Source organism: Ochotona princeps, chromosome 27, assembly GCF_030435755.1.
Source record: "Ochotona princeps isolate mOchPri1 chromosome 27, mOchPri1.hap1, whole genome shotgun sequence".
Lineage (NCBI taxonomy): Eukaryota > Metazoa > Chordata > Mammalia > Lagomorpha > Ochotonidae > Ochotona > Ochotona princeps.
This window is the reverse complement of record NC_080858.1, coordinates 17686688-17808583: the sequence shown is the minus strand read 5'-3', so window position 1 is coordinate 17808583 and position 121896 is coordinate 17686688. Positions and strand designations below refer to the sequence as shown.

Sequence of the window (121896 nt, the reverse complement as noted above, 5' to 3'; positions counted from 1 at the left end):
GGCTTTTGTGCACAGACAGTTGGAACTGGTCTGGAAGTGTGCCTAGCTACCCACCTCTTCCCAGCGCCCGAGAACAGGCGGGCAGAGCGGGAGCGGTGCAGGCCCCGCCACGGCTGTGTGAGGTACTGAGTTTGCTCCAAAGTGGATCCTGGTCCCTCCAGTGGAAGGATGCTCCCACCGCTCAGCATCAGGTGAGTGTGGACGCGAGACTCGGGCTTGGCTGTTCATTCTCAGGTTCCCGTCGGGTTCTGACCCGGGGGGGGGGGGTCTGCCCACCCGACCCACAAGCTGGCTCAGTCGGCGCTAAGGTGCACAGTGGGAGGCCTGTGCGGAGCAGCAGGGGGTGCTGGCCTCTGACACCGAGCGCACGTGCTCTGCTCGGAAGGAGGACGTGCAAGTCGGAATCACCTGCTGCACGGAGGGGAGGCTAGCGACTGCCCTTCCGCTGCGCTCACCTCACACGTGCACGTGGTGAGAGGGAAAGGCTGTGCGGACCCACTGTTCGCTTTTACACCATAGCTCCATTTTCCAAAAATAGATATGTCTGTACATATGTGTATTTCAGATTTACAGGGAATTTTTCTGTGAACCCAAGTTGCCAGGAGCAGCCCGCAGGCCTGTCTGCTCAGGAGACCTCGATGATCTCCATGCTGCCGGAGAAGCTCGACTGGCTGCCCAGCTTGCCCAGCTCCTCGCGCGACCTCTTCTCAGCCCTGATACTCTCCCCGAATTCCATCTGGCAGCTCCTGCGCTTACACTGCTTCTCGAAGGAGCTCTCCTCGTGCCAGCTCCGCCGGGAGTCCGCTCGGTCACTGGGCTTCTGGCGCCTGCGCACAGAGCACACCTGGTCACTGCCTGTGGGCAGCTGGCTACAGCTGTAGGCAGAGCAGCTGGTACTGCCTCCATAGAGGGCGGTGGCAGAGTAGAAGTGAGAGGACTCAGTGCTGAAATACCAGCTGTTGGGCAAGGCAGGGCTCGAGGTCTGGGGGGCCAAGATGTCGGAGTGCCAGCCCTTGAGGCCCAGCCCAGCAGCTGACGTGGTAAGGTGCTGCTGGCTGGTGGGGGTTCCCCAGAGGAAGCCGGGGTGGAGATTGTCCTCCACGCTCCCGCTGCGGTGCAGGGGGGCCACACGAGCCCTCGGCGGGGTGCCACTACCACGCACTGCGTGTAGCCGCAGGTTCTGGCTCTCCGGAGGCCAGGGAGGCTGCGGCTTCTGGGGCCCTCCGGCCTCTTCCTTGTCCGGGCTGTTCTCGGGAGTCTGCTCCGATACCTCCTGCACGGGGGAGAACTGGCAGAGTTTGGTGGTCCCATCCAGAGTCGCGGAAGGCTTTAAGTATTCCAGAGCATCTTCGGAGAAGCCGTGCAAGGAGGCCGCCGTGCTGGCCGAACACGTCACCGACTTGATGTCCAGAGAGAAGGACCGCTTGAGCTTACTGCTGTCTTCCAGCCTGTCTGAGGGCAGGTGGAGCCCATTGAGTGCCTGGACCAGCAGGCTGTCCTCCTGCAGGGCAGGCGGCATGCTGGGCCCGCAGGTGGGTGGCACGGGCCCCAGCCCTGCTGCCTCTGAGGTAGCGGAGTTGGCAGAGGGGACAGTGGGGACCCCCGCCCTTGGCCGACCCCCCTCGGAGGCAGCAGGGCCAGGCTCGCTGGGCTTCTCCGCGTGTGGCAGCGTGATGGCACTCCTGGGCACCAGCACCCCAGGCTGATCTTTAATCTTCTTCTCATAGTCCAGGAGCTGGCCCAGAAAGTTGAAGTTGGGAGAGATAGTAGGTCTTTTTTCTTTCACAAATCTGTTAGGGGGAAGAAAACCAATCCTGAATCTTACATAAGTTACTTAGACAGAAAGGGAATAAAGGCTAGGGCGCTGGCGGAGAAACCTCCACCACGAGCCCTGGGAGTCGAGCAGTTCAGAAGCTCGGGCCGGCTCGGGTGGCAGATCCCAGGGCCTCTGGCCCGGCTGGATGCAGGGGTGTCTTTCTAGCACAAAGCTGGCCAGGCTGATTGAGCTCGAGTTGCAGCCTATCTCCCTACCCCACACCCTTGCAACACAGCAGCACTATCACCAGGGGAGTCTCCCATGCCCGTGGCCCACCACGGTCCTCTGCTTGCCCAGAAGCACCTCTGAGGAGAGCCGCCCCATTTCACAGTAAGCACAGCACATGCTGGTACACAGACAAGGACCAGCACACGGCTCTGGGCTCCTCTTTGTGCACAACCCGAGCCAGTGTCCAGCTACCAGGCAGCCCGTTCCACTACAGGTGGGGGTGGACAGTCCCCTTACACTGGTACACAAGGTCCCCAGTCCACAGGTGCTAAATGAGGACCCCGGATGCACAACCAGGTGTACCTAAGGTTACAGCCTTTTTTTTTTTTTTAAGATTTTTCTTGGGAAGACAGTTACAGAGGAAGAGGGAGAGAGCAAAATGTCCTCCAGCCACTGGGTCACTCCCCAAATGGCTGCAACAGCCAGGGCTGGGCTGGTCTAAAGCTGGGTGCAGGAGCTGCTCCAGGTCTCCTCCGCGGGTGCAGGGTCCCAAAGCTTTGTGCCATCCCCAACTGCTTTCTCAGGCCACAGGCAGGAGCTGGATGGGAAGCAGAGCAGCCGGGCCATGCGCCGGTACCCATACGCTGGCAGGCAGAGGATCAGAGTGTTAAGGCTGCTAGGCCAGCCCAAGGTGCCTTTTTGGAACCATTCTGACAGATTCACCAAGGAATCCAAACTAAAGCACATGTGCTGTAGAAGCAGCCGCCTGGAGGGGGCAGCAGCTGCCTCCGAGGCCCTGGTCCTCCCCACGATGCAGTACAGCACACTGGAAATTCGCATCAGTGTCAAGAACAAGAAAAATGCAAAATCATCTCCATGGGAACCAAGCCACCTAGAGCAAATTAACAAAGAACTAGTGGGCTGAAGCCTCAGTGTGACCAGAGGGCCCTCACGGGCTTGGTATCCTGAGTTAGGCCACCCTTGCCCTTCCTGTGGAGGCCCCAGCAGAGCAGGGAGGGCAGTGAGTGCGGGCGCCCCGGCCCTCCTGCCTGCCGCCTCCAGGGAGAAGCTGTTGGGGGGGGCGCGCACTTCCTCCCAATTTTTCCAATTTGATACAAAAGTCCACCTATGAAGAGAGGCCTGCTCCATGTGGCTGTCATCTTGTTTCTTGGTCACATGAACTCTAAACACCTCTCCCCAGTCAGAGCTGACTTTTACACTTTCCAAGCACAGTCCAGCCCCAGGAGCACTGCTGCCTTGCTGCTTGCTGTTTTAAGAAAACAAGGTGAAGGCACCACGTGGTGGCCTAGCAGCTAAAGTCCTCGCCTTGCACACACCGGCATCCCGTATGGATGCTGCTTCTAACCCCGGCTGCCCCACTTCCCTTCCAGCTCCCTGCCTGTGGCCTGAGAAAGCAGTCAAGGACGGCCCAAAGCCTAAGGACCCTGCACCTGCAGGCGGCTACTGCTTCACATCTGCACCAAGTTTGAAGCAGGGAAACGGCTACAGGCACAGCCAGAAAGCTGCTTAGCAGACACAGCTCTGCCTGGACTTCCTGTGCCCTCAGTTATCAGCTGAACCTGATACATGAATGGGCAGAACCTTAATAACAGACCTGCATGTTCCCCCCACCCCAGTCCGACACCAGTAAAAACCATTCCTCAGGCAGCAGTGTGCCCAGTCACCAGGACCTGGCTTCATGTAGTGCCCACCTTCCTGTCTCATCATGTGAGCACATGTAACACACAGTTACATGTGACATGTTCCCGTTCTCACCTGTAAGCTTCGTCCAAAGACATGTCCATCCTCTTCATGATGTAGGCTATGGCAATGGTGGCAGAGCGAGAGATCCCAGCCAGGCAGTGCACCAGGACACACCCGTTGGAGGCTTTTGCTTTCTCTGCGCATGTCAGAAATTCCAGGTAAGTCACTAACAGCGGCTCTGTGCGGCGAACTTACGGTCTCCATCTGGAAGCCTCCACACAAACATCTATTACATAATTAACCCCTGCAGTATTCCAGTGAGGAAACAAACCAGTGGCGTACAGGACGACGAAGGCATGACAGGATCAGTAACTTGTTACTGACTCACGCTGCCCACATCTCTCCTCAGTACTTTTCGTCAAGTGTTATTTCAATAATTTTTCCAGAGTATGAATCCTATATGGGGGCCACATGATTTTATCTGATGTGGAAAATTTCAGAAATAAAAGTATATGAAGAGTCATCCGAAAACACAGCTAATCCACTGACTTAGATATTTATGAAAATTGTATTCACATGACACTTAAATTTTTCCCTCATTACAAAATCTTTCAAAAGCTTTTTTTTTTCTTATTTCAAAAGCGTGTGGTGGGCCCGGTGCCATGGCCTAACAGCTAAAGTCCTCGTCTTGAACGCGCTGGGATCCCATATGGGTGTTGGTTCTAATCCTGGAAGCTCCACTTCCATCCAGCTCCCTGCTTGCGGCCTGGGAAAGCAGTCAAGGATGGCCCAATGCTTTGGGACCCTGCACCTGTGTGGGAGACCTGGAAGAGGTTCCTGGCTCCGGATTGGCACAGCACCGGCCATTGCGTTCACTTGGGGAGTGAATCATCGGATGGAAGATCTTCCTCTCTGTCTCTCCTCCTCTCAGTATATCTGACATTGTAATAAAAATAATTTTTTTTTAAAAGATGTGGCATAGATTGCTATTTTTCATTTTTCAAGGAGGGCATTGTGGGAGGGGAAAGAGTGGATAACAATATCACATAATGGAATATCAAAGGCGCCTGACCAAGTTACTTTTAAAAACAAGCTGAAATTCATACAGCCTCTTTTCCTGTTCGTTCCCTATTTTGATTTACAAAACTTGTATAAGTCATAAACTGTTCTACTTTCTTTGCTGAACTCAAGAAGAGAACAACATGGATCAGGCTGACAAGGTTGCTCTGAGGCGCATCCAGGCAACGTATCCCTTCCTTGATACCAGGAGGTATCATGGCACAACAACTCATCCACACTTTGCAGAAGCAAAGAGCAGTGCTCCCCAACTCTCCTGTGCAGAGGTACCCAGCTTCTGTGTGGGAGGGGAGAAGCTTCCTACTCCCTGGAGGCAGCCAACATTTTAATCAGTGCCGTGTCCGCGGGGGAGACTGCAAGAAGCTCCCGGCTTCGGACTGGCTCAGCTCCAGCTATTGCAGTCACTGGGGAAGTGGACCAGAGGACAGAAGATCTTTCCTCTCTTTAAATCTGACTTTCCAATCCAAAGGCTCCAGATTTTTCTGTGAGCTTTGAAAAAATGTGAGGTGAGGGGGGTTTAACCTCAAAAGCTTAGCCTTTTGTTTTTTCAAAAAAAAAAAATGTACTTATTTTGTTGGAGAGACAGGGAGGAAGATCTTCCGCCCGATGCTTCACTCCCCAAGCAGCTGCAAAGGCTGGAGCTGTGCCAATTTGAAGCCAGGAGCCAGGGTATTTTTCTGGGTCTCCCACACAGGTGCAGGGTCCCAAGGCTTTGGGCCGTCCTCAACTGCTTTTCCAGGCCACAAGCAGGGAGCTGGATGGGAAGCGGGGCCCATATGGGATCCCGGCACATCAAGGTGAGGACTTTAGCCACTAGGCTACCAGGCCAGGCCCTAGCCAGTGTTTAAGCACTTGCAGTGACATAATCATAGATCCTACCAGACTTAACCTTGGAGGTGTTAAATATTACCTAGAGCCTGCCAAGGCCAGTCCCCCAGCAACAGCATGGCACACACAGCACCTGGCAAACCAAATGAGGAAGCCGCAGCATGTGCTGTTCCTAGGCTTCTGAAATACCTGAAATCACCTCCTTTTCTCTGAAGGAAAAAAAAGGGGGTAAGAGGGTGGGATGGGTACGCAGGTATATCTGAGACTATAGTCCAAAAAATGGCGACAATACATCAACTGCTTACCAATGAAATCTACAGATTTGTCCAGCCACGGTAAGATTTTCTCACAGAAGCTGTCATTCACAGGTACCCGCAGAAAATGAGAATCAGGGATGAAGTCTGGCTTCGGACAGGTGCTGCTAGCATTTAACACGTAACAGATGCCATTCTGCTGCATAAGCTCCTACGGAGGAAAGAACAGTCACTAAGGACACAGACTGCTGTTTGTGAAAAGTGAAGTGTAATGACAAACGTGGCCAGTTTCCTTGCGACAGGAAGAGTTCCTTCACATCCGTGAAATCCTACAACCGGGAGAGTAACACGCAGACTCAGGTTAAGAGCAAATACATTTTTAGGGACAAAAGGGTTTAAGATTCAACATGAGTGACAGAGTTCAGTCTCTGTCCATCCCTGAAGAGAGGGGCGGAATAAAGAACACAAGATGCAGTGACAGTTTAGAAAACTGTACCCACCTCAAGCACACTCTGTCCCCGCCCTGAACACAACCATGTTCTCCAAGCTGGTCTGGTCCCTGCAGACCTCTTGGAAGGCGGTGTCTCCTGATGCCCTGAGTCATCCCCCCATGCTGATGACGGGTGTGAGCCTGTGTGTCTGCTCCTCCGTTTTCAACCCGTATTTCCGGCTACTGAGAATAGCTACCACAGCCCCTTCAAATTCAAAATGTCAGAACCCAACACATCCTTTCTTCCTTGTCTGTTTCTTGTTACTACATTTGACCTGAGGTAATAGCATCCACTTAGGCAGTTAAGCAAAAAATAAGATCGCTCGTGGCTGCTTTCACTTCCTCAGCCCCCACCCAGTGGCCACCAGATCCGTCCTTCAGTGTCACTCTTGGATTTATTCTCTGTGCCCATCTACCTCTCAGCAGTCAGTCCTTACCAAAATAACCAAAAAAGTCACCGGGGCACTCTTAGTGTATATATATACTTTATGTATATACTTTATATATATACACTAATATTTGTTTTTATTGCAAAGTCAGATACACAGAGGAGGAGAGACAGAGAGGAAGATCTGCCGTCCGTTGATTCACTCCCCAGGTGGCTGCAACGGCCAGACTTGGCCGATCCAAAGCCGTCTCTCTGTTCTGGACTAGACTAACCTGTTTTTAGACGTAGACATGGGCCAAGTGCTTGGTCCGCTGCTCCTCGTTCCACTGGGCCTCATTTCCTCCTGCTGCTGCACAGCCTCCCCAATGCATCCACTGTGTTCACACCGTTCCTGCGTCTACAAAGTCCTGTCCCTCGTCCCAGTCAGTCTTTCCACTTTTCCTAGTTGGTTTAACCTCACCTAAGGTATGCTTCCCACTGGCACATAAATTAACCATTTCATTTTCTGTCCTTCCAAAGTCTTTGTTCACATCATTTAATTAACCACCTACCATGATGTGTTAACATTTAACAGCTAATTCCTGCCTCCCTTGCTAAGCAGTAAAGCCAAGGATGGTATCTTGCACTCAGTCTGCTTTGTTTTTCTGCCTTGAGCACCAGGTACTCAATGCAACTTTGTTCCACTGCCATCCCCACCAGGCAAGTCTCTACAACCTGCTTCATTTAGTCATCTTATAGTTGCCTCCCTGGAGATGTTGTAAGCCTGAAACAATTCTCTAAGGATTCCTGGCCTTTTCTTCTTTCTCTTGGAATGCTACTTGCTTTACAAATCTTGTCCAGCCACGTGACTAGTGGTAATTTTCTTGTTTACCTTCCTAAAACATGCCAGTCCCCTCATCTCTGCACATAGCATATTTGGCACGGTCAATTTATTTCATGGGAGAGGCGGCCAGAGTAACTGCAGGCTGTGTAACCAACACTCTCTCACCTCTGCGATGATGGTAAGAAACCCCTTCTAGAACTGGGCAGGCTGGTTTTTAGACTGAACACCGCTTGGCCTCTGCCGGGGCCCAAGCCTCCTGCTGTCCTCCTATGTTTCGGTTGGCTGAATAATCAGGCTGTGGAGATCTGATTTAATCTGTCATGCTTGTACCAAAAGTTACATCTGTTTTCTACACTTTGTCTAGTAATACCTGATCAACCAAAGGGCACGGATCTACTTCCGGGGAAGAACAGAAGTGGGCCACAGGAGTTAAAGCCGATTTTGACAGTGGCCTTCTTCCCACTGATCCTTAAAGAAAGGAATTATGTAAGGCGAGGGTTCTGCCAAAAGTTTGTGGAAAAAAAATGGAGTTCTTTCACAGTACACTCCTTCCATGAATTTTGGAAGATTCCTTTTATTTGTCCTGACCACCAACAGTATTACTGATGTAATCAATTAAAAGTACTATCTTTTCCACCCAACACGATGTTGATGACTTCACAGAAGTTTCTGAGAACCAGGTGACCCTGGTATTGTTTACAGCACATAATAAAAACATAAAGATTTCAAGTACTAATCAGGCTGCAAGTCCATACATATCATCAGACTGGACCGTCCCATAACAAACGTGTACTGCAGACATGTGGCCAAACAACACGGAAATGGCAACCTGCAAACAGAAAATGTCGCGCACTTTAGCTGGAGACGATTAGTAACATAACAGCTGGGGCATTCACCGAGTGCCCGCTCTGGACAGGTTACCAGCCTAAGCTCTTAAGCATACCCTCTTTAAAAAAAAAAAAAGGTTATATTTATTTGAAAGGCCAATTTAGAGATAAAGGAGAAACAGAATCTTCTATCCACTAGTTCACTCCCCAAATGGCTGCAATGGCCAGAAGTGGGCTGGACTGAAGCCAGGAACCTGAAGCCTCTTCTGGGTCTCCCACGTGAGTTTAGAGGCCCTAGGACCTGATCCATCCTCCGCTGCTTTCCCTGGATCAGAAGTGGGGCAGACAGGACTTGAACCTGCTCCCATGAGATGCTGGCACCACAGGAGGAGGCTTAACCCACAATACCACGGCCCAAACCGATCCTCTTTTAATCTTCACCATCAGCAAAGTTGCCTAACACTTCCAAATTATCACAGCTAGTGAAAAGTAGACTTCAAACGCAAATACGTATTGCTCTCCAGTATCTACCCTCCTTTACTGAAGTCAATTTGATAAACTAACCTTCCTTTCCAAAAACATTTAACTTAGTTCACAGCCAAACAACTTTCTTCCCTTATTCCTAGTTCATCAGTTATTTGAATGAACGTACATCATAACCCTAATAAGCCAAACGGCCTGGTTCCCATGCTGATGCCAGGAGCCCTCTGCCACCATGCAACGGGCAACCCCAACCCGTGAGGACGCCGGGCTTGACATCTCCCCTGACGTCAGTCAGCAAGGCTGCTCAAGTTTCACAACACTACTACTCTTTCGCTTCCTTACTCTTTTTTCTTGTTTCTGATGAATGTACCTAGAAGTAACTGGAAGGGCAGTGTGATATTCTTATGGGTATAACCGAGGTAAAGCTACAATGATGAAGAATGAGTTTGAGTTTATTTGTTTTGTGGCATGATGGCTTTTTATTCACAGATGGATGCCAATGCCCCCCCCTTTTTTTTTTTACTAAACTATGAAGAGATATTTATACTAGTTTTATTTCAGCTTGCTGGATAAAACACACAAAACTAAATATTTACTCTCCCATCATTAAATGCCATAGTCTTGAAGTGTCTAGAGAGGACTTCTCCGCTGCTAAATACACAGTTCGACCTGGTACGCAGCTGACTAGCACATGCTAGCCCTTCTCATCCTCCTCTGACCGGGCACCTCTCGGCTCCTCCCCTCCGCCGCTCACCCTGAGGGATCCAGCCGGCCCCCCTCATTGCCAGGAACCACAGCCTCCCACACTCTACGACCCCCTCCTTGCCCAGCTCACTCTTATCGAAGCCTTCCAACTTCCTGGGATCTACCATGTGATGAGGGTACCCAGTCCCCTCCGTCCCTCATCTTCCCGTCTGCCTTATTTCCCAAATGAAAACACTTGAGTCAGTCATCACAACGTCTCCCTTCCTTTGCCCCTTATCACCTCACAATCAGCAAGATTACAACCCTAGTTAACCCCGTTCTCCACCCTCCACAGTGCTATCTGACCTTACTCAGTGATCACTCTCTCCACAGTCCATTCACTTGCCTCCTCTTGTTTGTGCCAACCCACACATTTCCCCTTTTCTTCAAATTCTCCAGATTCCCACTGATCCTCACTCTCAGCTAAGGGATGGGCTTATTTCCTAGCACACAGAAAGATGGCAGCAGTCAGAAGCAAAGCTTACTCCACCACCCTTTCTCCTTTATCACCTGCAGCTATAAACGCCACTTTCCCTTTGGCTCTTAGGCTTGAATTGCCCAGGCTAAGGTCAAGGTCTCCGCTTGCTCAGTAAGTCCATGCCTTTTATTCAAGGCTGTGGACCTAGCTAGCGCCCCCCACTCCCAGGTTTCCTGCAGCAGCTTTCTGCTCCACTGGATCATCTTTCCTACCACAAGACAACCGCGCCATCATTCCTCCCAATTCAGAAACACCCCCTCTCACCGACGACTTCTTCCTCACTACTGCCTTATTTGTCCTCTTAGAAGCACAGCTCTTTGAAAGCGCGTCTTAGCGCGTGTCTCCAGTTGCTCCACTTCCATTATCTGCAGAACATGTTTCATTCAGGCTTTCGTGCTCGCTGCTCTGCTCAAGCGGCTCGCACATCAATGGTCCTTACGCTGATACGCCCACCAGCCAGTCTGCAATCTGCGCTCTTCTCGACTGACACACTTGCCACACTTGCTAGCGCCTTTCTCCGGAAAACCGCTTCGTGCACTTGTTTCCTGGACTGACACAGTCATTCAATCTCCTCCCCGCCTCAGTATTTATTCCGAAATATTCCTGGTTGGTTTCTTCCCTAACGCTTTAGATTTTGAAAACTGGAAAGCCCTATAGCTTGGTCCTTTAATTTCTCCACTGTACTTTCTCTCCTAACAGTCCTATCCAGTCTTACAGACTATTTGTAATGTCCTCCACATATAGACTTGCCCTCCTTCAGGAAACTTCAAACATATATCCATCTGGGGCCCGGCGGCATGGCCTAGCAGCTAAAGTCCTCACCTTGAATGCCCCGGGAATATGGGCGCCGGTTCTAATCCCAGCAGCTTCTCTTCCCATTCAGCTCCCTGCTTGTGGCCTGGGAAGGCAGTTGAGGATGGCCCAATGCATTGGGACACTGCACCTGCGTGGGAGACCCGGAAGAGGTTCCAGGTTCCCGGCTTCGGATCGGCGCAGCACTGGCCGTTGCGGTCACTTGGGCAGTGAATCATCAGACGGAAGATCTTCCTCTCTGTCTCTTCTCTCTGTATATCTGACTTTGTAATAAAATAAATCTTAAAAAAAAAAACATATATCCATCTGCCCATTCAACATGTCCACTCAGAAGTGTAACAGCCATTTTAAACTTAGTTCTTCCCACTGGCTTCCTGGTCCCATTAAGGTCAACTCCTTGGTACCTTTTTCACAGTCCCCACCATTTAGTCCATCCAGAATCCCTATTGGCTGCGCCTTTAAACACAGCCAGAATCCAAACCTGTCTCACCTGATGCCCACCCACTACTGTGTCACCTTCTATCTTCCTTCCTGTAGGGAATACAACTATTTTCAACCCGGGATCTAATGTGATCCTAATAATACAGAAAGCAAATGATGTTACTCCCCCAGTCAGAACCTTCCAGTGGTTCCCAGTGTCTGAGTGCACGCTAACATCTTTACAGCACTGTAACACCTCATCTCCCATGACACCTGCTTAAGCCCGATGCTCCCTCTGCTTCGGTCACACTGAACTCTTCCCCTTTCCTGTCATACCAGATACACTCTGGTCTTCGAACAGGCAGCTGCTTCTGCCCGTACTACTCTTCCTCCACAGTCCATGGTCCACTCACTCTTTGACCTCAAAGTGTTTGTTCAAGTGTCTATCTCAGTGAGGTATACTTTCACCACTCGTTAGATTACAACCTTTACCCTTATAAACATTCCTTGCCCCTCATTCTATTTTCTCACTGCACCTGTCATGATAGCAAACAGGTAATAAAAAACAGATTATGCTGGGGGCAGCATGATGGCTCCACTGGCTAATCCTCAGCCTGCAGGCACCAGCATCCCGACTTGGTGCTGAGTCGCACCCCCGCTGCTCCACTTCCCATCCTGCTCCCTACTTATGGCCTGGAAAAGCAGTGAAGGATGGCTCAAATGCTTGGGACCCTGCACCCGAATGGGAGACCTGGAAGCTCCTGGCTTCAGATCGGCTCAGCTCTGGCCTCTGCGGCCATTTGGGGAATGAACCAGCAGATGGAAGATCTTTCTCTTTGTCTCTCCTTCTTTCTTTCTTTTTTTTTTTTTTAAGATTTTATTTATTGTATTACAAATTCATATATAGAGAGGGGAGGAGAGAAAGAGAGGAAGATCTTCCATCCAATGATTCACTACCCAAGTGAGCCACAATGGCTGGTGCTGTGCTGATCCGAAGCAGGGAACCAGGAACCTCTTCCATGTCTCCCACACAGGTGCAGGGTCCCAAGGCTTTGTGCCATCCTCGACTGCTTTCCCAGGCCACAAGCAGGGAGCTGGATGGGAGGTGGAGCTGCCGGGATTAGAACCGGCGCCCATATGGGATCCTGCGGCATTCAAGGCGAGGACTTTTAGCCACTAGGCCACACCGCTGGGCCCGTCTCTCCTTCTTTCTGTAAATATACCTTTCCAATAAAAATAAAATCTTTTTCAAATCGAGTATGCTATATATTATTTCTTTCCTATGAACACTGGCACAGAGAACAGGCTCAGCACAAATGTGTGGAAAGAATGAACTCTTAGCCTTAACATGAACAAAATCAGATCCCTTATTAGCCTCTTGTGGTAAAGAACCTTCCTGTGTCCTCTATACAGGGCTTCACTTTATAAATTATGGTAAAATGACATGAATTTACACTCCTTCATTTCATAATTTGTGAAATAAGTACTCTACCACAGTTTTCTCGAAATTAAGACAGAATTTTCCGGGTAAATGATGGATAAACAAACAGCATGAGGAAAATTCTTAGCAGGCATGTTTACTTAAACAATTTTAGGGCCTTGGTGAATTGTTTACACATGAGTTGCACTGGTTACAGAGTAGGCTGTAACTATTTATTTTGGAAAACCATCACCTAGGGCTGACTGCACACTCAGGTACTAAGCAGCCTGCTCTGGGACGCAAGGCAGCAGCACCGGGGGAGGGAGAAGACGACCGAGCGGCAGAGGCAGCTACTCAAGGCTAGTGACGCCAGAGCGGCCTGAGTGCAGTGCGTCAGGCAGACAAGACGCACCGCACAGCAGGAGAGCCAGGGAGAGATTCCAAGAGGACCAGTCGTCATCTGAGGCTTAGATAAGTCAAGTCACTACTTCATATATCCATGGGGGCTTCATCCAGGACCCCCACCCCACAACAGACCAAAACTTTTTTTTTAATTGGAAAGGCAGATATATAGAGAGGAAAGTCTTCTGTCCAATGATTCACTCCCCAAGTAGCTGCAATGGTCAGAGTTGAGCCGATCCAAAGCCAGGAACCAGGAGCTTCTTCCGGGTCTCCATGCGGGTGCAGGGGCCCAAAGCTTTGGGCCGTCCTCAACTGCTTTCTCAGGCCACAAGCAGGGGCCCGGATAGGAAGAGGGACCACCAGGATTAGAACCAGAACCCATATGACATCCCGGTATATGCAAGGTGAGGACTTTAACCGCTAGGCTACCATGCCGGGCCCAGACCAAAACTTTGACATACTCAAGTCTTTAACACATAATGGCATAAAATACACACACCACCTACACACATCCCCTCTGTCCTTTAAATCATCTCTAGATGCTTCCTCCAGGTCTCCCACGTGGCTGCAGGGCCCCAGCAACTGGGCCATCTTCTACTACTTTCCCAGGTCCATAGGTGGAACAGCTGGGATCAGAACTTGTGGGACAGTTGTTGACACAGCCCTTGTTTGCACAAGAAAGCCCAGGAATCCTCTGGATTTCCACTGCTGACCAGTCTTACAGCCAATGACACAGTTTTCAAAAAGTGACTTGACTAAGGGTCAACCTATAGCATAATCCTTTTGGAGGGTAAAATTCAATATCATAACAAACCTAGCATTTTAAATGGAAATCATCATGATCTAAGAAAATTTCTGTGACAGGTTTCAACAGATTTAACCTATTCTGTTAGCACTTACTTAAAAAAAAAAGATTAATAAAATTGTTGCCTTTTCATTGCTGCTTTTAGAAAAGTCAACTTCTGGGCCTGGTGAGGTGGCCTAGCAGCTAAAGTCCTCGCCTTGAATGCCCCGGGATCCCAATTAGGCACAGGTTCTAATCCCGGCAGCTCTGCTTCCCATCTAGCTCCCTGCTTGTGGCCTGGGAAAGCAGTCCAAAGATGGCCCAAAGCCTTGGGACCCTGTACCTGTGTGGGAGACCTGGAGGAAGTTCCTAGCTCCTGGCTTCGTATCGGCTCAGCACCAGCCATTGGGGTCACTTGGGTAGTGAATCATCGGACGGAAGATCTTTCTCTCTGTCTCTCCTCCTCTATATATGACTTTGCAATAAACATAAAATAAATCTTAAAAAAAAAAAAAAGAAGAAGAAAAGAAACATCAACTCCTGGGGTTGGCACAGTGGCCTAGCAAGCTAATCTTCCACTTGCAGCGCAGGCATCCAATATAGGCACTGGTTTGTGTCCCAGCTCCTCCACCTCCGATTCAACTCCCTGCTTGTGGCTGGAAAAACAGCGAAGGATGGACCAAGTTCTTGGGCCCCTGCATCCACGTGGGAGAAACTCCTGACTCCTGGCTTCAGATCGGCTCAGCTCAGGCAGCTGCAGCCATCTGGGGAATGAACCAGCACATGGAAGATCTCTTATTCTCTGTCTCGCCTTCTCTCTGTAAATCTGCCTTCCAAATAAAAATAGCTAAGTTTTTTTTTTTTTTAAAGATTTATTCATTTTTATTACAGCCAGATATACACAGAGGAGGAGAGACAGAGAGGAAGATCTTCCGTCCAATGATTCACTCCCCAAGTGAGCCGCAACGGGCCGGTGCTATACCGATCCGAAGCCGGGAACCTGGAACCTCTTCCGGGTCTCCCACGCGGGTGCAGGGTCCCAATGCATTGGGCCGTCCTCAACTGCTTTCCCAGGCCACAAGCAGGGAGCTGGACGGGAAGTGGAGCGGCCGGGATTAGAACCGGCGCCCATATGGGATCCCGGGGCTTTCAAGGCGAGGACTTTAGCCACTAGGCCATGCCGCCGGGTCCAGCTAAGTTTTTTTTAAGTCAACATTTGAACTACAATAGAAGGAAGGAACAAACTATTAAGAAGGTTACAAAATCCACATCTTTGGAGGGATTTAAAAAGCAGCATATTATTTCTCTTGCAATATTGAAACCCAGGAGTTCAGCAGTAAGATACTGGTATTTGTGGTAAAAAAAAAAAAAAAACATGCCAATCTGGCTGCAAAACCCACTGAGTAACATGGGGGAATTCATGTGACATTTCTGAAATACTGGTTTGTTTCCTTATTTACAAGATGAAAGTGGTTGACTAAACGCTTTCTAAAACCCCCTTCCACAGCAGGGTTCTGCTCAGTGATAAGTCTAGGGGTCAGAGAACACGCTTCCACTCCTGTGTTCCAGCCTAGAGTGCATTCTTGCTCTTCACGACATTAATCTACACCTTCTCTTTAAGGTGCTTTGTAATGGTTTTCTCCCTGCCCACGCTGCTATCCCGTGGGCTTCCATAATCCCATCTCCTCCTGTAAACTTTTCCTCTCGGGTATCTATTCACAAATATCCTGCTAGGTACATGTTTAGAAATCAGTGGAAAACAGAAAACTCCCATTTCCTCATCCTCGACTGCACATTCTGGTTTATGAGTGTTCACAGACAGCTATAGAACAAAACGTGTCATTTCACTTAATGTCAAAAGTAACAAAAATGATCTGTAATATAATGACTGGTAGACTTACCTGTTAGCTGACTGGTTAAGGTTTATCAGGTTAAACAAGATCCTTACCTAGAAAATTTGTATTTTCATTTATTTATTTTTAAGGATTCATTTAAAAGGCAGAGTCACACACAGACACACAAAGACACAGAGAGAGACTGATTTCATTTCCATGTTCACTCCCCAAATGGTAGCAAAGCCAGGACTGGGGCCAGGCAGAAGCCAGGAACTCCATCCAGGTCTCCCACATGGATGGCAGGAACTCCTTGAGCCATCAGTTGGGACCACCCAGGCCCAGGAGCAGAAGCTGGACAGGAAGTTGAGCAGCCAGGACTTGAACCAGCACTGAGTGGTGTAACTGGGTATGTGAGAAAACCTGCCTTGTGGATCATTTTCTTTTGAGCTGAAGATTACATGAACCATCTCCATCTTTGCTCCAGGAATGCATGTGACCTTTGGAAATTCATTTTGCTTTCTGTAACACAGTTCACTATTTCTAAGGCACTGTGACCCCTTCAGAAAGCCTCAGTAAAGATATCAGCTATCAATCTCCCCGAAATTTTGATGAGACAGGAATTTTGAGAACTAAAATATATGCTTCATTGCTACCCAGTAAAAGAAAGCAAATCTGGAAGTTTAACTCCTGCTATGCAATTCTTCTAGTCATTCAAGAAGCAAATGTTAAGGGATACTGCCTTTCATATAGATAAGTGATACTTAAGAATCACCAATAGTTGATGAAAATCTCAGCTTGCTCAGTCAATGGTGATGCACGTTAAGAGGTTGTAGAGAAAAATCACGTTTCCAGGCAGAGCAGCACTACTGGTGAGGAGGCGTGCACCTGCACACTGGAAGTCAGTCTGAGGCTTCATTACAGTTACATGCAGTGTCAGGGCGCCTCTGCTAGGGCACACCAGGTCCATCACAGCCCACGCTGCTTCAGCAGGAATCCATCCTCCTCCCAGCTCTTTCCCAGCCAAACTACTTCAACAGGCTTTACACACGGCAGTGCACCCACAAGGCCTCTGTTCGCCCAACCTTGTACCAGTCCTCTCCACTCCTCCAGCCAGAAGCCATACCGAAGACTCCTCAATCCAACTGCAGCCTGAGTCCCTTTCCAGCATACTAACTATATTCCAAGTGTGGAATTATTTAGAAAGTACTAACCTTCCTGGTCATTCCCAATTACCACAATAGGACAATTCCTAAAAATAAGGCTAAACTTCTGAAAACTCTTGGAGCCAATGCTGTGGCACAGTGCTTGGAGTTGCTGCTTCCAACAGCGGCATCATTTACCAGAGTGCCAGTTCAAATCTTAGCTGCTGTACTTTCAATTCAAGTCCTGCTATTGTGTCTGGGAAAGCAGCAGGTGATGGCCAAAGTCCTCGGGCCAACACCACTCAGGTGGTAGACTCCGATAGAATTCTTGGCTCCTGGCTTTGGCCTGGCTCTGGCTGCTACAGTCACTTAAGGAGTGAACCAGCAAGGGCAAGATCCATATTCTCCATATTCATATTCATATTCTCTTTCTCCTCTCTCTCTGATTTTGCCTTTCAAACAAATAAATAAATCTTGTCCTATGCCTCTTGGTCCCGTGCAGAGCTAACAAATGCAACACCGAGTTAGATATCCTGTGGCAATAAGCAACATAAAAAAGTGACACCCACAGATAATGCAACTAGTAACTGGCGAGTTACGCCAAGAATGGTGTCTCTTCTTCTCTTTTTGTGACTGTGATGTGTGTAAAACAACAGACCAGGGGAAACTTCTGTGTCTCCAGCTGCCACCAATAAACCCAGCAATGAAGGATATTTTCAAAGCACCCACCTTGTTGAGGACATCCCGCTGGCAGCCAAGATAAAGATTGGGAAGAATTCGTGTTGGCCCAATGTTGGCAACAGGTAAGCAAGGCTGAGAAATGCAGGTAGGAACTAGAGTGGATTTTCCTTCACAGAGGCCAGGGAAACAACGAGAGAACTCAGCAAACCCACCTGAGGACAAACATTTTAAAGTTATGCTGTGCATGAAGTATAAATTAGTCGCCTGTGAACTGCTCAACAGTTTAAAACAGGAAAATTAAAACCACAGATCAAAGTGAACACTGCTGCAAATGAATTCCTGTCTAGAGCCACTGATGTTACATCTGACAAAACTCCAACCCAGGACCAGCTTCGGAGGGAGCCACGGGGAGGGTACGCCCTGTCGGCACCACAGAGACTCCTCTCTCCATCGGTCTCTCTGCCTCCACGGATCTGCAACGTTCACTCTTCCCCAGCACACACACTTTTTTTTTGTTTATTTTTTGTAGGGGGTGGGACACAAAGAAGAATTTCAGGTCAGTCACAAGAAACCAAGACAATTATTCACAGAAGCAAAAAAGGGATATTAAACATGTGACCTGAGGCCAAATGTTATGTCTCTAAAACAAAATTGATCATGTTAAAGCTTTTTAGAAAAAAAATTTAAATCTCCCCATTATGTGGATTTTTTTTCAATTTTCAAAGGTATCAAAAATCACCTTGACCCTTAGCCTTACAAATATTTTCTATACCAAGTTCTTGAGATTCTTCTGGGCAGTGAGTCAAGATTTCCATGATTACCTCTGATTTCTGGAGCTGTCCTGTTTTTTCTGCTAAGCACTATGGAGAGGTGCTGACAGAGCCCGATTACCTGGGGTATGTACACTAAAGCCTTGTGGCCAGGTTCCTGGACTCTGAGGAATTCAGGATTTTTCCAGCACTAGCTTTCTGATGATCTACTCCCTGACCTGCATGAAGTCAGTCTCCTTATCACTTAATGGAGAGAAATGGGGTAACAAGGAGGGACCTTCACATCCTCTAGGAAAAGGACAAAACAAACACGGTCTCTCTGCAGTGTTCAGTCTAAATGTTCTTTGCTCTCCATGTCCAAACCCAGAAACTAAACAGATTCTGATAAATTTTCAGATACATTCTTTGAATCCAAACCCTCACCATTCACTCAGTCTCGCTCAGGAACCAAGAGTTGACTCACAGCAGATATCTGCAGATTTCTTAATGATCCCAACTTTAAAAACAACATGCTACCTTTTGACAAAATCATACAATTCCACCTCTACCACCTCGTTAACTGAGCCTTAAACAGGACCCTAAGTATCACTAACATGTTTTTCTACTTGAGTTAACATCCTAATAGACCTGCCCCCACTTGAAGATGCACAGAGGGGCCTTTGGAAACTTTGGAAAAGCAGGCAAGGGAGAGGAGGAAGACGCTGTCCCTTATTATTACACCCCTGTTATGTTCAATTCAAGCACAGCTCAGGGGATTCCTGCTCCTCCTACCATGCCCACACAGGGTCCAGACGCAGCAAGCTACAGCGGCAGACGCTACTGACGACAAACACTTCACTTTCACAGCATACTCTCGAGTGCAAGCCTGGTCTCCAATTTAAGTGTAGGCACTTTTTTCTCCTCAAACTCAAAGTTCTTAAGCTAACTGAAGTTCTTATAGTAACCCAAAGGACAAAGAAGGTAGATCCATAGCAGAAGCCCAAAATCCTCCTGGGAGAGAGCAAGGGCCCTTGGCATCTATACCTGTGCAGTCAACATTTCCAAATCATTGTTACTTCCCAGTGCCATGTGGCCCCTCATCCTGGAATGCCCACCCTACACTGGAGGTCATGGCACACACACAAGCTCCCGCGACCACAAGGCTGTGGTCGAGTCACTTAACCCCCCAGCTCTTAGTTTTCTTATCCACAGAAAGAAGATCATGACGTCACTCCCCTAGAGTTCTTGAGAACACTGGTTAACAAGGCTGAAGTGCCATAGACCGGGCACACAGAAGGCACGCAGCATTTGTCAGGGACTGAACACTCAGGACCCAGCTTCCCCCAAGACCCTTACCCCACCCCCAAGCCACCAGCGGAAAGCAGCTCTGCCCTATTCCCCCCAGCGCTGGGGGCCGCCACAGATGCCGACAGGCACAGACAGGTCCAAAGAGCCAAGGCAACAGGGCCTGTCATGTCGCCCTGGCAGTCCTGGCCCAAGAGCACCGCGAAGAAATCGCATGGCTGATTTGAGTCAAACACACTCTTCCAAACCTAGTTGACTATGGAATTCCCCCTGAAATCTATTAATAGCTAGTTGAATTCACAGAGAAATGTTAGAGAATCACCATAACTACTGAAACGGAGTCCAGGAGAATTTCCGCAAATATAATCCACAGTTTCAAAAAGGGAACCAGCCAAAGCCGGTACACAAGCGTTCACAGTGTATTTTTTAATCACTGCTTGTTTCTTTTCGGTCTAACTGCACAGTAGTTATTATTTATGGCAACAGTCCCTCCTCGAGGTGATCCTTCTAATAAATACTGGAGAGTATCATCATGTTTTATCTTATATCTAACCAACAGAATGATTGACTATTTTCATTATAATTTAACTGGGTGACTTTAAATTTTAACATTTGCAAAATTATGATTCTGGTATTTCTCTAAAGAACTTTTTTCACATTTTTCTTTTCTGACTCCAATACAACTCATGCTCATCTGTCATTTAAATTCCATAAAACAATACTCTAGTAATGTACAGAGAGAGATAAAAACCAGAGAACCCAAAGAAACTCTACCTGAATTTCCTTTTACTTTTTTTTTAAGATTTATTTATTTTTATTGGAAAGTCAGATATACAGAGAGGAGGAAAGACAGAAAGGAAGATCTTCTGTCCAATGGTTCACTCCCCAAGCAGCTGCAACGGCTGGAGCTGAGTCAGTCCGAAGCCAGGAGCCAGGAACTCTTCCAGGTCTCCCACGCGGGTGCAGGGTCCCAAGGCTTTGGGCCATCCTCAACTGCTTTCCCAGGCTACAAACAGGGAGCTGGATGGGAAGCGGTGCCACCAGGATTAGAACCAGAGCCCATATGGTATCCCAGAGCATTCAAGGCGAGGACTTTAACCACTACGCTATCACGCCAGGCCCTTTTACTTTTAAAAACAATCTCAGTTAGAACTGGGCAATCATACAAGAGATTACAGGATGGATGAACTTTTTCCACGACAGATACTGCTTTATAGGTTTCACAAGTATTCATTCAACTGTACAACGGCCCTGTGAAGTAGTACCACCACTACTCCCACTCACAGGTGACAGCGCCGAGCTCCAGAAGAAGAGTGGGCCAGGGAGAAAACCAAGTGTGCTCTACACCCTACAGAGTGAACTTCCACTGTCCCGTGGATGAGTGACAGCCTTGCTTTTATCTATGGAACCCTGGCCTCACCAGCTGTGACCTGCCCCTTAGCACCAGGACGAAAATGGCCACTGGCCCTCTCCTCATCAGGAAGAAACTTGCTTCCTCAAGGCTGCAGGACTGCAAAGCTTTGACAGGGAAGAGAAAACGAAGGGGATCTGGCGTGAACAAAAACTACACTCCACATGAAACTAGTTACAAAGGTTATAGGTAAACCAGCTGAAATGTCACTGGTTTGTTGGTAATCAAAGTTTGTAAACTAAATGGAGAGCAGGGAATTGGGGAGAAGGGAGGGGAAATCCCTGAGCCTATGAAACTGTACCAACAAGCAAACAAATAATAAATCGAAGGTATATCCTATTCCAGGGTTAGACCTCCAGCACAACTCCATGGGGAAAGCCTTCATACTGTCTCCAACTGGGATCCAGACAGCCTCCTGTGACTCTCAAGGCTTCTAACACCAACCTGCCCAGACCTAACTGCTTAATACTTCTAATGGGACCTGCAGTGACGGCTCAACTGGCTAATCCTCTACCTTGCAAGTGTCCAGGATCCCATATGGTCACTGGCCCCTGTCCCAGCTGATCAACTTCACATCCAGCTCCCTGCTCATGCCCTATTTGAAAGCAGTCGAGGACAACCCAAAGCCTTGGGACCCTGCACCCATGTGGGAGACCCAGAAGAAACGTCCTGGCTTTGGATCGGCTCAGCTCAGGCAGCTGCAGCCATTTGGGGAGTGAACCATTGGATGGAAGATCTTTCTCTCTGTCCCTCCTTTTTTCTAAATCTGCCTTTCCAAAAATAAAAAAAATTTGCAAACTGGTAGCGACACACAGTGCGTCGTGGCTTCCAGGACATCCTCCTTAGCACTCCCCCAGGTGGCAGAGGCTGCGGGGGGAGTACAACTCTCTCACATCCATAAATTGAGTCAGTCGGACAGTCTGAGGTCCAGTTTTATCACTGACTCCTGCCAGGCTTCTAGATCACTTAACTTTATTGGGCCCTAAAAGTTCAGTGTGCCTTCAGAAAATTTCAAGTCAGAGAACAGAATGGGAGAAAGAAACCATTGTTTAGTCTCAAAACAAAAGGAACAAAGCTAAACAAAACAATACACCACAGAACACAACATAAAAAAAGCGAGCTCTTGCTTACAAATCTATTCAACTGCCATCTACCATAACAAGACAGCTGAGTGATGTGAGATATTTAGAAGATTTCACTGAAATCAGAGCATTCATGCAGTGCTCTGTCTGGCTTAATACGTTGCAAACCGTGGCTTGCAGTCACACAGAAACACCACCTCGGAGAGTGCCCTTTCCTGAGCTCTGTCCATGAGTGCTCTAGTCGGCCGACATCCTCCTCCATTGACAACTTTTTCCACTCGCTGACCTTTCACTCACTGTTGTACTCCAGTTTCATTAGTAACAGATGAGGAACTGCTGGATTCCCCTGAACCCTTTACAAACTCCGGCCTCACCAGGAACTTGGTTTTGAAATGTATCTAAAGTGTCCCCCTTCCTTTGAGTTTTCACACTAACAAGACATCCATGAGAAGAAAAGCACTATTCATCTGTGTACACTCCCTCCCAGGCGGCTGGTAGACATGCAGGGAAGGCAGCACCTGCCCTTGCCGTCTGCCCTCCACTCTCCTGTGAACTCCACAAGAGCATCACTTCCTAATCCTCCATTGTTGGTTGCGGGGGGGAAAAAAAAATCACTGACAAGTCCGTAAGCTTCTTGAAAATGTTATTGAATGTTTTTAAAAGGTGTTCAACAATTTGATTCGCTGTCCAATCTTACAAAATTTCTCCTAAGCCTAAATTTTATGATGCTGATCACCTTGGAAACAGAAAGCAGAAAATTATAGTCATGTACATTGTGGGTCCCCAACACAGACAAGCATCTAAGAATGGCTGTGTCCACTCTGTCTGCTCTGGAATTCTCTGTGTGAAAAAGGAAGACACACAGAGACGCCTCCGGCCTGAGCATCAGCGAGAGCGGGAGAGCACCAGACACGGCTCGGTCTCCCCTCCCCGACACGCCCTGGCTGGCTGACGACAGACGATCCTGCTGGGATCCAGCCTACTGTTACTCTTCCACAAACCCAACCGGAAGAATTAAAAACATATGTATTACTTTGGACAGAGAAAAGATTTGCTGTAACTTGAAAGGTGTTCATGACAACTATTAATTTGTTCTAGTTCAGCCAAGAAAAAAAAAATTCTTCTTTTAAAACATCCCCTTCGGGCTCGGCGGTGTGGCCAAGTGGCTAAGGTCCTCGCCTTGATCCCATATGGCTGCTGGTTCTAATCCTGGCAGCTCCACTTCCTCTCTATCTCTCCTCCTCTCAGTATATCTGACTTTGTAATAAAAATAAAATAAATCTTAAAAAAAAAATCCCCTTCACAATTCCAATCATAAATACCACATTCTATAAAAACCAATATGAAACTACCATAGTGGGGGAGCAATATGTAAGACACATATAGCAACTCAACTAAGTAATTCCATCGAGTCTCCCTTTTGATAGTTATAAATCAGTGATTTACTTAAAATGAAAATATTTACATAATAAGCAAAAGTAACAGTGCACAACAACTTGACGACATTGTTGTTGTTTTAAACTCCCAAAGCATTACTTTAAAAACAGTTCCCAGTAAGGAGAGAGGACTTCTCCAAGGTTTTAGTTTACAAAGGCAGAGTCGTCGGAGCTTAATCAGCCCGCAGAGCTCAAGCCCAGGACAACCTCGCTCTCGCCCTGCGAACGGATGGACACCAGGAGTATAAGCAGAAATATTTCTTATACAAATATTTCATACTGTACGAAAGGCATTTTTCTAACAAGTCACATGCCAATTTATTTTTTAAAAATCATTTTCACACAGTTCATATTATTTCTCCACTCACAACAGCCACCTCTTCCTTCTTTCAAGAACACGTATAATTTTTTAATGTATTTTTTTTATTATTATTACAAAGTCAGATATACAGAGAGGAGGAGAGACAGAAGGCAAGATCTTCCATCCACTGATTCACTCCCCAAGTGAGCCGCAACGGCCAGTGCTGTGCCAATCCAAAGCCAGGAGCCAGGAACCTCTTCCAGGTCTCCCACGCGGGTGCAGGTTCCCAAGGCATTGGGCCATCCTCCACTGCTTTCCCAGGCCACGAGCAGGGAGCTGGATGGGAAGCAGAGCCGCCGGGATTAGAACCAACACCCATATGGGATCCCGGGACGTTCAAGGCGAGGACTTTAGCTGCTAGCCACACCGCCAGGCCTGAACACGTATAATTTAATCTCATTTTCTCTTAATTCACATTCCTACTTCTCACCAAAATATCTACTAATTGCCCTCTAAATCTGTGTTCATTCCTGACTTTCTAAATCACGTGGGTTTTTTTTTCTCCCCTCCTCCCTTCTCAGAATACTGAGGGCCCTCCCCACTGAAACTTGACTTATCTTTCAAGGCTAAATTAAAATTTCTTTGCAGACTACACCAACTCATCCTGAAAACAGTATCACACCGTTAGCACATGACCATCTGCTTCTTTATTTCATGCACTCTAGGAGTGTTTTCCCAGTTGGCCAGCAAGTTCTCCAGGTAGAGGCAAGTCATGGTGTTTCCATCCCACTGCCAGACCCAGGGCACAGTCCAGAAGTCTCCATCACCTGAGAGATGACGGTGGAAAGCGGGTGAACAGGATGCCTGGAACGGGCACTTCTCCAGGGCACACAGATGGCATGACTGGGACAAGGGAAGACTAAGGACTCCTTTGCCATCTCTGGTGCTTTTGCCTGGCTTGCACCAGGTATCAGGATGAGGAACCAAGAGGCTGTTCTAATCAGCTCTCTAGTCCATTTTTTCCAAGGACACAATCTCAGGCAGTATGTTCTGGCCACTGGTAGCTGGCTGACCACACTGGCAGGTAGCAAGTGGAGAAATAAGATCCAGTTTGGATAACCTCGGCAAACTGTAACTCCAGCATATTTAACAATAAGGCAACCAGTAGGTGAAACAGCACCACTCCCCTCTTCCCAGATTTACCAAAGTGTGACTGACAAATAAAAACTATGTACTTATGGTGTATAATGTGATGATTTGCTCTCTGTTAAATAGTGAAATTATTGTACTCCACATAGCTCCCAGCATATTTGAAACATACATTACTAACTGTAATCACTATGACATACATTAGCTTTCTTGATTCATACGAATACCCTTTTTAACCAACATTTTTTTAATGAAGCTCAATGTCAGCCCCTCTGCATTTTTTAAAATACAAAAATCAAACTGTTTCACATAGATTCAAGGGCTTATATCTTCCCTCAAGTGGAGCTAAATGTCTAGATCTATTAACTCATCATAGTTAAGTATCTAGAAATCACACAAAATTAGCATTAATTGCCACAGTATTTTTATTCACATTAAATCTACTTAAACAAATAAAAAACATTTTCATATTAGATACTTCTCTCATGTAATATGAATCAATTCCCTTTACAATTCATTTATTTTCCAAAAACAGTTTCATTTACTCTTTCAGGCTTCTCTGCTATTTAATATGAATTCTAAAATTCTAAACTAATAAATTATGAAATGTAAATGATACAAAACTTGCATTACAGTTAATTTGTGTATCGAGTGTTCACTGAAAACATCAGAAGTGCCAGGGGACACAAAGACAAACAAGGCTGTACCACATCAAGGACATGGCTTGCTGGGTCTGCTGCAGTGGCCCACTGCCTGAAGTCCTCGCCTCCCACACGCCGGGATCTGGGCGCTGGTTCTAATCCCAGAGCCCCACTTCCCTTCCAGCTCCCTGCTTGTGGCCTGGGAAAGCAGTCCAGGACGGCCCAAAGCCTTGGGACCCTGCACCCGCGTGGGAGACCCAGAAGAAGCTCCTGGCGTTAGATCAGCTCAGTTCTGGCCGTTGTGGCCATGTGGGGAATGAAAAGGTGAATAGAAGATCTTTCTGTTTCTCCTTCTCTCTGTAAGTCTGCCTTTCCAAGAAAAATGAATAAATCTAAAACAAACAAACAAAAAACAAACTACACTTACTGAACTCTAGAAGAGCCCACCCCCCTCATTTTTTTAGGTCCACTTAACTCCATCATCAGGGTAACTCTGAGTCTCCACATATTTAGAGAGCTCATGAATATGCATGACCATTTCTTGGGAAGTTGCTCCTTGGGAAAGGTAGCTTCGACAGTAGGAGTAGAACGTATTCCACATTCTTCACACTTCTATACATACAAAGATCACCCTGCGCATATGATGAGTGCTTCCTTCATCAAGGTGACTGGAAGTCCTACTTACTCCAGGAAACCACAGTCTATTCTCATTTCCATATGATGCTAACAAGAATCTAACTGTTGAAAGCCCCGAGGGGATCTGGACATGAAAATCATCTCTCCTGACCGTATAATTTACAACCCCCCTTGAGAGAAATCAGTATGCTTTTCTATCATCAGTCATATCTCCCAAGCAAAACATTTGATAAAATCTTATTGATAGCATGGCCTCTTACTTCCCTAGCACATCCTCTGAGCAGCAAGACCTGGCAAAACATTTCCAAGAATCAGTGGTCATACATTTCCCAACAACCCTCTCCACTTAGTGAAGTTTTCTAAATATCCTGAGGAGCACATTGACTAAAAGAATTCCCAACTGGTCAGAGACTTTCAGATGGCTGAGATGGTTTCACCAGAATCTTCTTTTAGGTGTCTGAAGAGCTCAGCCTGCTCAGACACTCCTAACCAGAGAGTCAGTGCCTGAAATCATCTACTAACTGAAAAGAAATGAAGGATTCTGGAAGTATCACTAAGATAACTGCGAGCAACACATCCAATGTGGCTCTCGGTACTACCCCAACAGGCTCCTGGCGGTGCTGTGAAACAGCTCCTGAATGAAATGGATATGGCCAGATGTTCTGGCTCAGTATGCCCTGACACAGGCCATATGCTTCATCTGGCCGACCACAATGTCTTCTTCCTTATTGCCCAGTGCGTGCCCCTCCCAAGCTACAAATGACCGATAAGAACCTCCCCGGGTAACAAAGAATGCTCCCTGGTAAAGGAGGAAAGGCCACACATGTGGCTGAAGCACCTGCACTACCAGCTCATCCCAAGCTCGTGCCTCCAAAGGGCCGTCCCCACTTCGTCATACAGCGTACCTCGGCATACAGGTTCTCTCAGGAAACCCCCTAAGCCCATTTACACAATTCCAAGGCAAAGTACCTCACAGAGGCTAACACAAAAGCAGCTGCCCAAGTCAGAAAAAAATCATTTCCTGGGATTCTATTATTACATCTTAATACACTTACACTATCAGTAAAACAAGTATGTTTATCATCAGATGGCAAAGTTAGTATCATAATACTGTTACGGAATTCTGGAAACATAGTCAGGAACAGTAGCTGGTTTCACTAAGCACAGTGACAAGGCAATCAGACAGAATCACAGCTTAAACAAAAGCTGTAGCTAAAGATCATCTCAGAGAGACTAGAAACTACCCTTGTCCTTACAGAACGGAAGGAAGGCTGTGAAAAAGAACTAGAGAAGTGGAAATGTTACCTGAACCCACACAGTGTAAACTATTTGCTTAAAACAGCAACGTTTATGCACATGGTCTTCAAAAAGGTTCACGGAAAATGTGTGTTATGAAAAAAAACTACAGGCGATTTTCAAAAATTTCTCACACCCAAATAAACTGATCTTTTCACCTTACTTGTCACAATTTTTAAAGTGCATTCAGACTGCTAACAACAAGTCCACTGTGCCCCATCCCCCTTACAACGAAACACTAAAGGCATGGCGATGACAACATCTATGTTTAATTCTATTAGATCAAACATTGAAGTACTCCTCTGCCTAGCACTGTGACAGCCCACCTCACAGCAACTCTGTCACCATTACTGTGCTTCCTGAATCTATTCCTGGCTCTGTGAGCCAGGACAAGTGGAAGAACTTTCAGCAAGGTCTCCAAAACAGAGAACACAAAAATGGACAATCAGCCATAGAATTCCCTGAGACAGAACTCTCCCATGCCCTTCCCAGGGAAGACACAAAGTACTGACCCTGCTGGTTGCTTAGCATTTATCAACTCAGAGTTTTTACTTCATTGTAAAAACAAACTAAAACATGCCAATAAATACACTCTTGCATAGTCCCGAACATTAGACTCGACACCCTACACTTGTTCTCTCCCGATGGGATTGCTCATGACACCCAGAAAAGGCATCTTGAAGTCCACCTCTCCTACCAACATGTCATGAGTCTGACACTGGAAGTGACACTTAGTGCCTTGGGCTCTAAGCAGGAGCTGAGATACAGGTCACCGGGTGCTCTCTGACCACAGAGGAATGGAAAAACCCTTGGACAGAAGCAACTGACTCAGCTCTCACTAGGGCTCAAGGACCTGCATGACACTTCTCAAAAACCCCAAATGAAGAAAGCTTTAAGCTCAGTACAAAACCATGCCGACCAATATGGAACAATCGTAACATTCAAATTAAACGCAACAATTACGTCAACCAGAAGCCATGACTCAGTTAATTCACATGTCAAATTTGTATTGATCTATTGCCCTTTGAGCTCATTGTGAAGTACTGCCTACTCATGCAATTCAATATGCTTCCAAATCCTTCCAACCGTATCCCAAGCCTCACCTGCAAGCAGGTGAACAGAGCTGAAGGTCTTCCTCAGTTTGCCCAGAAGTACAGTGAGGAAACAGTCTGAAGACAGGGAGTCTACATCTTGGGAGCTCTGATCATACACCACAACCTTCTGACTGCAGTCGATGTCAACCTGAAACACACACGTGAAGCTTGTTAGGAAAGATGATGAAAAAGAAACTTCACAAGCCACTGGTTTAGGAGGCTCTTATATTTTACTGGGGTTGAAACAAATAATCACTTATTGTTTTCAACTGATAATTTGACTAAAATGAGATGTGGTCAATTCCCTGTATGAACATACTACACGGCAAACAGGTTAAATGCTTATACAAACCAACTTTTTTTTTAAAGATTTATTTTTATTGCAAAGTCAGACATATACAGAGAGGAGGAAACACAGACAGAAATATCTTCCATCCGATGATTCACTCCCCGAGTGGTCACAATGGCCAGAGTTGAGCTAATCCAAAACCAAGAGGCAGGAGCTTCTTCCGGGTCTCCCACGTGGGTGCAGGGTCTCAAGGCTTTGGGCCGTCCTCAACTGCTTTCCCAGGCCACAAGCAGGGAGCTAGATGGGAAGCGGGGCTGCTGGGATTAGAACCAGTGCCCATATGGGATTCCGGGGCTTTCAAGGCGAGGACTTTAGCTGCTAGGCCACTGCGCCGGGCCCCATACCAACTTTCAAAAGGCAAAATTGGGGGCACAGGACGGTAGCCTAGTGGCTAAAGTCCTCGCCTGGCATGCCAGGATCCCAGGTCCTTGGGACCCTGCACCCATGTGGGAGACTCGGAGGAGGCTCCTGGTTTCGGATTGACTCAGCTCTGGCCATTGCGACCACTTGTGGAGTGAAATAGAAGATTGTTGTTTCTGTACCTCTCTCTATATTTGCCTTTTCCAATAAGAAATAAAGATTTTAAAAAAAGGCAAATTTGAAGCTATTTTGGTGGAGATGTGGTCAAAACTCCTTGGTTTTAAATTCTTGACAACTACAAAGGTGTAAAATTCATAGGAACAGATTATACACACACGCACCAAAAAAACCATAATAATTGACCTAGTGAAATTTTTTAAAAAGTAATTTCCACATGGCAAAAGAGAGATTATTAACATTAAAACATAAGCTCATTTTTATTTCTGAAGGAAAAAACTGTCTTCTTTCCCACCCCCAAGATATTTTAGCATCCAGAGTGACTTGTCTTGAACCTAATATTTCCAGCCATCACCGACAGATATATAAGCTTTTATTACCACATAAGAAAGCAACCCTAACAAGCAATTTATACTTTCTTTCCCAGTATTTGAAAAGAATGGTATTTGTTTCAGGAAATATATAAATAATACAAAATAATGCTTAAATGTTAAAAGCAGTTTCAGTAAGGAAAACATTAAAAGGAAAACCACATTTTCCAAATTAGAGTTAATCCTTCTTTATAGCATAGAAATATTTGAGTGTTAATTTGATTAATAAATTAGCATCTAAAAAATGTTGCTAATTTACTTTCTCTGCTTGAAAACAAGGCCTCTAATTCCCTACTCGGTGTGTCTACTTTTTTCAAAAAGGCGAACCAGGAAGTATTCACCTTATGTTTTGCAGAGTGCTGGATGAGTTCCGTAATCAACACTTTGTCCTGTTGCAATCTTCGCTTCATAAGCTTGGAGCAGTTGATATTAATGGCTTCCAAAATGTGGGAGGTATTGTACTCCACAAATGGCCGGCTATCAATTAGCAGCACTTTTTCCGTTCCACTTTCCAGGAGAGCCACCAACTTATCAGTAAGAATTTGAGTTCTAATCATCTCATGGGCCATGACAACAATGAGTCCTCTTTTTCCACCTCCGTCTTTAATTTGCCACAATGATGTAATGGTGGCGTGCTCAAAGGCTGAGCCACTCCATTGTACTCAAGATGTGTGAGGTCAGGCTACTGGTGAGCGGCAAAAGGAGAGTTAAATCCATGTTCAGCAACAGCCCTCCAAGTAAACGTCTCTTTCTCTTTTGCTTGATGAGCTCCTGCCCAGGACTCCCTTCCACAAAGCAGCCCCTCACGCTGGGTTCATAAAGAGATGACTGCAACAACCGCTCCACAACAAAAGAGGCTTTGGGGTTGCCAGGGCATTACCTCACTCTCTACCTTTGCTCCCTTGCTCCAACGGCTTTACCCTGGACTGAAAGGCCTGCATGAAAAGGGAAAGACAGAAAACAAAACATGGGGTCAAAAACAAGCAGAAAAGAGCTTCCGATTCAACTGTGTACAGTTCACAATGTTTACTCCATCAATCTCATTCCATCCTTGACGCACTGTTCCATTTCAACAACAAATAAAAAGGATAAATGGGGATGGCTTCAGAAAAATGTAGTGGTGACCATGCCATTTTACCTCAACATGTAAAAAGTCAAAGAAAACAAGATGTATTCATGAACTACGATCATCCAGAGCGAAGATTCATTAGTGTGAAATCAAGAGCCATGAAAAACTGCTTAGAAAATTATGACAAATGATTTTCTTTCATCTTGTTTTCTTTTTTATTGAAAACAGACCCTCAAAAAAGCAACAGTCCAGGTGAGCAATCCTCATGGAACTGCAATCAGCAGTGAGTATGTGTACACACCAGTACCACAGTCAGCCGCAGGCCCTGGGAAGGAGGCAGGTGAGCCGACAGTGCTGTCAACTTCAGCACACACTAAGGGAGACAGAGCACATGCAGAGGTCCTAAAGCTGGATCTAGATCTTCCAGATCTTCACCAAAACCCTATCATCAACCGTTTGCTAAATTAGAACCAGTTGGAGTTTTGTGCCCATAGCTTGGAATTCACCCTGACCTTCAACAGCCTGATGCTCATTTCCCCTGCTCTGCCTCTGCTTCCATCCTACATACGCTATGTATCTCCTGTCAGCATTCACACCACCTGCTGTTGAAGCCCTGGAGCTACAGGTCTTCCTGCCACAGTGCTTTGCCCCCAAGATGCTGACCTCAGTACAGTAAGACCTTCTCCATTCCAAAACGGCTTATGAGTCTAAATAAACATTTGGTTCACTGATTTCAAGTCAGAATGATAGACTTTCCAAACATTCTCCAGTCCAATTTCCTAACTGTGTACTTAAAACTTAGAAACGGAAGCATGCAGAAGAGGGATGACGATATGACAGTGGCCATGAGGGAACTCCATGGAACTCACAGAGCAGCGGGCTTCACACAGCAGTTAGGATACTCCTGTCCCACACGGGAGTGCCCGAGTTGGGCTCCTGGCCCCTGCTCCTGACACTAGTTTCTAGCAGCAGGGCTGGCTCAGATAGTTGAGCCTCTGTCTTTCCCATCGGAGACCAGGACTGAGTTCTCAGCACCCTGGCCTGGTTCTGTCCACCGCAGGCTTAGGGAGTGAGCCAACACATGGGAACTCTTTCGGCTCACCTGTTTACCTCAGATCAACAAAAACAATAACAAAATTTAAAAGAATGGTAGAAAATTTAACAGTCTGTGGGAAAATGTAATTAAAAGCTAAGGGTTTTTGGGCCCAGTGCCATGGCCTAGTGCCTAAAGTCCTCGCCTTGAATGCACCGGGATCCCATATGAGTGCCAGTTTTAATCCCGGCAGTTCCACTTCCCATCTTGCTCCCTGCTTGTGGCCTGGGAAAGCAGTCGAGGATGGCCCAAAGCCTTGGGAACCTGCACCCGTGTGGGAGACATGGAAGAGGATTTGGGTTCCTGGCATCAGGCTGGCGCAGCACCAGCCGTTGTGGCCACTTGGAGAGTGAATCATCGGACGGAAGATCTTCCCTTCTGTCTCTCCTCCTCTCTGTATGTCTGACTTTACAATAAAAATAAATAAATCTTAAAAAAAAAATACTAAGTTTATTTTGGTTTTAAAAAAAACCTAAAACCCATGAACAGGAAGAAAATTAAAGGCCATGGCACAATGCATATTATAAAAAAACTATGCATGAATATCAAAAATTTTTGCACATACCAAAATAAAGTTATCATTTAATTACATTTTCCATAAAATTTATAAATTCCCTCATGCAATCTGTCTGAACTACCTAGAAAAATATACTTTCTCCTTATCTACAAAAATATAAATAAGGCTTTTGTCTCCTCATGAAGTTTGTTCTAAGGACAAAATTATCTAAACAAAAAATCGTAAAAGTAACTATCAGACAGAGAAAGGAGCAAAAAATAAACATTTCAGTGAGAAACCCGGCTGGTCTACGTGTGAAATCCGTAGGATATCTCTCAGAAGACAAAAACAGAAGTGATTCCTGTCTCTTAGGTCCAGCTGCCACCTTCTCACACGGCCTGACACAGGGAATTAAAAGGCATCTCATCACCCCACATTTGACACTAGCATATTTAATGTATGATGTGCCCATTTCTTGCCTTCACTGTATCCCTAATGTTGCTGTAGTCGTTACATTTCCTTATAGTGATGATCACATTTATCTTGACTTTATGGCATTGACGTACAAATGTCCTCTGTATTTTCAACTGAAGAAACTTTAGCCGACAGCCTTTCCTAGTTCATCAACCAATAACTTTCTGGTAAACTGGCACCAAGGCATTGAACCAAGTCCTAGCTACGTAGTGACAAAGTTCATTGCAATGTGAGGTCCTGTTCTCGAGTAGACTGACTGCCATGCAGGGCTGCTATGCTGGTCACCTTGTCTTCCCTAATGGAACCAGACTGGCAAAGAATGACATGACTTGTCCACAAGGGTGCCCGAGTGGCGCAGAAACGGGAAACGTGAGAACAAGAACAAGCCAATTTCAACAATGGCACTGAGTCACGGAGTCTGATGGCTCCTGTTGGTGATAAAATCTGAACAGGACAAAGCAGTGATCTGGGTTAGCAGACCAGGGAACAAAACGAAGCAGAAGACAGCAAACATGGGAAAGCTCAATTAGAAAAATCTCATCTTCGTTTTCCTTCTGCCAAATCTTGTAAGCTTAAAGACAACAGTTCCCCACAGTGGGCAGGGGTCTTTCTTGCCCAGGCACAAAAAGATGCCTCCTGTAATCAAGTGAAGAGCTGGCCAAAGTGGCTGTCCCCAGAGGATGTAACTGAAGCAAAGGGGCAAGGATCAGGTTGCATCCTTGCAGTGTTCCACCAAGGCCAGCTAGAGCCCTCCTGAACCCCTTTAGGTCCATGGTCCGATTTTCCACAGTCCTGGCTGGGTTATGTGAGAGGAAGAGCCCAGGAATAGTGGAGGGTAAGGTAAAAACGGGCTTAACCACCTTTATGTACAGCTAGGAATGTGAAATAAATCCACCTCTTGAAACTGTAAAAGAATTCTCCCCATTTCCTGTTCACGCCAAAGGAAGAATGTCAATACCCTGAGATGAGCCACAGATCTGTGACATTTTTGTTTTCAAAATCTTTTGCAGCAAGAAGGATTTAAAAGATAACCAGAGAATGCTTTATTGTTCACAAAACCACCAGGCTAACTTTACCCAAAACTTCTGTAAGAAGTCAAAACGAACAGATACTGTTTGATTGGCTCCGATGGTCAAATGCATATAACAAAATTCAGCACAGACCAGCTTTGCATATCTACTTACTTTATAAAATATTGCAATTTTTAATAAATATATTTACAGTTTAGGGAGCTGGACAGAAGTAGAGCAATTGAGACATGAATTGGTAACCATATAGGATCCCAACACATGTAAGATGAGGATTTAGCCATTAGCCCATTGTGCCAGGCCCTAAGATATTTTTAAGTTCATACAGAATAAAATCCTAAAGTTCTACATTCTTTTCCTTCTCTTCTTTGTTCAAATGGTTACAGTCAGTGTATGTATACTGTTTTATCTACAGTTTTTTTTTCACTTACAGTGCTCCCATTAAATTTTAAATTTAACAGTAGAGTGACTCAATCTCTCTTTCAGAGATCTTTCATATACGCACTTAAGGACATCTAAACAAATTATGTAGAAATACTTTTCCTTAGGAGACTACTCCCTTTCTCCCCTTTAAATAAAGAAAATTATTTTATGACATCCTAATAAGACAGTACCTTAACAACTCTCACTTAAAGTTACGATGTGACAATGTACCTCCATAAAATTATCTTTTAAGGGCCCAGTGAGGTGGCTCAGTGCCTTGTACATGCCTGGATCCCATACGGGCACTGGTTCGTGTCCCTGCTGGTCCACTTCCCATCCAGCTCCCTCCTTGTGGCCTCGGAAAGCAGTCCAGGACAGCCCAAAGCCTTGGGACCCTGCACCTGCATGTGGGAGATGCGGAAGAAGCTCCTGGCTCCTGGCTTTGGTTCAGCTCAGCTCTGGCCATTGAGGTCACTTGAGGAGTGAACCAGTAGATGGAAGGTCTATCTCCTTCTCTCTGTTAACCTGACTTTGTAATAAAAATAATTTTTTTAAAAAGGATCTTTTTTTCAAAAAAAAAAAAAAAGATTTATTTGAGAGAGGTACATAGAGAGATTGCCCAAGCCCTAGTTCATTCCCCAAATGGCCATACCAGCTAGAGCCAAGCCGGTGCTATGTGAGGAGCCATGAAACAAGATGAGAGTTTCTAACTCACTGGTTTACTCCCACAAAAGCAAAACTAGGACAGGGGTTGAAGCCAGGAGCCTGTAATACAGTCTGGTTCTCCCAAATGCACCAACCCAAGTAATTATGTCATCAAGCTTTGCCTGCCAGAAAACCCATGATTAGGAAGTGAATCAAAAGAGGAGGAACTGGGACTCGAACCACTTACTTAGATATGTGATGCCAAGGGCAGCTTAACAACTACGCTCAACATCATTCCAGATGAAGCACTTTGCTCTCAACTTGCCACCACCCTGGCTTCCAAGTTAGTTACACCGACACTGGTTATACACAAAGCTTTCCCTCCTACCCATGAGTTATCTTCTGCTGAAAACAACAGTTCATCTGCCAGTGGGCACTAATGACCTAAAACCCCCACCTGCAAGGCCCTTTTCAAGGCTTGCAGCAGCCAGGGCAAGAAGTAAGACTCCACAAACACACCTGCCAGCTGCAAGTGTGCCACTCTGAGAGGTGGCAGCCAGCGGGGATGAGGGCTCCTGCGCTGGGCACCATGCTTTCACTTCAAGCATTTCTCTTTACAAATTCAGGGAAATGAAAAACAATCTCTGGCCAAGAGGCATTTAAAAGGTTTGTTCAGTGAGAAAAGGGATTTAACTTTATTTGGTCGGGCCTGAGCTGAGGTTCAAATTCGCAGCGTTTATGGAAAGGATAGAATCAGGTTGAAGTTCACTTTATATAACTACAAGTCAGAACTGAAATTTTTAACATTTTTTTTATGGTACAATTCCATAGTGTCTGGAATTTCCCCACCCACCCCCAAATTCCCACCTCTGGCCTATTTTTCCCATATTATTACAATAGTATAGTCCGTCATAAGTAGTCCTAAGTCCATCAGTCTGCCACGTAAGTGTGTTCTGACACTGCTGGTACAGACAATATCAGACAATCCAGTGTCCCACTGTCTAGATATGTGCAACAGTTTCATTGGGAGTCCATCTCTTATTTGGAAGTAGGGATGCACACTGCATTGTATCTTCACATCTGAAGGTAACAGTCTCTATGACGCCATCACTATACATTCCCTTAAATGAGAAGCCACGAAACAAGGTCAACACAGGTATGAAGTTAAAACAAAAAATTTACAGCACCATGGAGTCGAAAAGCACACCACTGAATAACCAATGCATGGGTGAGGAAAACACAAAAGCCTCTTGGACAAAATGATTCCACCATGCGATCGATCCATGAGCCAGAGACAGACCTGCATTTTCTATCATCCAACTAAACTGAGCAGGCAGCAATATACCCTAACACAGCTTTTCAGAAGAGCCCTAAAAACCAGCATTCATAACAACCAAACTGATCAAAAGCAAAAATAGTAGGCTATGCAGTGTGGAAACAAGGAAGAATACCCTAGGCTTCTGACATCTGAATTTTAGTGATTTACAGCAACTTGACCTCACATACTGTGAGGCAACATAATCTGATAAAAATTCTGAGCTTTGGTATATGATAAATGCATTCAATGAAAAAAAACATGAAAATCAAGATGGTAATAAATGTTACACACTCAGTTGCCTATTAAAGTCTCGACCATATTTCCTTATTCAAAAATTGAAGATCATGTTGTAAGAAGCTATAGCAAACATGAAACAGCATGAAGCTATACTGACTAGAATAGCGGATCACTTGCTGGCCTTTTGATCAAGTGTAGAACAGCATTAGGTGGGGAGACAGCACGGTTACACCCAGTCACCTGTCATGACACACAGCATTGATCAAAGTGGCCGCCCAACCAGATGTGCAGGCTGTTCACTTAATATCTCAAGACCTGCAGGCAGTGGCTGGAAGAGCAGCCATCCTCTAAAGACTAATTACAGCCTGGGTTCCTGGTGAGAAGCTTTCGCTCTTGGTATTAGCTCAAGGAACATCCGCACCTTCCTTGAGTGTCGCTTCCCGCTCCTGCTCATCTGTTCCAGCAGCGCCCCCCTCCCCAGCTCACCTGAGCCCTCCTCCTCAAAACCTCCCTTCCCCACTTCTCTCTGCCACCAGTGTACCTGCCCTCCCCCAAACTCATCTGCCCTTCTTCATATCATGTGTTTTCCTGGCACCCTGCCTGAGAACACAGGGTTGGGGTCTAGGTTTAAAAACTGTCTAGAGGGAGCAGGAATGGAAGGATTCCTGGAAGGAGCTGCCAGGCAACAGGAAATGTGGCCAGGGGGTGACTTAATCTGAAAGTTGAGCAAAAAATATTTTAGGATATTTATAATAAAGGGAAGCTGGAGATAGGGGAAGAGATCTAGGATGAGCCAGACAGAGGTCAGATGGGGACGAAGTTGCACATCCTGGTTTTCTTGGCCATCCGCCAGACCCTGGTTAACTCCTTCAGGCAACTACTGGGCACCCAGTATGTGCCAGGCACTAAGAAAATGCAAGTCAATGAAAATCATTAAAATTCATAATTATAAATGGATTCTTGCCAGTTTACAAGTTAACCAGACAATAATACTTCTTGCTATTCAGCAGTTTGTAACTTAGAAATGAGACACACATAATGAACAAAAACAGAAAAAAAAAAGCAAAGCATTTTGTATAATGGACAATGACAGGTTCTAAGGGTAAAAAGCAGGCAAATAAGGGGGCATATAAGAATGGTACCTGTGATGCCATCCCGTACGAACACTGTTTTAAGTTCTGACTGCTTCGCTTCCAACCCAGTTCCCTGCTGATGTGCTTGGGAAAGCAGTGGGGTATGGTCCAAGTGCTTGGGCCCCTGTCACTACGTGGGAGACCCAGACACATATTCAGGCTCCTGGCTTCTGCCTGGCCCAGCAATGGCCACTGCAGTCATGTGGGGAGTGAACCAATAGACAGAAGACTTCTCCCTGTAGTTCTACATTACTCTAACTTTGCTTTTCAAATAAAGGGGGGGAAATATTTTCAAGATGTTCTTGCCAGAAGGTAGATCAAATACTTAAGACAAAGATTTTATGTGTTAGATAGCTTTATTCAAGTAGTTGGTAATAACAATGAAAGTTTATAACTTTTATCTATACACATGCACAATGCTTTGTCTACCTAATCCCACAAAAAAATGAGAAGCACACTCCCCTGCATGGACGATACCTGCGGACATAAAGCTAAGTAACTAAGGGTATTAAGAACTGGGCAAGCGTTTGGATGATTTGGAACAGTCTAAAGCGACAGGGGCTCTGACAGTTTTTCCCCAGTGGACCAGAGAGCTGGAGGAGCAAGCAAAGGAATACAATTAGAAATTACTGACAACAAGCATCCTGCCTACAAACTCTCAGGCTCAAGCTTATAGCAGAATTTTATACATTTCTGAATTGCTTCATACTAAACTAGAATGCCCAACTATATTCTCCGGAGGATAATTTCCAAATGCCTTACAAGAAATTGTTTTACCTTTCAGTTAAGACACATATGAAAAACACTGGGGCCCGGCACCGTGGCCTAGCAGTTAAAGTCCTCGCCTTGAATGCACCAGGATGCCATATGGGTGCCAGTTCTAATCCCAGCAGCTCCACTTCCCATCCAGCTCCCTGCTTGTGGCCTGGGAAAGCAGGAGAGGACGGTCCAATGCCTTGGGATCCTGCACCCACATGGGAGACCTAGACGAAGTTCCTGGTTCCTGGCTCTGGATCGGCACAGCACCGGTCGTTGTGGCACCTTGGGGAGTGAATCATCGGACGGAAGATCTTCCTCTCTGTATCTCCTCCTCTCTATATATCTGACTTTGTAATAAAAATAAATAAATCTTAAAAAAAAGACATATGAAAAACACTGGGAAAAGTCTACATGTGGAAGTAGGGCATTAGCTAAGTAACACAATGAACCTTCAAACAGTACTGGATGAAACATATAAAACCAGTGGCACTAACACACACTTCTCCACAACCAAGGACAGTCAGATGTATGAAGAGATTAAAACCATGTCACAGCAGCTAGGTAAAATAGAACCTCAAATAAGCACACACATGCAAACACACAGATGGCTATCGACGAAATGTAATACTGTGTAACTTACACGATTATTGTATTCCTTTCCATAACCTTGGAGTATGAGAGCTATTGGAAAAGGGCATGACATACACATAGGCTAGGTCCGAGTACCAGGCCCTGCTGGGCTCCTTATCAGGACTGTTAAGAGGAGTTTGGGTGTGGACAGGGAAAGATGAACAAACACAATATATGGACACAGACGTTTGCCCTGAAGGTAGAAGCTGAGCTGGCCTTCATAAAAGGGCTTCAAAACAACTTATTTAAATAACAATGTTTGGGGGGATGGATAATGTGAGAAAATTTAAATCATACGGGGTCTTTAAACAGGTTAGCTGGGATATGACTCAATACAAAAGATTTCTTCCACGTACGAAGAATTCACAGATCTTTTAAAAATTTACCTTAATTTCCTAATATTCTTAAAATGTGTTCCAATTTAAGTTTCCAAAATAAATTTACATAAAGCATCACAAATGCAACATTTTATTCCTTTCTGAAAAAGTGTAAATTTCTCTAACAAAGTACACAGGAGGCTTCCTCACTATTCTGGGCGAACACATTCCAGGCGTGGCCTTCAAGCTCAGACCACACCTGCTTCCAAGGCTCTCGGGGCTAAAAATAACTCCAGAGGCCTCAAAAATGGGCCACAGCCAGGCCCAGGGGTAGCTGCAGGCCCCTTGCTCGGCTAACACTAAATGCAGGAGCTGCAAATTCTGCAGTTGCGAAAGCCTCACCACAGGCTTCTTGCACTCAATCTCTCTGCACTAACCAGTTGAAACCCAGGCTCACACAGTTTCTTTGCTACTGGAGGCCAAAAAGTGAATTCAAAGAACTCAGAAACAAGTCAGGTTTTATTGGTATAATGTTTAAAACAAAATAAAACCTAGAAGATCTCGTTTCTAATTCAGCTACTCCACTGAAATGCTAAAACTGCACATACTTGGTAAGCTGAAATTCTCTATCCTGTGTTCTCACTACTTGTCAAATGAGGAATTCAGTGATCACTCACATCTAAGGATTATTTCACTATAAGAATATAAACACACTACTGTCTGTGTGTGGTAGGTTTTCATTAAGAATCAGGGCCGCTCTGATCAGTAAGCAGTCATGTTACAGGGCCATTATACTCTACAAGACACACATCAAAGCAAGTGACTCCAAGGCCAGGGCTCCGCCAACTGCAAGGCAACTGCTCCCAATTACTTCTTCTTGTGATAGGGGACTTGGAGGACTTTCCTGAAACATCGCCTCCCGTTTCCCTGTACGTGAAAGTCCCTGCCCAGTAAGGAGACCAGAGAGCAAGCCAGAGGAGGATGCGGTAGCCACAGCATCCCTGCCCACTCACTCCAGGTCCTAGACAGTGCTGATTTAAGCCACTCCACCTATCCTCACACCTCTCCTTCTGCAGTGTGAGTTAGTAAAGGCAGGATACGGCACCACCAGGTGAGAGCCAGAGTGATTCGGCCAGGATCTGGGTCAACCACAGCATCACAAGGGGTTGGAAGAGAGCCAGGGACAGGGGTCCGATGTCCTCTGTGGTCATCCCCTAGTTACCAGTCCCACTTGCTACTTTCCCTCTTTTCCCGGTGACTCAGGGCCGTCACATCATCCACCTGTAGTTTCTGTGCCCTTCTCGTGTTCTTACAGGCCACCTCCCCACAGACTCCCTCTCCCCCGCCTCTTGAGGGCCACCTTTCTCCATTATTATGACCAAAACTAGTACTCCTTTCTAAAAATAAAAGGTTATTTTGAAGGACATAAGTAGTATTTTTCCCACTTGGTACTTTGCATTTGGTTGGTTATATCAAGTGAAGAATATTAATTCAGTATCCTGCATTTACATTAGCCTTTAATGATTTAGGAACTGGCACTGAGACCTCTAAGGAGACCACAGAGACCCAAATTCTCATGAATTTTATGTATGATTATATAGAAAGTGTACAAAGGCCCAGTGCCATGGCCTAGCAGCTAAATCCTTGCCTTGAATGCGCTGGGATCCTACATGGACACCAGTTCTAATCCCGGCAGCTCCACCTCTCATCCAGCTCCCTGCTTGTGGCCTAGGAAAGCAGTCGAGCATGGCCCGACGCTTTGGGACCCTGCACCTGCATGGGAGACCTGGAAGAGGTTCCTGGTTCCCGGCTTCGGATCGGCACAGCACCGGCCGTTGCGGCTCACTTAGGGAGTGAATCATCGGACGGAAGATCTTCCTCTCTGTCTCTCCTCCTCTATATATATCTGACTTTGTAATAAAAATAAATCAATCTTAAAAAAAAAAGTGCACAAGATCTGAACGACTCTGCAGGCAACCATAACTTGTTTACAGGTGGGTAAGGCTGGCTTCCTCCAAGGTCTGGCCTGGGAATTAGCACTGACCCCTGAGACAGAGGGAACCTGCCCTGCCCACTCGCTTGCCCCACTAGCCTCAGCCAAGAGGGGGTCATGCTCTCAGTTAAACACAAACCTGATCCAGAGGAACTTCAAAGAGAAATACGAAAAGCCAAAGAGGAAAATGTGAAATAATTGTAAGTCCCTTAGCTCTTGATAACTTAATTTTTGGAAAGTGTTTCCCACACAAACTGAATTGCAAAATAAACAGGAATGGATGATATCCCACAGCACAAAATAAATACCAATGAGTCCCTCCACCAAAAAGTAAACAAGTATTTCCCACAAAACATCTGTTCCACAATGAAAGTTTGAGAGGGTGTACTTCAATTTGCTATTCCTGTGTTTTGCTTTTTTTTTTTCCTGTTTTCACACAGGTCCTTCCATCATCTTTGCATAGCAGTATACTTTGCCCTCTATAAATCCTAGGTGTGATGCCATTCAGGATAAGGTATGCCACATGCTGCAGCAAACAACTTACTGCCCAAGTCTCAACTTCACACTTAGAAAACTGCCAACGTCCTTTACGGTTTAAGTCATTAGGTTTCTAAACTAATATAACAGAAAATAGAATGGATGGCAAGCTTCTGATATTAGTTCGGTCAATAGCTGAAAATGACATTATGAATAAATACAAACAGATAACATACTAGTGGGGCATACACGAAGTCAGAGGAGAGTTCCTTGAAAGGTATGGAGTCCAAGGGGATTTTTAAGGATTTAGAAGGGACATGAACTGCCAGAGAAGAGAGGAGAACTCCAGAGGAAAACATGGACAAAGACAGAAGGCAAAAAGTTGCACAATGATTTTGCAGAATACAACACGGATTATAACAGCCAGTAACAAAAGAGGCTGGTGAAGAGAAGAGGCTTGCTAGTCTCCTGTAAGTCTGAGGGAATCTAAATCACTGTAAATTTCATGGAAATAGCAAAACATTACTGTATCAGAGTTTCATTTAGAACAGATTCAAATCTGGGAAAAAAATGATAGGAAGGAGATTTTACTAGTGATAGCCCACAGGGTTTAACTTCCTAATGACAGACTCAGCCCAGAGTGGGAACCCGAAAATCTGATGCCAAAAGGAAGAACTAAGAGACTTGTGCTGGGTTAACCCCACAGCACTACGCTTGGACCAAACAGACCCTTCCCAAGCAACTGACTTTCTACAGAAGCTGTCTATGAAGATGGCTGTCTATCACAATAACAGAAAATACCTCAACACTGTATTGTCTCTAACTCAAACTGACAAAGGAAAATATACAAGTTCTGTACAAGTTCAAAGTTTACTCATCAGCTCACTGTTTATAAACTTCAAGATTTGGCAACTAAGCTTGAGATTACAAAGTAAATTTAGAGTTAGTAATTGTAAAAATTAAAAAGAAAAATAAGACAGAAAACAGGGAGAGAGGGTGCCAGTAAGGGAGGAAGGGTAAGATGGGAAATATCATCATGCTCATAAAACAGAATGCATGGGGCCCAGCGCCGTGGCCTAGCGCTGAAGTCCTCCCCTTGAACGCACCGAGATCCTATATGGATGCTGATTCTTTTTTTTTTTTTTTTTGAAAGATTTACTTACTTTCATTACAAAGTCAGATACACAGAGGGGAGGAGAGACAGAGAGGAAGATCTTCCGTCCAATGATTCACTCCCCAGGTGAGCGCCATGGCCGGTGCTGCGCCCATTCGAAGCTGGGAACCAGGAACCTCTTCTGAGTCTCCCACGCGGGTGTAGGGTCCCAAGGCTTTGGGCCATGCTCGATTGCTTTCCCAGGCCACAAGCAGGGAGCTGGATGGGAAGTGGAGCTGGGAGATTAAATCCAACTACTTGCACACATGTGCAGGGATCCCATATGGGCGCCAGTTCTAATCCTGGCAGCCCTGCTTCCCATCCAGCTCCCTGCTTGCAGCCTAGGACAGCAGTTGAGGACGGCCCAATGCTATGGAACCCTGCACGCGTGTGGGAGACCCGGAAGAAGTTCCTAGCTCTTGACTTTGGATTGGTGCAGTTCCGCCCACTGCGGTCACATGCAGAGTGAATCACCAGACAGAAGATCTTCCTCTCTGTATATGTCTGACTTTGCAGTAACAATAAATAAATCTTAAAAAAAAACTGAATATATGAAACACAGGAAATTTGTTGTCTATATAAATAAAAATAAATAGGCACAATTAAAAGCTTAATTAAAGCAGAATATAAGGAGAGAGATTCTGAATTGGGCACTATTTTACGTAATTTACAAGTTTCTCATTATAATATATGGAAAACTTTGACACATAAAACTCAAGCATATGTATTTTCAGCCAAAATTCATATCATGCATATACTGTTTAGAGGAAGAAAGATGTAGACCACAAAGTCCTGAGGGGTGGGTCTTGGAGTCAGCTAAGAAGATAAACTGGGAGGGGGCCTGGCATGGTATCCTAGTGGCTAAAGTCCTCGCCTTGCACACATGTGCAGGGATCCCATATGGGCGCCAGTTCTAATCCTGGCAGCCCTGCTTCCCATCCAGCTCCCTGCTTGCAGCCTAGGACAGCAGTTGAGGACAGCCCAATGCTATGGAAGCCTGCACGCGTGTGGGAGACCTGGAAGAAGCTCATTCATGGCTTCAATCAGCGCTGCTCCGGCGATTGCAGCCACTTGTGGAGTGAAGCATCGGACAGAAGATCTTCCTCTCTGTCTCTCCTCCTCTGTATACCTGACTTTCCAATAAAAAATAAAGGAAATCTTAAAAGAAACATTGGGGAGATGTTTCAGCCTAGTGATTAATGTGCTCACATCCCACATCAGAGTGGTTGGATTTAATCCCCAGCTCCGGCTCCTGACTCCAGCTTCCTGTCAATGCAGATCCTCAGAGGCAGCTCAGGTGGGTGGGTCGCTGCCACCCACATGAAGAGACCCTGATGGCATTTCCAGCCCCCAGCATCAGCTGGGGGCGGGTTACAAATAGCCAGTGTGAACCGGAGTGAAGTGCAGATGCAGATGGAAAGCGTCTGCCTCGCTCCACCACCATGCACGTGTGTACACGCGCTGCCACACATAAGTTTTAAATACATTTTTAAAAAGTTACTTTGCATGAATCATAAACCAAAGTGAGGTCTCCTAATTATTTGAAAGGCAGAGTGACAACTCCCATCTGCTAGTTCACTCCCTAAATATTCACAATGGCTGAGGATGGGCTGGGTCAAGCTGAAGAGCCAGGAACTCAACCCAAGTCTCCTATATATGAGTGGCATGACCTCAACCATCTGAGCCCTCACAACTGCTTCCCAGAGTGTACGTTAACAGGAAGCTGTGGTCAGGAGCCACCCAGGCACAGGACACTGGCCTCAAACTGAAGGGCATAATAGAGCGCCCAGCGATGCAGGTAAAGCAGCCATCTGAATGGCTTCTGAATCCCTTCTGAGCTCCAGTTCATACCTTGGCTGCTCTACTTCCACTATTCAGCTCCCTGATAACGGCCTGGGAAAAGAAACAGAAGATGGCCCAAGTGCCTGAGCCCCTGCTACCAATGTGGGAGACCTGGCAGACACTCCTGGCTCCTGGCTTTAGCCTGGCCCAGCCCTGGACATTGGGACCATCTGCTGATTCAATAGCAGCTGAAAGTGATATTTCACTCTCTCTCTTTCACTTTCTAGTTCTCCTCCTTTCTCTAGTAACACTTCCAAAATAGTAATTCAGCTGATCGGAGTGATGGACGGTGGCGGGCACTGTGCTTACTAGTAGTACATGTAGGAGCCTGGACTGGGAATGCCTCAGTTTTTTTTAGGGGGATTCCCCTGAACAAAATGGAGGAATCAAAGCATTAATCAAAAAAAGATGGAAAATGGAGTAGATGAATCAACCACCTCAGCTTTATGCTTGCAGCGGAAAACTGGACAAGGGGAAACCCTAAGACGGACTATGTCAATCAGTGGACTCTGCACCAGCCTCATCATACCTGGACTGTTGCTGATGATATGTTGGAGCTTCTAATTGATCGAGGTGACGCTCTGCTGGCTCTGCCTACAAACCTGAGAGGGCCTCCCTAAGAGGCCGTTGAACTTGAACTGGACAAGTGGGATGCTGGACTCTGTATGGTGTAAACTTTTAATTAGGGAATCTCAACGGAACTTGAGCTGTGGTTATGCATCAAGGTGAAGGAATTCATGATGGGGGAAGGGTTTGGGGTGAAGGGGGGGGGAATCCCAGTACCTATGAAATTGTGTCATGTAATGCAATGTAATTAATGAATAAATGAATATTCAAGAAAAAAAAAAGAAGAAATGGCACAGTAGGTTCATCCAACAACTTCTTGGTGAAAAAAAAAAAAACCACAAAATTTTCAAATGTAATGATACTTTCTTATGTCAGTGAGGCTACTAGGTCAATGTTCCTTCTTCAATGGTAACTGTTCATTAAAAAAAAGACCCCATATTCAAAATTAAAATTGTAAGCACAAAGGCACAGCAGGTAAAGGCACTGCCCGTGAAACCAGTATCCCATATGGGCACCAGTTTGTGTCCCTGCTGTTCCACTTCACGTACAACTCCCTGCTAATGACCTGGAACAGCAGCACAGGACAGTCCACTTACTTGGGACCCTGCCACCCAAGTGGGAGATCAAGTTGGAGTTCCTGGTTCCTAGTTTGGGCCTGGTCACTGCAGACATCTAAAGGGGTGAACCACAGATGGAAGAATTCTTTCTCTTTGTGTGTGTGAGTGATTTATACATTCCCTCTGTAACTTTCAAATAAATCTTAATTTTTAAAAAATAAAATTGTAAGCATCATTACACATAGAATGTTTGTCACAAGTGAAATTTAATATAAAGCAGACCAAACACTTGTCTGTTAAGAAAACTCAATGCCTTAAATACCAAAAAATCTATTTTCATCATTTCACCTAACTCATAATCCATGGCATAGATCCTAGGAACACTCACAAAGCTACACTGTTTAATGCCAAACTGCACAGATTCTCAAACATGTTCAACAGAAACAGATGACCATTTGCTACCAGCACATTTAAGTATCATGTTGCACTAAGAGTCAGATACTGAGAGAGCTCCTTTAAGTATGGTATGATACACATCCAGGTTTTTCTTTTTTCTCCTCTTATAAACAGTGTTCGTCCCTGTAATTATGGAGTTGTGTACCTTGGCTAAATTTCTTTCTGGAGTAAAACTCCAGAAAGAAGAAATAAGTGGATTAATGGACGAAACATGTTATTTACCAAGCACCAACTATGTTCAACTTTGTGCAGCATAATTCCTAGTGTGGTGTGATTATTTGAATTATTTAGGGATTGGACAGACACCACCTCTAGAGATAGATTCTTGGGTCTAAGATAGAAATAAAGTTGCATATTGAAAAATGTTCCAGGAAACTCACAGACTCAGACAAGATTAAAAAGTATCATCCTAAAGACACTGATTCTATTTTCAAGGGTCACATTTAATCAATTGTCAAGACCTGCTCACTTGCAATGTCTCTCACCTGTAAACTGTAAGCAAAAGCTGCAGTTGAACTGAAACTAATGGCAAGAGAAGGAATGGGTAGCCAGCCAGAGACAATCAGTATCTCCTGGAGGATGACTTCCATTTGGTCTAGTGCGTGCCTTCTGGTAGGTTAATAATGGCCCTTTTACAAAACGTTCAATATTTGATAAAGTTACACAATTCATTAGCGGAGCTTCTAGAGAACAGTATACCTTCCACAACTGGAGAGGGTTCAGCAGACAGCTTGCAAATTTCAATACATAAAATACTTAGAAAACAGATTCAAAAGATTTCACAAGATGAGAAATAATGCAGTTTTTTTAAACACTTGATGTACGTGGCTCTGAAAAGAAATGACCTCACCACAATACCAATCTGCCAAGATGTTACAGGTGAAATGCCAGGTAAAAAATAGAGTGCCAGGAGGTGGTGAGGCATGGCCCCAGCACAACAATGATGAAGAATGAAGAACCCTGGAAGTAAAAACTTATTTACAGTAAGATAATCAAAGTACAGAAAAGAACTATATTCTGTAAAGTGCAGTATTCACTAAAAACGGAATAGCACAGTACAAGATTAAAGGCAGACAACTTTGGCTAAGACTCAGACAGCATTTCTGAACCCTGACTGCAGATGAAAATTACCTGGAGAGCTGCTAAGCATCTCAGGAGAACTCGGAGCAGGAAACCAGAGTCGGAGAGGAGAAACCGGCAGCACTGTTTTCCCCCCGACAGGTGGAGGTGGATCGTTTGCCCTCCTCCAAGCAAGGCTCACATGCGACAGGCCACTCGCAAGACGAAGTCTAAGAGAAAGCAATGACACATATTCTGATTCATTTGACATACTTAAGTGTATATTCTACAATACATGCTTCAAATCTGGAGATGTGCATACCTGGGTTTTTTGTGTGTGTTTTATTTTTGTTTGTTTTTGAGAACCTCAAAGAGTATATCCACTGGTTCTCAACAGTGCTAACAGGACTCACCCAAGTTAAAGCTAGGAACTAGAAGTGCCATCAAGATCTCCCACACGGGTGGCACAATGCAATAACTACCTCACAGGGTCTGCACTAACAGGAAATGAGTCAGGCAACAGCCAGGTATCAAATCCCGGTACTCCAATATGAGACACAGGTGCCTCCTGTGGTGTCTCAATTGTGCCAGATTCAATGTCTGCCCTCAAGTATATGTTTAGGTAACAGATCAAGTTCACCAGTATCACAGTCTATACAGCATCAATGATAACAAACAAGGAACCAGCATTGTGGCACAGCACGTTAAGCCATTGCCTACGGCAACAGCACAGCTCAGTCCTGACTGTTCCATTTTCAATCCAGTTCACTAACGTGCCTACGAAAGCACTGGAAGATGGTCCAATGACTGAGTTTCTGACACCCACGTGGGAGACAGGGATGGAGTTCAGAGCCCATGAATTCACTGTGGCCATGTGGAGAATGACCCAGATCTCTGCCACTGTTTCTACTGCTGTGTCACTCTGCCTGTCACATAAAGCAAATCCTAAAAAACAAATGAGCACAATTCTCATACGATACCCACAAGATACCACAATGCGCAGGGGAAGAAAAAAAAAAAAGATACCACAATGACATCAAATCCCACTAGGAGCTAATAAAACAGTTTATGGTTTAAACAGCATGGTTTCAAATCTTTCTTTACCATTTTTTTAGACATAAATGTATAAAGAGTGGAATGAGACACCAAAGAGCTCAGGGTTCATCTGTGTATAAATAACTACTTCCACCTAGGAATCTCCCAACACAAGAGCATATAATCCTTAGAATTCCTCCCTTTGATCGAATCCTGTAAAACTATGTTTAGGTAAAATGATGATGGAACCAAGATTTGGGGCTCCAGCCAAAGTCTATATTACATTAAATAAAGCACACACACACCTGTCTTAGCATTTGGAGAACAGTTCTCTAAAAAAATAAAATACTTAACCAGAGTCAGGAATTTTTATCCATAGTGTAGCTATGGATAAAACAGAGGAAGCACTAGATTGAAAAATGCTCATTCAGCTATCACCTATACAGCAGATCTAACCTGTGATTCTTTCACTGAAACAACAGTTTTGGGGAAGCTATACAGCGCAAGGCCTTTTGCTCAGGTACCTCTGGAGAACACAACCTGAGACAAAATAAGGTAAGTAAAATCTGCACCCAGGAATCTGCAAGCTTCCAGAATGGTGCACCAAGGCCAGGAGGGGGAGAACACAGCCAAGATAGACATGTAAAACAGTTTATTAAATAAAACACATACAACCAAGCAAAAACAGCTACCAAAGTAGTTGCACCAGTTTATAATCCATCAGCGCTGCATGAGAATTCTGTTTGTTCTACTTCCTGGCTGATACTTGGTACTTACACTTGTTTTCTGTTTTGGCTTAACTGGTCATTTTTTAATGGTAATTCACTAGATTTTAGGCAACATTTTTAAGACTAATGTGGTCAACATATTTAAAAGATCTATTTTTTTTGAATCCTTCACAAATAGATTTACAACTGACCTATAATTTACTTTTGTATACAATGTAAGATAAAGGTCAAAATTTTTTGTTTTGTTTTTATGGATACGCAATTGACCCAGAAGCACGGACAATCCTGTCTGAGCTGCCATGACATTATAATCATAAACCAGGTATTTTCACACTCATATCAGTGTCTCAAGAGTCTATTCCATTCACATATTTATTTTATAGTGGAAACCAAATGCAGTGAATTGTTTTTCTTGTGATTTGCATTGCCATATAAATTTTAGAATCAAATTCTAGAACGTAAAGGACTTGGTATCTTTCATTAGATGCACTCCAAGGCAGGTGGGCATTTGGGCGCAGCAGCGGAATCCGACATCAAGGGCTGCACTTCAGTTCTGAATCCAGCTTCCCACCAGCACACAGAGTGAGCTGGCGCCAACGGCGTGTGGGGTTGGGCCCCTCCACCACATGCCATGGACTGAGCTCAGGCTCCTGACTTGGACCACTCCCAGATGCTGGAGGCATTTGGGGAGAGACGAAAAATGTCATTCAAGCTCTCTTCTTATTTTCTGCCTCTCAAATAAGATAAAAATGAATAAAAGTTTTAAAGAACTTATCCTGGGCCCGGCAGCGTGGCCTAGCGGCTAAAGTCCTCGCCTTGAAAGCCCCGGGATCCCATATGGGCGCTGGTTCTAATCCTGGCAGCTCCACTTCCCATCCAACTCTCTGCTTGTGGCCTGGGAAAGCAGTCGAGGATGGCCCAAAGCTTTGGGACCCTGCACCCTCGTGGGAGACCCGGAAGAGGTTCCTGGTTCCCGGCTTTGGATCGGCGCGTACCGGCCCGTTGCGGCTCACTTGGGGAGTAAAACATCGGATGGAGGATCTTCCTCTCTGTCTCTCCTCCTCTCTGTATATCCGGCTTTCCAATAATAATAAAATCTTTAAAAAAAAAAAAAAAAAAAAGAACTTATCCTTAGGTTTTGATATTTTTGATGCTGTTATGAAGACCATTTTTCTAAAAATTTCTTTTTCTGATTATTAATATTATACAAAAATACACATTTTTTATACTGACCTGGTATCCAATACCAGTTGCTGAATTTACTTTTATTATTTTTAATTCATACAAAGTAAAATTCTTACCTTTGCTGTAAAGTTCTGTAGGTTTTGGTCAAATGGATAGCATACTGTAACCAACACGACAATCAAAATACAAATATTTCAATCAGCCCAATAAAATACCCTCATTAGCCCGGCTCGGTGGCCTAGTAGCTAAAGTTCTCATTTTGAACGCTCCGGAATCCCATATGGGTGCCGGTTCTAAACCCGGCAAACTCCACTTCCCATCCAGCTCCCTGCTTGTGGCCTGGGAAAGCAGTCGAGGACGACCCAAAGCTTTGGGACCCTGCATCCGCGTGGGAGACCCGGAAGAAGCTCCTGGCTTCGGATTGGCTTAGCTCCAGCCCTTGCGGTCGCTTGGGGAGTGAATCATTGGATGGAAGATCTTCCTCTCTGTCTCTCCTCCTCTCTGTATGTCTGATTTTCCAATGAAAGTAAATTAAAAAAAAAAAGTCCCCTCATGCTACTCCTTGTAATCAACAGCTTCTCCCTAGGTACAAACCCCAGCAGTCACAGATCTGTCCCCCAGTCCTACAGTTTTGCCTTTCTAGAGGATGACTTCAATGGAATCATACAGTATATGACCTATTGAGTGGTTTCTTTCATTCAACATAATGACTTTATGATTCATCCAGATTGCTGCAGCAACCAACAATTTGTTCCTTTTTATTGTCATATTACACCATAGGGATACACCAGTCTTATATTCATTCACCAGTTGAAGAACATTTATAAGGGTAGATTTAGCTTTATAAGAAATTGGCATACTGTTACCCAAATAGGCCCTATCATTTTCCACTCCCACCAGCAACATACGGGTGTTCTATTCTAATTCTAATATGAATTATCAAGGTTTTTTTCTTTTGCCATTTTAAAGATGTTACTGTTATCTAACTGTGATCTCAACTTGCATTTCCCTCATAACTAAGGAGCAGTTTCCTGTATTCTCTGACCTCAGTATATCAATTGTAATGAAGTTTCTTTTTTTTTTTTTAAAGTTTTATTTTATTGGAAAGGCAGATGTACAGAGAGGAGGAGAGAGAGGAAGATCTTCAGTCCGATGATTCACTCCCCAAGTGATGCAATGGCTGGTGCTGTGCCAATCAGAAGCCAGGAGCCAGGAACTTCTTCCCGGGTCTCCCACCCAGATACAGGGTCCCAAAGCTTTGGGCCATCCTCGACTGCTTTCCCAGGCCACAAGCAGGGAGCTGGATGGGAAGTGGAGTTTGCCGGGATTAGAACCAGTGCCCATATGGGATTCCGGAGCGTTCAAGGTGAGGACCTTAACCCACTACACTATCACGCTGGGCCCTGTAATGAAGCTTCTTAATATCTTTGGCTCTTAATTCTTCCTATACACATATTGTTGAGTTTTATGAGTACTTTATATATTTTGGATTCAAGTGCTTTGCTACATATGTAACTTAGAAATATTTTCTCCCAGCCTGCAACTTATCTTTCCTCTCTCATAACTTGATCTTAGAGCAAAAATTCTTAATTTTTATAAGCCCAATGTAGTGAGTTTCTCTTTGTTTTTTTCTTTTAGATACTTTTTTTTTTTTTGGAAAGTCAGATGCACAGAAAGAAGAGACAAAGATCTCCATCTGCTGGTTCACTCCCCAAGTGGCCGCAATGGTCAGAACTGAGCCAATCTGAAGCCTGGAACCTTCTCCAGGTCTCCACGTGGGTGCAGGGACCCAAGGCTTTGGGCTGTCCTCAACTGTTTACCCAGGCCACAAGCAGGGAGCCAGAAGGGAAGTGGAGCTGCCAGGACAGGAACAGCCCATATGGGACTGCGGTGCGTGCAAGGAAAGGACTACAGCCACCAGACCACCATGCTGAGCTCAAGTTTTTCTCTTCTGAACCATGCTCTTGGTGGACATATTTTAAAATTCTATGCCTAATGCAAGTCACAAAGAGTTTCAACTCTTTTTTTTTTCTAAAAAGTTACGATTTTATGTATTATATTTAGGTCAGTGATCCTTTCTTAAAATGTAAGAGGTAAATAGAGACAGAGAGCTCTCATCAGCTCACTTCCTAAATACTGGCAATGGTTAAGGTTTGGCCCCGCTAGGGCAAGGGGCCAGGAACTCAACCTAGGTCTCCCACGTGGGTGGTAGGAACCCAATTAGTCTAGCTATCTCAAGATCGGTAATAGCAAGAAGCTGGAGTCAGGAGCTGGAAACAACCAAAGGTTTTTTGATATAGGGTGGGTTTTAACTGGTGTATTTACTAGACAAAATGCCTGTCCCACAATAATCCATTCTCAGTTAATTTTTGTGTAATATATAAAAGTTGAGACTCTTTTTTACATATGGATATCTAACAGTCTCAAAAGACCATTCTCCAAATGTCCAAAAGACTATTCTCCAATGAACTGTTTTTGCACCTTTGATAAAAATCAATCAAGATCTCATATCCATTAGGATGGATTAGGATGGCCACTAGTATAACCAAAAACAAAGTAACAAGCATTGGGGAAGATATGGAATAATCAGAATTCATGTGCACTGCTGGTTAAACTATAAAATGATGAAACTGCTGTAGTAAACAGTACGGAAGCCTCAAAAAGTTAAAACACACACAGAAACCTTTTGGGTATATATCCAAAAGAAATTTCAGCAGGATCTCACAGACATATTTGTACACCTATCTTCATGATGGTAGTATCCACAACTCAGAAAATGAAACATTAGAAAGAAAATTCTGACACAGGCTATAACATGAATGAACCATGGAATCATTACACTAAGTGAAATAAGCCATAACAAAAGGACATATATCACAGGATTCCTCTTGGATGAGGTAACTGGAGCAGTCAAACATGCAGGGACAAAGATAGGATGGCGTTGCTCAGCAAACCTAGAGTGAGTGAGGGAGCTGCTTGGTGAGAAAGATAAAGTTCTGAACTGGATACACAAAAATATGAATGTGTTTAACACTACTGAACTACACCACGCATGCAAACATGTGCATTTCACAATTATTTAAAAATCCAGTTGAGCATATTTTTGTGGACCTAAACGTGGGCTCTATCCTGTTCTACGACTCTAATACCACAAATTCTAAAATGTGTGACTCCTTACCAACCTTGCTGTTCATTTTTATCCTAGAATTATTGCTATTACTTTTTGCCTTTTCATATAAATTACAGTACAGCTTGTTGATATCTACAAAAATCCTAATGGGATTTTGATTGGTGTTGTATTAAATATATAGACCAATTTTGAAATAACACACACTGAGGCAATATTAAGTCTCCCATTTCATGAATATTATATGGACACATATTAATTATATTTATTTGGTAGGTCTTATCGGTGTGTTGTAATTCTCTTCTTATTCTGATCTATTTTGTTATTCAGATTTACTCCCAAGCATTTTTTAATATAGCAATTTTTTTATATTTTGAAACTATAATTGCTCATTGCTAATATACAAGAATACAACTGATTTTTTGCAATATTAACCTTATATCCTGTAATTTTTTAACTCTCTAGTTTTTGTAATTTGCTCAAAACATTCCTCAGAAAGTTCTATGTAGACAATCATGTCACTTGTGAAGAGGAACTGTTGTATTTCTTCACAGTCCAAGTGTTCACTGGCTCTTCCTTGCCTTACGACACTGGCCAGAACCAGCAAGCAGGACTGGTGACTGGGCATCCCTGCCTTGTTCTCAAACCTGGGAGCAAACGACCTGGTCTTTCACCACCGATCTTACTTTTAATTCCAATACTTTTCTGAGATTTTGTTTGCTTGCCTGTTTGTTCTGGTCACACAATCCTATCAGACCTTTTTCCTCTCCTACCCACGCCTTTCACCTGTTGTCCATCCGCTCCCTGCACTGGCCAGACTCTAACACAAGGTCAGGCAGCAGTGGGAGGCATTCTTCTCCTGCTCCCAGTTTCAGAAAAACAGTTTTCAGTATCTCATTTTGTGGTTTTTTTTTTTTTTTCTGATACACTATTGTTACAGATATCTTTGTTACATGTAGGAAATCCCTTTCTATTTTGGTTGCTATGAGGTTTTATCATTAACAGGAATTAGATTTCAACAAATGCTTATGTCTGCATCTACTGAAATAGTGTTGGGATTGCTCTCTATTTTACAGTTGATGTGAATTATACTAGTTTAACACTAACAAAACATTTTCATGCATCTTTTCCACTTACTTAAAAGTCTTTGCTTATTATCGGGCCCGGCAGCGTGGCTTAGCAGCTCAAGTCCTCGCCCTGAACGCACTGGGATCCCATATGGGTGCCGGTTCTAATTCCGGCAGCTCCACTTCCATCCAGCTCCCTGCTTGTGGCCTGGGAAAGCAGTCGAGGATGGCCCAATGCTTTGGGACCCTGCACCCACACGGGAGACCTAGAGGAGGTTCCTGGCTCCTGGCTCTGGAATGGCACAGCACCAGCCATTGCGGCTCACTTGGGGAGTGAATCACCGGATGGAAGATCTTCCTCTCTCTCTCTTCTCCTCTCTGTATATCTGACTTTGTAATAAAAATAAATAAGTCTTTTTAAAAAAAGTCTTTGCTTATTATCACCCAAATCATGATCAAATCTTAAGTTTCTCTAACAGTGGGTTAAGAGGATACATGGAAAATGAAATCTAATGATTTTTTAAAATTATTTTCCCCAAACCATATGACAGCTTGAGTTCTATCTCCAAGCAAACGTCTCCCCACTAAACACAATTAGAGAAATGATAATCAAATCATACAATAAACTCTAATGTTTAACATGTGGATTCTGAAGCAATCAAAAGAAGATATAAAGCTTGTATTATAAAGTAACATCACATATTTTAGAAAACAGAAGTGAAATTATCACGTAATTCATGCATGTCCATGTCCCATGTACTGTAAATGCATAATGAAAACCTGAGAGTTCTTTGTTATATATATATATATATATGACTGCTGTCGTTTGAAGAAGAAAAATTACACTGTTTTAGTATGAATCCTGTTCTACTACCACCTGCATGACAGTTCCAACTTATCCCTTTACCTGTGTTCCTCTGGTTGGATTTTTTTTTTTCTTCATAACTACATGACCAACTTACGATCAGTGAGTTGGATGTTGATGGAGGGCACCCACGTTTTCCAATGACATTGTCACTTGGACCCACCCTGGCTGGTGTGAGTGCTCCAGGATGAGAGAACACTAATGACTGCCACAGTGCCTCCAACTACATTTCAATCCTTGGCCTGACTACAACATATGCCAAGAATGAGCTAGAAGACTCCGTGCATTTTGGCTCCTTCCCACAGTATAGTTCTCATAGGTAGCCTCAGGCCCCGGCAGTGCCTTCCCTATGCACACCCACCTGTATTTAGTATTTTGCACAGAAGAGAATGATGGTGTTACGTCAGGATTGGGTAACAAGCCAGAAAGCAACATAAATGACAGATGGTCAAGCACAAAGACAACGCTGGACTAGAGATGTTCATTTTTATGGCAAGCACTAACATGTGTTAGTCTGATATGATTGTGTGGCAGCGCTGGGCCCTAACATGAGAGTATTTGAAGTTACAGAGCAGCATAAGGCAATAATATATAATTCCACGAAATTAAAGTCCTTAAAGACTGATTATCTGAGGCCTGGTTCAGTAGCCTAGCAGCTAAATTCCTCACCTAGCATGTGCCAGGATCCCATATGGGCGCTGGTTCTCATCCCGGCAGCCGTGCTTCCCTTTCAGCTCCTTGCTTATGGCCTGGGAAAATAGTCAGGGATGGCCCAAAGCCTTGGGAGGGACCCTGCACCCACGTGGAAGAGGCTCCTGGCTTTGGATCGGTTCAGCTCTGGCCATTGCGGCCACTTGGGGAGTGAATCAGCAGACAGAAGATCTTCCTTTCTGTCTCTCCTTTTAATTTCAACCACAAAACTAATTCTTGCTTTAATTTGTACAGATTTTTATTCATTTATTAAAAAGGCATAGAGTGAACTGGTTTACTCCTCAACTGATTATAACTTCCCAGGGCAGGCCAAGCCACAGCAGCCAGGAACTTGACCCAGGTCTCTCATATAGAAAGCAGTGCCCCAACTACCTGCACCGTTCCCTGTGGCCTCAATAGTAGGAAGATGAAGTTAGGAGCAGAGCTGGGTCTCAAACCCAGGTACTCCAACAAGGTATGTGGGAGTTCTTATGACAGTTGAACTTTGTCATAAGCCCACTTCCATTTCCACCTCTTACTTATCACTATCTTCTATGGGAGAGCCATGGACAAGCAGATGGACAATACGTCTTTAAACTTGCCATTTGATACTTAAAAAAAAAAAAATCGGGCTCGGCAGCGTGGCCTAGTGGCTAAGGTCCTCGCCTTGATCCCATATGGCCGCTGGTTCTAATCCTGGCAGCTCCACTTCCTCTCTATCTCTCCTCCTCTCAGTATATCTGACTTTGTAATAAAAATAAAATAAATCTTTAAAAAAAAAAAATCAAGCTTGGGGAAGGCATTTCGCCTACTAGTTGAAATGATCACACTCCTCATCACAGAACCCAGCCTCTGGTCCCAGCTCTCACTTCTAATGCCAACTTCCCAAAAATGCAAACCCTGGAAGCAGCAGCAATGACCACGGCAGCTGGGTTCCTGTCACCACCCGAGGTACCTGGAATGAGCTCCTGGCCCTGGCTTCTGGCTCCCACCTAGACCAAGGCCAGACACGGCAAGCACCCGGAGACTGAGCCAGCGGATGTGAGCCCTGTCTATCTCAAATAAATCATTTAAAACACAAACCCCACACAAATGAATTTGGATTGGTTGCTGTATGTATTTAAAACAACAATCACATCACCATGTGAACCTCTTAACTTCTATTTCCTATATATATCATGCAATGAGATATATCTCATGATATGATATATATACACTTCATGTTTTCATTTTTTTCTTTGTAGTTTTTAATTTATTTTTTATATACACTTCATGTTATAGGCATGATATCTAAGAAACAGAGGCTAATACATCCCATATATACATGAGATACATAAAGCACAAGCTCTGCCACTCCACGCACCTGCTGTAAGACATATAGCACCAGTTAGAAAACTCAACACTAAACACTAGGTGATTTGACATGAGACTCCAACACCATAACGGAACAGTGACTTCACATCTAGATTCTCTAGAGTCAACAAAGACTTGGGGAAGAGCAACTGACCAGCCATTAGCTGGCCACAGGGATGCTTTGGTGGCAGAGTAAGTGAGTACTGAGGTGCCAAGAAAAGTTTAGGTGCTCGAGGTCGGGTGGCAAAAGGCCACACTTTCAAAACTCAGAAGTTTTATACCTAGAAGAAATCGCCAAAATCTAGTTCATCCTCCCAGTTGACAGATGAGCAGGAAGAGGGGGTGATGAGGAGGAAAACAAACCTGAGCCCTTTCTCCAAATCTCCCAAGGACAAAGCGCTCCACTAACGCAGGCTATGGTGACAACAGCTAATGATGGCAGAGGCTACTCTGAACCTTCCACAGCTATTCATCCCATTTGTTTTATATATCCCTGAAGTACCCCATATCAGACCTTTGAATAGTTTTAGGTTGCTGTTTCATAATTTTAAAATAAGGCATCCCTGGGGCTGGCAGGTAAGGTACAGGCAGTAAAGCCATTGCCTCAGTGTTGACATCCCACACAGGCATGGGTTTAAGCTCCATACACTCTACTTTCAATACAGCTTCCTGCTACTATGTCTGGGAAGGCAGTGGAATATGCCCAAATGCTTGGGCCCGAACACCCACGTGATAGACTCAGACGTTCCAGACTCCGGCTCTGAACTAGCCCACCTATGGCCACTGCAGCCACTTGGGGTGGGGGAGTGAACCAGCAGATGAAACATCTCTATCCCACTGCCTCTCTTTGACTCTTCTTTTCAAATAAACAAATCTTTTTTGAAAGATTCATTTTTTTCTTGGAAAGTCAGATTTACAGAGAGGAGAGACAGAAAGGAAGATCCTCTATACGTTAACTTACTCCCCAAGTGCCTGTAACGGCCAGAGCTAAGCTGATCCAAAGTCAGAGCCAGGAGCTTCTTCCAGGTCTCCCATGCAGGTGCAGGGCCCCAAGGTCCTGGGCCATCCTCAACTGCTTTCCCAGGCCACAGGCAGGGAGCTGGAAGGGAAGTGGAGCAGCTGGGATACCAACTAGAACTCATATGGGATCACAGCACATGCAAGGCAAGGACCTTAGCCACTAGGCTACCGCAGCAGGCCAAGAAATAAATATTTAAAAAATCAAATAAGGCATCCTACAATCCCAACAATAAAAACCCGGTAAGCCAATCTAAAAACAGGCAAGGACTTGAATGTTTCTCCAACACGATATACAAACAGCCATAACTCTATGGAGACATGATTATCACCAAGCACTGGAGAAGCGCACATCAAAGCCACAAAGACTTCCTCACATCCACCAGGACGGCCACCGTAGAAAAACAAACAGAAAATACACACATTATCAAGGAAGCAGGGAACCCGGAACTTTGAGCAATTTGGTGAGAATGCAAAGTGGTACAACTGCTACAAAAAAACAGTACTGAGGTTCCTAAGAAAACTAAAAGTAGAACTACTGTAAGATCCAACAATCCAACTTCTGAGATGGGTCCAAAAAAAAAAAAAAAAACTGAAAGCAGAGTCTCAAAGAAACATTGTAGATACATTTCTATATCAGCAGTATTCACAACAGCCAAGAGGTGGAAACAACCCAAATGCCGATCCACGCATGAATGAATTTTTAAAATGCGGTATTTACATACAACAGAATAGTAGTCAACTTCAGAAAGAAAGGAAATCCTGTCACATGTTACAACACAGATGAATCCTGAAGACATGATGCTAAGTAAAATAAGGCAATCAAAGCTGACAGCTGCAAGGCCAGCAGAGTAGCCTAGCGGCTAAAGTCCTCGCCTCACATGCACTGCAATCCCATTTGGGCACCAGTTCTAACCCCGGCAACCCCGCTTCCTTTCCAGCTCCCTGCTTGTGGCCTGGGAAAGCAGTCGAGGACGGCCCAAAGTCTTGGGACCCTGCATCTGTGTGGGAGACTCAAAAAGAGGCTCCTGGCTCCTAGCTTTGGATCAGCTCAGCTCCAACTGTTGCGGCCACTTGGGGAGTGAATCAAAGGACAGCAGATCCTCCTTTCTGTCTCTCCTTCTCTCTGTATATCTGACTTTCCAATAAAATTTTTTTTAAAAAAACTGACAGATAGGGGCCCAGCAACGTGGCCTAGCAGCTAAAATCCTCGCCTTGAATGCGCTGGGATCCCATATGGTCACCGGTTCTGATCCTGGTGGCCCTGCTTCCCATCCAGCTCCCTGCCTGTGGCCTGGGAAGGCAGTCGAGAACGGCCCAATACCTGGGGTCCCCGCACCCACATGGGAGACCCAGAAGAAGCTCCTGGCCCCTGGCTTCAGATTGGCTCAGCTCTGGCCATCGTAGCCATTTGGGCAGTGAATCATCGGACAGATCTTCCTCTCTGTCTCTTCTTCTCTATATATCTGACTTTACAACAGAAGTAAATACATCTTAAAAGAAAAGACAGATAGTGCTTAACTTTACCATGTGCATGAAATAACTGGAATATCCAAATTCACAGGAATAGCACGTAGAATGATGGTCACATGAAGACAGAGGCGAAAACAGAACTGTTTAATGGTTATAAGGTTTCAGTTCTGCAAAATTAAAGAGTTCTAGATATCTATTCCACAACAATATAAATACAGTTAACAATCCTGAACTGGACATTCAGAAATGGTTAGTGGGCAGCTACAGAATATTGGGTAAAGCTTCTGCCTGCAATGCTGGTATGCTCATGGCCACTGGAATCCAGCCCCTGCTGATTAACTAGGAAAAGCAGTGCAAGAGGGCCCAACTGTTTGGGCTCCTGCCATCCACACAGAGACCTGGAAAAACTGCAGGCTCCTGGTTTCAGCCCGGCTCTGCCCTGGATGTTGCAGCTTTCTGGGGAAATAAACAAGGTGATGAAAGAGCTCTACATCTCTCTCTTTTTCTCCCTCCCTCCCTTGCTCCAACTCTTTCAAATAAGCAAATAAATTTAATTAAACATTAGCTACGATGGTGAAAGTTACCTATGTGAGTTTTTTAAAAAATACAATTTTCAAAATGAAAGGAACGACATCAGATCTCTCTTGCTGTGTCCCTTCCAACCTTTCACTCTATAAAGATACAAAGAACTGCTACAAGACAACATCTTCCTTCTCCCAACTACCCTGTTAAAGCAGCCAAACAGCATAGCGTGGGTGCAGCAAGTAAGGCAGGTCAGCAACTGTGGGGAAAATGGTCACGAAGGGCCGTCCACTGGACTCTGCCCCTCTTCTAATTATGCTTTTGTCCTTTAGCCTAGGAAAATGACATGCTAAGGCCCGGTGCAGTAGCCTAGTGCCTAAAGTCCTCACCTTGAACGCTCTGAGATCCCATATGGGTGCCAGTTCTTGTCCCAGCTGCTCCACTTCCCTTCCAATTCTTGCCTGTAGCCTGGGAAAGCAGTCAACGACCGCCCAAAGCCCTGGGACCCTGAATGCACGTTCAAGATCTGGAAGATGTTCCTGGTTTTGGATCTACTCAGCTCTAACCACTGCAGTCACCTGCGGAGTGAACCAGCGAATGGAGAATCTTTCTCTGTCTCTCCTTCTCTCTGTGTATCTGCCTTCCCAATAAAATAAATAAATCTTTAAAAAAAAGAAAGAAAATGACATACTAGTGTGGTAGACCTCCAGTTGAAGAACTTCACAGTTTTCAAAAAACAAGGCAGTTTTGTTTTGTTTTATCTTTTGCTTAAAACGAGTAGCTAATCAAGAGATGCTGACAAGTGTGACTTCCTTAGTGACCGAGGCCAGACCAGTCTTCCTCATGTCTCTTCCAGCACCTCACTGACGGAACTCTCTAGGTAAATCCCTGCTTCTGCTAGACAGGGCAGCATTAGCAAAAGAATATTTTCTTTCAGAAAATGTTTATCAGAAGCCAAAGTACTTATTTTAATGAATAAATTAAAGCCATATCTAAAATTAAAGGCTTCACTGTTTTCATAGAGGCTTTTGTTAAAAATTCTATTAATTTAATTTTCCTGGCAAATGGATGCCATACTGCCAATACTTGGTAAACAGAATCCCCCCAAATTACACTTTTAACTCTTCAAATTAACATCATACATTCTGTAATGATATAGCCACTGGCCTCATCTAAGATGACATTCATCTGCCACAGTCATCACTTAGGTCTTTCAGTTGGGACCGTTGGTAGACAAAAGAAGGGGTTTTCCACTGTACATGGCTTTTATCATTTGTTATAAAACTGAGAGGCTATAAAAATCAAGCTTCCTAGCTCGGCGGTGGCCGCTGCCGTGGGGCGGAGGGGGTTGGGAAATAAAAAAAATAAAAAAAATAAAAAAAAAAAAAAAAATCAAGCTTCCTGGGTATTTATTCCCATTAACAAGGCTCTTAATCATTCACAAGATGAAAAATAAAAAGAATTGTTCTAATTACATACTTAAAAAGAGTTTCAGTAGATGGAGAAATTTTCTGATATTCACATATTCTGGAGTAATAAATCAGACACTGCCAAAAAAGTAATTTCAAATAGTTCTTAAATACATACATACATACACACACACACGAATGCATTTTGTTTTTTAAAAAAAGCCCAAATTACAGATACCTTTGACCACCTTAAATATTACAGTTAATAACATTTATCTTCAACACCCTCAACATAGATAAGCCACAAAAAATTGCAATGGAACACTTTTGGTATAAGAGTAACACCTTTAAAAAAAAAGATTTATTTTTATTGAAAGGCAGATATAAAGAGAGGAGGAGAAACAGAGAGGAAGATCTTCTGTTCGATGGTTCACTCCCCAAGTGACCACAATGGCTGGAGCTGAGCCAATCTGAAGCCAGGAGCCAGGAGCTCTTCCGTGTCTCCCACACAGGTGCAGCGTCCCAAGGCTTTGGGTTGTCCTCAACTGCTTTCCCAGGCCACAAGCAGGGAGCTGGATGGGAAGCACGGCTACCGGGATCAGAACCGGTGACCATATGGGATCCTGGCGCATGCAAGGCGAGGACTTTAACCACTACGCTATCATGCCGGGCCCCAAGAGTAACATCTTTTAGGCTTATTTTATAGACTCACTTATAAGCAGTATAATGGTTACATCATTTGTTAGAGATGGCAATAGGATTTGCAAGTCAACACACATTCAAATTCATACAACCTTGACAGGATTCCATATGAGGAAGTAGATCATAATAACCCTCTTTGAAACAGAAGTAAAAGGTATGCAAAATATGAAAAGTTCTGCCTCAATGCAAGATATCACATCCCTTTAGTTGTTCTTTAATTTCATCTGAGGCAGCATTAATGCTACTAACAAATAAAAAGAAATGCCTAAAAGCAAAGTGGGATTTATACAATTATCCTTAAAATAGTCCTCTGCTGGGACAGCAGGGCATTTCTTCACAGCACTGTACTGAGGGTATTTTCATTAGACTAAATACATGTGTGTCTATTAAAATAAAATTATATTCTATTAAATAAAAACAAAAATCATATTAAAACAAAAAAATGCAGGACCAACACTACATGGCAGGCAAAGCTGCAGCCTGCAATGCTGGCACACCTTTTGTACACAGGTTGGCATCCCTGTTGCTCCACTTCCAATCCAGCTTGCTGCTAATGGGCTGGGAAAGCAGCAGAACAGGATCCAAGTCCTTGGTCCCCTGGCGCCAACTAGGGTGACCTGGATGGATGCCCAGCTCCCAATCTCCATCTGCCTCAACCCTGGGTGCTACAGTCACCTGGGCAGCGATGAGCAGATGAAGATCTTTCCTGATCTTCCTCTCTCTTTAGCTCTTTTAAAATGATCAATGTTTTTAAAAGACAAAACATGCAATTATTTTTCCCATTTTAATTTGAAATTTGGAAAGTAATATGTGTAACTCCCAAAAAACCAAAACCCAATGGAGTCTTAGTCTTATTTAGCATCAAGATCCCCATTAGAGACACCACTCAACAGTCCAAGACGACCAAAACACACCACTCAAGGCCATCCTCTGATCCTTCTCACTTTAAAAAAGACAAACTATGAAATGGCCAAAAGACAGGGTAAAAAGATGAATTCTAGAACTGAAAGCTACATCAAAGATAATCAAATGCAGGGCCCGGCGGCGTGGCCTAGCGGCTAAAGTCCTCGCCTTGAAAGCCCCGGGATCCCATATGGGCGCTGGTTCTAATCCCGGCAGCTCCACTTCCCATCCAGCTCCCTGCTTGCGGCCTGGGAAAGCAGTTGAGGACGGCCCAATGCATTGGGACCCTGCACCCGTGTGGGAGACCTGGAAGAGGTTGCTGGTTCCCGGCTTCAGATCGGCGCCCATCAGCCTGTTGCAGCTCACTTGGGGAGTGAATCATCGGACGGAAGATCTTCCTCTCTGTCTCTCCTCCTCTCTGTATATCTGGCTGTAATAAAATGAATAAATCTTTAAAAAAAAAAAGATAATCAAATACAATGTCTGTATTTTACCGTTGAGAAGCTTCAGGACCACATTCTCAGCTTCACAACTCACAGGAATACTGGTCTGCACAGTTCTCCTGTTAAAGAAAAAAGAAAACGGATCTGGCCCTGCTTGCAGGGAACACTCAAAGTCTCCAAACTCAAAGTCGTTTTAGCCAAGTTACTGCTCTTCATGCCTTCCTTTTTGCATGAGCCACCTTGCACACACTTCCTCTCTAACGCACTCTCAGAATGACACTTCCACGGATGACTGCAACCCCAGCCGCTCTGGCTACACACTCATTTCCCAGTCTCTCCTAGGAGTGGGGGCGGGCTGCAGACCCATACAACCAATGAGGCTCGAGATAAAACAGGAATGAGAACTTCCAGGAAAGTTTGTTTTCTGTTGGACAGGCGCAAGAGGAATTGCTTTCTGCTCTCTTCCCTTCCTGCCCTGGAAAGGGGGAGATGCTGAAAGCTGAGGCAACCATTTTATGACATGATGGCAAGAAGTGTGGGGACAGTACGCGCGCAGTGTCAGAGTGGAGAGAGCTGGTACCACATTACTGCTGCTGAGCAGCAGGTTCAATAACCCTGACACCACCCACCCCAAGCATGTCTGTAGCTGAAAACAGTACAATTAAAAACATTTTTCCTGTGACATGTTCTTTTCCTACCCAACTTCACTTCCATAATGTAAGCAGAAGTGCTTACATTGTAGACAAGTTAAAAGCTTTATTTCATCTGTACAGCTGAGGTCAAGCTTAAATTTTAAAGTGTGGTTGATGTAATCAGTTTAGAGCTGCATAACTGAGTAATCATTACTTTTCAAATGATCCTGTTACATAGGTCACAGATATATTCAAAATACAAGACAGGCCAATAGACTGAGAGTTCCAAAATATTCACTAGTGGGCCCCACACAACAGCTCAATGGCTAAATACTCATCTTGCATGTGCTGGGATCCCATATGGGTGCTGGTTCCTGTCCTGGCTGTCTCCACTTCCCATCCAGCTCCCTGCTTATTCCCTGGGAAAGCAGTCGAGGACGGCCCAAAGCCTTGCGACCCTGCACCACCTGGGAGACCCGGCAGAAGTTCCTGGCTTCAAGTTGGCTCACCTCTGGCCACTGCGGCCACCAGCAAATGGAAGGTCTTTCTGTCTCTCCTTCTCTCTGTAAAATCTGACTTTCCAATAAAAAAAAAATCTTTAAAGATAGATTCCAGATAAAAAAAATTCAGGGGGGAGGGAGGAAGAGTCCCTGAATAATTTTTCTTAGTACAAAAGTGTCTTGAGACCTTCAGACCAAAATGTTTGAAAACTATTGTTTCGGGCCCGGTGGCATGGCCTAGTGGCTAAAGTCCTCACCTTGAACGCCCCGGGATCCCATATGGACGCCGGTTCTAATCCCAGCAGCCCTGCTTCCCATCCAGCTCCCTGCTTGTGGCCTGGGAAAGCAGCTGAGGACGGCCCAAAGCTTTGGGACCCTGCACCCGTGTGGGAGACCTGGAAGAGGTTCCTGGTTCCCGGCATCGGATTGGCGCACATCGGCCCACTGCGGCTCACTTGGGGAGTGAAACATCGGACAGAAGATCTTCCTCTCTGTCTCTCCTCCTCTCTGTATATCCGGCTTTCTAATAATAAATCTTTAAAAAAAAAAAAAAGAAAACTATTGTTTCATACCTCCACAAAAAGGGAGACTTACAGACCCGAGAGAATCAGTACCTGAATACAAACAAAACCTCTTGGCACCACCTCTAGCACTATTTACTACTTGCTGTGGAACTTGAATAAACTGCTCAGTCTAGGGCCTTAGTTTCCTTATCTGTGAAATGGATAATTTATGCCTTGTGAAGATGAGACAAAATATCCAAAAGCAATTTGTGAATGAAAGGTGAATTGTTATAAGGTCTCAATCTTTCTAGAAAACACCAACGTTTCTACAAAATTCTCCCTGTTTTCAATTTTTTATTACAAAGGCAGAACTTAGAGAAAATGCAAAGTGGAGATTTTTGATCAACCAAGTAGCTCAGATGCCCACCCACATACCGTTAGTAGATTAAATTTCTTTGCCCATAGCTGTAACTGGTACCACACATTCTAACTCATTATTAGGATACTTCCACGAAAGTGCAACTCCACTCTGATGCCAGAATCCTGCTCACACACACCCTAGGAGGCATCAGACGATGGCTAAAATAAATTGGGTCTTTTCCACCCACATGGAAAACCGATCCTGAGTTCCAAGGGCCTAGCTTCTGCCTGACCCAGCCTCTTACTATCACTGGCATTTGGGGAAATTAAAGCAAATTAAAGATGTCTGTCTCTCTATCTCTGCCTTTCAAATTAAAACAAATATAAATTCTAAGTAAAGTTGATTTTTTTTTTTTGCATGATGGTTTCCTAATATTAGAGAGAACATACGATATTTGTCCTTTTGTGACTGACTTATTTCACTTAGCATAATGATCTCTAGTTGGGACCATCTAGTTGCAAATAGTAAAATTTCATTATTTTTTAATGATTGAGTAATATTCCACAGAGTAGATACACCACATTTTTTTAACCACTCCTCTTTGCACAGGCATCTGGATTGTTTGTATGTCTTTGCTATTGTAGATTGTGCTGCTGTAAATATAGGATTACAGATCCCCTTCTCATATGCAGCCTTCACTTTTTTTTTTGAAAGATTTATTTTTACTGCAAAGTCAGATATACCAAGAGGAGGAGAGACAGGGAGGAAGATCTTCCATTCATTAACTCATTCCCCAAGTGCCCGCAACGGCCGGTGCTAAGCCGATCCAAAGCCAGGAGCCAGGAACCTCCTCCAGGTCTCCCACACGGATGCAGGGTCCCAAGGCTTTGGGCCATTCTTGACTGCTTTCCCAGGCCACAAGCAAGGAGCTGAATGGAAAGTGGAGCTGCCGGGATTAGAACCAGCGCCCATATGGCATCCCAGTGCACTCCATGCAAGGACTTTAGCCGCTAGGCCCTTTCATTTCTTTGGGTATATTTCTAGCAGCAGGATAGCTGGGTCATGCGGCAGGTTTATTTGCAATTCTCTAGGCACTTTCCATACTGATTTCCATAGTGGTTGTACTAGCCTACACTGCCACCAGCAGTGAAGGAGGGTACACTTCTCCCTACATCCATGCCAGCAGGTGTGATTAGTAGAGTTCTGAATGTAGGCCAATGAAAAACATATTCAGGGAAGTTGATTTTAAAAATACGTAATGGGGGGCTCGGCAGCGTGGCCTAGTGGCTAAGGTCCTCGCCTTGATCCCATATGGCCGCTGGTTCTAATCCCGGCAGCTCCATTTCCTCTCTATCTTTCCTCCTCTCAGTATATCTGACTTTGTAATAAAAATAAAACACATCTTTAAAAAAAAATACATAATGGGGACAACATGTAGCTTAGGAGTCAAGAAGTAGACAGGAGTGATTGGGTTTAAGGCCAGGCTTAATTTCCTAGCCAGCATCCTGCCTGGGAGGCAGCAGGTGATGGCTCAAGTACACATGGAAGACCAGGATGGAGTTCTAAGCTGCTGGCTTCCCCCCGGCCCAGTCTCTGCTGCTGAGGGCACTTGGGAAGCGAGGCAATGGATGGGAGATCTCAGTCTTTTTCTTTCTGTCTTTCAAACAGATAACTTTTTTTCTAATGGGGGGGAGGAAGAGTAGCTATGAGAATAATTCAATTTATTCAGCAACTATTTATTAAATGCAGAGTCTATGGGCACAATTTAAGGAGTTGTAGATCTTAACTGATAGACAATGCAAACAGTAACATATTTATGCATCTTTCCCCATCATTTTTAAAGAATGGAAATATTTATATGCTAATTACATCGTGTCATACCATTACCACTTACATCTTTTTTCTATAACCTGTTATTTGTCCCAATACTACCACTCTTCCAACACATTCAAACAAATCTGAATTTTACTGTCCTTCCCTTATGTTTATATACAAATCAAATTGGCTTTGATCCTATGCACCACAGACCTCCAGCATTTATATCACTACAATGTTCTTGCTTTTCTTTTTTTAAAGATTTATTTTTATTTGAAAGGCAGATTTAGAGAGAATGAGAGACAGAAAGATCTTCCATCCACTGGTTTACTGCCCAATCGGTTGCAATGGCCAGAACTGAACCAATCTGAAGCCAGGAGCCAGAAACTTCTTCCAAGTCTCCCTCCCAGAAATAGGGTCCCAAGGCTTTGGCCCATCCTCCACTGCTTTGCCAGGCCACAAGCAAGGAGGGTGGGAATTGGAACAGTCAGGACACAAACCAGCCCATATGGAATCTGGGTGCTGCAGGTAGCAGATTAGCCAGTTAAACTATTGCGCTAGCCCCCTACAGTGTTTGCTGAAATATTTAGAAAGAAATAAAAGCAATACAAGGTACCCTACATCATCTTAAAACTGTTTTGCTTCCTAAAGGCAATGTGAAGTGTGTCAGAACACATGAGTACTGTATATTTAACAACAACAACAAAGAAGTTAGGACCCCGCACGATAGCCTAGCAGCTAAAGTCCTCACCTTAAACGCACTGGGATCCCACATGGGCACCAGTTCTAATCCTGGAAGCCCCGCTTCCCATCCAGCTCTCTGCTTGTGGTCTGGGAAAGCAATCAAGGATGGCACAAAGCCTTCGGACCCTGAACCCATGTGGGAGACCTGGAAGAGGCTCCTGGCTCCTGGCTTCGGATTTGCTAATCTCCAGCCATTGAGGCTTCTTGGGGAGAGAATCGTCAGACGGAAGATCTTCCTCTGTTTCTCCTCCTCTGTATATCTGCCTTTGCAATAAAAATAATTATTTAAAAAAGCAGACAATTTTCATAGAATTTGTTTCCACTGCATATACAATATAATATAAAACTTGTTCGAAATTTTTTATCTCAATTTCATTTCCAAATGTTATTTTTAAGTTTAAAGCTGTAAAAAGAGTTGGAGAAGAGGAGGAAAGATCACGCTCAAAGCTACAATACATGGGCCTGGTGCATCAGCCTAGCAGTTAAAGTCCTCGCCTTGCATGTGCCAGGATCCCATATGGGCACCAGTTCACATACTGGCTGCTCCACTGGCAAAGCAGTGGAAGACAGCCCAAAGTCTTGGGACCCTGCACCCACGTGGGAGACCCAGATAAAGCTCCTGGCTCCTGGATTCGGGGATCAGCTCAGTTTCAGCCATTGTGGCCACTTGGGGAGTGAACCAGCGGCTTGAAGACCTTTCTTTTTGACTCTCCTCTCTGTAAATCTTACTTTCCAATAAAAATAAAGGAATCCACCTTTAAGTTACAAATATATGCCAAAACATGAAATTGTCAGAACATTTTTCCTTCTAATAACAATAAAACCAATCTGTCAGCCAGAACAAGAATGCAGACTGAGGCCCAGCACTGCAGCAGGCGAGGCTCAGCTGCCAGCCACCTATGGTGCTCCTGTCCCGGCTGCTCCACTTCTGATCCAGCTCCCAGCTGAAACGCTTGGAGAAGCAGTGGAGGATGGCCCAAATCCTTCCTCCCTGAACCAGAAGCAGCTCCTGGCTCCTGGCTCCTGGCCTGCCTGGCTCCTGCTGCTGCTGCCATTTGGGAGCGAACCAGTGGAGGGAAGACTTCTCAGTCTGTCCTCTTCTCGCTAACACCACATTCCAAGTAAAATAAATGAATCTAAAAACAAAAAAGAAACCAGATTTCTCTGCTTCAGAACATTTTTTGCCATAGATTTCTATTTGTAGAAAACCAAACAAAAAAAACCCAGTATTTTCAGGGACCTCACTAATTCCTTCACAAGTCTCTGAGGATTAAACACAGAACACAAATTTATCATTCGATTTCTGCATTTCAGGCACAAGACCTAGGTTGCTCAGCCCTTTATAACCTACCTGATAACCAAGTGCAATAACTAACATACTATTTGCGCATCTTACACTTTCTGGGCCTTCACACCAAACAATGTCTCTGTAGCACTACTATGATTATTGTTCCTAATGGAGAACCTAACCAACACAACAAAACCTTAACTAAGTAGTAAACAAGGTTATTTAACCTTACTATATAAAAAAATGAGATTCTTAGCAAAGCATTGTGGAGTTATTAAAAAATGTATCTATTTCACTTATTAGATTATTGACTTTATTGGGAAGTCAAATTTACAGAGTGAGAGAGAGAAAGAAAAAGATCCTCTGTCAGCTGGTTCACTCCCAAAGTTGCCCCAAAGGTGGGAGCTGAGCCAATACAAAGCCAGGAGCCTGGAGCTGCTTCCGGGTCGTCCACACAGTTGCAGGGTCCTAAGGCTTTGGGCCATCCTCGACCATTTTCCCAGGCCACAAGCAGGGAGCTGGATGGGAAATGGAGCAACCAGGATACAAACTGGTGCCCATATGGGACCCTGGCGCGTGCAAGGCAAGGACTTCAGCCACTAGGTTATTGTGCCGAGAAATCTGTTTTATATATAAAAAGTAGGAGGAGAGAACATGAATTTCCCATGCACTGTTTCACTCCTAAGACTGTGCCAGGGCAAAGTCGACAGCTGAAATCAAGGTTTCCTCGCGGGTGGAGCCATCCCCTGCTGCCTGCAAGCAGACACCTTAGCAGGAAGCTAAAATCCTGGAACCCAGCACTCCAACGTGGAATGAGAAAACCTAAACTAGTAGCTTAAGTACCGGACCAAATGTTTGCCCTCACCCCAACCACTTGTACAATTTTTTTTGTTCTGAAAACCTGTTTATGAAGCTTCTTTATGAAACAAAGCCTGAGTGCTGTAGCCTTCAAAAAGTCAGGCTTCTTTAAAAAAAATTTTTTTTGGTCAAAGATATAACTAATTAATGCAGATAATACTCAAATTAGATTGGACAGTACGTGAATATTTAAAACTTATTTGTGTCATACATCCAAGTCTCATAGGCAGAACAGGCTATTTACAAAATCAGTGGAACTGTAAGGAGTCCTTCCTTTCATTCTGACCGCTATCTTCACTACTTACCACTATCCCAGGTCAGATTTTCCACATACTGTTTACTAGCTTTGTCCTTCTGTCTTTTCCTACTAGAATACAAGAACAAAAATCTTCTCTTTCTCTCATTGCTCCCTGCACACCTGTGTCTAGCACTCAGAACAGGTCCAACATCAATCATCTCCATTCACCATTAAATGAACAGCTTCCTGTTTTGGCCTCCCCCAGTTCCCTTCCTCCTAGCCTTGAAGGCCAGGGTCAAATTCTATTATTTCTACAAAGATTACCTCTCTCCACCTTCTAGTATCTTTCTCCTTTATACCACCAGTTTGGCACTTACCAGCTGTCTCATAATTATTTGTCTTGACAAAAGGACACACCTCCCTTAAAATTCTTGCAATCCTGCTCTCTTTAAGGAAATAAAACTGTGTCCCTAGTTTCTGGGCACATGCAAATAGATTATCACTAATAAATCTTTTACCTGATTAGTTAGTTCAGAAATCCATTTGATTCAGTTACTAATTTCATCTTTTTATAATTGATCTGTTTCTTCCAAATAACTCAAGATAGGCCGTAAAACTTCAGTGGGTCTCCTTCTCTTACATTTATCTCTGAAAATGTCAACTTTCACATGCTCACATAACTTAACCTCATAGTTTAGACACATTTCCCCCCTACTTCCAAGATTAAATGTTTTATGTTATAAAAGGATTCTTGTCATCTTTGGCTATAAGTCTAATGAAGTCTCAAATCCCAGAAAGTATTTTTCTGCTTATGTTTTTCTTTCTTTCATGTCAGGATGTATCCCAATTCTTTCTTTACTGATCATACCTGGGCAAGCTTTTCTTACTCCGCTGTACCTGTGCTGGGTAAGCCGCCTTCTATTCCTCTTTTGAGACACTGTGGTTTCTCTTCATTTACCTGATTGCACTTCCTAAACACCCCTCTCCAAGTCAGTCTGTGAAGCTGAAGCGTGTCTCTTTAAATTCAGCCAACCTTCCTAAACCTCCCTTCACACAGCCAATCCTGGATGATCTGGGCTCATGAACTATCTACAAACAAGCTAACCCATAACACAAGAACATGCAAAGGGTTTGACATCAAGCTTTGCAATATATCATATGCAGCTTTGGGCAAAACCATCCTCAGTGTGTTTTCTGCTTAAGTCAGTATCAGTAAGATTTATAATGGCAAATTCACCCTCAGTTTCAAAATCTGATGCAATTAACGAAAAAAAAAAAAAAACACCACACAGCAATTACAGTTTTTCCTATGAGATCTGTTGAAAATCTCATAAAATCAATCTGTTGAAAATCTGTTTTTTTGTTTTCCCTGGTTTATCCTCTCCTCTTCTTGGAAGTCTGATCCATACTAATTTATTCTTGGAGAGTCACTTTTGCTTCAGAATGCAAAGCATTTTAAAAACACTGTCTATGTGACAAAGCCTACCAAACCGTCAGATATTGCAGGAAAACTTGGGGTTCCAGGATTTTACAAGGATAATTCTAGGAAATTACATTTAGTAGAATTTTATCATTAGTTGAAAACAGCATGTTTTCATGCATTGTACGTATACATCAATATATGAATCCATTACACTAAAAATTTAGCGGGATTCCCCAATACAAGCATCAAAACAAATTCACAAGCCATTCCTGCTGTTTCTAATGATCCCAGCAGAAACTCTGCACTCCCAGACAACGCTGAAACCCTCGTCCTACTTCTACTCCAACCAAGCCACACTTCCCAAGTTTTTTTTTTTTAAAAAGAATCGACTTCATAGGCTCTCATTTTTGGCCTCTTCTCCGTTACAGCCATTAAGTAAGCTTCTGGTCAGAAGGATCCCTAGCTCCCAATATTACATATTTTGATTTTACAGGTACTCAAACACGTTCACCAAGCAGAAGCAAAGGACAAGTTCTCCCTAAACTGAAAAGGGAGCACACAGGATAATGTCTTGCTTGTTATTGGCTTCCCTCATACTCCTGCTTTATCTGAAACACCTATGTAAAATTCAGGCGGATTGGTTAGCTTGCCGGGAGGTTCTGACCTACAGCAGAGGTGGAAACTGAAAACAAGCTCACAGAAAATGCTACTCTGGAAAATTTGCACACAGATTTCATGAACTTTTCTTATCCAAACACTTGTCATTTAATCCCATTTTTTCCACAAATCTGTTGAAGTACCCTTGCATTTCCATGTCCTATTTACCAAGAATCCAATATACTCATTTTTTAAACACGTTGATTTCCAATTCCCTCCCCACCCCCATCTCTGCAGAACTTTGCCAAGTGCATACCATTTTACCTAAACACCAACTCTTGTGTTATTATTTAACCCAAGTTTTCTATGTAAGTTGCCAAATGTTAACCAAAATAATAACAGTAATTTTTAAATAGCAACTTTCCAAATTGTCTTCACACAGCTTTCTTCAAAAAGCAATAAAACTTCCACAGTGCCTTAGTCACATTTTGACCACAACACCCACCTAAAGCTGATAAAGTCTTAGCTTTTCAATTTATCTTCTCCAAGCAGCTGGCTGCCTTCATTAATTACAGCTCACCACGCAGGGCCCATCCATCTATGCGATTGGTCAAGGAAAAGCAAATAATCAACAAGTAATGAATTCAACTGATACAAGGTCTTTACTTCTTTCAGGAAAAAAAAAAAATCTCCCCCTCACTGGAAAGCTCTCTTTTGTTAATGGCGAGGAAATAGCGTAAATCCTTTAAGGAAACGCTTGTCACCTGCTTGTACCTTCCATCACTCTCATAAAACAGCGTTTTTTCCGACCGTTTCAGTTCCCAAACAGTAATCTCAAGGTCTTTCATGGATGATAAATTTCTCAAGCAACATACACACATAGGAGCAGAAACATACCTGGTCAATTTCTAAACAGGTTGGAAAGACTGGGCGCAACTTGCAGGAGCAGTTATTTTGGCCCTAATCTTCGCAAGCCAAGTGGCAGCCAAGGCCCTGGGTAAGATAGAACTTCACTGCGGGTTTTTAAAACCTTGCATCTTAGCTCACTTCCCTTTGGTTCAAGGGGCAGGCGCAGCAAGCCCCAGAGCAAATGAGGTTATGCAACAGGTTTTTCCTCTACCTGACTCCTCACGGGCTAATCAAAGGTGTGCTTTCTCCAAACAATTGGGGACAGCCGGGACTTGAACCCACCAAGGAGCCTCGCAATGGGGCTCTTTAGGGTTCTGCAGTGTCCATTCATTTTATGACCGGCTTGCATTTGGGGACACCCCCAGCCCCCAGCCCCCTAAGGCTTATTACCGCTTTTCTTGGGGAAATCAGCCCAGCACCTGAAAACGTAGCTTTTCTCTACCCGTCCCCCGTAGTTCTACTGCCTGGAACTACACCTGATACACAGATCTTCGTTGACCTCACTACCTCACTAGGCTGTTTTACTTTCTCACGTTTTACAACAGTGATCAAGAAGTCACGGGCGCGCCGTCCCCTCCCCCGTCCCCACAACACCATGACCCGAACCCTAGGATGGAAACTTAGGGGTGGGAGGTGGTGGGGGAACCGCTCCGGCTTCATTTAAGCAAGTAGTGCCGTCACCACCCAGGTGGCCTCGCTCTCTGCACCACCGGCTCGTTTGGGATAATGGGAACAGTCAGGCCGGGGCCCCACTTGGCAGGCGTGTTGTGTAACAGTCGCGCCTGGAAGTGAGCAGCTTCGCCCGCGAAGGTGCCGCGGGTCCCGCCGCCGTCGCTGCTCTCCGCCGGGGCTCGGCCCGACCTGAGCCCGCCGCGCCGGGGACGCACGCCCCCTCTTTCCACTCGCGCCGGCAGCCCCCCGGCAAGGCCTACACCCCCGCTTCGGACGCTCGTGCGGCTTCGGGCCGCGGTCGCCCCCACCCCGCCTCCCGAAAAGAGGGGCCGGGACGCCCGGGCAGGCAGAGCCGGGGCGCGCCGCGGAGCGTCCTTGCTGCCCCGCCGGCTGGCCCGAGCCCCGCACCCCTCCCGCCCGCACGCCCCACCGAGACCACTTACTTTTGGGGCAGCTAACCTCCCGACTCTCTCAGAGGGAAACGAAAGTTGTCAGCGCGTCTCCCTCTCGGGCCCCCTCGCCTCCCGGGCTCGCGAGGCGCCGCCGCCGAGCGGGGAGGGCGGCTGCGCGGCCGCTCGCGTCCCGTCCCGTCCGTCGCTCCGTCCGGCTCCTCAGCGCCTCACCACAGAAGCTTCTCCTCAGAGGGGCGGGTGGGGGCGGGAGGCTTAGAAGAGAGGAGACGTTTGCAACTTTTCTTCACTCTTTCTCTTCCACTCCCCCCTCCCCAGTCAGGCTTCAGGAAAAAAAAATGTCGAAAGGGGGTGAAAAACTACTTGGGGAGGGAAAGCTGGGGGGCCGCGTGAGAGAGCGGCGGGCGGGGTGGGGGGCGAAGGAGAGTTATAATAATCGTTTGAAAAATTGGCCAAAGGCCCCCACACGCACAAAAAAACGGGGATACACCGAAAGAGGGGGCTAAAGCGGGGGGGTTGGGGTGGGGGGTTGGGGGAAAGAGAAAGAGTCGCTGGTCAGGAAACTTCAAGCGCGGATGAGGTCATTGGTTTAAAAATAAAGAGATGGCGTCACTTGAAACCAATCCCAGTGAATGAACTCAGCGGAGCCCCGGGGAAAGGAGGAGACAGGCGAGGGCAGGGCGGTGGGCGCCGGGCGGGGCTGTGCGCTCGCCCGCCCTCGGGTGCCGCGGCCGCCCGAGCAGGCAGCGGGGCTCCGCGCCTCGTTTCGGCAGCTCCGGGAGGGGTCGGGTCACGTTCCCGGCCAGACTTTGGGCCGCTCGGAGGCCGGGTCCGCGGGCGCTGCTGGGAGGAGGAGCCGGCGCTGGCCGAGGAGGCGGCCCCGCAGTCTCGTCGTCGTCCTCCTCCTCCTCTTCCTCCCCTGCCACCCCCGGCTGGCGGTCCCCGACCCCCTTGCCGAGGGTCCCTGGACCGGGGTGCGCGCGCTCCCCCCAGCCTGTCTTTGAGGGTGCCCCTCACCCCAGTCCCCGAGCGTCCGCCTCTCCCTTGGGCTGCTTCCAGCCGCCCTAGTGATTAAAAATCCGCCCCAACAAGGATTTAAGGGAATCGCAATCTGTCTTTAAAAGCCCCCAGGAATCCAAAAAGCAGGAGAAATTGCAGGTACTTGAAGGAAAACCACCACAACCACACGTGAGGGTTATCAGGCTCACCATTGGCCCCACCAGCACCACCAGAAATGTGCCTGCTTTTATTTGGCTTATATTTACAAATATGAGTACAGGTTGCCAAGTTTTCTTAAAAAAAAAAAAAAACTTTGGACATTCGTCGTGGCAGAATTATTTAAATCACCGTCACTTGTGAGACACAGGACCCTCGGGCGATTGGATTCCACACATCTCAACCAATATATTTTTTTGAAAGTTTGAATTCATTGTAGTAGCTTTGAGACTTCACACACTGGGGAAAACTAGAGACCTGAGATGGTGACAAAGTAGGACTTGGAATCACTGAATAGGACAATCGGAGCTTTATTCCAGTGTTCTTTGAGCATCTGAGCGTGAAGCTGCCTCCACTGAGAAGTACTCCCGTGGATATCACATAACAAAGATATGATTAATGACGGAAGAGCACTGGGGGGACAGAGAGGACGGACTGCCAGGGAGCCAGGATTGGATGAGTAGGAGGCATCTAGCTCTTCATGTGGCTCATTAGGGACGCCGGCCCTCAGAATCCCTGTCCTGGGCTATCCAGGTGGACACTACCTCGGGGACGTTTTTACTAACGGGAGAAAGGGCTGAGCAGGTTGTGGGTGGGTTGGAAAGAGAACACATCCCTGTGAACTACTTTGCTGCCTTAAATCTTGCAACTAGCGTGCATTCCCTAGAACTGGTCAACATGTAAAGTTAGGATCATGGGGTGAGCCTCTGGGAACTCCCATGCCGTCTTATAAAGGATAAGGGATTTCGGGGGAACAGCGTTTTGGAGATGGGAGAGGCGAAAAGGGAGGCCTTACTATAAGAATCCACCTCCAGCCAGCGCCTGTGACCCCTTGGAAGACGTTCGTGGAGGGAAAGCAATTCCTCCTGCGACTCCGGGTCCTCTGGCGGCCAGGAGGTGATACTGCAACATGTTTGGGGTATATCTGTGCTGGGTACACAGCTAAAAGCCTGCTCAACGCAGACTAGCTGTTTTTAAAATAGTTTGAATGGAAAGGATCTGTATGTCAAAACCACTTTGTTGCAGAGACAGGCAGACAGAATTGTCGAATTCACTAGTTCACACAATTGCTCGCCACTCCTGGGACACGGTCAAGTCAATGCTGAGAGCCTGGAACTCAATCCAAGTCTCCCATTTGGGCGGCAGGAACCCAACCACTTGAGCTGTCACTTGCTGAAGATGGAATTGAGCACAGAGCTCAAACCGGGCACTCCAGTGTGCAGTGTGGTGTTCCAGGTAGCCTTGGCCACCATCACAATTCACCCCGAGATGCTGTGATCTCCAGGGAGGCAGAGATCATGGATCTTACCTGAATGGGAGACTCAGCAGAATCTATGGTAGAATATGCCTTTTACAAGCTCCAGTTCACTGGCCTTCCTTTAAGCAACAAGTCTTCTGTCCAGATCTGCCATTCCTTTGCAGATACAATTCAGATGGAGCATCTGCCATGAATGTGCTGCTATCATAGTGATTCTGGAAGCCTCTCCAGCTTATGTCATCTAATTAGAGGGGTAAGACATGGTTTAATGCTCATTAAAAACTCATGATGCTGGGCCCAGCACTGTAGCCTAGTGGCTAAAGTCCTCACCATGCATGCACTGGGATCCCATATGGGTGCTGGTTCTAATCCCAGCAGCCCAGCTTCCTTTCCAGCTCCTGCTTGTGGCTTGGGAAAGCAGTCGAGGACAGCCCAACACCTTAGGACTCTGTAACCAGTGGAAGACCCAGAAGAGGCTCCTGGCTTTGGATCGGCACAGCACCGGCTGTTGCAGTTGCTTGGGGAGTGAGTCATCGGACGGAAGATCTTCCTCTCTGTCTCTCCTCCTCTCTGTATATCTAACTTTCCAATAAAAATAAAACAAATCTTTAAAAAAAATTAACAATTCCATGGCATACAATATTTGCTCAGAGAGTCCAGAGGAACAGTGGGATGTCAGGGAAGACATAAGAGAGCTTTGACGCCCTGTTGGAAAGATGGTTAGGGTTTAGTGTGTGAGGCAGGTACCCTGCACAGCAGGTAAGTTACCAGCTGAGACCCCACACCCCATGTCAGAGGGCTTGGGTTTGAGTGTTCCTCCTTCACCTGATTGCTTCCTGCTAATGGACAGTCTGGAAGGGCTCAAGCACGGGGGTCCCTGCCACACAGGTGGAAGACCCAGCTTGTGTTCTGGGCTCCCTGCTTTGGTCCATCACATGGATGAACTTTGTTTCCTCTGTCTCTCTGCTTTTCAAATATATGAAAGTAGTGTAGACAATATTTAGTTTGTGGTGGAGGGGTTATTCTAGAAATGGAAAAAGATAAAGAAAGACAAAGACATGTAATAAATTCAGGTGAGAGGCCCATAGACACTTTTTGTAGAGATCGGGCTTAGCAACTAGTTGGGAGGCCAGATTTAAGAGATTCAGAGGTTCTTTATGAATACTTGACTGCTGAATATGAATATTCATATAGTTATGAGTACTTGAATGTTAAGATAAAGCTATTAGTAATCAAGTTGGTTAAGGGGAAAACAATGAATGAGTTTACTGAAAAATGTATTTCTCCTTGTTCTAAAAATAAAAGAACTATACATGCTAACATCACAGGGAAACAGAAATGAAAACTCGATATCATTCAGATGTCTTGATGAAAGGTCATAGATGAGCTTAAACTAAGTTTCCACCACCTTTAGAGAGATGACTAAGAGCTGGAATCCCCAAGGCAGATGGAACAGATGCTATTCTTAGGGAACCAGCAAAGCAAAGGGTCCAAGACTCAAAGCTCAGATCAACTAGAAAGAGGTTACAAGGGCCTTCACAAAGCTTGTGAGAAAATAAGGTGAAAACCTAGTAAGAATTTTTCAAAATATTTTCAAAAAGTTTTTCAAAAATATTTCAAAAGTATTTTCAAAATATACTCCTCTCATGGAAGTAGCATTCAAGTACGAAAGGAAGACCATAAGCAAAGAGCAAAATTTTGTTATTTATTTGAAAGAAAGATACAGAGAGATATAGGCAGAGAAAACGCCTATGTGCTGGTTCAGTGCCCCCAGATGTCTCCAGGGGTCAGAGCTGGGACTGGGGCCAAGTCAGGAGCTAGAAAATTCTAGGTCTGCCAGATGGGTGACAGGAACTCAATTATTTGAGCTATGAACTCTGACTGCCAAGGTCTGCGTGGGGAAGAAGTAGGCTCAGGAGCCAGAACTGTGAATTGAACCCAGGCAGTCTGATGGAGATACAGGCATCTTAACCACTAGGCTAAATGTTTCCCCCTCCATGACTTTTTAAAGTGTTTAATTTGTTTATCTGAAAGGCAGAGAGCCAGATCTTCAACTGTTGATTAATTTTCCAAATACCTGCAATGGCCAGGCCAAAGCCCTGAGCTGACACCTCAATTCAGCTCTATGTAAATGGCAGGAACCAAAGTGTTTGTACCAATATCTGCTACCTCCCAGGGGGTACATAAGTAGGAAGTTGAAGTTGAACCTGAAGTGGAAGAACCAGGACTCAAACCAGGCACTCCAATATGGAATGGGACAATGCTAAGAGGATCTTAATCACTGGATCAAATCTACCCCCCTGTTTGTGTATGTAAGTGTATGGTTTAGTATTGTCTTTAAATATGGGAAAAGGATACCAAATTTTAAAGCTAGAATTAAATATGGATTAGGAATACGCTAATCTTTGTGGTTTAGGCTATCATGTGGTACACTCAACCAACAGCGACAGAGTGCCAGTAACAGTATCAGTATGTGCCGGGCACTATGCCTAGCTCTGGAAATGTGGAGGAAGTAGTGCAAGCAAAAGCCCTTCTCTCATGGAAGTAACATCCAAGTAGGAAAGGAAGAAGTAAGCAAAAAGGCAAAGACAAAGGCAAGGCTGTGACAAGATTATAAGGAAAGGATTAGGTGATGTAATTGCAGGTGACTGAGATGGGGAAGAAGCTGGTTGGCAATTTCAAAACAGGGAAGAGTGGTAAGGATTTGGTTCACTCCCAGCTCTGGCTCCTGACTGCAGCTTCCTGCTAATGCAGGGGTTTAGGAGGCAGCAGTGGGGCTTTAAATAGCTCAATCCACATGGAGGACGGGGATTGAGTTCCCAACTCCCAGCTTTGGACCCTCTGCCTGTCGTGGCAATTGGGTAGTGAAACAGTGGGTGGCAGCTGGCTTTCCTCTCTCTCTTCCCCTTCCTCCCTCTCTTTCTCCCTCTCAAATAAACACATCTCTCAATCTCTCTCTTTCTTTCTCTCTCTCTATCCTCTTAATGAAAAGGGGACATGCAAACTGAGGCCTTTTTTATCACTGTAAAATAATACCTAAAACAGGCTCCTTGTGAGGAAAGAGGTTTACTTAGCTTACTTAGCTTACACTGACAGTCCTGCTGTCAGTTATTCTGATCGGAGCCCTCTCATCTGCATTACATCATAGCAGAGATCACATCTCAGACAGGAAGCAAGAGGGGTGGCCAGACGCGGGCTTTTAGAACAATCACACATCTCTCCGGGGAAGCCTCCCAAAGACCCAAATGCCTCTTACTAGGCCCTCTTGTAGGGCACCACCCTGAGGCCCAAGGTTTTAACATGTAGACCCTTGGGGGACAAAACACATTCAAACCATCACTGTTTTTCCACCAAGACAAATGGTGTAGGCAAAGGAAATAGGTGTTTCTAAGCCCCATCAGCAAGAACACAGGGACCTATAAAGAGCTGATGCTTCCAAAACAAAACAAAACAAAAGCAGTAGATAGTCGAATACATAGGACCTTGTAAATCCACAGTAAGGAGTTCGGCTTCTGTTCTAACAGATTGAAGCAGGTTACATGTTTAACTTAAGAGAACTTTTTTTAAATTTTCTTCTTTTTTTTTAAGATTTATTTATTTTTATTTCAAAGTCAGATATACAGAGAGGAGGAGAGACAGGGAGGAAGATCTTCCATCCAATGATTCACTCCCCAAGTGACCACAAAGGTTGGTGCTGAGCCAATCCGAAGCCAGGAGTCAGGAACTTCCTCCAGGTCTCCCACACAGGTGCAGGGTCCCAAGGCTTTGGGCCATCCTCAGCTGCCTTCCCAGGCCACAAGCAGGAGCTGGAGGGGAAGTGGAGCTGCCAAGAACTAGCACCCATATGGGATCCCAGTGTGTTCAAGGCAAGAACTTTAGCCGCTAGGTCATTGCACTGGGCCTGAGAACATTTTTTAAAAAGCAATATTTGTTTATTTTTATTGGAAGGCAGATGTACAGAGAGAAGGAGAGACAGAGAGAAAGATCTTCCGTCCACTGGTTCATTCCCCAAATGACCTCAACTTCCAGAGTTGAGCTGATCCGAAGCCAAGAGCCTAGAGCTTCTTCTAGATATTCCATATGGGTACAGGGTCCTAAGTCTTTGGCCTCTCCTCCCAGGCTTTCTCAGGCCATAAGCAGGATGGGAAGTGGAGCAGCCAAGACATGAACTGGTGCTCATAGGAAATCCCAGCCCTTGAAGAGGTAGGATTAGCTAATTGAGCCATTGTGGCAAGCTCGAGAAAGAGAACATTTGCAAGCAAGTACAACAGGTGAGTTGTTTAAGAACATTATATTATTCCCCACTGGGACTGGCACAGTGGCTTAACAGACTCATCATGTGCCTACAAGTACCACATCACATATGGACACAGGTTCATATACCAGCTGCTCCACTTCCAAACAAGCTCCCTGCTCATGGCCTGGAAAAGCAGCCTAGGATGATCCAAGGCCCTGGACCCCTGTACGCACATGAGAGATCCAAAAGAAGCTTCTGGTTCCTGGCTTTGAATTAGCTTAGTTTCGACCACTGCAGCCCTCTGGGGAGAGAACCAACAAATGCAAGATCTCACCCCTCTCTCTGTCTCTCCTTCTGTCTGTAAATTTTTCAAATAAAAATAAATCTTTAAAAAAATAATATCCTCCGTTTCTTATCTAATTTAACAGTTCACTTTCCCAACTTGAAGGGAAGATCCAAGAATGCCTTCAATGATTGCAAATACAGAGCTCTTACACCAGAATTCACAGATTCTTAAACAATGTATGTGAGGGACCCAGCATGGTGGCCTAAGTAGCTAAAGCCCTCACCATGAACACGCCGGGGTCCCATATGGGTCCCGGCAGACCCGCTTCCCATCCAGCTCCCTGCTTGTGGCCTGGGAAAGCAGTTGAGGATGGCCCAAAGTCGTGGGACCCTGTATCCATGTGGGAAACCTGGAAGAGGCACCTAGCTTCAAATCATGTCAGCTCTGGCCGTTGTGGCCACTTGGGGAGTGAATCATTGGATGGAAGATCTTCCTCTCTGTCTCTCCTCCTCTCTGCATATCTGACTTTGCAAAAAATAAATAAATAAATCTTAAAAAAAAAAAAAATCTATGAGAGCCAGCACTGTTGCACAGTGGGTAAAGCTGTAACCCTGCCATTCAAATAAACAAATAAATAAATCATTAAAAAGAAAAAAAAATGTGTAGATGGGCTTGGGAATGTCTAGGAACCTGTTGGCATTGTGTGCAAGTGTGCTTCATGAATACAAATTCAGTGTTGTATTCCTTTCAGTGCAGTGACACAAACACACACTTATTCCCAAGGAATTGAAACGGAAAGAGGGAAGTAAAAAGGTTCAAAACTGTACAAGAGTCCAGCAGTTTTGAAAGAGATGGAAAAAATCCATGTTAAGACATGTGGGCCAAAAAAAAAAAAAAAAGCACCATCGCAACAGCATGGTGTCGTCAGTGCCCAGATCTCTCGGTCGCAGAACTGTCAACAGACACAAGAAGTTGGCTGGGTGATTTTTTGCTGACCAATTTGGCAATGATCTATAACATGGGTAATCCCGTGATTGAGTCAAGAGTGTGAGGAAATGGACCTTCCCAACATATCTGGTAAAAGAACACACTGTCGTAACTACTATGGAGGGCAATGTGTTAATACGATTTCAAAAATTATTAAACATGTGTGCACCGCAATTCCACTTCCAGAAATTGTCTTAAGGAAAAGAGTCCCAGTTCCAAGATGTAGAAATAAGGATTTAATCTTCACAATTTACTATTGCTGCCATTTGCAGTGAGTGGTAGCTTGTCACCCAGTAAGGGGACAAGCTAGGACATGACTCAAAGGTCGCATGAGGGGCACACAGGTCCAATATGCCGAAGCAAAGGGCTTAGACTTCATGGAAGCTTAAAAACAGAGAAGGCACTGAGAGTTTAGGTTGCATTTTATTTGGATATGTTTTAACTATTTTTTTTAAGATTTATTTATTTTTATTGGAAAAGCAGATCAGATTTATGGAGAGAAGGAGAAACAAAGAGAAAGATCTTCCAACACGGTTCACTCCCCCAAGCAGCCACAACAGTTGGAACTGAGCCAATCTGAAGCCAGGAATCGGGAGCCTCTTAACCTCCTAGGCAGGTGCAGGGTCCCAAGGCTTTGGGCCATCCTCCGCTGCTTTTCCAGGCCACAAGCAGGGAGCTGGATGGGAAGCGGAGCAACCGGGACATGAACAGAGCCCTTATGGGATCCCAGCTCTTGCAAGGTGAGATGGCTTTTAACTATTGGGCCATTACACCATCCATTTTTTAATTTTTATTTCAAAGGCAAAGTTACAGTAAGAATGAAAGACAGAAAGGGCAGTGGTCCATCTGTTGGTTCCCTCCCCAAATGCCCACAATGGCTGGAGATGAACTGGTCCAAAGCCGGAAGCCAGGTACTTCTTCTGGGTCTTCCATGTGGGTGCAGACACCCACCTTGAGCCATCCTCCGCTGCTTTCCCAGGCAGAATAGCAGGGAGCTGCATCAAAAGTGGAACAGTGGGCCTAGTGCAGTAGCCTAGTGGGTAATTTTCACCTTGCAACTTCTTAGATCCCATATGGTACCAGTTTATGTTCTGGCTGCTCCACTTCCCCATCTAGGTGCCTGCTTGTGTCCTGGGAGGGAAGTAGAAGATAGCCCAAGGCCTTGGGACCCCACACGCACATTGGAGACCCAGAAGAGCTCCTAGCTCCTAGCTTCAGATCAGCTCAACCCTAGCCATTGTGGCCAGAGAGAACCAGCGGATGGAAGCCCTTTCACTTTTTCTCTCTGTAAATCTGCCACTCAAGTAAAAAATACATAAATCTATAAAAGAAGAAGAAGAGCAGCAGTTGGGATATGAACCTGTGCCCATGTGGGATGCTGGCACCATAACTGAGGCTTAGCCTACTCTGCCATGGTGCCAGCCCCTGACGATCTTTCTTGATCACATGCTTGCTCTGAAAGGCTTTGTCTTAGGCCTAAACCACTATACAACTGCAACCAATCACGTCATGGGGCTTTCCCTCTTGGTCAGAGGCCTCATTTAATCCCATGGATGTTAAGGGGCCTGTGGACCCCCACAAGGAGTCAAGTCTTGGCTCTGACAACCCAGAGAAGAGGATTCAGAATTTGTTCATCACGCTAAATTGCATTCGCAGCCAGTGGGTGAGATGGCCAGGAGAGTGAGAAACAGATTGTTGAGAACCAAGGTCAGATTAAAGAGGCACACGGGGAGGCGGGGAAGTAGATAGGGCAAGACTGACGGCAGCCGTTAGGGCAAGCTGAATCAAGTTTCAAGCAAAGGAGAGGCATGCTTCCAATGGAAGCCTCAGGAGAACAGGGCTGAAAGCTTAGCAAACGAATCAGAGGAGACTTATGGAGAGAGTGGTTTCACCAAGACAACCCTGCAGAAGCAGCGACTTGAAACGGGAATGAGGAGGAAGAAACGCAAACAGTGAAACGCAAACAACTCACAAAAGCTTGACTGCTAAGAGGAGAAAATACGATACTACCTAGAGACAGATACAGAACATCCAGGTTCTGAAAAGATGCTAGTAACGGGATAACCGGATGACCAAGGTCTGCTTCGTTTAATCAAGCGATTCGTATCAAACAAGGATTAAAGAAGTGGAAATATCTCAGGGAGATATTGCAATCTGAGGGAGGTTACACAGGGACTGTGCTATTTACGGCCTCAAATTTATATTCAAAAATAAAGAACATGAAGTTCCTCTCAAGGCTATTTTGACAAGTCTTTCAATAATGAGAATAAAATATTGAAAAGAAAAGAATGATCACATCTAACCTCAAAGGTAGTTATCTTTCTCTTTAAAATCTGACTTGTTTATTTGAAAGTCAGAGAGACAAAGAAAGTGTCCAGTTTGCTGGTTTGCTCAGCTGCTCACAATGGCCAGGCCTGGGCCAGGACAATGCGAGGAGCTACACACCAAGATGGGCTGTTATGCCCAAATACCGAAAACCATTTCAGTTAAAGATAGCTTTTAATCTGTATAGGCCAAATCATTTACTGTTTTGATTTTTTAAAAATGTATTCCTGGGCCCGGCACCGTGGCCTAGCGGCTAAAGTCCTTGCCTTGAATGCACCGGGATCCCATATGGACGCCGGTTGTAATCCTGGCAGCTCCACTTCCCATCCAGCTCCCTGCTTGTGGCCTAGAAGGGCAATCGAGGACAGCCCAGAACATTGGAGCCCTGAACCCGTGTGGGAGATCCGGAGGAAGTTCCTGACTCCTAGCTCTGGATCGGCTACCAGCCATTGTGGTCACTTGGGGAGTGAATCATCGGACAGAAGATCTTCCTCTCTATCTCTCCTCCTCTCTGTATATCTGACTTTGTAATAAAAATAAATAAATCTTTAAAAAAAAAATGTATTCCTCTAGGTTAGGTCACAATTTGAAAAAAAAAAAAAAAAACCAGAGTACATCAAATGTCCAAGTAATTCCTCTCCACAAGGTATGTCCTGGGACGTCAGCTCTCATGAAACTCTAAGGAGTGAATATGATTATCATTTTCCTACCTATATGACATTGGAGAAAGAAATTGAGGCTGAGAAAAGCAGTGGAGTTCTCGCAAAGACACACAGCTGGTAAACAGTAAGCTAGGAATTGAAATCAAGTTTTTTGGTGACAAGATGAAAATATTGAAAAGAAAAAAGAAAGGACTTAAAAATAACATTATAGGCAATGTCATTATCTTAAAATCTTCATTTGTGAGGAAGAGCGACAGAGAGGGAGAGAGTGAGGGTGGGAACTTCCATCCTGGCTTGCTTTCCCAGGGCATACATCAATTCCCAAACCAGCAGGTGGGATGAAAGGCCAGGTCTCCCACATGGGTACCAGACACCAGCCACTTGGGCAGCATCTGCTGCCTCCCAAGGTGTGTATTCTCAGGAGGCTGGAGTCAAGAGCCGGATATTGAACCCAGATTCTTTGCCGTGAAATGTGGGCATCTTAACTGCTCATCTAACCACTCAGGTCAGTGATATCACTATCTTACAAAACAGTTCTGTGATTACTTGTTAAACTTACTCAGATATGAGCTACTGTTAACGTTCGATAAACCTAGAGTTTGCCAAGCTGAGGCAGAATCAGCTAATTGCACATTTCAGGGCTGCCACACACTACCCAAATGACTTGAGGGCAACTGTAGTTTCCTCACCAGTAAAATGAAGATAGTGAGTGCCAACCTTCCAGTGTTGTTATGCGAATGGAACATCAAGGAAAGCACTCACTACAGAGACACAGCATATCTAGCGAATGCTAAATACTGATTGCTTCCTTCTTAGGAAAGACTGGGTCTAGGCCTGACCTTAATCCTGAACAACCTGCTGGTTGAACTGAGAGATGAAAAGAGAACAGAAATGCTCATTCCAGGAAGAGAAAATAAGCACAGAAGGAGACACGGTAGGGGAAATGTGCAGAACATTTGATTTTAACAGCATTTAATTGACCTAACAGAGTAGTTGGCAGCCATATTACACCTGGCCTCAGCCAAAGAATTTAGATTTGATATGTATCAGGGAATGATGGAAAGGTTGATTCTTTAAAAAATAAAAAAATATATATATTTTATTTGCCTTATTTTCATTTCTAAAGCAATGCAGTTTCATTGTAAAAAGTCCGTATACAGGGCCCAGCAATGTGGCCTAGCGGCTAAAGTTCTCACCTTGAACGCATAGGGATCACATATGAGTGCTGGTTCTAATCCCGGCAGCCCCGCTTCCCATCCAGCTCCCTGCTTGTGGCCTGGGAAGGCAGTCGAGGACGGCCCAAAGCCTTGGGACCCTGCACCCGCATGGGAGACCTGGAGGAAGTTCCTGACTCCTGGCTTCAGATCGGAACAGCACCAGCCATTGTGGTCACTTGGGGAGTGAATCATTGGACGGAAGATCTTCCTCTCTGTCTCTCCTCCTCTATATATCTGACTTTGCAATAAAAATACATAAATCTTTAAAAAGAAAAGTCCGTATGCAATAGAGAAATGTAAATGAAAGTGAAGAGAATATATATCACCTTATTCAACGATTACCTAGGACAGAGAGAAGTTATTTTTGTTGCTGTATTCCCAGCTTTATTGCGGCATAATTAACCAATAGAAATTGCACACAATCCAAGTGTACAATATGATGATTTGACATACACATACATTGTGAAACTACCACCATCAAATTAATTAACATATCTATTACCACATCCAGCAACTATTACCTAGTTGCCTTTGGTGGTATTTTGACTGAGCTTTTCTTTTTTTAAATTCTGTGCACTTATTATTTCAACACTAATGATCAGGTTTATAAACATGTGGAAAACATTATACACATTTCCATTACTGTTTGTTCTAGACAAAGATTTGCCTTTTTAAAGATGGAAGTGAACCTGTGGGATATCAGATGACCAGAGAGATCTCAGGGCTGGAACAAATGAAGAAGTCTGAGCAAAACTTATTTTTATTATGTATCTTGTCCCCTAATTTCAACAAATAGTTGTGACTTTTTTCTTTTTCCTTTCTAAGCAAATGATTTATTGATTACTTGATTGATTTATGAAAGACAGAATAACAAAGAGGAAGGGGAGGGGAGAAAGACAGAGAGATCTCCCATCTACTGGTTCACTCCTCAAATAGTCATATAGCTTGGTCTAAGCCAGGCCAGAGCCAAGAGCCAAGAATCCCACCCTGGTCTCCTATGTGAGTGGCAGGGACCAAACCACTTGGGCCATCCTTGTTGTCTTCCGAGGCAGAGGGAGCTGGATCATAAACAGAGCAACCCAGATTCAAAGCACTTGGGTAAGGAATGCCAGCTCCACCAGCAGTGGCTTAACCCATTGTACCACAATCCCAGCACCTCATCTTACTTTTAACATAATATGTTCTTTACTCAATCTCTCTTTAAAATGTTGCTACCATCACACCACCCAAAGGTGACCTCTGAGGGACATTCTAGTGTATCTTCAGGTTAATGACTCAAATTTTGTGTGAGTATTTGGCACAGAGGCTAAGAAGCCAAAGTGTCTAGGTGGGAGTCTTGACTTGACTTCTGACTCCAGCTTCCTGCTAACGTGCACTCTAACAGGCAGTCGTGATGGTTCAAGTAGCTGTGTCTTCAATACCTTCTGAGGCGAAGTGGACGGAGTTCCTGGCTCCTGACTGCCACCTGATGCAGCCCCAGCACTGGTCCCAGCTTTTTAGAGTGTTTGGAGAACGAAATAGCAAGTGGGAGCTCTCTCTTCGCCTCTCTCTCTTTTCCTCTCACTGTCTCTGCCTGTCAAACAAATAAATAAAGAGATTAAAATAAATGAGACTGATTCAGATATAGATAGAATAAAACTGAGAAACAAGGCAGCCAAGTCCAACTACAGCATATCAGAAAGACCTACGGGAATAAAATGATGAAACAAGAGATCATATTTGACCAGGGCAGCAGCTCAGTCACAAGAAAACAGGGCAAAACCAGTACAGTGGCAATGATGTAGTAAGAAGGCAACCAACACGAGAAACAGCACAGAGGGAGAATTTACTGGACTTCATGATTCATGAGTTATGGAAGATGAGGAAGATGAGTAATGAGATATGCTACTGAGCTGTCACCTTTGGCAGTTTACAGAAACCTCAATTTCCTCATCTATAAAATGGGGTTAACAATTGGCCCTTCCTCATGCAGTTGCTGGGAGGATTAAACTAATGACGTTTCTAGTGCTTAGTACAACAACTGGAATGTATTCGTGGTCAATATTAGCTGTTACTGTTTTTAACAATGTTGAATCTAGATGGTTCTTTTAAGAACAATGAAGTTGGGGCTGCCTTGGGGACATAGTAGGCTAATCCTCCACCTGCCCACCAGCATCCCATATGGGCACTGGTTCCACTTGAGACCTGTTTAAGATCTGGGAAAGATCCTGAAGGTGGAAGATTTGCAAACTAGCCAATGTGCTGGCCCTTACATAATTTATTCTTCTTAGAAACACTCTCTGTACTAATTTTCTGTCACTTATGTAAACAAAGGACCGCAAACTCAGCGGCTGAAAACAGTTACAACTATCTTTGTAATTCGGAAGTTGAAAGCTGGCCTCATTGAGCTAAAAATCAAAGTGTCAACAATGCTGTATTTCTTTCCACAAGCTCTGGAAAACCCACTTCCTCGCCCTGGCCAGTTTCTAGGGCCTCCTAGCCCTCCTCCGTCTTCAAAACTAGCAATAGAAAGTTTGGTTTTTCCTCACATCACCAACCATCTCATTCCCTTCTGCCTTGTTCATGTGGTCCCATTAGGCCCATTCAGCTATCCAGACAACTCTCCTCATGCTAATTAACAACAATTACTTCTTTGCAATCCTTATCCCCTTTTGCTATGTAATTGAAGACTGGTATAGGCTCTAATGATTAGGACATGGCATTCGGGAGGAGCAGAGGGGGCATTATTCTACTTCCTACATCCTCCACCAACAACTCCAGAAAGCCTGTTCCTGGTTCGCTAAGTGATGGACTATCCATCATGAATTGATCATTGTCATGTAAGTACTGCACGCTAACCGATTGCACAACTGGAGCCCCATGAATTGATCATTGTAATAGTCACAGTGAAGAGGTCTTTGGCAATAAGGTTTTTTCTGCTGGTCTAATCCCAATTGTTTTCCATGTTTAAAGATATGCTGACCAAATATTTTTAAAAGAAATCATGATTGGGCCTGGCACAGTAGCCTGGCGGCTAAAGTCTTGCACCTTGAACGCACCAGGATCCCGTACGAGCACTGGTTTGTGTCCTCGCTGCTCCACTTCCCCTCCAGCTCCCCTGCTTGTGGCCTGGAAAAGCAGTCGAGGACGGCCCAAAGCCTTGGGACCCTGCATTCGTGTGGGAGACCCAGGAGAAGTTCCTGGCTCCTGGCTTCGGATTGATTCAGCTCTGGCCATTGCAGCCACTTGCAGACAGAAGACCTTTCTCTCTGTCTCCTCTCTCTGTAAATCTGACTTTCCAATAAAAACTTAGAAAAAAAGAAATACTGATCTTTGGTGGGTGCTTTGATGCAGCCGGTGAAACCACTGCTTGTGCTGCCCACGTCCCACACAGGCGGGCCACGCTGAGGTCCAGCACCCCCAATTCTGTCCCAGCTTTCTGCTAGCGTGCATCGTGTGATGCAGAAGATGTACTTGGCTCAAGTACCTGGGTCCCTGCCACCCACATGGAAGACCCAGGGTCCTGGTTTTGGCCTGGCTCAGCCAAGACAGCTGTGGGCACAAGCGGGATAAACAGCAGAGGGAATATCTGTCTTTCACTCTACCTTTCAAACGAATGAAAACAAATACAAAAATATATAAACACATAAACAAACAAACATAAGAAAGAAATAATGAGCCCAGTAAACCTTCTATCTAGGAAGGAAGGTGTAACATCAACCATTCACTTTATATAAATGACATGCATATCCATTTCAGTTCTGAGATGAAACCATCCCCAAGTCCACCCTGATTGTTAAACAATGAGCTGCTTATTTCTTTAACAGAACCTCAATAGCAGTATTTTTATTTAGTCCTAATCGATGATGAATGGGTAGCAGAGGATGACCAAAGAAAGACAGGTGAAAAATATCAAGTTCCAAGACAAAGCCAGTAAATATATCAGAAAGGAGAGTTTCTCTCTAAGGGGTCAAAGGCCATGGGTACTATTTTAGGAGTACCGAGAGTTCAAATACTGTAGTTGACTATAATGAAAAACACCAGTGACTTTGGATTCCACTCTGAGATTCAGTGCTTCCTTCTTTTAATTCTAGATACACAAGTGCACTCCAAACAAATTACTCCAAATCTCCAATGAGGTGATCTCCATTTTAAAATTTCTTTGGTTAATCCTTGATCTTAATTTTCTAGTTGGTAGGAGGTTAGCCTTATGATAGAACTGAGAGGAAGTTTAGCCTGAAAAACTGGAGAGGCTCACACACCCTTGTTTTATGGCCTTTGGACAGGACAATGAAGAGAAAGAAAGAAAACTGGAGACCTGTCCGTGCCAAGCATGGTGTTGGCATTGACTAGCTCATCTCACCCTCACTAGGATGCTTGTGGTAGGTATTGTCATTTGGCTAAATGGAGGCTCTGAGATGAGGAGAGGCTTTCTTAGTCACAAAACTAAGTAGCAGCAAAGGCATCGGAGTCCAGAAAGCCCAAATATACTCTATCACCCTGTGCTGCTCTTTTCCGTGTGTCCTCATTTGTAAAACAAAAAGATATCATCTCTATTGCCCCTCAAGCTGTGCCTCGATGGTCTTTGAAAGGGGAAGGAAAACTGGGGAGAGGGTTGTAGGCACAGGGGCAGAATAGGTGGGAAAGTGCTTGAACCATGTACCTACTGGCACCGCCTTGCCTCCACTATCCAATGGAAGAGACTACTGTAGCTGAGAATACCATACATGCTAGTGGGACTCCCAAAAGCCAACCCCTAAAAAACAAGAATTGAGGAGTGAGTATGGGGCCTGGTGCTTAAGATATGCCATATTTCATATCAGAGTGCCTAGATTTGAATTCTTCCTCTGCTCTTGATCCCAGATTCTTGCTAATACAGACTCTGGAAGGTAGCAGATGGGTAAGGCAGTTTCCAACCATCCATGTAAGAGACCTGGACTGAGTTACCAGCTCCTGGCCCAGCCTAAACCAGGCCCAGCCTGAGCTGTTGTGGATAAGGAATCTCTGTTATCTCCCCCTCTCCCTATCTGTCTCTCAAATAAATAAATAAAAAACAAATAAATAAGTACTTTAAAAGACCTAATTCTCCTTTGGGGGCCACATTTTATGAATCTACTTCTCCAAATCAAATCTGTAACACTTAGTATCAGGAGTCTTATTGTGCCTAGAACTGTGTGAAATTGTTTCATGAGGCGCTACAGGGCACAGCAAAAGAATGTTAAGAGGTAGTATGCATTCTCAAGGCACCCAGAACCAGCTGAGGGGAGACACCTAACATATAAAGCAATTTTCATGTACAATGCAGGACTCAATTGTACATTCCAGACTATGCAGCACACGAGCGCAAGAGATATTAGATCAGCAGAAGCTATGGACCCCATGAGAACTAGGGCAAAGATAGCACTTTTCACCTGCATTCTGGACCAGTCTTTCTTGACCTTCTCTGTCATTGTGAAACCCTGGAATGAACCTTTCTCATAGTTCAAACATTCTCACCTTTCAGGCCGCAGTGACGGCCTACATATCACGTCATCTGGATGTCATTTCATCTTTATTGGCACTTATGGGAGGGAAAAACCCCAATGGTATGCAAACACCGTCATGGTTACTTGCTTCAAGCCATGGGAAGTTTCATGTCAAACCAGTTTCTCAACAGGACGAATGTTGTGTAAAGGTGTAGGAAGCTTGAGAAACCAGTTCAAGGCAGAGCCTGTCCCAGCAGGAACCAGATTCAAAGGTGGACACTTCCCTGCTTGTGTCAGCCATGGTCAAGCCTCCAGCCCCTCACTTGCACAGCCTCTAGGCTTAAGCATTTTTCTAGTATGTTCTCCCAGAGGCCATAGGAACTAGCTCGTGTGCCAGAAACTCCTTATCCCAGGCCTCCTCGCACTACCTGTCACTCTACTGTTAAGAGAATGTAGTTCTGAAAAATTATTTCAGAATTCTGGATCCTTCCTCAACCTCAGATAACTAAGTATATGTTTAAGTCTCAACATTTCAAATTTCAAACCTAAACATAATCTAGGAACACGATCTTGAGAGAGTATGTGAGAAAACACAGGCCTAAGTGTCCTGTATGTGTCTACTGTGTGTTCTGAAACGATGCTGGCAGAAGATTAACTGCCAAACTGGTTGAAGATATTCAACAAATATTTAGGAAATAGCACCAACTGTGCCTGTCAGAATACTAGTACCCGGAGCCCGGCACAATGGCTCGATTGGCTGATCCTCGCCTTGCATGCCGGGATCCCATACAGATACCAGTTCGTACCCCGGCTGCTCCGCTTCCCATCCAGCTCCCTGCTTGTGGTTTGGGAAAGCAGTAGAGGATGGTCAAAGCCTTGGGACCCTGCACCCGCATGGAAGCCTAGAAGAAGCTCCTGGCTCTTGGCTTTCAATTGGCTCCCCTCCAGTTATTGCAGCCACTTGGGGAGTGACCCAGTGGATGGAAGATCTTTCTGTCTCTCCTTCTGTCTGTAACTGCCTTTCCAATAAAATAGCTAAATCTAAAAAAATAATAATACTGTGATTTAGAAAAGTGAGACCTTCGCAAGTACCAACGTGATGAGCAAAAGGTTTACAAAGCAAAGTTTACAGTAGACCTTAAAAATAGAAAGAGCAGTTGGCCAGTTGGGAAAAATGCTCGAACCTCACCTTGGAGTACCTGGGTTGGATTCTTGAATCCAGCTGCCTGTTAATATAGGCTCTGAGAACTGGTGGGAATTGATTAGCATCAGTGAGACTTCATTAGAATCAATTGCTTGAGCAATTGGGTCCTTGCCCCCCACGTGAGAGACCTGGCTCATGTTCTCCACTCCCAGCTTCAGCCCTGCCCAGGTCTCCCTCTTTGGCGACCTTTGGGGGAACAAACCAATGGATGATCTGTCTCTTTCCTTCTCTTTCCATTTTCTAAATAAATAATTTTTTTAATGAGTAGAAAGGATTTGGATAGACAATAGAGAGGAATTACGAGACTGTAGAAATAAAGATTATTATCACCAAAGGGACAAGGAGTGAAAGATAATATTGATAAAAGAGCAAGCTATTCAGCTTGTCTAGAGGATGGGCGGAATGAGAAAGCAAACAGCAAGACTTAGTGGGAGATAAGATCACGGGGATCACATGAATTCATCAACAGACTTAGTCATCATGTCAGTGCTGATGAGGTGTCATATACTATCTCTCTTGCCATAAAGTAACAGCTCGTGCCTACTACAGCTTACAACGCACCAGGCCCTATGTTCAGCACTTTATATAGATTGTGTCACTTATCCTAACTACAGACCTATGAGGCAGGCACTGTTAGTTTCTCCATGTTACAGATGAAAAAGATAAAGCCCAGAGGGGTTAAGGAACTCAATTCGGATCACACAGTTACTGCATGGAGAAGCCTGGGTTTAAACCAGTCAAACGCTCTCAAATGTGGGTTCTGAGCCGATGCAGAACAACCTCCACACATATCGTCTCACTACATCTTCATAAATTTCACTATGGTGTAGGCATTATTCTCCCCATTAGCAAGAGAAGGCAAGGTCCCAGGGCTCCATTCATGGCCGAAGGTCAATCTGTGGAGGACAGAATTGAGATTTAGATGGCAGCTCCAGGAGGAAGTTCTAGTCCCTGACACTTTTCCTACAGTATAGCCGGCTGACAGAAGGATTATCTAATATGGGATGAAATTAGAGGGAACTTGAAGATCTGAAGAGAAGAAACCTAAATAATACAGGCAGGAAAGAATTCCAGTGGCCGGAGCTGTGGCATAGCAAATAAAGCTTCCGCTGGATTGTCAGCATCTGGTATGAGCAATGTTGTTGCCCGTTGTCCTGATTGCTTCACTTCCTTTCCAGGTCCCTGCTGATGGGCTAGAAAAAACAGCAGAAGACAGCCCCAGTATTGGGGCCCCTACACCCATGTGGGAGATCTGGAAGAAGCTCCTGGCTCCTGGCCCTCACCTAGCACAGAGGTGGCCATCATGGATGTCTATGAGGTCAACCAGCAGATGGAAAAGTTCTCTGCTTTTGTCTCTCCCTCTACCTCTCTATAACTCTGCCTTTCAAAATAAAGAAATGAATCTTTTTTAAAAAGATTTAATTATTTTTATTGGAAAGGCAGACATACAGAGAAGAGGAAAGACAGAAATATCTTCCGTCCAGTGACCACAATGGCTGGTGCTGCGCCGATCTGAAGCCAGGAGCCAGGAACTTCCCCCACGTCTCCCACGCGGGTGCAGGGTCCCAAGGCTTTGGGCTGTTCTCGACTGCTTTCCCAGGCCACAAGCAGGGAGCTGGATGGGAAGTGGAGCTGCCGGGATTAGAACCAGCACCCATATGTGATCCCTGTGTGTTCAAGGTGAGGACTTTAGCCGTTAGGCCACCGCGCCAGGACCCTAAATAAGTAAGTCTTGAAAAGAAAGAAAGAAATACAGTATTTTGAGCAAACATGGTTAAATTAATGAGGATAGGTCTAAGGCTGGCCTCAACCTTCACAGAGAAGTAACATGAGCATCAGATGTCATTTAAGGAAGTAGGGCCCCAGAGATGTAGACCACTAGAGGAAAGAAGGGCAGAAACAAGATCAATACTTGGAAGAAAAATTGATCATTCATGGGGCTAAACATCCAAATGACAAGAGGAGATCAAATCCAAGAGGATTTGACTTCTGTGTTCGAATGACTTAATGGGCCTCTGACAGGGACCCAGAGGTTGTATTAGCATCTGGTCTGTGGCAAGAAATAAGTGCTGTGTTGGGATATGTTGCAATCTGGGCAGCAGAACAATGGCAGCCACATTCCAGGGGAAATGACCAGTGGGTACTGCAATGGAAGCACAGCTAGAAAGCAGGCTGTCAATCCTATCTGACCAAAAAAAAAAAAAAAAAAAACCTTCGCAAAGACCGGTGACAGGGAAGACAAGGCAGACTTAAAGAGAAATGGGAATTTTCAATCATGAGGAAAAGGCTGGAGAGAACAAAAATTCAGCAATAACCAAAGAGACAAGGCCCCAAGGGTAAACCACAAGACAAGTGACGAGGGCACAGGGAGAGATAAAAATTAAAAGAATATCCTGGGCCCGATGGCGTGGCCTAGCGGCTAAAGTCCTCACCTTGAAGGCCCCGGGACCCCATTTGGGCGCCGGTTCTAATCCCAGCAGCTCCACTTCCCATCCAGCTCCCTGCTTGTGGCCTGGGAAAGCAGGAGAGGACGGCCCAAGGCTTTGGGACCCTGCGCCCGCGTGGGAGACCCGGAAGAGGTTCCTGGTCCCGGCATCGGATTGGCGCGTACCGGCCCGTTGCGGCTCACTTGGGGAGTGAAACATCGGATGGAGGATCTTCCTCTCTGTCTCTCCTCCTCTCTGTACATCCGGCTTTCCAATAATAATAAAATCTTAAAAAAAAAAAAAAAGGATACAGCAGTAAATGAAATCTCACCAATATCAGGAAGAAATGACTACAGGATCGTTTCTGGTCCAGTTCTGGGGGAAGTCTGTATTGCAGAAGCCAAACCATTAACTGGACGGGTTTCTGTTGTCTGACCCTGCAAAACAATCAGAAACTTCCCTAGCAGTGAGTATGCAATCTGTGTCATCCCAAGGAGGGAGCCAGTCACCAAAAAGGCCCTTCTTCACTCAGCTGTGCGCTTACTTAGAAAGGGCTAAGGCGTCAACGCTGTGGCACAGCAGGTGCTTCTGACACCTATGTCCCACATCTGAGCACCAGTGTGAGTCCTGGTTGCTCTTCTTCTGAATCCTGGGGAAGCAACAGAAGATTGTCCAAGTGCTTGGGCCACTACCCATATTGGAAACCCAGAAGGAGTTCTAGTCTCCTGGCTTCGTTTTTGGCAGCCATTTGGGAAGTGAGCTAGTGGAAGAAAGATCTCTCTCTACCTCTGCCTTTCAAATACATTAAAAAAAAAAAAAATTAGAGTGCTGTTTGCTCCACTTTTGATCCAGTTCCCTTTTAATGCGCCTGGGAAAGGCAACAGAGAATGGCCCAAGTTCTTGGGCCCCCACCACCCACATGGGAAACCTGGAAGAAACTCTCTTAGCTCCTAGCTTTGGTCTAGCTCAGCCCCAGTTGTTGTAGCCATCAGATGGAAAATCTCTCTCTGCCTTTCTCTCTCCCTCACTCTTTATACTTCTCTCCATCGCTTTGTCTTTCAAAAAACTAATAATAAAAGGCTACCATCTTCAATGTATATTTTACCACAATGGAACAAGGAAGACCTTCCTACTGAAAATATAAACATCTGTGGATCCACCAAATCTCCAAAAATCATCTATGTTAGCATCTGTTGCACTCACCCCTCTTGATTAAATGTTTATTGTCGAGTCCAAACGTGTGGTTGTGTAGTTAAGGGAATAAAGTCCTGGTTCCTACAGCAGCCTGGCTCCCACAGCCATTTCAGCTGGGAGGAGAACATGATGGGCGATGGGCGGGCGCAGGGGTCAATTTGCACACAACTCCTCTTCTGGATTTCGCTCTGTCTGTCCTATCTCTCAGAGCATTGTGGTGATGACACATTGGCCGGAGCCCCACCCTCTGTGATCTCTTCTTTCTGGCAGAGTTAAGGATGTGAGACCAAGCCACTTCGCCAACACGTGGAAGGGACTTACCTGAAACAGGATCCCATGGACCCTGTGACTTCAGCTCCTGCAGAGGGAAGAGAGCCAGAAATCTCACCATCTACACCTGTAAATGTTCTTTCTAACTGAAAGCACAGAGCTAACCTCCAAGCCCGTATCTAATCCCTTTTCTGCTGCCTATAAAACCTGTCATGAGGTCAGGGGTCTTCCACAAACCGGGACAGACCAAACGGGCTCCTACAGGCTTGGAAGCTGCACGGCGGGGTTCCACCTCGTTTTACATGTGAGGAAACAGGAGCTCAAGTTGCTGAGTGGCTTGCCTCGAGGCATGCACCTGGTGCATTGCAGAAGAAGAAGATACTGACCTTCTGATCTCCTCTTCAAATCTCTTAGCTAGGCAGAGATCCCAGCTGAAAGAGCTGGCATGCCATCCTAAATACATTTTGAAAAGTTATTTATTTATTATTTATTTGAGAGAGAAAGATCCATCCTATACACTAGCCCACCTCCTACCCAAATGCCTGCAACATCCCCAAGAGCCGAAGCCAGCAGCCAGAAACACTACGCAGGTCCCCCCACGTGGGTGGCAGGAACCCAATCGCTTAGTCATCACTGCTCCCTTTCAAGGTCTGCATTAGCAGGAAGTCGAAGACAAAAGCTGGAGCTGGGTATGCAGGCCAGGTACTCCAATGTGAAAGGCAGATACCTTGCATCTCAGCCAATTGGCTCAACCCTTGCTCTTGGAATTCTACTTTTATTGAAGCTTTGCTTTCCCCCCTAACATTTACTCTATTTTACTGCCTTTTGTGTGAAAGAGACTTAAAATGTCTAGAAAGTCTGATTCGGGGTCTAGATGGTAGTGGGTGGCGGGGGTGGGGTGGGAGGGAAGCTCACTGGCTTACGTCAAAGCCAACACAGACCACCTGCGGTCCTGTGGCTAAACTTGGATCCACGCCCTCTCTCAGCCAGTATACAGCAGCACTTCACAGAGGGGCCCTGCTGCCATGACTCTAGTTCTTTCTGTCACTGCCCTGTGTTGACCTCAGTGTGAAATCCTTGATTACCAACGTCAACAGGTAAGCTGGTTGGCTTGGGCTGGGCCCTCCAAGGCTACAGCAAGAGAGAAGAATGACAGCACAGCTCATTGCCTATGAGTTTATCAGGCAAAGTTCAAGAAAAACAGGTTGTTCAAGCTTGTTACCTCAAGAAAAATAGTTTCATGTGAAGTTTATATGGTGTGAAATAGATGTAAGCAAGGTTCTGTTGCCACACTCATTTGGGGATATGTCTGTAGGCCAATTCAGCTTACAAGATAGTTCATTTTTCTATTTTCTCTTTTGGAGAATGTTCAGACTGCAAAATTAGCCAAAGAAATGGGTAGTCTGGGTCCAGTGCGGTAGCCTAGTGGCTAAATTCTCACTTTGCAAACACCAGCATCCCATATGGGCTCCAGTTTGTGTCCTGGCTGCTCCACTTCCCATCCAGCTTCCTGTCTGTGGCCTGGGAAAGCAGTAGAGAATGACCCAAAGCCTTGGGACCCTGCATGCATGTGGGAAAACCAGAAGAAGCTCCTGGCTCCTGGCTTTGGATCAGCTCAGTTCCGACCATTGCGGCCATTTGGGAAGTAAACCAATGGCTGGAAAAACGTTCTCTCTGTCTCTTTCTCTCTCTCTCTGTAAAATCTGTCTTTCCAATAAAATAAAACCAATCTTAAAAAAAAAGAAAGAAATGGTCAGTTTTAATACAATCTGTGTTTGTTCTAGAATCATTTTTTGCAAAAGCAGAATTCAAGTTTGGAACTTTTAAGTCATGATGTCATATTTAATAGTATAGTCGTATGGGAATGGATATAATCTACTCTAACTCCCAATACTGCCAACAAGGAAGCTGAAACTCCCCGTTAATAGAATACACAGCCAAAGAAAGTACTTCTTTCTGTACAAAGGAAAAGTGTATTACCGATTCGCATGGAGCTGATGTGAATTAAGTGCCACAATATTCGTACAAGCCTCCCCTCGCCTAGCCGTTTCCTACCCTGGTTGAGACACAGGCATTCCATATCCACTTGTTTATGTGAAGTCCCGACTCCGCTCTTGATTCTGGCTTCTTGTTAATACACGCCCTGGAAGGCAGCAGGCTCAGGTGGCTGGGTCTTTGTCACTGATATGGGGAGTCTGGACTGGGTCTTTGGCTCTGGCCCAAGCCCAGGCCCAGTGGCGGGGGCACTTGGGGAGCTCCACTTGTCTGTCTGTCTCTTGCCTCCTAATCCTTTGCCTCTCAAATAAGAAAAGTAAATGTAAGTAATACAGTTCTTAACATTTTACACAGAAGTTTATATTTCTTCTTTCCCATTCCACTTCCCTAGTTTTACTGCCATATTCTAGCCTATGATTTGAATTTTGGTCCATCTTAAGTCTATTAATGTGTTGGGGAAAAGGAAAGCTCATTTTCTACCATGCCCTTCAGTGTGTCCTTAGCTCATCCTTAATAGCTAAGCTGTTCTAAATAAAACTTAACTTGGTGTAAATGTTGTGGCACAGCAGTGTGCGACACTGGCACTCCCCACTGGAGTGTACTGTTCAAGTCCCGTGGACTTTGCACGCTCCACCTGTCTTCCTGCTACTGTGCACCCTGGGAGGCAATAGGCCCAAGAACTTTGGTCCTTGACACCCCCACATAGGAGACCTGGATGGAGTTCCTGGCTTCCAGCTTTGCTTGATCCAGCCCCAACTGCTGTGGTCATTTGGGGAAGGAACCAGCATTTGGAAGATCTTTTTCACATGCTTGCTCTCTCTCGGTCTTCCTCATTCTGTCACTTTATTTTTCAAACAAATAAACAGACGTTTAAAAAAATTTTAAGCTAGATATCCAAACCTATCTTAAAACAAAAAAACTCTGCTTAGGGCCTGTTGCAATAGCCTAGTGGCTAAAGTCCTCGCCTTGCAAGTGCCAGGATGCCATATGGGCACCAGTTCATATCCTGGCTCCTCCACTACCCTTCTAGCTCCCTGCTTGTGGCCTGGGAGAGGTGTCAAGGATAGCCCAAGGCCTTGAGACCCTGTACCTGAGTGGGAGACGTGGAGGAGGTTCCTGGCTCCTGGCTTCAGATCAGCTCAGCCTTGGATGTTGCAGCTACTTGGGGAGCGACCCAGCAGATGGATCTTTGTTTCTCCTTCTCTTTTGTAAAATCTTACTTTCCAACAAAAAAATAAATAAATCTTAAAAAAAAAAAAAAAACTCTGCTTGTACAAACCATGCAATTTACAAGGCCTCCCCTCCCACCCCCGTTTTCCAGGTCCTCAAAATGACCAGCTGGCTTTCCTCCCTTCTTAAGTGAAGCTGCTCAGTCCGAAGGCCCTTCCTCCATAGGATGATGGTGCGGCCTGGGTTCTCCCTGGAGCAGCTGCTACTGAGACAATATGGAAATGGGCCATCCAGGAAACTCCAGTCTAGAGAGCGCTTGTCTAGATTTATCTATGTATTCACAGATTAGCTTCCATTACCCATAAAAATTGGAGCAGCCAGGACATCTAGAAGTAAAGGGAGAATTTCCTAATCTTACTTGCATCCATAATGATATCTTATGTTTGCAAAAAGGAGGATTAAGTTGAAATATTTATCATTACTGTAATATTGCAAGTAGCCAGACACCTAAGAATTATTCCTTTTTCTTCTCCTTCAGTCCTCCTTACCTGTGACTTACGGATGTTCCCGGAGGTCTTTACAACGCCTGTGGACTTGAGTAAGCGGGAGACATGGGGAGAGGGAAGCTGAAACACATGAGAACCCACATCAGGCTAAAGTTGGCCACATGACTACAGTGACAAAGACTCTAAATGCACCGTAACTGTGTTTTGGTAAATTTTTCTTTTTCCAAGATTAGAAAGTTGGCTCTAGAACAGTACACGTAGATGAGCGATACTTAGCGTGGAGGACAACACAGTAGTGAGCAAAGGCTAACTTGGAATCCCTAAACATTTTGGGACTGTGAAATGAGAAGCATGGCGAATGTGAACTCTCTTCATCTGCGTCTATCACGGGCAATGTTTTTCAAACATTCAACAGGTCCTGCCTACTTCCATGCATTTTACAGGATTCAGTCTGGTGGCTGAGTAAACATTAAGACACTGTCAAAGATCAATTAAGCCAAAAGTTAATTAAGAAAACATAAGAAGGACTTGTAGCACACATGAACAAATCAGGGAAAAAAAGATGAAAAAATGTCACCACAGTGCAGCACAGTGGTGAGCAGACTAAATCTCTGGCTATGGCCCTGACATCTCTATGGATTCTGGTTATGGTTCCAGCTGCTCCAGTTTCTATCCTGCCTCCTGCTAAGGGTCTGAGAAGTCAGCCGAGAATGGCCCAAGGTTTGGGGTCCTGTACCCATGTAGGAGACTCGGAAGAAGTTCCTGGACCAATGTAGCCATGGCCATCATGGCCACTTGGAGGATGAGCCAGCAGATGGAAGAGCTCTCTCTTCCTCGGTAGCTCTAACTTTCAAGTAGAAATAAATAAATCTTTAAAACAAAATTTTACCATAAGCAATGGTGTTTATATTGCAATGTTGGAAATGAAAACTATAATAAAAATTGTACTGATCATGAAGAATCTTTAAGTTATCAGCACTGTTACTTTGTAAAATCCAAGTACCCAAGTACACTAAAAATATTTAATTTATTTGGAAGACTAAGTTTCAGAGAGAGGAGGAGAAATAGAGAGAGGGATCTTCCATCCACTGGTTCACTCCCCAATGGCTACAATGGACCTAACCAAAGAGCTTTATGCAGATCTCCCACATGGGTGGCAGGGGCCCAAGGACTTGGACAATTTTCTGCTGCTTTCCCAGGTGTATTAGCAGGGAAATGGATTGAAAGTGGAGCAGCTGTGACACAAACCAGTGCTTACTCACATGGGATGCTAGCAACATCACAGGCAATGGTTTAACCTGTTACACCACAGTGCCAGTTATATTTTATGTTAGAATTTGAGTAAGTTCCATTACATTTCAAAATGTACTCTAAAGTTACACCAATTAAAACAGTCAATATTGGGCCTGGCGGCATGGCCTAGCAGCTAAAGTCCTCACCTTGAATGCTCCAGGATCCTGTATGAGCGCCGGTTCTAGTCCCAGCAGCTCCACTTCCCATCCAGCTCCCTGCTTGTGACCTGGGAAAGCAGTCAAGGACAGCCCAAAGCCTTGGACAAGCAGGGAGCTGGATGGGAAGCGGGGCTGCCAGGATGAGAACAGGCGCCCATATGGGATCCCAGTACCTGCAAGGTGAGGACTTTAACCACTACGCTACCGCGCCAGGCCCCCCAACAGTTTTTAAAAGGTTTGTTGTTTATATGCTTATTTATTTGAAAAGCAGAGTTACAAAGAGAGAGGGATTCCCCCCCACACACACACACAGATCGTTGTGCTGGTTTGCTCCCCACATGTGTGCAATGACCAGCCAGGAATAAGGGACATCATCCAGGTCTCCTACGTGGATGCAGGATCCAAGGACTTGCACCATTGCTCTATATTTTTCCCAGCCCTTTAGCAGAGCTCTGGACTGGAAGTAGAGCAGCCAAGACTCAAATCAGTGCCCACAGTGGACACTGGTGTCACAGGTGGGTGCTTTCCCCATTATATCACAGCACTGGCTCCAATAATAACTTTCAAAAGTTCAATTCACCAAGAAGATACAAAATTCTAGGAGCACATATTTGGCACAGCAGTTAAGACACCACCTGGTATAGCCATACTACATGTCAGAAATTAAGTGCTAGTGTCACTTGCACGTTCACCTTCCTGTAATGCAGACACTGAAAGCAGGGGGTGATGGCCAAGAAGTCGGGTTACTGCCACTCATGGGGGAGACCCACATGGACCTCTGCGCTTCCAGCTTTGGCCTGGCCCAACCCTGGATAGTGAAAGCATCTGGAGATGAATGGAAGATTTCTCTGTTGGTCTTTCAAAAAAAAAAAAAAAATGAAGTTAAAAAATTAGAATGTGAATATACAAAGACTTACACTAGTAGCTCACCAAACAAACAAACAAACCACCCACAAATGCATCCACTACACACATAAAAGACCCAACTTCGTTGTCAATTCAATTGAAATATCAGAGGGGGTGAATATTGCGGCAGGAGGGGCTGGTTAATCATTATTTAGGACAGCGCAATACAGAGTACTTGGGATGGAATTCCACTTCTGCTTCTGATTCAACTTCCTAATGCATCTGGATGCAGCAGGTGTTGGGCCAAGCACACGAGTTCATGGCACCCACGTGGATTCATGGCTGCACTTCCTGGCTGCTGAGCCTATGTATACCCGGACCAGCCTGAGCTGCTGCTGGCTTCGAGGAGTAAACCAGGAGATGGAAGGTATCTCCCTCTCTCTGTTTCTCTCTCTCTTACTCTCTGTCATTCCTCCTTTCAAATAAAGAAGCTATTTTTTTTTTTACTTATTAAAAGAGATACATTTTTAACATATCAAATTAGCAAAGCTTTAAAAAATAAAAATATATATCTGCCAGTACACAGGAAAGTGCACATTACTAGCAGAAACACACACTTATAACACTTTTGGAGGGACTCTTGACAACATTTGTAAAGAATTCAAGAGTATACACAGTTAATTGAGTCTTCTGGGAAACTATCCTATAAAACAATTAACACAGAATCAGAAAGATGTATAAGACTCTATATATGCAATGTTTAAAAATACAGCAAGAAAACCAGTAAATCCTCAAAGAAAGACAACAATAAAATGAGATAATGTTCCGTATAGCAATAAAATAACGTCCAAAATACATTACCGTTTTTAAAAAGTATAGAGCACTATACATAATACCATTTGTGTAAAAATTAAAGGGAGAAGCATATTCCTTCTAGTGCACAGAATATTTTGAGAATATATATGGTGGATAACTCTGTAGAATAAGACTAAGAGAGGGGGAAGAGATTTTTAAGTTTTTAATTTGTTTAATCTGGAAGGAAGAGAGAACTAGAAAAGGGGCTACCACACCTGGACACCACATTGTCAAAGGATATAAATTATGACGGCATCTGGTATAAAAAAATTATAAAAGAAAAGGATATTGAAAAACTACAAACTGAAATGAGACTGCAGCCTTGAGCAGAAGCCGCCTCCCCGGTTTGGCTGGCTTGCTCCCGCGTGAGGCGCACTGGCTCTCCAGGCTGGCCTCCACGGAGCTTCGTCCTGACCCCTTTCTCCTTAGCTCCTGACAACGCCCTCATTTCCTGAGACCCCTATGTGACACCCAAGCAGAATCATGAAAGTACTTCCAAAAGTGCATAGAAAAAAGGAATTGAAAGATAATCTTACACTTGTGCAAAACATTTTTTTTATATTCCTGCTTAGATTTCTTGTAACTCACATTTTCCAGGAAACTTTTGAAGATCCCCTCCATTTGAGGTTCTTCCCTGTAATTTTATCCATCTGTGACTCTGCAAATGTTTCTTCTCTTGCTTCCTTGAAAACCTGGAACTTCTCCTTTGAGACCTGGCTTAGAAATCAGACTTTCAGCAAAGATTTGCTATATTTCTTTCTATTACGATCACATCTAATACACCATTGTTCAGCTAAACATAAGGATAAATCATTACCTGTATACATATTGTGTGTTTCAGAAAGTGAGTGAATAGAAATAGAAAGGAATGAAGTAGAAATAATAATCCCCAATAGTGTGTAAGCTCCTTAATGGACGAGTCCCTATTTGGTTAAATTTTGTATTTCCAGCCTACACACAGCACAGTGCCTACTGAGGAGTTGCCGGTACATTTTGTAAATGAATGGACAGATGAAATCAATTATACTTCAGTCTAAAGATTTCTTAGTAATTTTACATCACTTAATATAGTCTTAATATAGTGACAAATCTAGTAAAAAAAAAAAAAAAGAAAGAAAGAAACCTGCCTCTCCTGTGGATTCCCTGTCGTCTCTTGCCCGCTGCTGGTGCTACAGCCTTTATCTGTAGCATCAGAGTGAGGTTCCTCTAACCATTTTTTGAGGGTCAGCTGTAAGTGGGTGTAGACTTCTATAGGATAAGGTTAACTTTAAAATACACCAAATTACCAAGTATATGAGATTTAAATCTTGATGGCATCTTCTTGTAAGCAAACACTTTTTCTTCCCTCATATAGTTACCAGTTCTGCAAACAGGAGCAGAGAGCAACCTGTTTTCTTTGGTGAATAGATTAATGAGGCCATTACTCATAGGCCTGATTGTATGACAGTTCCAACAACATTGTCATTTTGTTTACGGAGGCTGGGTAAAAATATCCAGGAATTTACTAGCAGCGGAGGAACCACCTGTCTGCTAGAAATACTTGCAACTGGGAAGCAGCTCCCTTACAGGACACTGAAAAGGATGTCAGTCCATTACATATCTGCCCCGTCAGCAAGTGGCCTCCCCTCATCCTACCAACTGCACCTGTGGAAACCAGAGTATTGGTGCGTTTGTTTGGCTGGGGACCAAGCTGCTCTGAAGGCACCTTCCCCTGCCTGAAGGACAGTGGTGTAGCTGAAGGGGCTGGTGAGCTTGGCATCCATGGGGAAGAGAGAAATGGATTTTGTTTCAGGAGTAGAGACAAGGGAAGAGAAGGGTCGGGAAAGCCGGGTGGTGGAACACAACTGTGAGACAAGGAACTGGGTGAAGGAACACAGCCCACTACATCCCCCTTCCCTCAGGGACCTCACAGTGCTAGTAGAGGAGGGGGCCGCTGGCCTGAGGTGATAAGGGAAAGGAGGTACAATCTAGTCCTCTATAAGCTTCTAAACGGGCAGGAAGAGAACAAGCCCCCACGAGAGGTCTTCAGAAAATTCTTGGAAAATACACATGATCAGATTACATGGTAGGAAAAAAAACATGTGAGGATTTCAATATATTTATCTTTCAATTCCATTTTTTCCTTTTTTTTCCCCCTTTTTTGCAGTATTCATATTCAGGCCTTAACTGAAGCCACAGGAACAGAGAAGGTCAACAGATGTAAATTCCATGCTGAGAAGCAGATGTTTGGCCAGGTGGCCAAGTCACCAGGTGACATGTGGGTCCCGCACAGAGTGCCTGGGTCCCTTACCTGGCTCTGTCCTGCTTCCTGTTAATGCCAAGGCCTGGGATACCTGGATGGAATCCTTGGCACCGAACTTTGGCCCACAGCCAACTAGCGATACAGTGGGCATTTGGAGAGTGAACCAGCAGGTGGGAACTCTATCTACCTACCTACATTATCATTCTACGTATCTACATGAGTCTCTCTCTACCCTTCTGTCTCTCTCAGATAAGCACATACATACATACATACATAATTCCATGCTGAATAGATAAACATGCTTTCTAAGGAAAACATGGCAAAAAGTCTGAAATTAACAAACTGGGGACAAGCTTTAAGGATTAAAGACAGATAGCCACCCTCTCTCACCTGCTATCTTGAAACAACAACAAAAAATAACAGAACACAGCACAGGACAGCAGGAGAACAGAAAATAATGACACTGTGGGGAAGGTAAGAGGGGGCAGGCTGGCCACCCCCAAGCCAAGCATTGCAAGAAAAAGATCAATATTTCTTGCACAATCCCTAACTGCAAATGTGTCAGCCTGTGCAAGTCCATCCACACCACATTTCCATTCAGCAAAGAACTCTGGATCTTCCAAACCTCACATTTGAAACCACAACCTCAAAAATGAATTTTGGGTGCCTGGAGCAATGGCTCAAAGCTTAAATCCTCCCCATGCATGTTCCAGGATCCCATATGGGTGTGGGTTCCACTTCCCATCCAACTCTCTGCTTATGGCCTGAAGAGAAGTACAGGATGGCCCGAGGTCTTAGGACCCTGCACCCATGTGGGAGAACCAGAAGAAGCTCCTGGATCCTGGCTTTGAAGCAGCTGAACTCCAGCCGTTGCATCCATCTGAGGAGTGAACCAGCGTATGGAAGCTTACCATCTCTGTCCTTCTTTCCATATATCTGATCTGCCATTCCAATAAAAATAAATAAATTGTCTAAAGAAGTTAATTTTGGGGGCTGGTGTGGTGGTGCATCTAGCTAATCTTTTTTTTTTTTTAAAGATTTATTCAGTTTTTATTACAAAGTCAGATATACAGAGAGGAGAAGAGACAGGGAGGAAGATCTTCCGTCCGATGATTCACTCCCCAAGTGAGCCGCAACGGTCGGTGCGCACCGATCAACCGGCGCCCATATGGGATCCCGGGGCGTTCAAGGTGAGGACTTTTAGCCGCTGAGCCATGCCACCGGGCCCGCATCTAGCTAATCTTGACCCATCCCCTATGGTGCTGGTTCTAGTCCCAGCTACTCCACTTACGATCCAGCTTCCTGCATGGCCTGGGAAAACAGCACAGAATGGCCCAAGGGTTTGGTCCCCTAAACCCAGGAGTTTTTAAACTTGTTCTTGAACACGATGCAATAGGTTTAGGAACGTTTAGATCTGAGTCAGAATCAGTAGAATAAAATGTGCCTGGCACAGTGTATCTGTTGGGCAAACCCTTGGGGAACTGTAAAAGTTACCTGACATTTGTTCTTTCTTCAGTTCTCTCCTAGCTTTCCCACCTAATCCCTATAAGTATTCAGCATCTTGCTCTTTAAAATCTCAAATCCTTATCACGGCCATCAGATCCATCCCCTCTTATAGCACCTACCCCGGAAAAACCGCATGGTCTGCCATTCTACCCCCAGCTGAACCTCATAGTAAACTAATCTTCAGGAAGTACATAAGAGACAAAAAAATGTGGCACAATGTTACCAAATGTCTTACTAAAATGTCAGTGACTAACAACGATGCTTGGCATCTCTTACAAAGTTTACATCAGTTTTAAATAGTTGCTTATTAGCCAAATAAATAAATTTCCTGTCATTCCCTAAAAATAAGGGCACTCTTAATTCTTTCCCATGGGAGTAGGTATGGCTGCATAATTTGAGCGACAGAGCAGCATTTCAGGCTAAAAGAGGCAATTAGGATAGGACCCAGCTGTGGCGGAGAAGCTTGGAGTGGATTGGTGAAGGGGAAGAGGTGAGGGAAAGTTTGCACATGGAAGGTTTTACTTCCTTCAGCTTTATTTTCTCTTCCTTATTTTTCTGCTGATTGGCTCTCTTTTTTATTTCCCTTCTCTGTCAAAAAAAAAAAAAAAAAAAAAAAAAAAAAAAAAAAAAACCTGTTTCAGTACCTCTGGGCTTTATTTATTTTGACAAGCTGGAGGCTGGGTTATATGCTCCGAAAATGTGGCATTCAGCTCTTGCCTCTGAACTCTCCGGCCAAAGTGCAGTGTAAATAGGTACTGTGTTACTCGCCAATGCAGGCATATTTGCCCGTGTAGGCCCAAGGAAGGGAGAGGCATGTTGCAAATGCCTTGAGAACAAAAACAAACTTTTGAGATGGAATATTTTATAGCGTCATGAAAAGAAGCTGAACTTCTAGAAAACAAAAAGTACAGAGGAATACTTATCTCTAAAACAAATTGGAAAAAAAAACCACACACCCAACAAAACATGACTAATACTTCAACAGTGAGCTCACCTCAAGCATTTCATGAATTTCACATGACCCACCCACTTTCCCTCTGTACCTCTGAAGATTACCATATCAGCAGCAATAGGAGCTTGTTGTTCCAGAATCAGATTAACATATCCACGTAGCCATGGCATTCCTCAATGCAGAATACTGGGCTGCTTGTCTGCTTTGTGATTTCTACTATAAGGTTAATTCTTATGCCCGTATCCTCCTCCCTTAATCTCATGCCACCCCCTACCTCTCCTCAATCACTGGTTTGTTTTTTCGTTTGTTCTTTGAGTAGTTCTCCTTTCATTTCTCAGTCTCTGTGACATGATTCAAACTGTCTGCAAATTCACTGCACATCCTTGCTGTATTTTAAAATCTTGACCACACAGCCACGTCTGGGATACTTCTCCCCACGTTTATGGTGTGTGGTGAGGTGGGTCAGAAGTGACCATGGTGAAGTTCACGGTCACCTTTGTGTCTTTCTCGGTAGGCCTTTTTTAAAAACATGATAGTAATTTCTACATTGTATAGGAGGTGGGTTTCGCAAAAAACTCCACACCACAATGATATCAAACAATTTTCATTTCCAATAGAAGTGTGGTAAGGGCTGGGCAGTGGTTAATTTTCAGTTCTGTGTGTCAAACTCCATGGAAAAGTCAGCTGGGGCCTAACAAGTTATTTTAATGAACTTCCTTGCTCTCTGTCGCGCCTCAGGGGATGTGTGCCCAAGCTGACCCATGTGGCCAGGGAGGAACAGGATCATCTTGGCTCTGTTTAGATACCTGTGCCTTTTTGGCCCAGGGGTAAGGGGACAGAAGAGAGAGATTGAATAACAGAGAGAGAGATGAGAGCTTGGAGAGTGCGTAGATGTGGGAGTGGGTGGCACTTGCACCAAGGCACTCCAGGAAACCCTGGCAGCAGCAGAGGCCTGGCTGATGACTTCATGGGCCAACACTGCCTCTGTGTGGGGTGCCTGGAGAGCACTTGAAATGTACTTGAGTATGCTGGGGAGAGAAGGGAAGAAAAAGAGGTGTTCTGTTGTTTTTAGCAAAGGAACTGCACGCTTCCGGGGATCTCTTGAGTGAGTGCTAAGCTTCTTGTCATTTTAGCTTATCTTAGACCTTTGAAATCTTGACAAAGGTTGTGCATTCTTTGAGGTTCCTCCTGAAGAGTCCTTGGACTCACTTTTTCAAAGACTCCTCAGGTGTTTTACTAACCTAAAATTCAGCTGAGGTAGAGGGCCTGGCATTAGCAGTAAATATTCAGGCCACTCATCTACATTTGAATTCCAGACAGTAAGTATTCTTTCAATGTGAATCTCAACTCAATATTTAAGACACATTTTTTTACTTAAAAAAAATTCTTCATTACTTATCTGAAAATCAAATGTAACTGGGCATCTTCTAATACATCTGGCAATAAAGTGGGCTTAGAAATTATTTATTAAATCAACAAGTCAGACATTCAGCTCCTTAAAAAAAACTAATATCATTCATTTAAAGTGTGCAATTCAGTGACTTTTAGTGTATTAACAGATGTGTATAATCATCTCTCAAATCAATTTTTGTCGCCTCTAAAAGAAACTCAGTATCTAGTGACAGTCCATTTCTCTCCTTCCCTAACCATTGCTCAATGCTAGCTAGCCCTTGGCAACAACTAATGGACTTTTTCTTTTTTTTAATGATTTATTCTTTTTTTTACTTGAAAGTTGGAGCTACAGAGAAAGGAGAGAGAGAGAGAGAGAGAAATTTTCCATCTGCTGGTTCACTCCCCAAATGACCATACTGCCAGAGCCGGGCTAGTCCAAAGCTGGGAAGCAGGAGCTTATTCCGGGTCTCCCACATGGGTGCAGAATCCCAAGCTTTTGTGCCATCCTCTGCTGCTTTCCCTGGCGATAAACAGGGAGCTGGATCGAGAAGTGGAGCAGCTGGGACTAGAACTAGCAGCCATAAGGGATGCCAGCCTCATAGGCAGAAGATTAGCCTGATATACCACTGTGCCAGCCCTTGGATTTTGCCTTCACTTAAAAAAAAAAAAGTTTTATTTTAAATTAACTTACTTGACACACAAAGGAAGGAAACATACCATCTGGTTCATGGCTCAAATGTAAGCCAGAGTTGGAGTGGGCAATTTTCCAGGTGCCAGGCTGGGAAGAACCAAAGCACTTAAACCATCACCTGCCGCTTCTCATGGTCAGCACTGACAAGCAGCAGAAATCAGAAGCCAGCCAGGAATCAAACCCTGACACTCCAATGTAAGACCCTGGTTTCCTAACAACTCCACTGCTGAGCCAAACGCTCCACCCACTACTTATTTAAAAAATGCATTTACTCAGCAGGCAGAGCCAGAGAACTCCATCTATTGGTTCACTCTTCAAATGGCTGCCACTGAAGCGGGGATCCTGGAACTCCATCGGGGCCTGCCCCCTGGAACGCAGGGAGGCAACCGCTCGGGCCCCTTCCCTTTTCTTAGCAGCGGCCGACTGGACAAGGAGGAGCGGAACAGCGTGGACAGCGGGCAGTGTGGACTTGAGCCAGTATCCCTACAGGAGGCTGCTGGCACAGCGGCCCCCACTGGCTTTCCGCAAGTGTCTGTCTTGGGCATTTCCCTGTAAACTGAGTCATACACTATGTGGCTTTGTGCAGCGGCTTATTTCACTTAGTATAATATTTCCAGGACTTAAACACATTATAGTGTCTGTCCGTACTTCATTTTTATGATCAAATAATATTTCTTTATACTCGCAGAGTCTACAATCAATTTATTCATTTATCTATTGATGAACATTTGTATGCTTTCCATTTTCCGACTACTAGGAATTATACTAATAGGGGAAAATTTTTTTTTTAAGTTTTTAGTGATAAATCTTCACTTTTCTTGACTGTATAGATAGAAGTGGCCATATGGTAACTATGTTTAATATGAGAAACTGCCAATTGTTTCCCAATGCACTCGTACTGCTTTACTTTTTTTAAAGACCCTTTAGGTATAGCCAGCGTTCCCGGGAGCCGGCCTCCTCCGAAGACTTCGCCTTCATGCTTGAAAATCCCTCCTTTCCCCTCCGGACAAGGGGAGACAGGGCCAAAATATCAGACCCGGCGCCCTGTGGGAAAACGTCGTTAGGCCTCTTGCCTGGTCCCGCCTTCTCAGCGCGTGCAGGCCCAAGGAAAACAGACGCCCCTTGCTGAGGACCTGTGGACATTGTAGTTTTCTTTCCAGTCAACCAAGCGGAGATTATGTCCCAGAAAACTACCATCCCCAGAATTCCGCGGTGCTACGGCAGCCGCAGGGCCAGTCCGCGTGCAGCCCCCCCCGCCCACCCTCCGGTCTGGGCCGCACTCCAGGGCGTCTGTAAACACACCCAGAGACTGTCATGGAGGGGGAGGAGGAGGCGGCGGCGGCGAGGGGAGGCGTTCTGGGCCGCCTCCAGGGTCCGCTCTGCCATTCCTGATCTGGTCCCTCGTCCCCGTGACTGTGGCATCAGGGAAGCGAACTGTTTAGGCGAGAGGAGGAGGCAGTCAGAACCATATCCCCTTCTTCCCCGGGGCGGGGGCCGGGCCGAGCCGGCTGAGCCGGGGGAGGGCCGGGGGAGGGCGCGCCTGGCCGGGCCGGCCTGTCTGCCGAGATGGATGACAGCAAGGTAAGTCTGTGGTTTGCACGCGCAGCTGCCGCCGCCGCCGCCTGCTTGTCGCTAAGTGCTAGTCTCGCCGCCGAGCCTCAGCTCAGCAGTCCGTGCCAAGAGCCGAGAAACACCTGTCTTAGACATCCTGCGCCTCTCCAGTTGCTGCCCGATGGTCCCCACCTGGAAATTCAGGAACACGGGGGCTGCGTTTTTACTGGACGGGCCAGATGCGTCACTCCCAAATGTGTCACTCCCGGGGCAGACCTGTTTGCCAGCTTTTTCCAGGGAGTGAAGCCGTTAGTCTCTGACTATCCCCTCTTCCCCCCGAGATAAGTCAAGAAACTACTGTGCTTGCCAGCTGCCCCTCTTCTCCTTTCCTTGCCTGTCTCCAGTTGGGAGCCCTTCACCAGCCCAGCTCCCCTGTTCTTCTCTCAGGCTCCCATACTCAATGGCCCATTCATATCATCGGTTCACTCCCCCATCTGAGCTCTTTTCCCGTGGTTGGTTGAAACACTGCTAAGCTCCTGTTGCTCTCTGGCCAGTTTGAAATCTAGACTCCTTAAGGCTTCTCTAAGTAGTGAATTCCTTCTTATTAATCTAGATTAATGTAGCCTGTCACCGTCCAGCTTTTCCTTATCCAAATCACTTTATGTTACATGGTGTTCATGGTTGGTGAATTCTTACCCTTTACCTAGAACTAGCCTGTCCTTTTATGTCCCTGTATTAGTGAAGCCTTATTTCATAGAAAGGACCATCGGGGTTTCCCTTAGGGATGTTTTAGGGTGCTTAGGAAATGGACTCTTTTATTGTAAGGAGTACCGCTTGTAAAATTGCCAGTTTTGCACGTAAAAGCAACCCTTCCCTATATTCGCCCGAGTCTGACTTCCCACAATCTCTGGCATGCCCATCAGGAGAGATTCTGCCCTTCCTTTCTCCCCTGAGCCAGCAACATTGAGCTACTGCCAGGATTTTGTTTCACACATGTTCAGGGAGACCCGCAAGGTATCTGACGTCTCTGGGCTGCTTGTTGGCTTCTGCGCTATCTCCCCTTCCTTCATCTGTGGGAGGGACAGGCCAGTGCAGTCCTTGGGTACTGGGACCCAGTGGATATTCCATGCAGGAATACATGGCTTGCCCCCAGTGGGAAGTGGCATTTCCAAGACATCGGGGAGTTCTGGAAGCTTTCCACCAAAATTAGAAAATAATTTCCCATGGAAGCCTTTGCCAGCTTGATTTTCTTAGTGTTAATTTTGAAATGAAATCCTGAATACTCTATCCATTGTTTCCCGGAAAATGATGTTATTGCTGTTTACTGATGCTGAAAGAACACACTGTTCTTGAATTATTCTCAGTTGGAGACTCATAGTATGGTCTGTGTTATTTTCCAAACCTTTGAAACAGTTCACAGCTTGCTCAAGGTCTTCAGAATTCTCAAATAAGCCTAGGAAATCCATAGGATTGGGGTTACCTATAAGATCGTATAGAGCTTATTTCTAAAACTATGAAATTGTGGTGGGTAGGTGCCTGGTGGTAGAGGGGGGAGGGATGTAAAACTCACTGTTCTGCCTAAAAGAGTGAAGGTAAAATTTGAGTGTAGATCACCCATAACTTAGCTCCTATATAGTGTACACAGGTAAGCAAGATAAATGCAATTCTCATTCTTGATTAACGCGTTGTTTTTATGAGAGTATTTTAAAAAATAGAAGACTTTTTAGGTTTTAGTGATTACCAAATAGAAAGTTCATTTCAAATGCCGCTGGATGGAAAGTGCCTTTCACTTTGAATGCGTGTTGTAGGTGTGAGTGAGTCATATTTAAATAGCTTGAACAGCAAGACTGGGCTGTTCCTTCAGCAGTTGGGCAGTGTGAGACAGCCATTAAGTAAGGCGTTGCCAGGCCTCAGCCCTGCCCCTCCCTGTGTTTCTCCTTGTGTATTCAGACATATTCACACACCAGACACCGTGTCCTCACGTGTGTGGATGCCTGGAGTCTGCTTCCATGGCGCGGGGGAGGGGTGGGGCTTGGAAGTGTGGTGGCCAGTAAGAGCATAAAGGATAACAGCCAGCATGAGGCCCGGGCAACAGGAAGGAAACAAAAGTGGACAGGAGCTGCGCTTACGAAGAGGAAGTGTTTGCACAGGTCAGGAAACGCGACGGTGATGGGAGCGCACCTTTTGTACAGAGGTTGGATTCTTAGTCGTTTTACCAGTGGCCATGAGTGAGTTTGCCAGGAGCTCTCCACACCGTTGTGCAGTCTACTACAGGTCGGAAAGCTTCGACCCCAGGCCCACCCCCAAGCAGCTGGTGACGTGCCTAATAGGGCATAAAGTACTAGTCGGTGGTGATTGAATCAAATCCAAGCTGAATGATGTGAAGGAGATTGTCCTGGTACACCTGGGTTTTATTAATCTGTGTGATTATGAGAGAAAGTAAGAGAGGGAGAGAGCATGAGTAAAAGACAACTCCCGTCCTCAGGCGTACCCCCGACGCCTGCAGCAGCTGGGCCTGGCCTAAGCTCAATGCAGGTCTTCTGCCTGGGTGGCCAGGGACCAGCCACACGGAGCCAGTGCCACTCCCCCTGGGCACACATTAGCAGGAAGCCAGGATTGCAACAGTCAGTACTTGAACTTGAACCCGATTCTTGGTATAGGTATGGATGTCTTAACCCCCTGGTCAAATTCTTTCCCCCAGCCTCTAGTGTCTATAGGTCTATTCAGATTTTTCTATTTCTTATGAAGTCTCTTTTTGCTACTTTGTGTGTTTCTGGAAATCTAGCCCTTTCATTAGGTTCCAGCTTGTTGGGTGTGCAGTTTTTCATAGAATTATCTTAAGACCCTTTTTGTTTCTGTAAGGTTGGTAGCGCTGTCTTCTTTTAGCCCTGATTATAGCATTTCTAAATCTTTTCTTTCTCTTGGTCAAACTAGCTAAATGTTGGGTCAATTTTATTGATTTTTTTTTTTTTTTTTTTGGAGAACCAGTTTTTGGTCTCATTTATTTTCCATTCTTTGTTTTATTTATTTCTGTTGCAGTATTTAGTAATGCCTTCTGTCTGCTTGTTTTGGGTTTAGTTTGTGCTTTTTTTCTGTTTTTTTTTTCTGCTTTCTTAGGCAGTATTTTAGGTTACTGATTTCAAATCTCTCTTCTTTTAAAAATATTACTGTGTAGAGCTTCCTATAAGCAAGGCTTTTGAGACATTATTGAAGTTTTATTTTCCTTCTCACTCATCTCAATTTTTTACTTTTCCTTGAATCATATTCTTTTAGCCATTAGTTATTTACAAATGTCTTTTTAAGAAAATATTTATTTATTTATTTTATTTGAAAGGCAGATTTACAGAGAGACAGAGAGATCTTCTATTTGTTGGTCCACTCCCCAAATGGCTGCAATGGCTGGAGCTGGGCCAGTTTGAAGCAGGTCATGAGAAGCATCTTTTGGGTCTCCCATGGGTTCAGGGTCCCAAGGCTACGGGCCATCCTCTGCTACTTTCCCAGGCACATTTGCAGAGAGCACCCAGGACTCAAACTGACACCCATCTGATGCCAACACCACAGGCAGAGGCTTAACGTACTACACCGCGGCTCCAGCCGTAAGAATGGCTTTTGTTTTTTATCTGCCATACTTTTAAAATAATTATTACCATTTATTCAGAGAATTAGACAGTATAGGTGCTTACTGTCTAAAAGTCATGGCATTCAGTTTTAGCTTGTCTCAAAAGAGAAACTTCAAAACCTGCAGTTAGCAGAGAAGTAGCACCTTTATTTTTACTTGATTATGATCAGTAGACTAACATTTTTAATATATAATGATAACAGAGTTAGTAGTGCAGAGGCCATGTTAGAATCTAACATCTTTAATATCCTGTCTTTGTGACAGAAGTTCTTTGTGGAGAGTAAGAAAAAAGTCAGTGGCCGAGCGATCTCTTGTCTTGTGGGCAGGGTGGAGAGAGATCTTTGAGCCTGGCTCGGGGTCCCAGTATCCCCAACTCACAAATGTGAGAAAAAAAAGCGGTGGGAAAAAGAGGTGAAACGGCTAGTGGCTGAACAGGTGCCTGGTATTTGAATTTTCATTTGGCTCTGTGTCAATAGAAATAAAATTAGAGGAAAAAAAGTAAATGCTGGGTTATTTTCAGGTTTTTTTTTTTTCAGTCAATTGGTACCTGAAAATCAGTACTTTCATTTAGTCATATTAAAAATGCTTCATGGAAGAAATATGAATGCGCACAATGTGGTTATCATTAAGTTTGTGAAAATTTTATTAATTGGTAGGAATGCTTTTATGGCTCAGAAATACTTAAGGAATTTTGTAGAATTGATTTCAATTTCAGCTTCTGGTTCTTGGGTTCCTAATTAACTTCTCTCTATTCCTTAATCTTTATTGGCTTATGAAATATATACATTTCATTGTTGAACAGCTGGTATACTAGGTAGTAAGCTTTTCCTTATGAAGTGTTTGCATACATAGTATTATACTTGAGATTTGCAATCATTCGTCATGTACTTGAGTCTCTTGAAAACTTATCAGACTCTTGCTGATGCCAAAGGCAGAAAGTTCAGCCTGTCCCTGGGCAGTATGCTGAAGTGGCAGTTACACAGATTTCAATGTCATGTTACAGGGGAGGACATTAAACACAAGAACCCTAGAGTCATTTACTGTACCTTTGGGTTTAAAAAAAAAAAAAGAATAAAATATTTCCAAGTTAAATATTTTACTGCCATGTAAATTAAACAAAGGGTTATAACTTCTGTTTGATTTTTATGACTGTGTGCTAGGTTTGTTTTCAAAAATCAAAGAAATCCCTTAAGTACAGTGTGTCCTCTTGCTGGCTTCCTCTACCACTAATTAAAAACAGCATGTATATAAGGGACGGGATTATAGTGTTGTATGATTGATGACTCATTTTATTGCATAGAGAATATGTGTCATTATCCATTTATTACACTATTGACAGGAGTTTTTCTGTAACATATTGTTTTAAAAAAATATTGCTTTTTTAATTTTTAATTTTATGGTACAGTTCCAAAGGGTCTGGGATTCACCCCCCTAAAATCTCAACCCCCAACTGATTTTCCTCATATTATTATGATAGTATAGTCCTTCATAAGCAGTCATAAGTCCAACAGTCTTTTATTTAAGTGTTTCCTGACATTGCTGGTACAATGTCAGACAGTCCAGCATCCCATTGTGTAGATAATGTCCAACAGTTTCACTGGGAGTCCATCTGTGATTTGGAAGTAGGGATGCATGTTGCATTGTAGCTTCACATCTGGATATGGTAGTCTCTATTACTCCATCACTGTACATTCCAATGAGAAGCCACAAAACAAGGTCAACAACAGGTATGAAGTTAAAACAAAAACAAAAAGGAGAAAAAAAATACAGCACCATGGAGTCGAAAAAGTGTACCACTGAATAACCAACACATGGGTGAGGAAAAGATAACACAAAAGCCTCTTGAGTAAAATGATGCCACCATGTGATCCATGAGCCAGTGATGAATTCAGCAAGAGAAAGTATTTGGGAAAAAAATGGAAATGGAATCAAAAACATCAAAACACATGGGATGTAGCAAAAAACAGTAAGCAAAGGTTTATTTAGAGTTTGCATGATGGTTTCTTTATATTAGAGAGAATATACGATATAGTATTTCTTAAAAAAAACATTGTTTTTTTAAGAAAAACTAAAGCAATAGCAAATATTAGAGCACTTCAGGAAGTTGATTGAAAAATTAAAAGATGAACGTATTGTGGTACAAAAAGTTGTTTGAAATCTCTGTAGATGTTTTTCATAATACATTCTCCATGAACTTTTTGAAGACTCCCTGTCTACCTTATTTTAATGCTGGGTGATCTTAAAATATTTTATTAAAATTGTGGAGTTGATAAGATATAAGCATAATTTAACATTAAAACATTAGTAATGTTTGGAACTGTGCAATTTCTGGTTAAATATTTGATTTTGAAGTTTCCTGGGCTTTATATTGTTATTGGAATAAGCTCATGATGATCAGAGTGAAAATTGAAACTTACTTGGAGTAATACTAAAATAATTGGCATTTGGCGGTAGTGAAAAGGACTTACCACCTCCCCCCGCAGCCCTGAGCCTTGGAGTAATGTGTTTTATTCCCAAGCTACCCTGTGAAGTGCTAGCCATACTGTTTAGCTCCCGTGTGGCATGGGTTTGGTAAATGCAGCTGATTGACTTTGAAGTTTTGTTTCTTTGCCCTATTACACTTAGCAATAGCCTGATCTGTCTAAACCTTATTAGGGAACTTGGCCTTGCTGCTGTAGAATTTCCATAGTGAGTTGATACAACTAAATGAATCGGGCCCTTAGTCTCATCACCTAGGAAGGTTTCTGCATCTGTTCCAATGATTTGCCAGTGTCTGGGTTTTGTATCTTCTCTTTTAGAATTGCCTTTAAAGTCCTGGCCTTATTTCTGTCAAAACAGTGGAGATATTACATTTTTATTGTCTGATGGTAGGAAAGAGCAAGACATCATTTAGAACCTCCTCAGATAGTTACAGTGATAATAGCATTGTCTGGAAATTTGCAGAATAATGTATATCTCTAAAGGAATGAGATAGGTTGTGTTGTATGGCCTGTAAAAACTGGATCTGTGCCAGCATCCCGTAGAGCAGCACCTTTTTGAGTCTCTGTTGCTCCATTTCCATTCTAGCTTCCTGCTAATATGCCCGGGAGGCAGCAGATGATGGCCCCTGCCGCCCACATAGGACACTCCAGCGGAGTTCCAGGCTCCAGGCTTCAGCCTGGCTCAGCCCTGGCTGTTGTTGCATTTAAGAAGTAAACCAACAAACAAAAAGCATTTGCTCTCATTCTTTTTCTCTCTCTCCCTTTCTGCCTTTCAAATAAATAAATAGATAAATCTTAAAACAAGAAAAAACACAAAAATCAGGTTCCATAATAGCTTTGAATAGTAAGATTCTTGGAATATATGTACCCCCTTTCAGAATGACTGCTTAAAAGAACGTTTATTTGATAAGTTCAAGCCTGGGTGTTTAAAAATGCATTTTTACCTATTACTTACCTCTTGTATAAGAATTTGGGAAAGTTTCAAAGCTAAACAATGAAGAAGATTAGATTATTTTGCCAGTAACCTAGTAATTGTGCCTGGGCAGGTGAGTGAGTAATAGGGATGTTGAGAGGATGTTTTATGTCACCAGTGGGAGCAGGTAATCTGCCAAGACAGTAAAGGGTATAATTATAGGCTTCTCAAGTTAGAAGAGAATTATCCTAAAGATTGCAGGAACTTCCTGTGTCTTTTTTTTTTTTTTTGGCTCAACGAAGTTGAAGAGGGGATTTACAGTAAGATCCCTTAGGATACACACATACTCACAAATATATGTATGAGTAGAGATATACACATATTTTATAGTTTTCTAATTGTATGCATTGAAAAATCATGAAAACACAAATAAGAGAAAAGCTCTGTATAAACACACCTATCATTACAAGTCCTCATTGACCTTATTAACTTCCTTTTCTCTAGATATTGTTTTATAATATTGATGTCGTAATGAATTTATGATTTGGGGTATTTTCAACTGTAATTATTTTCTCAAGGAAGCAAAAATTCTTTCTCAAAAACATAGTTATTACTGATCCTCTAGTTTTGATTGCCCATCTCCATATGGTTTACAAAGCTTACTGCTAAACTATTTAAACTTCATTATTGAAGAAATAAAAACTGACCTTGTTTCTTCTCCATTCCAGGTGTGAAAAGAATTAAGAAGAAAATGAGATAGAGATTCTTAAAAGACATTTGATAGGGTTATGCTTTCTTAGTTCCATGATCGTCACTTATAATTTATAAATGTTTTCTTGGATAATATGAAACTGTGGTTCTCTGTATAGGAATGCAACTAAGAGAAAAATGATGTTCTCTCTCTTGCTGAAGGTGGTTGGAGGCCAAGTAAAGAAGCCCGGTAAGCGTGGTCGGAAGCCTGCCAAGATCGACTTGAAAGCAAAACTTGAGAGGAGCCGGCAGAGTGCGAGAGAGTGCCGGGCCAGAAAGAAGCTGAGATACCAGTATTTGGAAGAGTTGGTATCCAGTCGAGAAAGAGCCATATGTGCCCTCAGAGAGGAACTGGAAATGGTAAAGTCACTCTTAATTCAGCAGTTGAAGAAACACAGGTAGACACGCAGATGCCAGTTCTTGTCTATCCAGTCAGCAAACAGTAGAAAGAACATGAACCTGTTGGCTAGGCGGGACACACAGGCAGCTTCGCACAGTCCTGACGAGAGCAGGCTGTGCAGGACGTTTGCATTAAAGGATTATGAAAGGGGAAAATGGAAGATATCCCAGATGTGTAACAGCACGGGGTTGCTTGAATGTTACTTTTGTATATTGGACTACTTTATAACCAGGAAAAATCACAGTGCGCATGTTTCCTAATGTTGAAACATGTTCTGCTAAGTAGAAAAAAAGCAATATAACAGTATCTCACTATGCATAAGATAGTATTTGTGTTGAATTTACTTATTTTACATGCTTTCTCCATTCATTTATTTATTCAGACTTTGGCTAGTGGCTCTAGAAATAAAAAGACAATGAACAGAATTGAAATCCTCCGTTCCTATGGGCTGAGAGAGGAAGTTAACAAGAGACAAGTTACTACCATGGACACTACAAAACTAGCCTTATAATAAGAAGGGTTTTTAGAAAGCAAGAAATGAGGTTAGGACACAAAGCGAAGAATATGAATGATGTGTATATGGTCCAGATAGGCACTGTTAGGTAATTTGTGTTTTTCTTTTTTTTAAGATTTAATTCATTTTTATTGGAAAGACAGATATACAGAGCGAAGGAGAGACAGAGAGGAAGATCTTCCATCCACTGATTCACTCCCCAAGTGGCC

The 121896-nt window shown here is 44.6% G+C and overlaps 2 protein-coding genes across 3 annotated transcripts in view; one reads left to right on the top strand and one right to left on the bottom strand.

The window, feature by feature from the left end:
- Positions 1 to 469: 469 nt before the first annotated feature.
- On the bottom strand, positions 470 to 75533 carry DUSP16 (dual specificity phosphatase 16). 2 transcript variants are annotated; one of them, XM_058655892.1, is made up of 7 exons: positions 75163 to 75533; positions 30276 to 30869; positions 28687 to 28825; positions 17626 to 17789; positions 5899 to 6058; positions 3761 to 3884; positions 470 to 1790 (listed from the first exon to the last, which is right to left on the bottom strand). In XM_058655892.1, exons 2-7 carry the CDS (start codon positions 30501 to 30503, stop codon positions 626 to 628), a joined length of 1980 nt encoding a protein of 659 aa, XP_058511875.1. In that variant the 5' UTR covers positions 30504 to 30869; positions 75163 to 75533; the 3' UTR covers positions 470 to 625. The 2 variants fall into 2 exon arrangements, with proteins under 2 accessions (XP_058511875.1, XP_058511873.1); XM_058655890.1 differs by lacking the exon at positions 75163 to 75533 and adding an exon at positions 47733 to 47873.
- A 37183-nt stretch (positions 75534 to 112716) lies between these two features.
- Positions 112717 to 121896, top strand: part of CREBL2 (cAMP responsive element binding protein like 2) — a 14556-nt gene continuing 5376 nt past the window's right edge. The window contains exons 1-2 of the mRNA XM_004592645.2: positions 112717 to 113041; positions 120936 to 121133. Coding sequence (XP_004592702.2) covers positions 113027 to 113041; positions 120936 to 121133 — 213 coding nt within the window. The 5' untranslated portion in view covers positions 112717 to 113026. The remainder of the gene's footprint in view (positions 113042 to 120935; positions 121134 to 121896) is intronic.

Coding starts and splice junctions, on each gene's coding strand:
- DUSP16 (XM_058655892.1), bottom strand. CDS start 30,503: ATGGCCCATGAGATGATTAGAACTCAAATTCTTACTGATAAGTTGGTG. Junction 28,826..30,275: donor AGCACTCTGCAAAACATAAG/GTGAATACTTCC, acceptor TGTGTGTTTCAG/GTTGACATCGACTGCAGTCA. Junction 3,885..5,898: donor CAAATCTGTAGATTTCATTG/GTAAGCAGTTGA, acceptor TGACATGCGCAG/AGAAAGCAAAAGCCTCCAAC.